The following is a 142,001-nucleotide window of genomic DNA, read 5'->3' as shown; positions in this document are numbered from 1 at the left end:
TTCCCCAAAGGCCTGAGCCTGCTCTGTTCTTGGGTGGGTGCAGGGGATCAGGGGAGAAAGCATTGAGTTTTTGGTCTCTCTTCCCCGAGCTCCTTCCCCTCCTCCTCTGGCCATCTCACTCCTCGGTAAATGGTGATGAAGATGAAAGACTTCAGAACTGGTTCAAATTGAACAACAATTAAAAAAAAAAAAAGACTTCAGAACTGGGCAGCCTTAGGCTTGAATCCTGGTTTGGTGAACTAACTTGCTGTGTGGTCTAAAGCAAGTTCTTTAACTGCTCTGAACCTCAGTGTCCTCCTCTAAAAGTAGGAAGGGTGCTCATTAAATCTACCTCACAGGGGCACCTGCGTGGCTCAGTGGTTGAGCATCCACTTTTGGCTCAGGTGGTGATCCTGGAATCCTGGGATTAAGCCCTGCATCTGGCTCCCTGCAAGGAGCCTGCTTCTCCCTCTGCCTTTGTCTCTGCCTCCCTCTCTGTGTCTCTCATGAATAAATAAATAAAATCTTAAAAAACAATAAATAAAACTACCTACAGATGGTGGTGGGGATGAAATGAGATGCTTACAGGGAAGTTTTCACAGTACTCCACACAGTGAATCTCAAGAAATAGATGATTAGGGCAGCCCCATGGCAGCTCAGCGGTTTAGCGCCGCCTTCAGCCCAGGGTGTGATCCTGGAGACCCCAGATTGAGTCCCAGGTCAGGCTCCCTGCATGGAGCCTGCTTCTCCCTCTGCCTGTGTCTTTGCCTCTCTCTTTCTCTGTGTGTCTCTCATGAATAAATAAATAAAATCTTTTTTAAAAAAAGAAATAGATGATTAATATGGCTCTGAGGTGAAGTGACTTGCTCAAGGCGACACAGCTGGGTGATGGCAGAGCAGGGATTGAACACCAGAGCTGGATGACTCCAAAGCCAATGCTCATTAATTTGTGAATTCTAGAGCTTCAATTTTCCTATAAGGGAAGTATCTTCACCTCACAGACTCATTTATTAGATAAGCATAGAAAGTTCCCAGTAGGAGTGCCTGGGTGACTCAGTTGGTTAAGCATCTGCTTGGGTTCGGGTCCTGGGATGGAGTCTGCATCAGGTCCACGTTCAGTTAGGAGTCTGCTTGTCCCTCTGCCTCTCCCTCTGCCCCTCCCCCTGCTCATGCTCTCCCTCTCTCTCAGATAAATAAATAAAATATTTTTAAAAAGATTTTATTTATTCATTCATTCATGAGAGAGAGAGAGAGAGGCAGAGACACAGGTAGAGGGAGAAGCAGGCTCCATGCAGGGAGCCCAATGTTGGACTCAATTGGATCCGGGTCTCCAGGATCAGGCTCTGGGCTGAAGGCGGCGCTAAACTGCTGAGCCACCCAGGCTGCCCAATAAAATCTTTTAGAAAAAAGAAGAAGTAAAAGAAAGTGCCTGGCACATAGTGAGCCCTTTAAATCCATATTCTTGTTTTTTTTTTAATATTTTATTTATTTATTTGCAAGAGAGAGAACACAAGCAGGGGGAGCGGCAGGCAGAGGGAGAAAACAGGCTGCTCATGGAGCAGGGAGCCTGATAAGGGTTGTATTGCAGGACCCAGGGACCATGATCTGAGCTGAAGGCAGATGCTTAACTGACTGAGCAACCCAGGCACCCCACTTCTTGGGTTGTTATGTTGCCTTTCCCAAGTGATGCCTCCAGGAAGGCAAACACAGACCCTTCCCTAAAGGGACTGGTGGGGAAGAGAGAAGGGAGGGACCCATACTGGGGAAACTTTGGGGCTGGAGCTCCATGCTTAGTGCAGAGGGGGGTGGAGAACTGAATGCCACCCACCCCTCAACCCATCATCCGCCCTGCCCCGTTTTGCAGTTGAAGAGTCCCAAACCTAGAGAGATGGGAAGGCATTTGTTGTAAGTCACACGGGGCAGATTGGAGTCCAAGTCCCCAATCTCCTGATCCCAAGTTGGAATCCCTGTCTTGGCCCATAATTAAAAGTGACCTTGGCCATTATTGGGGACTTGCGACGTGCACTGCGGTAAGCATTTTCTGTGTTTGATCTCATTTTGTCCTCACATCAATTTAGGGACAAAGGGCCCTTTTTTACAGTTGAGGAAGCAAATTCAGAGTGAGTAGAGGACATTTGCCTGGAGCCCTGGAGAAGAGTGAAGCCTGTCTGCTGGTTTCCAGATGCCCAGCACTTCCCCCTTTACTCCCCTTGGAAGACAGGGCTTGCTGCTCTGGAATTCCCCAATCCCTGCCTGAGGGAGCCCACTCCTTCCGCCTTGAGGTGGGGTAGGGGGAGGAAGCTGCTGAGAAAGGCTTCCAGGGAGGGGAAAAGAGGATGGAGCCCAGCAGTGTGGGAAGGGGGATTGCTGGGCTCAGGAAGAGGCCTTGGGGAAACTTCCATCCCTTGCCCTTGGTCTGACCACTTGGGGGGTGAGCTCAGGGAGTCCTGTAGCCTTAACTCTCTCCCTTGCTTTCATTCAGTTCCCACAAGCTCTGCAGTTTGCAAAACCCAACCCTTCCCCTATGGGCCTGTGGTTTCCTGTGGGTCGGGGGTCCTGCCTGACTCGGCAGTGGGAACTGTGGGCAGGGGGTAGAGGAGGACGTGGTGTAAGTCCTTTCTTTGCCTTCTCATGCTGGGGCCGCCCCCCTCCCCAACACACCCCATCCCCTGAGTCAGCCCCTGCTTGCCAGGGAGGGGCGGGGTTACTGATTCAGTGAACAGTGCCTTCTTAAACCCCTCACAGGGTCAGCTAGTAGCTAGACACACCACTACCCTCACCATGAGCCCCAGGCAGCCCCTGGTCCTGGTGTTCCTGGTGCTGGGCTGTTGCTCTGCAGCTCCCAGACCACACAAGCCCACCGTTGTGGTCTTTCCAGGAGACCTGAGAACTAATCTCACTGACAAGCAGCTGGCAGAGGTAGGCTAATCCCTTAGTCTGGAGTTAGGGAGGGCTGGTCAGGAGTCACAGGGAGGGCATGTGGCCTGGAAGGAGATACCTTGGGGCAAGCTGGGGGTGATGGGCATGTCTGGAGAATAGAGGTGTCGAGGATCAGGCCCTGTGGGGTCCTGCAGAGGCTCTGGACAGTGATGGCCAGGAATGGCTAAAATGGGGGTGGTGGTGCATTGGAGGGTTCCAGAGTGGGCATGGGCTGGGGGTAGACAGGGCTAAATGCTAGGGAGCCCCCGAGATAGGCACGGGCCAGGGGCATCCAGGCTGGGAAGGAGCTGAGGATATCTCAGGGATATTAAGGGAGTTAATGGGTGGGTGGGCATTAGTACAGGTATCCAAGGTACCAAGTCCTGTGTAGTCGCTAGTCCCTGAGTGCCTGGACTGGACAGATGCAATCCAGCCACCTAGGGCAGAGAAAGAATCAGGGCTCTGGAATATCTTTGCTCCTCCATCCACAGGAATATCTGTTTCGCTATGGCTACACTCACGTGGCCGAGCTGAGCAACGACAAGCAGTCCCTGAGTCGCGGGCTGCGGCTTCTCCAGAGGCGCCTGGCTCTGCCTGAGACTGGAGAGCTGGACAAAACCACCCTGGAGGCCATGCGGGCCCCGCGCTGCGGCGTCCCGGACCTGGGCAAATTCCAGACCTTTGAGGGCGACCTCAAGTGGCACCACAGCGACATCACTTACTGGTGCGCGGACGGGCTCCGCGGAGGCGCGGGACCCGGGCGGGAGGGCCAGACCCCGAGCGGGCGGTGATCTCATCCTTAGGTCCCTGGGTTTAAATGGGCAGCCTGGGGCAAGTGGCTCCACCTCCGAGCCCCTGTTTCTCCTTCAGGGAAATGGGTCTCGCACGCACCCTTGAATCTTCCTGCTAGGGCCATTGTGAGCGTCCCAAGAGAAAAATGCGTCTGAGAGCGCTTTGTAGATGCAAGCGCGGAGCGCAGGGAGCACTGCGCTTGCTGAGGTCGCTGACACACCGGGTGTCCCTGCTACTGCCCCGGGCTGCGGCCTCACTTCTGACCTCTAGCCTCCCGCCTTTCCCCCCCAGGATACAAAACTACTCGGACGACTTGCCCCGCGACGTGATCGACGACGCCTTTGCCCGAGCCTTCGCGGTCTGGAGCGCGGTGACGCCGCTCACCTTCACTCGCGTGTACGGCCCCGAAGCCGACATCCTCATTCAGTTTGGTGTTAGGGGTGAGAGCGCCAGAAGGGGAAGGCCAGGAGGGTCTCGGACGGGGAGAGCGGAGGGAGGACCGCGGAGGGAGTAGGGCGGGCGGTGGACCGGCTCTGAGTCCCCGGTGCGCGCAGCCTGGCCCCGCTGGTCCCGTGCGCCCCCTCCCGCCCGGCGCCGCACAGCGCGGGGACTCGCGGCTCGGACCTCTGCTCGGGGGCGGGTCTCCGCCCACACTCGAGGCAGCGCCCTTGCGCAGCGCGCAATCTGCACAGCTGCGCTAGGCTAACGCCCTTCTTCCCCACCCGCTTCCCCAGAGCACGGAGATGGGTATCCCTTCGATGGGAAGAACGGGCTTCTGGCTCACGCCTTTCCTCCCGGCCCGGGCATTCAGGGAGACGCCCACTTCGACGATGAGGAGTTATGGACTCTGGGCAAGGGCGTCGGTGAGATCCTGAGCCGCCCCGGCCCCCACTCCCTTCTCTTTTCACACTCATCACCGGCCACCCTGACCCCGTCCCCTTCCTCCCGCAGTGGTTCCGACCCACTTCGGAAACGCAGATGGCGCCCCCTGCCACTTCCCCTTCACCTTCGAGGGCCGCTCCTACTCGGCCTGCACCACGGATGGCCGCTCCGATGACACGCCCTGGTGCAGCACCACGGCCGACTATGACACCGACCGTCGGTTCGGCTTCTGCCCCAGCGAGAGTGAGTGCGGGGTCGCGGCGGGGGTGAGCGGCGCCCACCCCTTCGAGGGGCCAGAACCCTAGAGTTTCATCCCGGCTCTGCCACTAGGGCTGTGCGGCCTGTAAGTCAGCCCCTCGTTCTCAGGGGCCAGTTTCTCATCTGTGAAATGGGTACAGGAGGGATGGAGGACACAGAGTGGGGGGTCAGTATACTCATGGCATCTTCGGGTAATTGTGTGGGTCTCCCCAGAACTCTACACCCAGGACGGCAATGGGGACGGCAAGCCCTGCGTGTTTCCGTTCACCTTCGAGGGCCGCTCCTATTCCACGTGCACCACCGACGGCCGCTCGGACGGCTACCGCTGGTGCTCCACCACCGCCGACTACGACCAGGACAAACTCTACGGCTTCTGCCCAACCCGAGGTACCTCTGCTCCGCCTGCCAGACTCAGGCCCGCCCCACTTAGTTTCGCATTGGTCCCTGAAATGGGGCTCCTCCACCCATCGGTTTGTCTCTCCACTCCACGCTGGTCCTCAGGACCACGGTGTCTCTGTCCACGGTCACAGCCCTTCGGCCTGACGTCCACGTGCCGCCCCTCCCCACCCCGCACCCCTGCGGCTTGGCCTTTTAGTCCAGCTTTGCTGCCTCTCCTGTAGTCTCCGTCGGCAGGCCCCGCCCACCACCCTAGCCCCGGCTCAGCTGCCTCCCCAGCGTCCCCTAGGCTTTTAAAATAGGACACCAGGATTATCTAGCTCCCAGTTTGGCCCGCGCCTGGTTCCTTACTGGGCCCACCCACCTGGCTCACCCAAGGCGCTTCCTGTCTCCAGTCGATTCCGCGGTGACCGGGGGCAACTCCGCTGGGGAGCCGTGTGTCTTCCCCTTCATCTTCCTGGGCAAGCAGTACTCGACGTGCACCAGGGAGGGCCGCGGAGATGGGCACCTCTGGTGCGCCACCACTTCGAACTTTGACAGAGACAAGAAGTGGGGCTTCTGCCCGGACCAAGGTGAACAGGGTTCCCAGGTTGGGGGCATTGGTGTTGGGGGAGGGAGGGCCAGGGCTCACATCCCAGGGCCTCTCTTTCCTCCAGGATACAGCCTGTTCCTTGTGGCCGCCCATGAGTTCGGCCACGCGCTGGGTTTAGATCATTCATCGGTGCCAGAAGCGCTCATGTACCCCATGTACAGCTTCACCGAGGGTCCCCCCCTGCATGAAGACGACGTGAGGGGCATCCAGCATCTGTACGGTGAGGTTGGGGGCAGGGATGGAGGAAGGGGCGGGGCTTTGTCGCAGTACCCACAATGGGGAAACGGAGGGAGGTGGGCAGGGGGGACCTCAACGTTTATCTGTGGGAAAGCCTGGGGCCAGTGGGTCCAATTGCTGCCTGGTCATTGCTTGGAGATGGTGATAAAGAGCCTAGACTCTAACCTGAGTCTAGACAGACGTGGGTTCAAAAGTCAGTCCAGCCACTTCCTGGCTAGGTGACCGTGGAAGTTACTTCACCTCTCAATTTTCTCACCTGTGAAATGGCACCTGCTCATCGGGTTGTTGGGAAGTTTGAGTGAGTTAGAATAATGCCTGACATATAGTAGACACCATATGAGTGTTTAATATTTTGTTATCATCATTTATGATCATTATTATTCCTTCATTTAAAAATGGAGATATTAAAGAATCTACTTGATTTTTTTTAAGTCAAATGAGCTAATGCGAATTTATAAAGCTCTTAGCAGTAAGTTTGGCGCTCAAAAAACACTTCTTTCCCCCCACGCTGGAGGGGGAGGGAGAGCTCCTGCATGTCCTGTGTCCGTAAGGCCCAGTGGGTTCCTACACAGCCCAGGGATTGGACAAACATGACTAGAATGAAAGGTGAATGGATGGGGGTGGGGTGGGGAATGGGCCTGTCAGTGTGATTGAGGGAAGGCAGCATCCAAAGTGAGGAGAGGGAGTGCTAAACGCCTAACTGGTGGGGTTTGGGGTGGCATATATTCCACCAGCAGAGATGTGTGCAGGAATAGAGGTATCTCATCCGGATGCCGCCGTCTCTCTCTAGGTCCTCGGCCTGAACCTGAGCCACAGCCTCCAACCGCCCAGCCCACCGCCCCGCCCACCGTCTGCGCTACTGGTCCTCCCACCACCCGCCCCTCAGAGCGCCCCACTGCTGGCCCCACAGGCCCCCCTGCAGCTGGCCCCACGGGTCCCCCCACTGCTGGCCCTTCTGAGGCCCCTACAGTGCCTGTGGATCCGGCAGAGGATATTTGCAAAGTGAACATCTTCGACGCCATCGCGGAGATCAGGAACTACTTGCATTTCTTCAAGGACGGGTGAGCGGGCTTGGATGTGTGGCTGGGGGAGGGGACTTCGAGGGGCATCTGCCTGCCCCTCTCCGCCCACTGGCCTCGGGTTCAGAATTCAGTGCCCCGCTGCTCCCTTTTCTCATTCCCAGGAAGTACTGGCGATTCTCCAAGGGCAAGGGACGCCGGGTGCAGGGCCCCTTCCTTATCACCGACACGTGGCCTGCGCTGCCCCGCAAGCTGGACTCCGCCTTTGAGGACCGGCTCACCAAGAAGACTTTCTTCTTCTCTGGTTAGTTTCCTCCTTTTTCTTCCTCCGCTCCCGCCATCCTCATCCTCGCCAATCTAGGAGGGCCAAGAGACTGAGTATAAATCCGTGAAACAGTTTACGCGGATTAGGAAAAAGGCGCCCCCTTCTGGCGCAGATCGTCACCGTCCCCTTGCACCGTCCGACGGAGCCGGTCTCCTCCGTGGGCACCGAGACTGTGGGCACCACCTCGGGCGCAGAAAGGCCTCGCTGGGTTCTTCCCTTTGACAGTCAAGAGCAATGTGTGTCCACTCCCTGCCCCTAGACCGACGTGGCTCTTCTCCCCTGCAGGGCGCCAAGTGTGGGTGTACACAGGCACGTCGGTGGTAGGCCCGAGGCGTCTGGACAAGCTGGGCCTGGGCCCGGAGGTTACCCAAGTCACCGGCGCCCTCCCGCAAGGCGGGGGTAAGGTGCTGCTGTTCAGCAGGCAGCGCTTCTGGAGGTGAGAGTCACGGCGAGCGCCGGCAGGGGGACCTCGGGCGACATCCGCCCACACCGCCCTGCAGCTCAGCACCTGTCTCTTCACCACCTGTTTCTTCACCACCTTCCTGCAGCTTCGACGTGAAGACGCAGACCGTGGATCCCAGGAGCGCCGGCTCGGTGGAACAGACGTACCCCGGGGTGCCCTTGAACACGCATGACATCTTCCAGTACCAAGGTGAGGGCTGCAGACCCGCGGGTCAGGAGCGAGTACCCCCCCCCCCACACTTCCTAGTTAGCCTGCCTCAGGTGATTGGTCAAATTCTGAAGAAGAGAAAAAAAAATCCCCTGGAGACTGAGGCAAATGCCCCAGCACAGATGAAGTTCCTTAAAAATGCAGAGACCTTTCCCAGATCATGAAGGGACACTAGGAACAACCAGAACTAGAACCCAGATATCCTGCCTCCCCATCTGGAAGCTCTTTCCCAGACAGTACAGGACACGTGGTTTGCTCGGAGGCTCATTCCCTTATTAGACAATATTTATCAAGTGCCTATAATATGCCAGGCACCCATGCTGACATGGGAAATACAGTGATTAAAAAAAAAAAAAAGACAATTTGTAACTGTATCTTTGGGCAAGTCACTGCTGCTCACGGAGCCTCATTTCCCCATCTGTAAAATGGGCATGATAGCTGGAGTTACACGTACTTTCTCTGTCTCACCACTCACATACAATCAGTTGACAAGTTCTGTTGACTCTACTAACAAAATATTCAGTTTTCACCATCTCCTTTGTAAATACTCTGTTCCAGGGTATACTGGTTGTTCAATGCCATCAGGATGTTCTCAGGAGTAGGGAATGTGTAGGAGTGCAGGGCCACAGTCCTGGGGATGACTACAAACCAGTTCCAAGGTCAAAGAAACTACTGGGATCTGATCTTCCCCTCATACCCTCCCAGCACTCCAGTGGTTCCTGCTCTGCACCACCCACCTGGCCTCTGGCTACTCTTTGAACACGTCAAGGTCACTCCTAGCTCCAGGCCTCTGTGCTTTTTGTTCCCACACTTGGAAGGTTCTCCCCCAGACCATGGCTGGGCTGCCTCCCTTTTACCCTTTGGGGCTGGGAGGCTTAGGCTACCTTTTCAAAGAGGCCTTCTCTGCCCCTCATGAGTTATTCACCTACTTGCTTTTATTTCCTTCATAGCTTTCTATGTTGTCACAGTCTCATTTATTTATTTACTTAAATGTTTGCTTGTTAATTGTCTCTCTTACCCCTTGAGAGTGCCAGCAGCAGCAGAACTGAGAGGATGCCTACGTTTTTTACTCTGCTGTATCCCCCGGTGCCTCTAACAGTGCTGAGCACTATAAATATTTGATGAAATGAATCGCTGAACACACGCATGTTGAATGAATTGTTCTGAGTACCTACTGTGTGCCAGGCTCGGTGCCAGGGCTTTGGACATTGAGGTTTTCTGCCCTCCAACATCTCTGTTGGGGTGGGGGAGACAGAGATTTCATATGAAAAGCTTGGAAAGATCTAGAAAGGGCAAGAGGGATGATTGTAAAGCTCTTGTTCTGCTTCTGTGTTTGTGGGAAGGTTGACATCACCTCCCTTGTCCTTGCTGTTCCCCTGCAGAGAAAGCCTACTTCTGCCAGGACCGCTTCTACTGGCGTGTGAATTCTCGGAATGAGGTGAACCAGGTGGAGGAAGTGGGCTACGTGACCTTTGACATTTTGCAGTGCTCTGAGGATTAGGGCTTCCCACCCTGCTTCAGCACTGCAGAGTGGATCCTATAGGGATGGTCCCAATGGGGAGGGAGCCAGTTTGCCGGACACAAACTGGTGGGTTTGTTCTGGAGGACAAGGAAGATTTGAGGTGGGCTGGGCCCCTCTTTCCACCTTCCTTTTTTGCTGGATGTTTTTAATAAACTTGAATTCTTTAACCTTGAGGAGCAGATTTCTTTAAGTATGTATGCACACATGCATGTATGTAACTGACAGACTGCTCACTATGTGCCAGGTAGTGTCCTAAGCACTTCATAAATATTAACATTCATTCTTCCTATTTGGAAGATAAAATGTGATTACTTCTATTTTACAGCTGGGAAAATGGCCAACCTATTTTTCATTCATCAAACATTTATTGAGCCCCTGAGTAGAGCCAGGCTGTGTGCTGGGCACTGAGAAAGGAGAGATGAGTTGGACTATGTTTCTGTCCTCAAGGACCTCTTGGGGTCCTCCAACTTTACGTAAACAAGAGTACCCTCACAACTTGCTTAAAATGCAGACTCCAGGCTCAGTCCCTGAAGAATCTCGCTCAGTTACCAGAGCGATTCTTTGTCTGGTGGGGGTGGGATCACACTTGAAGAGTGTGCAGCGTGTGGCTCTTTATCCTAGAATAATGGTGTGTGTATGCGATGCTGTATGTCGTGGTTGAAGTCAGGGAACATTTCTCAGCTCAGATGACTTCTGAACTTGAACTGAACCTGGAAAGATGGCAAGAGTTTCTTTCTATGCAAGTAGGACTGTCTTCCTAAAGGATAATTTTTACCACAAGCCATTAAACCTAAAAATGTGCCTACTCTATCTCTCACACACATGTGCACAAAACAACAGACAGAGGGACACTGCAGTATGGCTCGTATAGTGAGGCAACATCCTAAGTGTGCAGAGGTCAGGCAGTGAGTAAATGGAGTATGGATTATATACACAATGATAGATAGTAGCCACCCCTAGTTCAATGCTGAGTCAGGGCCAGGCACGGTTTCATGCGCTTTATGTGTTAACACAGCTAATCCTTTAAACAACCCAGAAGACAGGTACTACTTTTACCTTATGAGTATGATTGCCATCATCCCCTTCCCCTGTTTGACAGATGAGGTAACTGAGGCTCACAGAATTACATAGCTCAGAGGAAGTCCCATGGCTGGTGAGCGGTGGCAGTGGGATTTGACTGTGGGCTCTTGAGGCAAATGCCTGGGAGAAGAGAAAAAGCAGGGGGTGCTTGGGGGAACTACAAATGGCTGAGAACTCTAATATGTGGTTTTAGGAGGTAGATAGCAGGGGGGCAGAGAGGATTCTGGAACGGTTGAGGTAGGAATGGTGGTCTGGACCAGATGAGACAAGGTATGAATGCCAGGCTGAGGAGCATGGATGTGATTCCACAGGACAGCAGAGGGACTTGAGGGTTGGGGTAGGTGAACAGAAGTGATGGGCTTGTTCAGATTTGATTGTCTTCTGGACTCAGGCCCAAGTGAGAATTTGAGGGACTCAGAGGACTTCCTCCCGAGCTTCCTTTGGGTGGACTCAACCCTACCTCATCCATTTCTTACCGAGGAATGACCCATAACGACCCATTTCCATGGGCATACCCACATTCCTTAATAGGTCTTATTTAAAGCCCCTCTGAACCTCAGTCTCTCTCTAGATACTGTTGCATTTCTCTACCTCTCACCCCATCCACAGTAAAACTTCTCCAAAGAACAATCTCCACTCACTATCTCCACTTCAATTTTCATTTTCTCTGCAACCATTTCCAGCCTGACTCCCACCCCACTATACTACTGAAATCATTCTCTTCAAAGCCACCTATGAACATGCGACAGGCACTCTGTGCTCATCCTACATGTCTCTCAGCTTGTTTGACACCATCGGTAATGCCATTCTCCCCCAAATTTTTCTTGACTCAGTTTCTGGAGGACATTCCTGGTTCTCCCCACCTCACTGGCTGGATCTTCCTCTTTCTAACCTCTAGATGATAGCATAGCATACCCTCGTGCTCAATCCTTGGACTTCTCTGTGTATACTGCTTCCCTGTGATTTTTTTTTAAAGATTTATTTATTTATCCATGTGCAACACAGAGAGAGACAGAGAGAGGCAGAGACACAGGCAGAGGGAGAAGCAGGCTCCATGCAGGGAGCCCGACGTGGGACTCTATCCCGGGTGTCCAGGATCACGCCCCGGGCTGCAGGCAGCGCTAAACCTAAACGGATGCGTCACCGGGGCTGCCCTGCTTCCCTGTGATCTTACCCAGCCTTACAGTTTTATGTATCTCTACTAAAGACTCCAAAGTTTAAGTCCCCAGGCTTAATCTCTCCCCTGAGCTCCTGACTTATATGTTCAAGGGCTGACTCTCATGATCCTTAGGTGCTTCTTAGGGTTCTCAACCTAACAGGTCCAACTGAACTCTTGGGATCCACTTTCTGAACATGTTCTCTGTCTATCATACTACCTCGATAAAGATGACATCATCTGCTCCCAATCAGTCTTAGAACCTGATCAGTCCTAAAATCTAGGTGTCAGTTAAACTCCTTATTCTTGTAGTTTCTCAACCTGGGCACTATTGACATATTGGGCTAGATAATTTTTTAGTTGTGGGAAACATCATAGGAATGTTTGGTGTCTTCCTCTAGGGGGTAGTGGGATCATGGACAGACAGCAGACCCACTCAGAATCAGTGCTCCTCTCCCTACATTGGGTCCCAGTGTGGGAGTGGAGTGCAGGGAGGTGATGGAGAACCCATGGCTCCTGGCCAGGTCGACCTGGTGCAAGCCTAGATGGCACAAATGGCATCTACTCCCTTGATGTCCGTAACACTGCCCTCCAGTTCTGACAATCAGAAATGCCTCTGAACATTGCCAGGTGTTCCCTGTTGGGCAACACTAACCCCAGTTGAGAACTATTGCTCTAATATAATAAACATATAGACAAGTCCACATGTCATAAGTGTACATTTCAATAAATTTCCACATACCGAACACAACTGTGTAACCAACATCCAGATCAAAAAACATAATCAGCATCCTAAAAGCCCCTCTGCTGCTCCCTCGCAATTGCTACTCCTCCACTCCAAGAGTTATCACCGATACTTCTAACAGCTTAGACAGATTTGACTAGTTTCTACTTTAAATGGTATTTTACAGGGATCCCTGGGTGGCGCAGCGGTTTGGCGCCTGCCTTTGGCCCAGGGCGTGATCCTGGAGACCCGGGATCGAATCCCACATCGGGCTCCTGGTGCATGGAGCCTGCTTCTCCCTCTGCCTGTGTCTCTGCCTCTCTCTCTCTCTCTGTGACTATCATAAATAAATATAAATAAATAAATGGTATTTTACAGTATGTACTCTTGCATCTGGCTTCTTCTGCTCAAGGTCCCACTATTTATCCATTTATTTTTTATTTATGCATTTTATGGTTAATGGGTATTTGGGTAGTTCCCAATTTGAGGCTATTATGAGTAATGCTCCTATACACATTCTTGTAACCTTTTGGTAAACATGGGCAGCCATTTTCCAGGGCATACACCTCGTATATCTAGTACAGCAATTAATGATGCAGTTAGAAATGTAATTGAGCAATTGCATAGGTAGAAGTAGGATATTGTATATTCAAATATATTAAATCTTACTTATTCATACAAGTGGCTTGGCAGAGCACATACCTAGGAGAGGAATTGCTGGGAAGACAGGTATATGCATGTTCAGCTTGAGCAGATATGATCAAACAATTTTCCAGAGTGGTTCTGCCCATCTGTACTCTCACCAGCAATGTGTGACAGTTTTCAGGAGTCCTTTTTGACTCCTCTTTCCCACCCATGCAACGTCCAATTCAGCAACAGGTTTTGTAGATTCTACTTCTAAAACATACCTTGAATGGGATGACTGCCACCACTCTACTCTGGCTTTTACCACTTCTGACATGGGGGTCTACAGGAACCTCCTACCTAGACTCCCAGTTTCCACTCTTGCTCTTAGTTGGGTCTTCACAAGTCAGATCACATCACTCTTCTGCTCAAGAACTTTCAAAGGCTCCTCTCTGAAGCCTTCAAGAGAGCACATGACTTGCCCTCCTCCCCTCCCTCATCTCCTATCATTCTCACCTCTGTTCACTCTATTCCATACACACTGGCCTTCTTGCTGCTCCCTGAACAGTCCAGGCTCCTTTTCAGCCCGGGGCCTTTCCACTTGCTATGTTCTCTGCCGGAGAGCTCTTCCCTCAGATCTTTGCATAGCTGGCTCCTTCTCATCAGGGAGGTTTCAGTTACAATATCACATCTTCTGAGGGATCTTCTCAGACCACCGTCTAAACTAGTCCTTCCCCCTGGTCGTCATCCCTGGGCCCTATTTCTTTTTTCCTTAACATATACCAGAATCTCAAATTATCTTGACTGTGCGTTTGCTCGCTTATGATCTTTCTCCCCTCACTCCTTATTAGGATTTAAGCCATACCAGGGCAGGAAGCCAGTCAGTGCTGTATCCCCAGTGCCTAGTACCGTTGCCTGAAACACAGGAACACTGTCAAGATGCGTTGAATGAATGAGTGAATAAATCCCAGGTGTTTAGGAGACTCCAGCGCAGGTGGGCCTGGGCTCCGGGAGCCACACACTAGGGCCTCCAGTGTAGGGATGGTTCACAGGTGCGGGTGCGATCCTCAGGAGCTTCCTAGACTTGAGAGCCCAGGGACTTGGAGCGCAATGGCCAGGTTCTGCGGCTCAGCGCAGCGGGCACTAGGACCCTGAGCGGCGCGGCGCCCGGTGGGGGGCGGCGGACGGGGGGGAATCCGCTCTTTCTGTCTGCTGAGCCGGGCTGCGGCCACTTGTGCGATCTGGGCCCGTACCGCCGCCGCCCGGCCCCTTTCCGCACTATGAGCCGCAGGTTCACAGTCACCTCACTGCCCCCCGCGGCGCCCGCCGCGACCCCTGACTTCGAGTCCCACCCGCAGCCGGCAGCCAAGCTCCGCCACCTCTCTGGAGGAGACGCCAAAGGTAGAGGCCGCAGGGGGCGGGGCCTGCCGGAGGGGGCGGGGCGAGAGAGGAGGCGGGGCCATGGGAAGCGGGGCTTCTTTTGGAAAGGGCTAGGCCGGGGCTGGGCGTGGGGTGGTCTCAGCCCAGGGCGGGACGAGGGAGAGGAGCTGGGACCTAGCAGGGAGGGCAGGAGCCCGGGTGGGAAGTGGCGGGGGGAGGGGCCAGAGCCGAGGTGGGCGGGGCACAGCGAAGGGGGTGGGGCTCTAGGCAAAGGGGCGGACCTCGGGATGGAGGGGCAGTCGAAGGAGGGCTGACCTGGAGGGCACTAAAGGGGCGGGGCCAACTCGGGTAAGGGGCGTATCCAGAGGGGAGGAGGTGAAACCAAGGAAAGGGGAGGGCCCCATGATTAAATGCTGGGTTCAAAGGCAATGGGAGGAGGCAGGACTATCTCTGTTTGGGGGCAGAAAAGGGCGGGACCAGAGAGGAAGAGGTCGTGCCGGGAAGATAGGGGTGGGGTCGAGGGCGGGAGGTAAAATGAGTCCGGGACGCTAGGGCTGGTGCTTGGCTCTGCAGGTGATTGGTGCCTGGAGGATCTTACTAACCTCCCTGGACGTCGCGACAGAGCCCGGGGATCCCGGGAAGGAGATGGGAGAAAGAGAAGCTACTTTTGGGCAGCTAGATCTTGGCAGGATTCTGTGGGGTCTCCAGTCTCGAGCCTTGGAGACCCACTTAGGTTCCTCTGCTCCAGCTCCAGAAGAGGGTTGGGTGGAGCAAGCTCAGGCGAGATTGGAGGCGTGCTCCTGGAGGACCCATTGCTGTTGTCTTGTAATGGAAGTTACATGCAGGCTAAAGAAGAGGGGAGGTAAAGGGTCCTTTTAGCTTTCGGTGTATCCTGGATGCACTCACAGTCTCCTCCGAGGGGGCACTTATCAGGGGTCCCCTTCCTGGTGCTGAGCCCCTCAGGTCTGCAAGAAACGGCGAATCGGCTTGATGTGGCCCCAGCACGGGGAGGAGGAAGAGCCTCCCCGGGCCGCCAGGGGTCGCTGCTGAGCCGCAGGTGAGCTGACTGCAGCAAAACTAAGCACCAACAGCCCTGGAGGGGGCATTTTACGGGTTTCTTTGGTGAACTCCCTCGTTGTGTAGATGAGCAAACCGAGGCCTAGGTTTCCGCAGACCTCCAGCCCCTGAACCGACCGCTTCCTGGACGTGGCCCTTGGGATTTCCTGGGCTCTTTCTATTCTCCGTGTTTCCCCATAAACTGCCTCCTTTCTCATCCCCCCCCCTCATTTTCATGAATATCCTTTCCATCCGTACAGTTTCAAAAGTCAGAACTCCAGGAGCTATTCTCGATGCTTCCTTTTCTTTTCTCACCGGATGGAATAGGTCCTCACATTGTGGTCAACCCACCCCCAACACTAATCCTGAATCTGTTCCATCTCTCTTCCGGTAACTGTCACTCTACAAGCCTCCATCATTTCTCGCACCGCCAGGGCCATGGCCTCAGCCTCCTAACTGGTCAGCTTGCCTCAGATCCTGTCCTAACCATCCTCCACACAAGCTCCCTGTCGCTTTTAGGATAAAGACCAATGCAGTTGTCTGTCATTCAGACTCTTTCCTCATCTGCTCCCAAGGCATACCTATCTGTGTTCATCTTTCCACCTCCATTAGCCAGGGGAACTCCTACTCACTCTGTAGGTTATGGCTCATTTCACCTCTCCTGAAAACCTTTTTCACTTTCCTTTGCTTCCAGGCAGAGGCAGTCATTCCTCTCCTGCCCACCCACTGCACCATTAGAGCCCATGTCCCAGTGGACTTGTGTGGCTCCTGTAAGTCACAAGCAGGGACCATATCCTTTTATCTTTGTGTTCAAAGTTCCATGCCCATAGCCTGGCACTTAGTAGGTGCTTACTGTTTGTCAGATGAGAAGGGGAGTGGCTGTAAGCTCCTGCTTCTCCTACTCTTGCCCACTCTCCTCTCGTTCCCTATCCGCTGGCTTGAGAATAAGATGGCCAGTCTCTCATTCCCTGGTGACTGACAGATTCACATTCCCAGGCTCCTGCATGTTGAGGTAAAATATGGCTCCCAGTTTTGGATATGCAGGTATGTGTGTGCAAGCTGGATGTGAATCTGGAATACTGTGTGCTTGTGGCAGAGGCAGTGTGTGTGTATCTTTGTGTGTCCTGAGGGAGGAGCATCCCACATGAGCTCTGATGACCTGTGGGGCAGTCAGTGAGTCAGTGCTTGTGTGTGTCACTGTCTTCCAGTGTGTTGATGGGCATGTTGATATGTGTATTCATTTGTCTGTCATGTGGGGTGGGTACCTGTGTGCATGAGTTTATTAAAGTTTCATCTTGAGAATTATTTGGGTGATTTTTAACATCTTTGGCCCTGAGGGGTGCCTCCAGCACTTCCTCCTGGGTAGGTCACTGCATGGGGGTGGGTAGACAAGGGTTCCTTAGGGGCAACAAAATCTGGTGATGTCTTTCCCACAGCTGTTCTTGCATCAGTCCTCTGGTCCCAAGTAGATGCTTTCCTCACCCCTTGTCCTCACCCAGACCCATGGGGAGAAATGACAGCATGTGGAGGATGGGGAAGGGTTGGGAGACGTTTGGGAGGTCACTTGTGTATGAGCATTATCTTTAATTCTGGACCAATGGGGTGGAGTTTGCCCTTGGAAGTGCCTCCTGCTGCCAGGGGATCAGCTGTAGTGGGAACCTAACTGATGGGGGTGAAAGAAGCAAGTCAGAGGCTGATTCTTGAATCCACCATTAATCCTGGGCTGCAGCCCCCATACCTTAGTTTCGTAACCTGTAGTATAGGGAAGTTAATAATGATTTGGCTGGTTAGAAGTGGATCTGGGGTCAGTTGTTACAACTCTGAGCTATTCCCACATCTCTTTATACCTCTTTTCACTGTCCCCCAGTTTCTGAAGGAGCAAGACAGGGCACTGGGCCTGTTAAGACTAACAGGAGTTGAGATGTGTTCCCATGCATGAGAAGGAGCTGACTTATGCTAGGGGGATGGAGCAAGACCATAAGATAGCCCATCCCTGCTCTAGCTCAAGCTCTGTGGTGTCGCCTTGGGCATGTTGCTTCCACTGTCTGAGCCTCAGTTTCCTCATCTGTAGTATAAAGGAGTTGAACAGGAAGCTATCTGAGGGTCATTGTAGCCATAAAGATGCTAAGATTCTTTGATGATCTAGAAGGGTGAAGTTCTCTGCCTCCCCCATACTCAAACCTCATGTTTCTGTCTATCTGTAAATTGGGAAGAATGACACTGAGTTATTCATATAAATATCTGATCTGGAGATCGCCAGTCTGTTCAGGTTGTTCTCCAATCACCCCCTTTTCAAGCCGGGACTCAGAACCTCACTGCCCAGTACCTCAGCCCAAGGTGAGCCCCGGGAATCTCCATGGCAACAAACTGGTTATGAACGGGGCTGCAGTTGCCATGGTGACGGGCTGCTCTCTCTCTCTCTCTCTCTCTCTCTCTCTCTCTCTCTCATCCCCCTCATCTCCCCTCCCCTCTTCTCAATGAACCAGAGCGATCTGTGGGCACCAGCTTTCCAGGTGGGGTGGGGGTGGGGGGTGGTGCAGTGAGAAGGGGGTCCAGATTGAGAAAGAAGAAAGATGGGTTGAATCTGTAGGGGAATGGGGGGCTGTTGGGGTGCCATTGCCATGGTGACAGGGCTGCAGCCTGTTAATTAAGCCCCCGGTTGCCACGGAGATGATGGTGGTTGACGTGCTCTGCGGCGAGCCCTGTGTGTGTGGGGTGTGCTGTGCGCTGGACTCATCAATTCACTGTGAGGGTTTTGGGTCTGGAGGACAGGCATGTAGTTTGGGAGAGGAGTGAAAGAGGGAATTCAGGGCCTTGGCTCCAGGAGGACAGCTGGGGTGGGTGGGTTAGGTCATGGGGGTAATAATATGCAGATAAGGATGGGTAGAGATTGAGCCATGAGGAGGAACACTACGTCTACCTCCTATGGAAAGAAGACCCAGTCAGGTGGCTCCAGCTTCCTCCAAATGGCCTTATATCCTGGGTCAGTGGTTGGAGCCCTGGGCTGGAGGTCAGGGAGCTGGATTCTAGTCCCCAGTCTGCCACAAGTTTACCCCATGAAGAAATTTGTACCTTTTCATTTCTAGACTTAAATTTTCCCATAAATGAGGGATGGCAAAAAATAATTTATAAAGTCTCTTCCAGTTCCCACATCCTGACACTTAGGCAGCTTCCCTGAAACCCTTTTCTCTCTGTGAAATGCATGGTGGGAGAAGAGTGAACTTTAGACATTCAGAATTCAGAAACAGAACCCTTCCCAACTCTGCATCTTGTGTTGATAGAATGAGAGAGTTTCCCTAGCCCTCGATCTTCCTAGTGCTCTGGGTGGAGATAGGATGCTGAGCCATGTTCCTGGGGCTCAGAGCTGAGGGTCACCTTACTGGTGACCTTACTGGCTGAGACCAGGCTGGCAGTGCAGGTAGTACCTGCAATGGTGTTTTCTCAAAGCCTCACTGCAGAGGGTTGGCCTGAAAAGCCAGAGTAAGGACCACTCTCCTTGAGAAGTAGGAGCATTACTTGAAGGTATAGGCTCTCCCTCTGGGGCTGTTTCCTTACTTGGTCTTGGCTCCTCAGGGAGGGCTCCAAGGCTTTAGTCTGAAATAAATGGAGAGAGCACTAAAGGCTCTCAGAGTGAGAAGAAGTTCCTTGGATGTATGTGACCTAAGCCTTTTGCAGATGGAGACACTGAAGCCCAGAAAGAGGAAGTTAATTTTTCCCAGGGATACACACAGTTTGGGGACAGAGAACAGGGTAAGTTCACTATGTCTTGAATTACAGATGCCTTGTGGGATAGGAACTCCCATAAGGGTAGGCAGACGGAGCACCCAGAGAAGAGGAGTCACTCCTGCCTTCACCTGCACTTGCTTGGGATCTAGGTTCCTCCTGTGGGTGGGCTCAGTCCCTGTGTGGCCAGGGCTCTGGACCACAAATGAATAGAAGTACCTCCAGGGGAACATCCCAGATCTGAAGTTGCTGAAAAAATCTCAGCATTTATTTTACAGCACTTCTCAGACAAACATGCTACACATTTTGCTGTTACCTGTCTCTATGAGTAGTGGAAAACCATAATGCTGTGGCTTGTGGCGGTGATGGTGGGGTGTATATGGAGTGGAGAGCTTAGAAATTCTTGAGTATTGGTCTGTCCACCTGCTATCCTTTTAACCTCTGTCACCAATCTAAACTCATCTCACCTTTTTGGTGATTTTCTCCCTGGGAAAGCCAAGAAGACCAATTTTTAAAAGATTATTTATTTATTTATTTATTTATTTATTTATTTATTTATTTATGAGAGAGAATGAGAGAAAGAGAGAGAGAGAGAGAAGGCATGAATGGAGGGGTGGGCAGAGAGAGATGGAGAAGCAGATTCCCTGCTGAGCAGGGAGCCCGATGTGGGGGTTGAGACCATGACCCTGAGACCATGACCTGAGCTGAAAGCAGATGCTCAACCAAGTCAGCCAGGGCCCCCTAAGAAGACCAATTCTTACGCCTTGTCTGAATAGCTAGCTCTCCACCCTAACGAGGCCTGCCAGCATCCATAAACCCTGGTGGTAGTGATACCTTAGTGGTGGGTCCCTCTGAACCTCTTTCAGTCAGCTGCCAAAGACTGTGATTGACCTGATCCGAAGCCACTGACAAATATGTGCAAGGACTCTGAGCAGTGGGTCCTGTCAATGGCCCTGTAAAGTCATGTCCTAGAATGGGGTCTCTAGTCATGTGGACAGATTTTTTTTAGGACCCTTGAAGATCTTCTGGGCCTACTTCCAGTTGCCAGCTGAGGGGCCCCTTCAGTCCTGCACCTCTGAAGCCTGGCCACCAGTAAAGGGGAGAGAGCTCATCTCAGACCCTTCCCTGTTCCCTTTTTGGTAGCCAAGAATCAGAGATTGCTGAGCAGTTTGGTTTGACTGTATCCTTGTCCCTTCTGTTGGAGGCAAGACCAATGTTTTAAAGAAGTTATGTTGAGGAAGGGTCCTAAACTAGAATAAAGCAAACTGGATTCTAGACTAAATCCTGCCATTCGCTGGCATTGTGTCCATAGGCAGTCATTTCTCCTCTTTGGGCCTTAGCTTTTTCATCTATAAGATGAAAGTTATCTGTTAGATAAGATGGTTGATGTGATCCTCTCCAGCCCTGGAACTCTCCTGAAACTTAGAGGGCCAGTGCTGGGGGCTAGGGTGAGTCTGAAAATAATTTCCCCTTAATCTGCTCTCACCCTTGGATGTTTAGATCTTTCAGAGACACACAGTGTCCATACCTCTGATGCTGCTTCCTGAGATGTCTCCACTGCTGGCTTAAGTCTAAATTCTAGGGGTTGGCCCAGAGAGGTCCCAGGACAATCAAGCTTCTGGAGGACTGGTGTCAGTGGAGGGGGAGGAATGGAGAGAGCGGGCTGGCTCTGGAATCCTCAGAAAGCAATCCTGGATTAGGGGATTAGACACTCCCGCCCCAGGAGAAAATCTGGTCCCAAACCTACAGTCGGCCTCATTCCTCCCTCCCCCACTCTGTCCCCCGCCAGCCTCCTACCGGCCTGCCCTCCCTTGAGGCTGCACCATCCCCAGTGGGGAGTCAGCCATCCCTGGAATCTCACTGCTGCCTACTCTCCTCACCACATCTCCTTCCCAGGGTCATTCTACAGTCAGAGGGTCCCTGTCTGTGGACTCCTGGAATTTGTCTTGGGGGTGAAATGCTAGGATTCAGTCTAAGCACAATGAGAGGGTTCATTGCAACTCCTCAGGTTCCACCCTTCCCATTTTAAGACAAGATGAGACAGACAGTTCAGCCCAGTGACCCTGAACCCTTGGGGGCAGCACATTGATTCAGTTAAGGGCTCTAACCTCAACCCCCCCTCCCCCATGCGCCCCCAGTTCCAACCTTTTGAACAGCGGTTTGGAAAGGGCCTGGTTCTCTGCTCCTCTTCAGGGCTGGCCTCCCCAGCTTTGCAGACAGGCTCCCCAGGGACCCATATTCCATGGCGCCCCACCCCCGCCGCCTCAGTACTCCTCGCCTTCCCCCTAGGGGTCACCCCAGACCCCCAGCCAGGCAGCCGCTGCGGGGCCGCCTCCCCGCGGCCGCGACCTAGTTCCCTGCCGTTATTTTTAGGGCGCGGGATGGCACCTGCCCACGTGCCGGCCCCGCCTGTGCCGGGGAGTGGGGGGCGGGCGGAGCTGCGTCTGCTCGTGGGAGGCGAGGCCCCCGTCCCCCGCAGCATCCCCTTCATCCTACCCGTGCAAGCCCCCGGTTTTCGTGCGAGGGGGCCTCCAGCCGCGCTCAGCCCGCCCCTCGTCTCCTCTTCTTCCTCCCTCTCGCGCTCCCCCCCAAAACCCCGCCAGTGGCTCACGCCTCCTGCATACGGGATGAGGTGAGCAGCGCCGCCGCTGAGAGGGGGCGCGCGCGGGTGTGAGCGTGTGTCCGTGTGCGAGTGTGTGTGCGCCGGGCGGGCGGGCACTGCAGCTTCTTCCTCCGTGGAGCGGAGAGCGAGAGAGAGCTAGAGCGAGCGAGAGCGGCGAAGGCGGGCAGAGGGGCGCGGGCGAGGCGGAGCAGCCATCCCCGGGCCCGGCGCCGCGCCGCCACCATGCTAAACAACCTGACGGACTGCGAGGACGGCGATGGGGGAGCCAACCCCGGTAAGCAGCGGCCCGGGGGCGGCGAGGGAGGGGGCGGCAAGGAGAGGAGGCAGCTCTAGGGTTAGAGGCAGAGCGGGGGCCGCCTCCTTCAGAGAAGAGGCTGAGACTGACCGGGGCGGTGGGCGCCCAAGGCGGCCTGGAGCCCGGCTCCATTGGAATGCGCCAGGCGCTGTCCGAGGTGCTGGAATGCGCCGCGCCCCGGGCAGGGCTGGGGGCCGAGGGGTTGCATTGCCCACAGCCCGGGGGCAGACGTGGGTTAGCTAAGCGGGGGAGGCGGTGGGAAGGGGATGGAAGAGCTAGAATGGGCTGACGTGGACCTCGACGGGCGGGAGGAGGGTTCCTTTCCCCAAGAAGGGACCCCGGCGTCCTGGCGCAGAGCGTTGACCGGCGGCGCGGGGAGGGGGTGGGGGGGTGCAGTCTGCTGCAGTCCCTCGCTCTGAGACTTCCAGCTGAAAGGTGGGGGGAAGGTGCCCATGGGGGGTTGGAGACATATGACAGCCCCCGTCCGGGCTGCAGTGTCTCCTTAAGGGGACACTTGGTGCAATCCGGGCCCCCTCCCCCAAAGCTGCCCCAGGTCCGACCTCTGACTGAAGCATCTCCTCCGGAGATTTTTTTCAGCTCTACTTTGCGGAATCTCCCTCTCCCTCTCCCTCTCGCGTGCCCAAGGGTTCCTATTCAGGACGGGAAGCAAGATCACCCTCCTTTCTTCCCCCTTTTCCCTTCGTCTGGTGCCCTGGGATGGCAATGAGGTTTCCAGGGCGGGGCAAGGGGGAGCCTTTCTAGTCAGCTCTGCTCGCTTCCCCAGTGAGGCCTCAGGAATGGGGGTCCCGGCGGCTGAATCCCCGGCGCCGCGGAGCGGACACTGCGGACGCGCTGCGGTGGGTGCGGAGACTCCCTAGGAGCCCAGGGGCTTGAAGCAAGTCCTTTCGCCGCTCCTGCTTTCCGCCGCCCTCCTCCACGGTTTCCCTGCTCCGAGGTCTTCGGGGCCAGCCACCCCCTCGGGCTCCCAGGCCCCCCGCCGCCCCCCAGCGGTCTCAGCCATCCATCACGGCTGTCAGCCGCCCCCACCCCCCACCCTCCAGCGGCGCTGCGTCCCTTGCGCACTAGCGCGCCTCCTGCTCCAGCTGTCTGCGCTCCGCGCCTTCAAACGCTCCCCTGGGCATTGCTTGACCCTCTGGGCTGAGACTCCTGCAGACTTCCCTGGGGGATAGCCAAAGACCCCTAAGGACCGAAAGACCGGGTCTTCTAGAAAGACTGGGAGCCTAAACTTAAAGTCTTCCAGATCCTGGATCCAAGTCAGAGCCAAGTGGCCACTTGGGAAGACTGTGGACACCAGGGTCCCCAATGCTCTGTCTGAGACCCCCTTTTCGTCCCTGAGGTTGAGTGGTGTACAGGCGTCGGAACCACAGGCTGGCCAGCTAGTTCATCCATCGTCCCAGTGACCCTGGGGTTGCCTCATCCAGCAGCCGCCCCCCTCCCCAGCAGGCTTCGGCTACGGCTATGGGGGAAGAGGGTTTGGCAAAGTCGAGTCTGCGGCAGATTTAGGCATGCCGCCGGTGCCCAGGGAATGAGTTGTGTGTGTGTGTGTGTGTTTGTGTGTGTGTGTGTGTGTGTGTGTGTGTGTGTATGGGGAGGGTCATTGGCATATGGGATCTCCTTCAGATGCCTCCACTCTGAGGACAGTTGCTCAGCCTGAGAGAGATAATCTCTGCTCCCCTCAGACACGGAGTGTGGTATGATCCCCTAGCCTCTGCTTTCTCTACTCTGAGGTTTGTGCCTTACTGGGTCTTGGGGTTTCCATGGGGGTCTCAGGAGGCCTAGGAAAGAGGCATCTCTGTGTATGAGTGGGAATCCAACTAGGAGCTCCCTTCTGTTCTACCCATTCTCCAATAGTTTCTGGACTCTGAGTATAGAGGGCCCATCTGGAGACCTTCTCTTTTTGTGTAGGGTCCAGGACCTGGGACTAGAGTGGCCAGGACCTGTGTCAGGTGTTTGGGGTCCCAGAAAGAGAAAGACTCCCATGATGCCCAAAGGTGGTCATAGAGGGCTCTAAGAAGCCACTGGGCTGGAGGGAATAGCCAAGAGCCTCTGCCATCTCTGATCTTAGGTTCCTGGGAGTGTAGGTGAGGACCTGGGGACTGACCTCAGGGAGGTGGTAATAGCCCAACAAGTAAGGGGGCTCCTCTAGACTAAAGAAGAACCGAAGGATATTGTCTCTGGTCCCCAGTCTCCTATCCCCTTGGGGTCTGGGGCCCTCCCCCACTCCCCCAATCTGGCTTGGGGATTCTCCCAGGCCTGGCCCCAGGCCCCCGGGGGAGGCTCCTTAGGTCGAGCCGTTAGCCTGTTTCCTCCCCAGGAGCTCTGGCCGCCGCAGCTTAATTGAAAGCCGATTCGGGCTGAGAGCTCCCAGGGGGCGGGGGCGGGGGCGGGGGCCAGGCGGAGAGGGCTCAGCCTCAGTCTGGCCCTGCCTCTCTCGCGCGCGCCTCTTGCCGCTACCCAGCAGCCTGCGTCCTGGCCCTGGGGATTCAGGGCGAGTCCCCCAGCTCCTCTGAGAACTCCTGAGGCTCGCCCCTCTCCCCGCAACCAGCGGGACCGCCGTTCCAAGGAGGGGACAAAAATCAGCCCCGGGCAGACGAGGCTGGCGGCCTTGGCGGCCCGTCCAGATGGCGGGTGGAAGGGCGGGACCCAGGACGAGCCTGCCGAGCCGCCCTCTCCCCGGCCCTCAGCTCCTAGCTGGGATCCGGCCCGGAGCCTGGCTCCGCGCTGCGCGTCGCGTTACATAAGCGGCTGCGGGCGCGTGGCCGCCTCGGCTCGGCGCTGCGCTCTCGGCCCGCGCGGTCGCCATGGAGACCGGCGCGGGGCTGCCTAGTAGCGGGGTCTCGGGCCAGGACGCCCCCCTTGCCGCCCCGCTCGCGCCCCGGGACCCCGGGAAAGAGGAGGGGCTTGGGAGGGGGCGTGAAAGGTAGAGGGGAAGGGCTCTACCCGGAGACCCGGAGCGGACGCCGCCGGGAGAGGGACCCAGCCCCACAGGGGACAGGGTCCCTAAATCTTGGCGCTTGGGGAGGAGTATGGGATGGAGAGCCCGAGCTGAGTAAGGCATCAAGTACATGAATAATAACTGTACTTGTAATAGCATCGATAGTTACGGTTATGTGCCAGGCACACCCAATAGGCATTATTTCCCCTAATCCCCAGGACAGCCCTGGGAGCTAAGCACAATTATTATCCCTTTGCAAAGGAGGAAACTGAGGCTTAGTTTAAGTGACTTGCCCAACATGGCGACACAGCCAATGAAGCTGGGACCAGAACCTAAATCTTGATCCCAGCCCTTTCCCTTAATCATCAAGAAATTTGTTCTTATTCCCCTCAACCCCTTTGGTTCCCACCACCGTGTGGTGAGAATATGAAGCATCTTGTCAGCATTTTAAAAGGAGGAGGAACCCACTTCTCTTTTATTTCTTCTGTTCTCTGGCCCCAGACAGCTCTTCTGAGACCCCGGGGGTCAGGAAGAGAGCCTGGGGGAACTTATGTCCAATGACATTTTTCCCCTGAGCATCTATTATGTGCTAGTTCTCACTGAGGGGACAGGTCTGCCATTTTCAGGAACTCATATGTGTGGAGAAGAAAGAGGTGATGATGCCCCCCTGTTTGGGGATCAGGAGTTTCCGGCTTGATGGATGAGGTGGAGGTGGTGGCAGGAGAAGGTGGTGGGTGTCCCTTGAGCTGGTGAGGCATCGCTTTCCCTTTCACAACTTTGAGTCAGGATGAGATTGGATTTGTAACAGGTCATGCTCTGGGGATGGACCCTGGCTGGGTGACTAAGGCAAGCTTCTAGGAATTAGGGAAAAGAAGGATAGGGGAGGCTTTGGGAAGATGGGGATGGAGAGAAACACGGCAGGAGATGAAAGGACAGGAAATTCGGAATACATAGGGCCTCAACTTCATTTGGGATTTATTTATTGGGGAGTTTACCCAGGGTCTGGAGAGATGTCTACTATTGTTTTTTTTTTAAATTTTTATTTATTTATGATAGTCACATAGAATGAGAGAGAGAGAGAAGCAGATACACAGGCAGAGGGAGAAGCAGGCTCCATGCACTGGGAGCCCGACGTGGGATTCGATCCCGGGTCTCCAGGATCGCGCCCTGGGCCAAAGGCAGGCGCCAAACCGCTGCGCCACCCAGGGATCCCAGATGTCTACTATTGTGATTCAGTCCTGGAACTGGGAAAGGGTGCCCGCTGAAGCCACGGGCAAGTGCCTGGGAGGGTACCCTTATCTCTTTGAAAGGACCTCTCCTAGATGGTCAAGAGCCTTTCTCCTTGGGTGATCTCATTCAGATGCACGGTTTCATACACTTCCTCCACACATTCTCCTGGGTTACCCTTATCTTTTCTCTGCCCAGCCTCTCTCCTGGGTCCCAGACTCTGTATAGCTTCTGGCTGTATTTGCTTGAGTGGCCTATTCTATCTTACCCTCCATCAAATTCAGAATCTTCCCCACCCCGTCTCTTCTCTTCCCCCATTTATCAAATAGCACCATCACCCACCCATTAACCTATGCTAGAAACCCCAGGCATTATCCCAGATTCTTCCTTCTCACGTCCGCAAACATCTGGCATAGAAATATGTGCCAGTAATTCTTGAATCTGCCCATTACCCTGCATTGCTCTGGTCTGGGTCATCATCAGCCCCTGCCCGGATTACTGAAAGTCTCGAACTAGCATCTGTGTTCTTCATCTAAAGGCCAGAGTGATTGCTCTAAAACACGAGTCTGTTCGTGGCACTTGTTGGCCTGAAACTCTTCATGACTTCCCATTGTCCTCTGGATGAAGGCCAAAATCTTTAACATGTTTTGCTAATCATTTAAGGACCCAGCCCATACCTTCTGAGGCTCATCTTTTCATAGGTTACTTTCCGCCTTTCAGCCCCTCCCTCTGTGCCCCTTCCTCAGACTTTCTTTCAGCATCTCTGACCAACTCTGTTCACTCTCCCCTCTGGGCCAGCGAACATGCTGTTCTGCTGTTCTCTTTGCCTGGAACACCCTCCTGTCTCCCTCCCGGTCTAGCTCTTACTCATCCTTCAGTTCTCAGCCTACTCGTCACTTCCTCTGGGAAGCCTTCCGTGACCTCCCAGGCTGGGCTGAATGCCTCTCTTGTATTCCCACAGTCCCTAGTTCATCTTCAGTCACAGAATTTACCACTCTCAGTTGGAAATTCCTGAATACTGGTTAATCTCTCCTGCCTGTGGGTTCCCCGAGGGCAGAAGTGGTGACTTAGTCTTTGTCTACTCTTCCCTCCCTCCACATGCCCATGCTGGCACATGGGAGAGATTCAGTAAATATGTGTTGACTGAAGATGCATGAGTTGCGTAGGAGTTGCCAAATGGGTCACTTCTCCAAGAGGTGGAGTATCCTTTGGGCCTTGGGCTGTAGTATTCTTTATCTTTGCCTCTGGGAGAGAGCATGCTTCCACCCCAGAACACCAGCATGGTCCCAGTTATGGACAATGAGGGGAACCTGGAGAGTCTGGAGTGCCCTGCTGAATGAAGAAGGACCCCCAAGAGCAAGGAAGTACTCATGTGTTCATTAAAAACTTAGTATGTGCCAGGAAGTGCACTAGGCTCTTTATACATGTTGTCAACTAAAATGCGGCTAGCTCAGTTTTTCCAATGTGCAAACTGAGGTGCAGGGAGTTAAAGTGGCCACACAGCTGGATGCGCAGACACAGGGATGAGAACCAGTTGGTGCTGGACCCCTGATGGGAACCTCTGCCTTCTCAGGTGATGGCAACCCCAAGGAGAGCAGCCCCTTCATCAACAGCACTGACACAGAGAAGGGAAGGGAGTATGATGGCAAGAACATGGCCCTGTTTGAGGTGGGTTGCTGGGGTCTTCCCCCTTCCCCAGTTCATTTCCTCATTCATCTGCCATCCCTCCCTCAGGAAGTGTTCTTCTCTCCACTTCCTCCTCAGGTCCGCCTTCTTCTCCTTCCCATTACCCCTGATACTCCCTCGCCTTATCCCACCATCTTCTTTCCCTGTTTTCCATGCCTCTTCCTCCTCCTTCCCCATGTCATCCCAGCCCCAGTGGTTTGCCTTCCTTGCCCCCATCCCTCCCTGCCTCCTACCATGTAAGTCACCTGGCCCTCCCCCAGGCCCTTGAGTCTTATCACTGCCACCCTCCCCTCACAGGAGGAGATGGACACCAGCCCCATGGTGTCCTCCCTGCTCAGTGGCCTGGCCAACTACACCAACCTGCCCCAGGGAAGTAGGGAGCATGAAGAGGCAGAAAACAATGAGGGTGGAAAAAAGAAGCCAGTGCAGGTGACGGCCTTGGGGAAAAATGGATGAGGGAGGAAGGAGGGGTAGAGGGGATGAAGGATGGGGAGACAAAAGAGTGTTAGTTGAAGGGTTGGATGATGGAGGCAGAAGGATAGGAGTTAGGGGTTGAGGGTGAGGAAGAGATGGGAGATGAGGGATAGAGATGGAAGGAGAAGGGGGGAGAGGGAAGGGGGGTAAAAACCAGAGGGAGGAGGGATGAAGGGATGGGGATGGAGAACGGGGAGAAGGAGTGGGTCTGGGACATTCATAGTGATTAGGAGCTGCAGAAACTGATGCTGGCGTCCTTGGCAGGCCCCACGCATGGGCACCTTCATGGGCGTGTACCTCCCGTGCCTGCAGAACATCTTTGGTGTCATCCTCTTCCTGCGACTCACTTGGGTGGTGGGCATCGCAGGCATCATGGAAGCCTTCTGCATGGTCTTCATCTGCTGCTCCTGTGTGAGTGACACCTTCCCTTTCCCACCCCCTGACCACTGGGCCAGAGCAGGGACCCCAGGGGTGGCGGCAGGGGGGTGGGGAAGAGACTTCAGCTTTTTATAGGAACCTCTGTGTATGATCTTTGAGAGTAAATTAGGTCTGACTGGTCCTTCCTGCCTCTCACAGGCTGGTCCCTGATGGCCGCTAACCAGGTTTCACCTAGATCTGTGTTTGCGTGTGTGTGAGTGAGTGTGTGTATAATTATATAAGTAATGCAGATTCATTGATGAAAAAGATAGGCGTATAGAAGGAAATCAAATCCACCTAGAAAACTACAGTTGTTAATATTTTGGTAGGCCCAGACTCACAAAACATGAGAGTATGCCACAAACAGCTTTGTTACAGAATCCTTTCCACCTCCCTAAAAAGTCAAATATTTACTGACCACCTCCTTCTCGTCATGTTTCCATTCCCTCACATGTGACCCTTGAGCCATATCTGCGTGTGTGATAGCCAGTACTGATGCTAGTTTATTTCTTTTTAACTTTTATTTTGACATAATTTCAGACATGGAAAATTTGCAAGAATAGGAAAAATGTTAATACATTATCATATTTATTCCATCCTCTCTGTAAGTACCTTTTCCCTCCTGAATCTGAGAGCAAGTTGCAGACATGATGCCTCTTTATCCTAAATCCTTCAGCGTGTGTTTACTAAAAACGAGGACATTCCCTTACATAACCACAGTACAATTATCAAACCCAGGAAACTAGTGTTGATACATTAATGATGTCTTAACAGTGACACATTAATAAGGTTTTATCTGCAGGCCTTATTCAGATTTTGCCAATTGTCCCAATCATGTCCTTGGTAACTGAAGAAAAATTCAAGATCATGTTTATACTCATTTATGAGATTGTTTTAGCCTCCATTAATCTATAACAGCTCCTCCTTTGTCTTGCATGACATTGACACTTTGGAAGAGTATGGATCAGTTAGTTTGTATAATGTCCTTTGGTCTGGGTTTGTCACGTATCTGTTCACGATCAGATTCAGCATATGCATTTAGGCAGGAATACAGTATATATATTTTATTTTTTAAAAAATATTTTATCTATTTATTCAACAGGGAGAGAGAGAGAGGGAGAGAGGGAGAGAGAGAGAGAGAGAGCGAGCCCAAGCAGAGAGAGTGGCAGGCTGAGGGAGAGGGAGAAGCAGGCTCCCCACTGGGTAGGGAGCCCAATGACGCGGGGGCTCAATCCCAGGATACTGGGATCATGATCCTAGCCAAAGGCAGTCACTTAACTGACTGAGACACCTAGGCGCCCCTACAGTGTACCTATTTTATAGATAAAGGCACCAAGGCTTAGAGAAGTGAGGTGACTTGTCCCAGGTCAGACAGCTGGTCAGAGGCCAAGCTGGGATTTCCAGAGCTCTCTGATGCTGTAGCTTGTGCTTCTCCTGTGTGCATGGTGAATAAGAGGTTTTCTTGACAAGAAGGACTTGGCAGGAGTAGAAGTTGGAACAGGACCAGGGAGAAGCTCAGCAAGGACTTGTGGGTTTGGCAGGTGTTTATGGGGTAGGAAGGTTTGGCCCTTTCCCAGGGCACTGCGGCCCCCACCCTAGCTGCCACTCTGATGATCTCTCTCCTCACAGACCATGCTCACGGCCATCTCCATGAGTGCAATTGCAACTAATGGTGTTGTACCTGGTATGTGATGGGGCTGCTTGAGGGGAAAGGGACCTGGATGGTCGGGAGGGGTGCCTGGATGGTTGGAAAGAAGGACAGAGCCACAGGCTTCATGGGCTGTCAGGACCAGGAGAGGCAATATTGCAAGCCTGGGGGCTGGGCTGTGATTTGGTGGGGTGGGTCGGGGCAGCAGTATTAAGCAGAAGGGAGGGAGGGAAGCAGTTTATGGAGTTGAACAGGTCAATGCGAGATCTCCTTTTTGCCTGAGACCCTCCTCTCTGTCATCCTATTTTTCTGAGCCATGACCTCCTTAGAGGGGTAATTAGCAACATGGTAATTAGTGCTGCAAAATCCACTCAGAGTGGCTGGCTGAGTCTCCCACCAGTCCTAGGCTGCACCGTGTAAGGTGTGAGGCCCAGAACAACTCCTTTCTCACCTCTGTCCCTGAACCCCCTCACCCTCAATGGCAGCCCAGCTCCCCTTGAACTTCTTGCTGACATTAGGTTCTTTCTGCAGCTGGCGGCTCCTACTACATGATTTCCAGGTCTCTGGGCCCAGAGTTTGGGGGCGCCGTGGGCCTCTGCTTCTACCTGGGCACTACCTTTGCTGGGGCCATGTACATCCTGGGCACCATCGAAATCCTACTGGTGAGAGGGGCCAAGGAGGAGGTGTGGGGTTCCAGGCTGTCAGTCAGTTAACCAATGCTTCCTCATCTCCTCCTGGGGAGAGGACCAAACCACTCAGGCCAAAAGGAAGTGTAGTTCTGTCTTTAAAGAATTCACAATCTAGTTGGGGAGACAAGATACGGTAATTACGTAATGTGAACAACTGTCGTTCATTGGGCTCCCACTGTGCTCTCAGCAGAGTTCCAATTGCTTTACAGTCATTATCTTGAATCCTCACAAGGATCAAGTATTATTATGCCCATTTTACAAATGAGAAGTTCAGAGAAGTGACATGACTTGCTCAAGGTCATTCAGCTACCAAGTGGCAGAGGTGGGTTGTTAAGAGTAAAATTGTGGTAGAAATAATAAAAATAATGTCACATCATAGCTACGTAGTAGGTGATTGCCTACCACGTGCCTGGGACTGTACTGATTTCTCTGTGGATGTTCATTGTCCAGGCAGGCTGGTGCTGGTGACCAGTGGGTTGCAAAAGAGAAGAATTTGAGATGAGGAAAGCAGAGTTCAGGGAGTTTAGGGAACATGTGGAAGGGATATGAACCTGTGCTTTTCTGACCCCAAAGCCAGTGCTTTTCCACTCTACCACACTGTCTTGGAGAACTAGAACTAAAAGATGCAGCTTCTGGGTTTGGGGCAGAATGGAGGAGTATGGGGACAGGGAGGATGGATGGCAAATAAAAGACCCAAAGAGCCAAATTCTGAGAGGATAATAATAGACCTCCATGACTTAAAACAATTAAATAATTTAAAAATTATTATAAAAGCAGTTCTGCCCATTGTGTAAAATTGGAAAAATACCAAAGAATGTAAAAAGGGAAATAACAATTGCCCCAAATCACCATTAACATTTGGGTGTATTTCCTTCTATTTTTTTTTTGTTTTAACTATATGATACTGTATTTTGTCTTTGTAATGTAGAATTCTATAGATTTCCCTAAATAGCTAGAAACTCCCTTTGTAAATAACATTTAGAGTGAAAATAACTTTTTTAAAGAACATAAACATTAATAATAATAAACATGGAAGTTTTAGAAAATATAAATGTATGTGCCAAAAAAATACAGATGATCACATCTCCTCTTATCAGTGGATGCCATTTCCAGTCTTACACTTCTGTAAATATGCTATGATGAGCGTATTTTTTCCAAAGTGCTTCCTGCACTTCAGGTTATATCCTTGGGGGTGATTCTTAGTTGGTTCTTGCTGTGTCACTCACCTGACATCCTTGCCTCCTTTCCACAGGCTTACCTCTTCCCAGCTATGGCCATTTTTAAGGCAGAAGATGCCAGCGGGGAGGCAGCAGCCATGTTGAACAATATGCGTGTATATGGCACCTGTGTGCTCACTTGCATGGCCACTGTGGTATTTGTGGGCGTCAAGTATGTCAACAAGTTTGCCCTTGTCTTCCTGGGTTGTGTCATCCTCTCCATCCTGGCCATCTATGCTGGGGTCATCAAATCTGCCTTCGACCCACCCAACTTCCCGTAAGTGCTGTTGCTCTGAGCCTAAGGCATTGTCCTTCTTCTCCCTGGCTCCGTTTCAGGGTCTGGGATGCCAGCCTCTGCCAACCTCCCTCACCTCATCTCTCAGAATCTGAGTGATTGTGGATTCAGAGCAACCTCCCTTGGGAGGGAAAATCTCTCCTGGTTTGGGGGAAATCTCTACAGGGTGGGGTAATGTTCCTGGAGGTTGGCACAGTTTCCCTTTTGAGGGTCAACTGCTTGCTGGTGGGGCGGACTTAAGAAGAATCAAGTGGGACGATTTCTGAAGGGATGACTGTTTAAGTTAGGAAGCATTTCCTGGATGGGGACAAATTCCTGGAATAGGACAACTTATTAGTGTTGTCCTATTCTCTATCCTGGGAAAGGTCACAGAAGCAAGGGTCTAGGGGCTCAGATCTCTGTGGGTTCTGCCTCTTTAGGACACATTCCCTTAACATCTCACTGCTAAGACGGCGTTCGGAGACTGCTGTCCGTGGTGCTGAAACACAGCTTTGCACTAAAACGGTGCTTTGCAGTGGCTGCATATTAAAATCACTTGGGGGAGCTTTGAAAAAACACCGACTCTGTGCTCCATCCCAATTAAATTAGAATCTCTGGATATGGGGCCCTGGGATCTGTGTTTTTTAGAGCTCCCCCGGTGGTTCTATTGTGAAGCCAAGACAAGGTTATGTCCCTCCCCCATCTTCCTCCCTTGTTTCTCTCCCTAGGATCTGCCTCCTGGGGAACCGCACACTGTCTCGCCATGGCTTTGATGTCTGTGCCAAGCTGGCTTGGGAAGGAAATGAGACGGTGACCACACGGCTCTGGGGCCTTTTCTGTTCCTCCCGTTTCCTCAACGCCACCTGTGATGAGTACTTCACCCGAAATAATGTCACGGAGATCCAGGGCATCCCTGGCGCTGCCAGTGGCCTCATCAAAGGTCTGGGGGAGGGAAGAGGGCTGATGTCCAGGGAACACTACAGGGATTGTGGGTTAAACGGTCAGGATTAAGGAACTCTCCTTGGGATTCACTTAAATTCAGTCAGTTTTAATTGAGCACCTACTCTGGGCCATGTTCTGTCCTTGGCATCATGGAGGAAGAGAGATGAAAGGGAGCCTTCAAGTATCTTACCACCTAGTAGGAATGAAAGTCGTTAGTTTAACAACTATTCACTAAGCGTCTACTTAATGTCTAGCACTGTGCTGAGCACCAGGAATACGACATAAATAAGTCATAGTCTTTGGCTTCAAGGAGTCTAATGGCAGACACAGATGTATTAGGAAATGAATTGTGATATGAGTAGATGTAGATTCAATGAACAGAAACCTTACAGGGGAGAGATGGGTCATGTGTATAAGGTGGCAAGACAAGGCTTCCTAGACTCATCTGAGGAGGATTTTGGGGGAAAAATAAGAGATTTTGAGTTATACTAGGGGAATAAAGGACTTAAGGCAGAAGAACAGCTTGCCTGAAAGCATGCAGACAGAGAAGAGCATATTGTGTCTTTCCAACCACAAATAATTTAGTATGACTGGGGCATAAAGTACAAAGGAAGGAGGGGCAAGAAATGATGTCGGAGAGGCTGGCATAAGCCAGATTGTGGCAGGCCTTGGAAGCCATGTTGAAGGGTTTGAACCACGTCCTGAGGGCAATGAGGGGCACCAGAGGGTTTCAAATAAGGGATGAGCATGGTCAGATCATTTCTAAAGGTTCACTCTGACTTATCATATGGGTGAGGTAAAAGGGAGAGAGAACAGAGGCAGGGAGTCCAGGAGGATGCTAATGCTGAGTCCAGGTGAGAGATGATGTTTTTCTAACTTAGAGTGATGGAGTGATGTCAGTGGGAGTGGAGCAGTCGTTCTCCCCCAGGGCTGTTTTGCCCATCAGGAGACACGTAGCAATGTCTGGAGACATTTTTTGCCATCACAACTAGATGGTTGTTACTGGCATCTAATGCGTAGAAGCTGTGATTTTGCTAAACATTCTGCAGTGCTGTAGGATAGCTCTCCGTAACAAAGAATTATCTGACTCAAAATGTCAATAGTGCAGAAGTGGGGGAGCCCTGGAAAGGAGAGAAGGGGCATATTTGAGAAATATTTAGAGGAATGATGGACAGAAGTTGGAGATGGTTTTGAAATGGAGGGGGGAAGGGAGTAGTTGAGGGCAACATAAAACTGTATGAATTGATGGTGATGCCATTTGTTGAGATAAAGGATACAAAAAAGGTTTGAGGTGTCTGGGCGCTGAGATCAGTTTGAGAATGTTGAATCGGTCAGAGATAGGTCTTTATGTGTTTTTTCACCCCACCAGACTGGACTATTTGAGGGCAAGGACTAGATATGATTCATGTACAAAGCCTCTACACATGACCTGGCCCAAAGCAGGAGTTTAGGAAATGTTGGTGGAAATAAAATAGAGCCAAGGCCTCCAGGAGGAGTGAGAAGTGGCTGACCTTGATCCTTCTTTTTTGCCCACCCCACCTCCTGGCCCTGTAGCTCTAGCACCCCGATTTCTGGTCTTCCTCATGAACATCTTGTCTCCCCCCACAGAGAATCTTTGGAGCTCCTACCTAACCAAAGGGGTGATTGTGGAGAGGCGTGGGATGCCCTCGGTGGGCCTGGCGGAGGGCACCCCTATCGACATGGACCATCCTTATGTCTTCAGCGATATGACCTCCTACTTCACCCTGCTGGTTGGCATCTACTTCCCCTCAGTCACAGGTGAAGGGGAACTCAGAGAGGGAGGACTCAGCCTGGGAGTGATGGGTAGAGAGAGTCAATGATGATGTGGGGGAATTTCTTAGTCCTACAATCTCATCACATAGACAGGAGCTAACAGTCCAGTTCCCATTGCACAGATGAGGGAATTAAGGTCGGGGGAAGCCAAGTAATGTGCCCAAGTTCTCACACCAGGTGGTATGCCAGGACTAGATCCCAGGCTTCCTGACTGGCTGCTGTCCTTTCTTCTTATTCTGTCTGGTCTCCTGTGGACACTGTCCTAGCTGCTCCTCTGTTTACAGGGATCATGGCTGGTTCTAACCGCTCTGGGGACCTACGGGATGCCCAGAAGTCAATTCCCACTGGCACCATCCTGGCCATTGCCACCACCTCTGCTGTCTGTATCCTGCACTGCTGGGCTGAAACCACACTGGGTGGGGAGGCCTGGAGGGAGGGCAGCTGAAGCCGCTGCCTCCCGCCCAGCTGGTTTGGGAGGAGAAAGGGGAACGTCACCTTGGGGATTCTCCTTCATCCTCTGCTACAGATATCAGCTCCGTTGTTCTGTTTGGGGCCTGCATTGAGGGGGTCGTCCTGCGGGACAAGTAAGTAAGGGAATCAGGGCTGATCCTGTTCTGGGTGGTGGGTATAGGGGGGCAAGTTCTGGGAAACAGACCCAGCAGGGAGTGCTGAGCCTGTGCAAGGGGAATTGTGGGAGGGAGGTCACAGGGGACTGCTTGCAAACCCACTTTCTTATATTTTATCTTTCTCCTGTCACTCCAGCTCAAGAAGTTTGGATGCTCTCTCTCTCTCTCTCTCTCTCTCTCTCTCTCTCTCTCAGATAATGCTACTCCCCCTTTTTTTTCTTTAAAATCTATTAACCCACTTAACATTTCCTAGATGTCTATTTATTGGTCACTGTCCAGAGTTCTGGGGGGAATAAACATAAATGACACATGCTTCTTGTCCTGAAGGAGCTCTTTCGGGGCTGGTAACCATAGTCAACAACAGATTTGGAATGTGGAGCAGCAGAAGTGGGATAAAATAAAGTACAGGGGTTCTGGTAGTACAAGGAGACTGCAATTCAGTGTGCAGGGGGCTGGGGAGGAGGAGGCGATGCTGGAAGTGCCTTCTACACATTTTCTCATTTATCCTTCTCACTTCAAATGTTGAGTAGAGATTACTTAGGTGACTAGGAGTGGGAAGGGCACTCTAGGCAGTGGGAACAGCATGAACAAAGGTGGAGGAGAGAAATAGCTGTGTGTGTGTGTGTGTGTGTGTGTGTGCATGTGCATGTGGGTGCCTGTAGCTATAAGCAATTCAGAGCTTCTGGAACATACGCTTTTGAAGGATGTGGGCATGTACCACTAGCCGGGTGAAGTAGGAGGTCTTGTCACAGAAGTCAGTTTCCATGGTGCCATCGTGGCTTCTGTAAGGGGAATGAGGCTGGAACCAGTTCTGGAAGCCTGGTTTTTGGTACCAGGACATTAGAGCTTTATTTTATAGAAGACGGGGGAAACTCTGACAGGTTTTAAGTAAAGGAGTGACTTGGCCAAATGGACAATTTGCACATATTGCACTTATTCACTTTTAGGGCAACTTAATCTCCACTTATTTCATTTGATCGTAGACCTCCCACAGGATTCCAAAAGATTCAGCAGGTCATCCAGTAAAACCCTTCAGCTATAGTCCTTCAGCAATGGCCCATTTGAGCAAACCTCTGGTTATACACTCCAGTGACAGGGCTCTCTGCCTACAGAGGCAGCATCTTTCAATTTAAGATAGTGTCATTGTTAGAAAATGCTTTACTTTGATTCTCACACTGCATAACCATGACCATATGATGAGACCAGAACCCCATTTTTCAGATGGAGACACAGTTCTAATAAGCTAAGAGATTTTACCAGATTAACATAGTTTTACACAATTGATAATTTTTTATTTTTAAAGATTTTATTTATTTATTTATTTATTTGAGAGAGAGAGAAAGAGAGAGAGAGCACAAGCAGAAGGAGCAGCAGGCAGAGGGAGAGGGAGAAGCAGACTCCCTGCTGAGCAGGAAGCCTGATGTGGGGCTCAATTCAAGGACCCTGGGTTCATGACCTGAGCTGAAGGCAGACACTTAACCGACTGAGCCACCCAGGCGCCCCCATAATTGACCATTTGCTCTAATCACTTTTGGCATCTTGTTCCAGGCATGCTGCTGAGCATTTTACCTGTGCTATCTCCTTTTATCTTGTCACCAATCACATGAGATAGGTTTATAATGGTTCTGCTTTACAGCTGAGGAAGCTGAGGCAAGGAGAGAGCAAACGAATTGCCCAAGACCACACAGTCAGAAAATCCCCAGGGCCTTACAAGCCCTGTCTCCTCCCCTTGCTCCTTTGGAGCCTAGCCGTGGAGTGGGCATACAGCTGGTCCTGAGGTTGGTGTGGGAGACATGCCCTGGAAATTGAGGCAGCATTGCTCATCCAGCATCTCCTATCCCCTCGCTGCTTCATTCCAGGTTTGGAGAAGCTGTGAATGGCAACCTGGTGGTGGGCACACTGGCCTGGCCATCCCCCTGGGTCATTGTCATTGGATCCTTCTTCTCCACCTGTGGGGCCGGGCTGCAGAGCCTCACGGGGGCCCCACGCCTGCTGCAGGCCATCTCCCGGGATGGCATCGTGCCCTTCCTGCAGGTCAGTGGGAGGTGTGAGAAGAACAGCCCATCCACTACACCAGCCAGCCAAGCCATTGCCCAGAGAGGCCACCCAGTGAGCCTATGCCCCCCGAGGCCCTTCCGCTCTGCACTGCCACTGAGAAGAATGGGTGTGCCTTATTTGGGATTTGGCCCATGGCAGTGCCATCTCTTGGGGCAGAGTTGTCTGCTCTGAGGGGAGAAACAAATGGCCCTCCTTTGGCTAAGTGATCAGATAGGGAGGCAGCCAAAGGGCAAGCTCTCTCCATGGTGCTTAAAACAAAAAAGATTTATGGAGCACACGGTCATGGCCACTTGCTGGCTCCCGGTGCTCCTCTCTATCTGTCCCACAGGTGGTTCTTTTCTCCTTAAGTGATCATTCAAACTTCATTGCACTGAGGTACCAATGCCAGAGTGAGAGAGACAGAGCCAAAGCCTGGCATCCCCTTGCGTACCCCTTGAAGGATGAGGAATACAGCATCCGCTCCCCATTTCCTCACTGGTTAGGGGATTTCTGCCTCTGTTGCACTGATTCCCAATATTGGAGGAGAGATGAGACATCTCTAAGATCTCAGACCTCTGCGATGGTTGCTTTCTCTCCAGGTCTTTGGCCACGGCAAAGCAAATGGAGAACCAACATGGGCCTTGCTCCTGACTGCCTGCATCTGTGAGATTGGCATCCTCATCGCATCCCTTGACGAGGTCGCCCCCATCCTCTCTATGTGCGTGCTGGCCTCTTTCCCTCCCAATAGCTCTGAGGGAGGGGGCGTGTCTCTCTACCTGGATCCTCTGGTTGTGACCCTGGATAGCCCACCCAATTGTTTAACAGTCTGTCTTTCGTTATATGGAGATTCATTCCCACATGGATCAAGGTGTGTTGTAAGGGGATTTGGCCTTTGAATCCCTTCTGAAGCACGAGAATGTGATTTGATCACCTCCTCAAATTCTTATTCTTTCCTGCTCTTTCTTCTCTTATGTTTCTCTTTCTCTTTCTGCCTCCCTTTGCATCTCTGTCTCTTCTGGGTCTTTTCTGTGTTCTAGGTTCTTCCTGATGTGCTACATGTTTGTGAACCTGGCTTGCGCAGTCCAGACACTGCTGAGGACACCCAACTGGAGGCCACGCTTTCGATATTACCACTGGTAGGTGCCCTGTCCCCTTCCCTGCCTGACAGAACCACCTTCTCATCTCCACCCCAACCCCCACCTCACCCCAACCCATCCCCTAGGTCTAAGGATCCAAAACTCAAATAGGGATTTGACATTCCTCCATGTCTCCAGCTTTTGTAGCCCAACTAGCATGAGAAGGGTTCTGGAGAGGGTCTCCTTCCCTACCCCATCTAACTCCAGCTGTCTGAGCCCCGGCACCAGGGACATTTCTGCCAGGGCTCAGAAGCTGGGTCTTCCCCCCATCATCCAGGACACTCTCCTTCCTGGGCATGAGCCTCTGCCTGGCCCTCATGTTTATCTGCTCCTGGTATTATGCCCTGGTGGCCATGCTCATCGCTGGGCTCATCTACAAGTACATCGAGTACCGAGGGTAAGCATAGGAAGTGGCGGGGGGAATGGGGAAGGTTAGAAGGGGTGGGGATAAAGGAAAAATGGGGAAGGGGAAGGAGCGATGGGTGGGATTGGGAGACAAAAGGGAGGAGCTGAAGGAGGGGTGAAGCTTTGAGAAAAGGAGGTGGCAGGATGGCTGCACATCTTCTGCCTTGAGGCAGCTGCTTCAGTGTGTGTGGTTCTTACTGATGCCCTTGGCTTTCTTTCCTGGTTGATCCCCCTCGGGCCCCTAGGGCAGAGAAGGAGTGGGGCGATGGGATCCGAGGCCTGTCCCTCAGTGCTGCACGCTATGCCCTCTTACGCCTGGAGGAAGGGCCCCACATACAAAGAACTGGAGGTAGGTGGCCAGGCACTCATGGTAGGGCCCAGGGGAAGGACAGGAAGGGAGCAGGGTCTGATCCTCCTCATCTGCTTTGTATAATCAGTACCATTCCCACCACAGTGGTTTCCTTCTCAGCCCCAGCCGAGTCTGACCTTTCTTACCTGCAGCACCTGGGGCCGGGCTGAGCTACCATCGTTTCAGCCTTCCATTCATTCCACCATGTGTTTAAAAAATGTATGAATGCATGGTGTGTGCCAGGCGCCCTTCCAGTCTGTGGGACCTAGTGAGCTAACGGTTCCATGGAGAAGGCACACACAGAGACAGATGAATGTAATGCCATGTAGCATTTGTTCTGGGAGAGGTGGCCTCATTCACTTTGAGAGTTAAAGAGACTCCTAGAAATCTCTAGACTAATAATAATCCCTCTACTTTATTCGTGTGAAAATCAGGGGCCAGAGAGGGTCTCATAGAAGGCTGTATTGGAAGCAGAATCTTTACTTCCCTCCTCTCAATCCAGGGTGTTTTCTAGCTGAGGGCTCTGGGAGCCTGGCCCTCACTCATCTCCCTCAGGTCACTTTGCTGAGAGTAAGGCCTGAACTCTGAACCATGCCGAGCACATAGTTGGCTGGTGCTTGCTGATGTCTGCTAACCTGGGGCTACCAGAGACCAGGGCTTTGCGTGATCTGTCTGTGAATTCTTAAATTCTTGACACAGGGTCTAGCCCAGGGTGCTTAGAGAATGCTCTTGAACTGAATAGATGAATTTGTAAATGGACAGTGGCAGGTGGATGTTAGATAATTAGGTGAATAATGTATGTATAGGTAAATTAATATGGATACAAGTGGGTGACTGGTGGATAAAATGGATGGGTGGGTGAATGGATGGATGGATAAGTGAGGTGGATGGGGAGATGAGAAGGTGGGTGGGTGGATGTGCGTGTCTGGTTGGATGGGTTGATGTTCAAGGAAATGGATGGATGGATGTTTAGGTGGATGGGTGAGTGATGGGGGTATAGGTGGGTGGGGCTATAGAGGACAGATGGCTAGTAAACTCACCGGGGTACCGTGTGTGGGTGTGTGGTGGGTGGTGGGTGGAGGTTGGGTGGGTGTTGAATGGCTCACATGACCTTGCATCCTCTGCAGGCCACAGCTACTGGTGCTGGTGCGTGTGGACCAAGACCAGAATGTGGTACACCCACAGCTGCTCTCACTGACCTCCCAGCTCAAGGCAGGGAAGGGCCTGACCATTGTGGGTTCCGTCCTTGAGGGCACCTTTCTCGACAACCATCCCCAGGCTCAGCGGGCAGAGGAGGTGAGCCGAGGTCCTGGTGGGAGGGGAAGGGCAGGGCACTCAGGAAGACAGGTTTCTCTCTCTCTCTTTTAAAGGTTTTATTATATTTATTTATTAATGAGACAGAGAGAGAGAGAGAGAGGCAGAGACACAGGCAAAGGGAGAAGCAGGCTCCCTGTGGGAAGCTCGGTGCGGGACTCGATCCCAGGACCCTGGGATCAGACCTGAGTCAAAGGCAGATGCTCAACCACTGAGCCACCCAGGTGCCCCTAAACGGGCCCATTTTATGGATAAAGAAACTGAGGCTTAGATAAGTCAGGGCATTTGTCTAAGGACAGAAAACAGAGACCCAGGTTAGGACTACTTCATTCCTGCTCCAGACTTCTCCCTGCCAAAATAGGAATCTTTCAAGTGCTTCCACATTCCTGATTCTTGCGATCCCTACACTATGTGGAGTTGGCACTGTGTACACTTAGTACAGGAAGAAACAGGCCCAGAGAGGGAAAGCAGCTTGCCGAAAGTCACAAAGCTGGCTGGAAGCACAGCCGAGATTTATGCCTGGGACCCTGGCTCTGGGTCACCTGCTCCTGTCCCTATCCACGGGCCCATGCTCTCAGAGCAGTGTCCAGAGCCAGGGTGGGCAGGGGCAGGCCCCTCTGCATTAGGGGGCAGTCGCAGGTGTCTGGAACCTGGTGGGTGGCGGAGGAAGTGGGTTCTGTCTTTGATCCCTGCCTCTCTCCCCTTGGGGCTATGGCTAGTTGTGGAGAAAGGAAAGGGGGCCAGAGGGAGGCAGGGAGAGATGGGGAGGGGCACCCCTAATGGCTTGTGACAGTTGCTGTTTCTGCCTCACTGGGCCGTTCACACCAATCTGTCAGGGCCCAGAGCTGGAGGCCTCCACTGGGCAGCTTCCCTCAACATGCAGTGGCTGAGAATGTGCTGTGTACCAGGCATGGGGAGATGGGGGATGTATGAGACTGAATCCCAGCCCTCAAGGCGCTCACAGGCTAGTGGGAAGCTGGAACACACCCAGAAGGCTCTCAAGCCCGTCTGCTGTTGATAGGGGCTTTACTGGAGTTCACATCATCAGAGCAATAGAATGTGTTGAGTGTTTACAGTCTGTCAGGCAACATTCTACCTTACATCATGTCTTGTAATCCTGCCTGTTTCTAAATGAGGTAGCTGTCACGACCCCCATTTGACAGATGGGAAAACTGAGGTTTGTAGAAGTTAGGTGATTTGCCCAAGGTCCCACAGCCAGGAGGTGGCAGAGGTAGGAGCTGAAGCCCTCTGGCATCAGGGTAGTAGTTCAGGGTATGGGGGATGGAGTCAGGGCTCTGGAGTGGAATGGGGACACCCATTAGTGTGTGGCTGCAAGCAAGTCTTAATTCTTTTGAGCCTCAATATCTTCATCTATAAAACCAAAAACACTAACCTCATAATCCAGGTGCAATGTACATTTAAAATGCTTATCATTAATGCTGACTTTTAAAAGTTGTTAAAAGCAAATTGTCTGGGCACACAGAGGAGCCCGGTTCCATTCTGGTCTGGGTGGGGGGTGGTTTCTGAGAAGCTAACATTTGGGGTTGAGCCAGGTAGGGTGAATATACAGTGGGAGGGGGAGGTCTGGAAGGTGGTGGAGGGCTGGCAGTGCTGGCAGGGTGCGGGGAAGTGTTGGGTAAGGTCGTGAAGAGCTTTGATGGACCAACAAGGAATGGGGGCCATGGGTGATGGGGAGCCATGCATGATTCTGGCACCAGAGGCTGACCTGATCGGAGCTGAGCTTCAGGGAGATGGGGGTTGATGGAGGGGAGAGACAGGAGGAAGGGAGGCCCGAGGGGGAGGGGCTGTGCAGGGCCAGGGAGGCCTGAGGCTCAGCCTCATCTGACATGCTGCCACCCCCTCCCCGCCCCCTCCTCCCTAGTCCATCCGGCGCCTGATGGAGGCAGAGAAGGTGAAAGGCTTCTGCCAGGTGGTGATTTCCTCCAACCTGCGTGATGGTGTGTCACATCTGATTCAGTCTGGGGGCCTCGGGGGGCTGCAGCACAACACCGTGCTCGTCGGCTGGCCCCGCAACTGGCGGCAGAAGGAAGATCATCAGACGTGGAGGAACTTCATTGGTAACACTGAGTGGGCTGGGGGCAGTGGCGGGCTGTGGCTTCTCCTTCTTGGGCCCTGGGGCTATTTCCTAGACATGACAAGTGTGAAATATGCAGGTGTCGGTGTTCAGAGCTGGCCCCATGCCAGAGGCTGTGCTGGGTGCTGGGGACTCAGATGTGAACTCAGGGTAGTCTGGGACCCTGCAGAGCTTGGTGGGCCCTGGGAGGGAGTCAGTGGAGGGGAGTGGAAACGCCTACAGCCACGAAGTCAGAGAGGCCTGGGTCTAAACCTCGCCTCTGGCCCTTCCTAGCTGTGTGCTGGTTCACCAGTGACTTCCCCTCTCTGAGCACTAGATTCCTTGGTAATAATATAACTACCATTTGTAGACTGTGTTCTGTGTGTGAGACAAGTTGAGGCTTTCTCTAAGCCTCTTGTCCCCTCAGCAGTCCTGTGAGGGCTATTACCTGTTATCTCCACTTTACTGGTGTGAAACAGAGGCACAGAGAGATTGAGGATCCTGCTCTAGGTCATGCAGCTTAACTAGGTTAAACTAGAGGCTGCCCTGCTGACTCCAGGCTCTTCTGTGTCCTTTATAGTTGGGTCATAGTTAGAAGGCAGCTGGGAGGATAAATGAGGCTGTACACAGAAGAGTTCCTAATAGGAAGGGCAGGTGGTGTTATTGCCACTTGACAGATGGCAAAACTGAGGCCCAGCAAGGTTGAGAGGCTTTCCCAAATCCAAACAAGATTAAGTGATGAAACCTACATGGATCCTGGTTTTCTGATGACTCAGGCCAAGGCCAAGACAGGGTGGGGTGAGACGCTGGGAGCCAGGAGCCTCTGTGACTGCTGCTTGGTGCGGGAGGGGACCAGGATCACTGCTTTCCCATCTGGCCCTCTCCCTGGCCTTCCCCAGAGCTGGTCCGGGAAACCACAGCTGGTCACCTGGCCCTGCTGGTCACCAAAAATGTTTCCATGTTCCCCGGGAATCCCGAGCGCTTCTCCGAGGGCAGCATCGACGTCTGGTGGATCGTGCACGATGGAGGCATGCTCATGCTGTTACCCTTCCTGCTGCGGCACCACAAGGTGAGGGCGCTCATGGCTCCCCGGCTCTGGCCAGGGCCGGCCTCCCCAAAAGCTCCTGGGAAAGCAGGCTGATCACCTCCCTTAAACTGAGATGTTAGGAACTGATTTGGTCTCCTCTTGCAGGTGTGCTTGGGTTGTAAAGGAGAGCAATGCTCCGCCCAAGCAAGGGATACTTTAATGGGGGACCCTTACCTAAGCAGGGGAGTTTTTGTAGGGAGAGGCCACTGAGATAGAGGATTTCGGGTCTGTGTGTGTGTGTGGGAAGGTGGGTGAGAAGGGCGAGGGATGGGGCCTCTCGAGGTTCTGACTCTGGATCTCCTCACTCCATCTGGGCTGGACCTTTCTGGGTCCCCTTCTCCCCTCCAGGTCTGGCGGAAATGCAAGATGCGTATCTTCACGGTGGCCCAGATGGACGACAATAGCATCCAGATGAAGAAGGACCTGACCACCTTTCTGTACCACTTACGTATCACCGCAGAGGTCGAGGTGGTGGAGATGGTGAGTGCCCAGGAGCCATCCCTGAGCCTTCGGAGTCCTCCCTGGTCCTCTTTCCTCTTGGCCCCACACCAAATAAGGCAACTCCCAAATCCATGGATCCCTTCCCCACCTTCTCCACCTCTCAGACTCTCATATAGTCACCCAAGAGTCAGTCTGTCTGTCCGTCCATCCCTCCCTCCCTCCCTCCTCTTTTATAAGAATAGCCTTGTCATTGTATGTGAAGCACTGTCTCATGCACTGTAAATATATATATATATATATATATATATATATATATATATATATTTACATATAGTAATTCTCACAACAACCAGTGAAATAGATACAACTATCAACATTTTCATTTTATAGATTAGGAAGGCACAGAAATGTTAAGTAATTTACCCAACAGTACAACTAAGTGGCAGAACCAGGATTTCAACCCCAGCTGGTTGGCTTCAGAGTCCACGCCCCTCACAATTACACTACAGAGCCCCTTGTCCATCTTTGCCTGCAGTTTATTTATCCATCCACCCATCCCTCTGTGTATTCATTAATGTATTCATTCACTCAACCACCCATTCATCCATATATGTATTCATGTATTCATCATCACCGTGTTCCTTTAAAATTTCTTCCCCTTCTCCATTCAGCCAGGTAATTAATTAATCTACTCATTCACTAATTCACCCATTCATACTCTTGGTCCTGAGTTGGGCTGAGCAGGTAATGAGCTGCACTGCCTTCAAGGAGCATTGCCCTGTGCTTCATCCTTGCCTCCCACAGCTATTGGTTAACCTAGGTCATTAGACAGAGAAGCCCCAGCTTGGCAGAAGGAAGGGGGTCTGCCTCCCTTCCCTTGGCCTTGCACCTGAACTCACTGCTTTCCTCCCTTGCCCCCAACCCTGCCCGCCCACAGCATGAGAGCGACATCTCGGCTTACACCTACGAGAAGACACTGGTGATGGAGCAGCGTTCCCAGATCCTCAAACAGATGCATTTAACCAAGAATGAGCGAGAGCGGGAGGTAAGGTTGCCCCGGGTGGGCTCTGAGAGCCTCAAGCTCCTGCCAGCTCTGGGTCTGCACAGTAGGGATGGCCCAGGGCTCATGCTCCTGGTCACTGGCACGGCCTTCACCCTAGAGCATTACTCATCACCCTTCTTCCCCTCAACCCCCCCTCCCAGCACCGGGCTTCCTAGCAGCAGGGGCACACTGCAGCTGCACCTACCAAGCCTGCCAGCCAGGATGCAGAGGGCTTTGGCATGGGTGACAGATTTCCCCCTCTGAACGTGGTTTCTGGGGCCCAACGGAGAACAGTGGAAGCTAAATATGTATGGATGATGATTCCTCAGGGACGTGGGCTGCGAGTGTGGGGGACAAGGGATCATGTGACAGACCCTGTGAGAGTGGGTAAGAGATGGATATTTAGGGATGTGGCTAATGGTGGGAGTTGGGGGCACACTTCCTAGGATGTGGTTGATGGGTTCTCAGGGATAATGACGATGAGCCTCCCATGGGGTATGGGTGTAAGATTGCCCAGGTGTGAGTAACGTGGGACCACTAGTCCCTTGGAGTTGGGACGAAAGCCCCACCTCAGGGAACAGAGTCCTTGGGGGAAATGAGCCACGGTACTCTGGGACTGAAGACTTTGGGGGCAGGTGACAGGGTGCATGTGGAATGGGTAGCAGATCCTACAGGTGAGGGTGACAGACCATGGTTGAGGGGGCCTCCCAGGTGTGAATAATATATTTCTCAGATTGTGGTTACTGGGTTCTCAGGGAAAGGACTGATGGGTACGTTTTTGAGCTGGGAAAGATGAATACTCCGAGGATGTTGTCCAGGGGTGATAGTAAAAAAAAAAGTAAGAAATGGCAAGTGCACTGACCCATCACAACTGGTACCAGACCACATGCTAAGATAGAGCCTTGCTGGGCCAACTGTTAACCCTTTGGTTGCTGGATGGTGGGGAGGTCAGGGGTTCTGCAGATGAGTTGGAGCGGCCAGGTCAGTGGGCCAATAGCTATTTGGTATGCAAGCACTGCGACATTTTAACAACTGGTACAGTTCCCGAAAGCGTGCCTCCGTGGCTGAACATCAGCTCCCACGGTAGCTCCTGGCAGGGAATGGGTGGTGAGTGAGAGCAGAGCTGGTGCTAACCTGTGTCACTCCCTAGATCCAGAGTATCACAGATGAGTCTCGTGGCTCAATCCGGAGAAAGAATCCAGCCAACACTCGGCTCCGCCTCAACGTCCCAGAAGAGACAGCTGGTGACAGCGAGGAGAAGCCAGAGGAGGAGGTGTGCAGCTGGGGTGGTTTGGCCCCAGCCAGTGGGAGCACAAGCTTTGGTCTCTAAATAGGAGTCACGTGCTGCCCTTTCCTTCATCTCTCAGGTGCAGCTGATCCACGACCAGAGCGCTCCCAGCTGCCCCAGCAGCTCTCCGTCCCCGGGGGAGGAGCCTGAGGGGGAGGGCGAGGGAGATCCCGAGAAGGTGCATCTCACCTGGACCAAGGACAAGTCGGTGGCAGAGAAGAATAAGGGCCCCAGTCCGGTCTCCTCCGAGGGCATCAAGGACTTCTTCAGCATGAAGCCGTAGGGGCCTGGAGGCTGGGGGCTCGGGTGGGGTGGGCCTACAGGGTCCTTGCTCCCCATGGCAGAGCGAACGAGCAGCGGAGGTCCCCGCGGAAGACTGAGCGCAGACCTTGTCTGGGTTTCCCCTTCTGACAACCTGGGGGTTGGGCTGGTGGCCGAGGGTCGGCACTCCCAGGTGTAGGCAGTGAAAAAGAGGAGGGCGTGTGGCCGGGAGAGCGGGACCAGCATGCACTGGCGTGGGGGGCAAGTCCTCAGTGTCTCCTTCCTCCGCTGACCCCTCTCTCGTTCTTCCTCTTTGCTTCTCTTGTGTTTCCTGAAGGGAGTGGGAGAATTTGTAAGTGCTTCAGGATTTTTTTTTTTTTTTTATTCGCTCTTCTGGGTTGGCCGGGGTCCCTGCTCTCCTCACTCAGCCACGAGCCCTCAGTTCGTGCCCCTGACCTTTGGGGTCTCCGGAGAGGTGTGGGGTTGAGCAGGTGCCGGGCGCCCAGGCGCCTGGGCCTGGGGGGGCGCTGGGTCCAGCTCTGCGCCGCCCAGCTCACGCGCCCTCCCCGCCCCCGCCCCCGCCTCCGCAGGAACCAGTCCAACGTGCGGCGCATGCACACGGCCGTGCGGCTGAACGAGGTCATCGTGAAGAAATCCCGGGATGCCAAACTGGTTTTGCTCAACATGCCGGGACCTCCGCGCAACCGCAACGGTGACGAAAACTGTATCCTGGCCCTAAGGCGCGGGGTGGGGGAGCGAGGCGGGCGTCGGGGGGCCGCGGTCCCAGTCCTGGGGTGGAAGAGCCGAGCGGGTCCCTGCCTCCGTTACCGCGGGCCGCGACCTCCGGCCGGCCGGGGGCGGGGCCAGGCGTTCTCCTTGACGCGCGCGCAGACATGGAGTTCCTCGAGGTGCTCACCGAGCACCTGGACCGGGTGATGCTGGTCCGCGGCGGCGGCCGCGAGGTCATCACCATCTACTCCTGAGAGCCGGGACCTGCCACCCGGGCCCGAGCGCGCCCGGCCGGCGGCCCCGGAGCCCTCGCCGCGCCCCCTGCCGCTGTCACCGTTTACACACAGACCCTGTGCCCGCGCCCCGGCCCCTTTCCCCGCTGCCTGAAGCCCGGAGGCCGCGCCGCTCGGGGCTGACTCGGAGCGGACCGCCCCGCGCGGAGGCCGGAGCCCGAGCGCCCCTTTGGCGCGCTGCTCCGCGGGCCCAGCCTCGCCCCGCCGGAGGAGACGCTGCAATAAGGCCGGGGAGGCGCGGGCCCGACCCTCCGCCGCCCGCCCGGTCCTCCTCGGCGGCCCCGCGGGCGCGCGGCGGGGGGGCTGCCTCGGCCCGAGCGGCCGCCGCCCACCTCCCCGGCGGGGCCGCGCCTATACATAGTGTACAGGAGGCGTCGCGTGTATTTTTAACGTCCCCATATTTCTGTGACTAGAAGCGCAACGGACTTCTCTGCTCGCCGCGGTCGAGCTCTCCGGCTGGGGGCGCCCGGGGAGGCAGGGCCCCGGGACGCTGGGTTTTCCCGGGCGTCCGCGAGTTTGGGAGCAGAAGTGCTTTCGGCCCAGGCGGGAGTCGTGGTCCTGGCCCCTTGGCACCCCCGCCCCGCTCTCGCCGCCTCGCCCTTCCCGCGCGCCCCCGGCTTCCGACCTGCCCGCGATTTCTTTTCCGAGAGGGGGTGAGACCCGCCTCCCAGCGCCCCGGGGGCGCGCGGCCGCCGGGACGGGCGGGGCTCCCCGGGGGTGGGCGCCGGCCGAGGAGGCCCCGCCCCCGTGCCTTCGCCGGGAGCAGGCGTCTCTCCGCGTCAGCTCGTCGCCTGCTCCCCCGACCCCGTGGCTCCTCGCCAAAGACTGAATCCGGGGAGCTGGAGGGCGTCCCCTCCCCGGAGTTGCGTCCCTGGGACAGGCGCGGGAGGAGGGGTCGGCGATTTGGGTTTGGGGGCCAGACCCACCGGGGAGGCCCCGGCGCCGCCCCTGATGTTCCCTCTTCTGTCCCCATCCGGCAGCTGGCAGCTCGGGGCGCGGGGACCCCGTCGCCTTCTCCGCGCCCCGGGGCCGGGCCTCGCCGCCCAGCAGCGGCCTGCAGCTGCGTCTCCCAGGCACCTGGGCCCGAGGGAGGGCTGGAGTCGCCATGTGCTTTGTTCTTAGCGCCTCTCTGCCCTCCTCCAGCTAGGACCCAAGGCCTTTGGCTTCTCCAACTCCAGTCCTTGGCGCTTTTGCTCCAAGCAGCCCCATCAGAGGCGCCCTCTATCCCTAGGGAAGGCGCATTGGGCGGGTTCCCTTCCCCCAGGGCACGATACTAAGGGGGCAGGCCCTGCATGCTCGTTCCAGCGCCCTCTGGGACTGGGTTCAGTACCTCCAGCCCCAGGGCCCTGACATTTGCACCTAGGACATCCTGCCCGCCTCCCAGAACTGGGGCTACTGGGTACTCCTGACCTCACCACCTCCTTCCCTTTGAGCCCAAGAGCTGGAGCTGTTGCCATCTATAGACTGGGTCAGGTGTGGCTGGAGGTAGGTAGGTCTGGATATCTCCCCGTTAGGCCAAGGCCCTCTGAGATTTGATGAGGGGGGCAGATAGACTTTAGAAAGTTGTACTAGGACACCAGGCCGCCCCCCTCCCCTCCCGGCATCTTCCTGAAGACTGCCTTCCCAGAACCACAGCTGGGTCCAGCCCTCCCAGCGAAGCAGTGGGCTGAGCAGAAGGGGAATGGGCTGTTTATCAACACCAGTTAGGGAACCAAAGTTACGCTGTCTGGGCCCGGAATGTCTGGTTGGCAAGAGCAAAGTTTCCGTTGATGAAGACAAACATCCCACAACAAAACCCAAGTTTTCTGTGCTACATGTGCAATATTTGTTATGAATGTTATCACAAGTCACTCATCAAATTATCTTTATAACCATTGTAGCTAGATGTTTCATGTCCATTCAAGTGACTTTTATTCTGAGTGCAATATTTCAATAGCCTTGTAGTGATAACTAGTGTTGCTTTTGTTTTAGACGATCTATGTGCAGGGCAATGCAATGAAGTTGAAAACCCTTGTATATAGGAGAGGTTGCAAACCAAATCAAGATTATTTATTACTATTATTAGGCCTGCCTTTAATTTTCAGTGTGTTTCAGTATTCCGCATTCTGCCTCAGTACTGATCTTGTGTTCTTCGTGCCAATACGGAAAGGAGCGCGTTGGTTCTTTCCTTCATTGTTGAATGCTCCCATTTAATGCTTTACAGCTTTTACTGTATTTTTTAGACTCCCGTCTGCACAAAATGCAATAAAAATAATTTTATTATACCCTTTACAGCCTGAGGTGTGTTGTTTGGACACTTAAGGGGGAAAGAGGAGTAGGTGGGAAGAGGGGTACTCGAGGTAGCGCTTCAGGAGCCTAGTTTGCTCATCACATCACACCCTGACCTTCACTGACAGAAAGGGGCTGGTTGCCTGCTGCGAGTTCAGACTGCCGTGGAGCCCTGTCCTGGAGAGCACTGCCATCATCCTCCTAGAGCAAGCACTCAGCAGGTCAGGCTTGGCACGATCCCTAGCCCACCGGAGGCCTAGTGCAGTCCCTTCACTCCCCAGCCCCGGGGTTTCCTGGTGGGGCTGGCTTAAATGCTCTTGCAGGCACTCACAGCTTCTAGGACTCTATGATTCTCTCAACTCCTCACATAACGGGGAGAACAGAAGGTGGCAAATGAGATGAAATCAAAATAGGAGAGTGCCTCACGCCAGGGGCCAGAAATGGCCTCCTTGGGATCCTGTTTTCCTCTCTTAGAGTAAGAGGACGAACCTGCTGCCACACTATAGGTCTAACATAAATAAGGATGTTTAACACAGCATCAAAATTAGCCAGTAGGCTTAGTTCTTGACTGTTACGGAAGCTTCTAAGTAGGTGGGATGCATGAGGAGAGCGTAGGGTTAGGAGGTCTTCAGGCCTGACCACAAGAGGATGACAAAGGGGGTAGATGGAAACCAGTCTGTGCTCCATCAGGGACCCTCACCTTCTGACCTTGAGAGGGAATGCCCCTGCAGATATTCACACCCCAAAAAGACAACACAGATTTTACTTTTTCATTTTAATTAAAAAGTAATCATCTCATCTTATTAACAACACAGAATTCCAAAGAGAAAAAAAAAACACTCTATAACACAAACAGGTCAGAACATAAAACGCTGCCACCTGGGGACCTTGAATTTTTGAAATCATTGTTTGCTCAGCCACTGGCAGGGACTCAGCTGAAGTCACTGCTCTTCCTCGTCCCTGCCAGGGGCCCCTTGAGACTGTGATCCACAGGGCTCTAATGAGCACCATCCCTAGGGAGAGGGCAGCTTCCTTTGGCTCCATTTAGAGCAGCAGCCAGAAGTCCTCCCTCTAATAATTTCACTCTGGCTCAAAAGTTATGAACAGCCACCTGTAACAAGGACATGTCCAGCTACCAAAAGTCTGACATCAAAATGGTCCCTACCTCCTGCTGCTCAGAAAACAGAACAAGAGTCCAGATGAAAATAAGAGCCTGATTTCTGAGCCAAAAGCTCAATCACTTGGAAAAAAAAAAGGGGGGGTGTTCCCTGCCAGAGTCTCCAGCTGCCTTTTCAGAGCCTCCATGAAAACTAGCACTGGAGAGGAAGAGGCTGACAGAAATGTTAAGGGGGTGAGTGGTCAGGGTCCAGATTCACAGTTCCTATTGAACTGCTGGAGACTGGAGCTGTTCAGTCCACTGGAGAAACTCCAATGAAATAGAGAGGAAAAAAAAAAAGAGAGAAAACCCTAAACCAAACACCCTGGATGATGCAGAAAAGTGCTTCCTTCTATGGCTGCCATGGACACCTCTCAACAACTCCAGAACAGTTCATTTATGAATCCTCAAGCAGGCCCCATAAACATGGGATGAGGAACGACAACGACAACACTGCTGGCCAAGCCAAGACCAAGCCCAGACCAAGCCCTCTGCAACCCCAGGCAGGAGTTACAGAACAGGAGCTTGAGCTCCGGTCGGCCTGCGCGAAGCTAGAAAACCTTGGTAGATTCAAAATGAACAAAGGCGGTGGCGACTGGCATGAAATGCCATTCTAAACTCAGCCGATCGTGCTTGGCTTCCTCCTGTCCCCCAACCTCCATATACAGCAGACGGAGACCAGAGTAACCCATGACATATAAACTGAGACACCTATACTGCCCAAGTGACCCCAGAGATATTTATTTTCTACAAAACAAAAAACAAAAACAACAAAAAAAGATACACCCCCAAATGCAGTATAAACTCTGACTCTGGAAGGAATAAGCAACACAGCCTCAGGCAGAAGAGAGCAGGTGGTAGAAACATTCGATGTAGACCTGGAGAGGCGCAGAGAACATCCTCCAAATAACTATTTGAACGAAGTAGGTGGGAGGCCAGGGGGTGAGGGGACTGGGGGTAGTTGAGAGATTAGCCTCAGTAATGCCTCTGGTAAGATCCCATCGGGGCCTGGGGCCGCCCCACCTGTGCTGTGGTTTGGTTAACCAGGTGGGAGAGAGCAGGGCCACTCTGGATCAGGGTGTCCAGAGCCTTCTGTACACTTGGATTGTCAAAGTTGATACCTGTGGAAGACACAGACCTCTGGCTAGCCATGTTGCTGGCAGGTGCCAGGCAACTGGAAGGCTGGCCAAAGAGCCCTTGGGAAGGAGCCCCAGGCCTGGGGCCCATGTTCCGAGCAGATCCCGCCTGTCCCAAAATGTTTGGAGGCTGATTGCCAGAGGCCTGTGATCTTTGCTGAGGCTGGCTGTACACTGCTGTGGAAAAATTCTGGTTCTGGGTGTTTCCGGCAACGACTGAGGGGGATGCAGAGCTGCTATTGGCCACAACCGTGCCACTATTGAAGAGGCTGAGGATTTTGGCCTGAAGCTCTTGCTGGGAGGTGGGGGGTGCAGCTGGAGTGGGTGTAGCAGAGGGGAGCACTTGGTCGCTCTGGAGCAGTTGGGAGCTTGGCTGTGTCTTCAGCGAGGCACCCGAGGTCGCCCCGAGTGGTTGGCGGGAAATCGGGCCTAAAAGACAGAAGGAGGAGGTATCGGGTTGAAATACCCTCCATGGGCAGGAGGCTTAGCAGCCAGGGAAGAACAACAATTACTGATCACATTAATCACATGATATACAGACTATAACATCAACTTCCCAAAGGGGCTACTTCATGGTATGTGCTGTCTCCAGAAAACAGCTTAATTGCCCCAGAGGACTACTTAAGGAAAAAAAGGGCATCCATCTCGGTTACCAGGTGGCCAGCAATCCTAGCCCACCCAACACCACATTAACTACAGGGAATGAAATTCAGCTCCCAGATCTTAAGTTACCATTATATCAGCAAGGACAGCCCATGGGAGAACCCAGGGCATGAGCTCATTCCCCTTACCCACCCCAAAAAGCCTGGGCCTGCCACCCTCCCAACAGAGCCTGGGGGTTAGAGAAATGCAGAGTCAGAACTTCACCTCGGCCCTGCCACGTAGCTCACCAGGCAGAGAGTCGGTGCTGCTCCTCATAAGGCGCTCCTTCCGCTCTCGCAGGTAGTTGATGATCTTGTCAGTCTCCTCAGCAGTGAGGTACCTGTTGTCTGCTAGTAGGTGGATGAGGCTTTGGATGGCTGGAGGGTGCCCCCCACGCACTCCTTCATCAGGGCCCCCACGCTCCCTTTCCTGCAGGATGGCCTCATCAGCCATCTTGGCTGCCTGTCTGGCAATCTCCTCACGTTCCTTCTCTCGACACTCGTTCTTGTAGCGCTCATCATTTCTGGCCACTAGCACCATGGCATCTGCCTGTGGCATGTTGCGATGCTCTGCAGGAGAGAATGACAGGACTTATTTTATCCCCTGACACACCTGAGTGCCTACCTGCTGGATTCTACCGGGCCTTTCATAACCTCAAACCGGCAAGAAAACCATTTTGGTGACAAAAAGCTGTGGGATAGGGAGCAGAGAGGAAGGAGATGAAGGCTGGGAAGATAAGTGAATAGATTTCTTTGGTGGGGAACACACACCTTTCACAGAGCTGGTTCTTTGGGGGAATTCCTAGATCACAGACTTGTAGCAAAAATCAAAGAAACACGACCATCTCCCAGAGATTCAAAAAGACCACATAGGGAATAACCATGGGAGGCAGGCCGCAGGGTGCCAAAAAAGGCCTTCTGTAAAGCCTGCTCTCCACTGAGATGCTCAGCACAGAGCCAGCCTACTGTTTTTGAATTCATCAGTTCAAAGGTCATGGATTAAGATCAAATGTGACCCTAAATAACCTCCTCTCCTCAGCTGGGGGCAACATGACTTACAGGGTGGTAAGAAGCCTCAGAACTTTACATAAATGTCCTCACACATCTTGAGAACTACTCGAGAGACAAATGACCAAATGACCTAGTGGAGAGCCTTATGTATTTTATGGTTATGGGCGCAACCCATCAGGTAAAGAGGTTCCAAGTGTGGTGGGAAGAGGTAAAAGTCTGCTCTGGAGGAGCAATGACCAGGGCGTCAGTTGGCCGAGTCCCAACATTCTGAGTTGGGACTACTACTACTACTAAAAGCGACTTCAGGGAAGGGCTTCAAGGGCTTCCTGGGCCTCCTCCTTGCCCTTCTGCCCCTTCAGCTCCTCTAATACACTTGTACACAGTATCCTCATCGCCTGTTGTATTCTCTGTCCCTTATCACGAAGTCTGGTGAAATCAAGGATTCTCTTGCACTCAGTGCAGTGTGCGCCAGGGTGCACGTCTCTTCTCAAGTGACTTCATGTTGGTAGCTTGAAACAGGACAAAGTGGGAGCATTTACACCACAGAGATTAGCAAATGCTGTAAACCACAACCACACTGCTTCCTGATCCCTCCCCAGAACTAGTTGTTAAACATTTGCCAGTATCCTACTGTCTATACCTATGGGCTAAATATAAGGTGTTCTATACAGTAGACCCAGAACTGTCTCCACTGAAAGAATATCAGACTCAAGAAATGACCATGCAGGCTTCTCCAGTATGCTTCTAAAAGGGCCCTACCATATTTGAGTGACCTACAAGTTATTTGCCCAAAATCTGCTTCTTCTGAGTAAGGTATGAAAGAATTAATGGACTAGTGACTACCTCTGGAATTCTGATATACTTGGGCCTCCGTACCTTGTGGGGTTCCAAACATGATGTTGACTGTGCAGGAGCGGTGAATCTGGTGTTGCTGGGTGATGACAATAGCAAAAGGAGACCCACCCCTGCTAACATCCTCCAAGGCTTGTGACAGTGACACCTCTGTGTTGAGGAAGATCAAGTCCACTACCATGCTAGGTCTCGTACCTTTCGCCCCACAGATTCAGCATAATCTCTGTAGAAACAAACAGGATCCAGGTGAGCACTCCCTGACCAGCTCCCAATCTGTACACTGCTGCACCTCAGCCAGGAGTGTGCTCCTATCACGAGTTCAAATCTTAGCATATCCAGTGTCTCCCTAGTGTCCACTTCAGGATCCAAGGATCTAGACCAATTCCTTCTTTTACACTAGTCTTTTACACTAGTCCAGAGTGGTTATGACTAGCTAAGAATGGTCACACACAAGTTGCCAACAGAACAGTACTTAGTACCCAGGTCCTTCTCTTGGTCCTGTAGGCCAGTGGTCCTTCCTTAAACACCATCCTCCTGCCTAAGATTTGTAACATGTATCTGTCTTTGGGGTGGCTGCATAATATAATGGAAAAAGACATGGGCTTTAATGCTAGAAAGAGAAGTCTGGATCCCAGCCTTATTGTTTACTTGTGAAGATTTAAGCAAATCCTTTAACCTCTTATGAAACTGTTTCTTTACCAATAAAACCAAAACAATATGGCTCAGTTCCTGTCATTCCCTTGACCTTCTCTCCAATCTAAATTAGATCCTTGATGTACTTCTTCTCTGAGGGCTCATCACCAATACATCCATTTTTGTCATCTGCCTGACAAGGGTGTAAGCTCCACAACAGGAAGGGGCCCTGTGCATGCTTACCATCACAGCCCCAGTACCTAGATTCGCCATACATATGGGAAATGAGCTGAATGAATATATATGTGACGGGAGGAGTGTAAAGATTAAAAATAATTTAAGTAAAGCACCAGCAAAGGGGTAGAAGAGTAGGTGCTCAGAAAATGACAGCTATTATCATGTGTCGAGGACAAAAAAAAGCCATCTACAGTTAAAGCGGTATCTATCTCTGACAAGGCAGCCCAGAGCCTGGAGGTTCTTCCTGCCGCTTGGTGTCCCAACACCTATTTCCCTAGTCTCTGCCTTGAAATTAGCTCTTTAACCCCAAACTGCTAGAAAACACATGAAGTTATTTACTAACCACCTGGGGAAAGGGAAGATAGCTAGTGCCAAGCCGCAAGTTGCTATGCTTCCTTCTGCCTCTCCGCTCAGTCTCTTTAGGAAATAATGTGAAAAAGAGGTGTGCAGAGAGGTACTGTAAACTCTGGACTGGCTAGAAGGGTCTCCTAACAGTTCTGCAAGATCATGGCACTACACAAAGAAGGCTTGGCTGACAAATGCAGAGACATGTGCCTCCCAAAGCACTGGGGATTCGGGTTTTTCCATCAAGGGGGCATCTATTGCTTTGCATGACCAACATATATCCTCTCTTCAATATTCCTTTGGGAAAGCACCCTTCTCCTACCCCGTCCACATGATTCCATAGGCCCAACTGCACCTTTAGCTCTAGGAATGGGTATATGACCTAGCCCTGGCCAATCAAGGCATCCCAGCACTGCTGGTTCAAGGATGGGAGAGTGAGCTAGGTCAGTCCAGTGAGAAACAGTTCCAGGCCTTTAGGTGGAAGCACTGGGAAAGAGAAGCTTCTGCTAAGATAAATGTCTAGGATCAGTGCCCTTCTGCCTTTTAAGGTAGAAAGCTTGTCTGAGAATGAAGGTGACACAGAGACCAAGTCTTGATGACATGGTTTGGAGACCCTGGATGTGGCCATATCTGAAGCTCCCAGTCAAGCAAACTAAAATTTTGCTTTGGGGCCAGAGCCAGTTTGCAATGGGTTTTCTGTTAAGCTATAAATGACATAACTCTGGGTGAACACAGGAGAGCAATGCTAGAATACACAGCCCAAATTCAGTGGGTACAACTGCCAAAGGAAGTTTTAATTTCTCTTCTAACCTTTCTCCTTACGCAGGAGAAATAGCCAAAGGATTCTTACTTAGTCTGCTTGTTGACCACAATCACAGAACAATCAACAGGCCTCTCAGCATCAAAACGTCTCTGGATTTCCTCAAAATATTGACGATAAAGTTCTTCTCTACGTCGTTCCTCACGTTTCAAACGCTCTGTAAGAAACCAACAAGGAAAACTGAAATATGGACTGTCCCTTTCTATAAAAATAAGTTACAGGGCACCTGGGTGGGTCAGTGGTTGAGCATCTGCGTTTGGCTCAGGTCATGATCCCAGGGTGCTGGAATTGAATCCCCCATCGGGTTCCCCACAGGGAGTCTGCTTCTCCCTTTGCCTATGTCTCTGCCTCTCTGTCTTGTATGAATAAATAAATAAAATCTTTAAAAAAAACCCAAAACAGCATTATTTAAAAAATAAATAATAAGTTATAGGCCTTATTGTGAATCCTGAACTACTTGTAGGCCAAGATCATAACATACACATTCTCTCTAAATTATTCTTCAGGACTTTCTAAAAATAGTTTGCATTTTGATGATTTACTTTTAAGCTGAATGATCCCTACACACTATAGCAGGCTATTTGTATTTCTTTTTCGTGGAATGCTCCACCAAGTCATTAGTCCCTTTCCAGTTGGTTATTCATTTCCTGTTTCATTTGTCAAGTGTTCTACCAGTAAAAGAAATAAACTGCTGCTTTACCTTTTGCACGAGATTGACTTTCTGGGCCTGGAGGGCCTCGTCCATCAAAGCTATCTCTGTAGCGGTCAAAGTAAGCATCGTCCTTCCTCCTGCAATAGTCATCCATTCGCAGGTATCGGTCATAAGAGCTTTCTCTCCTGAAAAGTGGAAGAAATGCTCACAAAGTTAAAACTCACCTATGCTGTAAAACTCAGATACAGAATTCTTCAACACCCAGTCCCCTGTGAGGAAGCGACACAGTAAGGCAGGGCATATAGATTAGACAAACAAGGTCTGTGTCTGAAATTCACCACTTATCAGCTCTGTGGCTGTGACTGTGTTAACAATCATTGCAAAATGACCGGGGGGGGGGGGGGATGTACAAAAAGCTCTCAGAATAGTCCCTGGATTAAAGTAAATGCAAAGTAACTGACAATAACTATGGATATTAATTTTGATGTTTCTCCATCCCTCTTGTCTAAAAACCTAAAAGTGTTTTTTAAAAACTATGGTTTAAAATACATATATAAATAGTATTTCAAAGAAACACAAAGTTCTCATCACCCTGAGCAGAACACTCAGAACAGAAACTCTATACCCATTAAGCAGTAACTCTTCACTTCCCATCCCTGTAACTGCTAATCTATTTTCTGTCTATGAATTTGCTTTCTCTAGATATTTCATGTCAGTGGACTCCTACAACACTTGTTCTTTTGTCTGGATTATTTCATTTAGCATTATGTTTTCAAGATCATCCTTATTGTAGCAGGTGTCAGAATTACCTTCCATTTTACAGTATTCCACTGTATGGATGTATCAATTCATCTCTTGGTGGACATTCAGGTTTTGTCCACCCCCAGCTACTGTGAAGAGTGCTGCTATGCACATTTACATACAAGTAATTGTTTGAGTCCCTCTTTTGGATATATACCTAGGAGTGGAATTGATGGGTCAGAGTAATTCTGCTCTATTTGATTTTTTGAGGAATCTCCCACCAACTGTTCTTCATAGCAGCCACACTATTATATGCCCACCAACAATGTATGGAGGGTTCTATTTCTCCACGCCTTGTCAATACTTGTTATTGCTTGTTATTTGCTGTTGTTTTCCTTAATAGATGATTATAGTCATCCTAGTAGGTGTGAAGTGGTAACTCACTGTGGCTTTGACACTGCATTTCCCTGTTGACTAATGATGTTGAGCCTCTTTTCACAGACCTGCTGGCCACGTGTGTATCTTCCCTGTGTTTGTGCACTGCGAAAACGATTTGTGCTTTTTTTTCCCATCTATACAATGCTGCCTTTCATAGGTCACATGAAGAGATCCAGATTCATTCACTAAGCATAATTCATCAAACATTCACACATTTAGCAAATATTTATTGAGTAGCACATCTGCCACTTGCTAGACATTAGAAAAATAAGGCTGATAAAGTCGCTGCCCTCACAGAGCCTTCAATTAGTTCAGCAGAACACCCATAAAAAGACTGTTACAAAAAAAAACAACAACAGAAATCCAAGCAAATGGCTGTATATGTACCTGTACATGGGCTCTCGGGAGTCTCTCATATCTCTGTATCTGTCGTACATGGGATCCCGGTGATCTCGAAAATCCCTAGAGTCTCTTAGATCACGAAAGTCTCTAAGGTCCCTCATGTCCCGAGCATCCCGCATACTTCTGCTGTCTCTGTGATCCCGAATGTCTCTGCTATCTCTGTGGTCCCGCAAGTCTCGCGGATCTCGCATGGCTCTGCTATCCCGGGCATCCCGGCCATTTCTGCCATCCCTGGGCTCTCTCCTTGGACTTCCTCGGATTGGGGATCTATCACGTCGTGTATCTCGACCGTCTCCAAAACCATATGGATCTCTGTGGGAGGTAGCAAGAAGGAGCTAAGACAAAGAAATTGAAGGTAGCCAACCCTTCAGCTCTTTATTGGAGGAAGCCCCCACCCTCTCCAAGCATTTTTCTCTAAAACACGGCAGCCAAACAGTGAGAACATGACTAAAATTTGAAGACAGTCACCCAACTGGTCAGCAAATAAAGACTAGTAGGTTCCAGGATCTCAAAGGATTAGGACATCAAAAGAAGAATAATGTATGACTCAAAGCCAAAGATTCTGGCAGGGGTCACAGTATTTGTCAGGTATCAGGGAGTAATTCAGTATTCCTTACACATGCCATGCTATCATCTCAATCTCCAGGTTTTCAAAGTGGAAGCATCTTCCCCCTAGAACCTGCTTTTCCCCACCAGACATGTTTGAAAGAGATTCTAAAAGGGGTGAAAGTTGAAGGGACATATGAAGACTCATGAAGAAAAAAAGGAGCAAATGCACAATCTCATACAAAGTAACAGTGATCAAAGTAGTTGTTCCTGAAGTACAGAAAACGTCATTTAAAATATCGAGCAGGATAATCAAATTAAGGGGGGGGGGAAGCACAATATGACACATACAATAAAGTATAAAGACATTCAGCTTTTCTGTCTTCGCAACATAGTTATTGAGTAGTGGTCTCTCTCAATCTGAATTTAATGCAGAACCCAGTTCCTTTTCATTAATTTTTTTTAAACTGTGAAGTCACAAATACGTTTGGGCCACTCCCATTCAATATTCCTCGTAAGACATCCCACCCCACCAGAAACTCAGTCTCAAAATGTCTAAAATTCTTATTTGGGGTGCCTGGGTGGCTCAGTAGGTTAATCATCTTAGGCTCAGGTCATGATCTCACAGTCCTGGGATTGAGCCCCACATCAGGCTCCCTGCTCAGTGGGGAGTCTGCTTCACCCTCTCCCTCTGCCCTTCCTGCTCGTGTTCTCTCAAATGAATAGTCTTTAAAACAAAAACAAAAAAACTTCTTATTCAACCCACTTCTTAGTCCCATTCACAAATTTTTCACTTCTGCCGAAAATCATCTTTCTAATTAACCAAGGCTTATGTTCTTGAAAGTCAATGTTGAAATGTTGATTCTTCCTTTCTTTTCCCCATTTAGTCAGTAGAATCCTTGTCACTTTTCCTTTTCATTCCCTCTGGATTCACAAGTATAACCCAAACCCTTATTTTTATGCTTGATACCAAGTTTCCAAAAAACAAAAACCCAAACCCAAAACCAATCTTCCAGATTTCAATTCATTCAACACATAAATACCAGATTAATCATCCCAATCTCCACCTGTTACCAACTGCAGCTTGACAATCATACTTCTAGATACCCCTCCCTAACAAATCTGGACCCTTCCCTACTATTGTTCTCTCATTTCCTGATTCAACCTTCTCAGTTTTGTTCTAATGATTTAACTCACATGATCCTATCTGCTTCAGGATTTCTATTCATATAGTTTTCCAACTTGTAATATTTTTCCTGTGCCTTCCTCTCAGGCAAGATCATGTCTCAAATCTTCCAAGAATCTCTAATCTCCCTAATAACTGCTGATTTTTCCTGCTGCTCAACTCTTAGAGCACTTACTATTTCTATTACTCATCTCTATCTGATATTTACCTTTTCACAACGTCTTCTTGTTTGACCTATTTAAGGATCAGCACCTGCATAAAATTTGCCCTTAAACTCCTGGACTTTCCCAACAAACATGCTCCTCCTCCAGTCATTTCCATCTCAGTAAATGGCACACCCACCTACTCAGTTGCTCAAGTCAGGGAACTGAATGTCATCTTTTCTGAAGCCCCATCCGCTCTTCCAATCACATTTGCAAGTTCTGTTCATTCTTTCTCTGAAACTGATTATCAATTCTGTCCACATTTCTTGACATCCGTTAGCAATGCTGCAGGCCAATCCATAATGACCTCTCTCTAAAACCATAGCCAAGAGACTTCTACCATGGTGAAAGATTTCCCCATTTCTGCTCTTGCTCCTTTTCTAATCTTTCTCCAAATTATTCTAAAGTGATTTTTCAAATATGTAAAAACCCTTCACTGGTTTCCCACAGTATTGAGAATTCAATCCAAAATCTCTGGTAAGAAACTTGGCTGTCTTCTCAAACCTCATCCCCTCCAGTCCCAAGTTTACCACTATCTAGCCATGCTGGCCTTTCACCTGTAACTAGCCAAGGTTTTTCCTGATGCCTCTACTTGGGCAGCAAGAACAGATTTGTACACATTCTCCATGTCTCAGCATAGTATGTGTCTCTTACTCCAGATTCTAAGAGTCTAAAAGTTTATTTTCTGCCCTTAAATCCCGGCCACACTTTCTCATAGCACTGTTTTTACTTGTCATTCGTCACAATCTGACATATCTATTTACTTGTGTAACGTCTGTCTGCTCTACTAGACTGCGAGTCCACGAGGACAAGGATTGTCAATCTGACTCTCCACTATCAACCCACTATGTAAGTTTATAATGTCTGGCATGCAGCAGATGCCCCATGACTTATGTTGAATGAATTTTGCTCCTGTACATATTTCTATCACTGCACTTATCACACAGTTCTGTAATTATCTGTTTACATGGCTTCTCTACTAAAGAGTAAGCTTTCTTGAAGTCTTTGGATCTCTAGGACAACAGAATGGAGTTCAATAAATGTTTAAACTGTGAGCAGGCATCATTATTTGGTTTATACTTTTGTCATCTGCCATGATTACATATATTAGGCAGCCATCATGATGCCATCAAGCTTGGTCGAAAGCCTCAATTTCACTTCATCCACATGGGCACAGCAAAAATAATTCAAACGCCAATTTTGGATCTATGAAAAGTTCTTGTCACATATTTTAAGGCTCATAAGTACTCTTGATTTGTGGGAACAAACATATGGGAGACCAGGGAGTTTAGTACGTAATGTGGGAAAACATTTAGGATCCTATGGGAAGGGATAACTGTAAATATTTTTGGATTAATGATCCAAAAACCTGACTTGGGGAGCAGTCAGAAGTAGTCATTAGAGGTAGAATCAGATTTCAAGTGTTCTTGGCAATCAGGGATGAGATATAACATGAACCTAACAGACCAAAGACCACACACAAAGTCTTCCGTGGTGGAAATGAGGGGTGCGGATATAGATTAAGAACACTGAGTCACAGCACATTATTCACAGCCTTAGGATAATTAAAAATGCCATACTGCTCTCATTCTTTTGAATCCACTGAAATACCTTACTTACCTGTCAGAGTCCATCCCTGGAGGCTGACCACAACCCTAGATTCCCAAAGTCTCAGTTCATGCTTCTAGTGCGGGAAGGCAAGCACTCCCTTTCCCTCAATGAATCTAAGTCCATGTGCAACAAAACTAATTCCCCCTCAATTGCCTTCTGAGTAAAATGTAGAAAAGATGATATTCACATGGGGGAGAGAACCAAAGGAATGGTGGAAGTAGGAACAGAAAAGATAATAATAAGAAAAGGCATAGCTTTTCTCTTTTCTCCAAAAGAGGAGCAGTATAGCAGAAGCTGTTCTTCTAGAGACAAAAACAAAAAACCTTTTGGGGTCACTTTAGGACCCAAACAAAGAACTCCCCAGAACAAAAGCGCTCCTGCTGCTGGCCCCAACATCTTTCTCAAAACAAGAACCAGCTAATAAAAGGGAGGTACAGGGTGCAGGATTCAGAGTGCCGCGAAGACGAAGCCTCTGAATGAGATGCTTGACCTTAGACAAGAAGTGGGTCATAAAAAGTAAGTTTCTGGAGAATAGGTTCACAATCTCATCTCACAGCACCAGAGGTTTTACTGGACACCAAATGCAGTGTACCCTCAGGTACCAGCTCACTAGAGGCTAAAAGGAAATTGAACCTTTAAACTGAACCAGTTACATAAATTTCAGCACCAGGGTCCACAAACTGAAGGCAGATGACAAACACTACTAAAGTAGTTATAAATTTCTCATCTATTCAGCTGAGGGAGAAAAGCCAAATGCTCTTTGCCTTGAGAGAAATACAGTCATATCATTTGGAAACATTTGAGAGGTAAGAGAAGAGGGGTAAAAGGAAAAGCCATGGCTCAGATGGTTAAGTGACATGCTTCTGGTAGAAATGCTTTTCTTCCTGGGACTAAAGAGGTATGCAGAGCACCAGGTATTTGAGAGCCTAAAGAGTAAGAAATGACAGATGGTCATCTTGGAAGACTGTGATGGACTTTGAACTTCTTTTCCTCCAGAGACTGAAACCACAAGCCCAGGATGGTGTCCTTTGTTCTACAGAATGTCATGGAGGAGCGCCTCTGTCCTTTTTGTTGGCATCTCCTTTCTGTTCACTGGAATATTTTCTTTGGGCGGGCCAGCTTTTTTTTCTTTCTTTGCTCCTGAAAAAAAATTCTTCAATAGTTCTTGGTACTTCTGTCAGATACCGTCCACAAATATCATTATCTAAATAGCTGGCTGCTGTGTGATGTTGATCCCCCACCACAATGGCTCCATGCTACTGTGAGAAACGGAAACAATAGACCTGTGCAGTATTTTGCCATTAGGTGCTGGTAGGATATGGGGTGCAATGAGATATCACACCTCACAGATCCAAGTTTTCTAAGTGTCCATGCTTCTCCCTAGGAAACATGCTGATGATTTTCTTAAGCACAAATAGAGAAGTTTTCCGTTGGTAGAGGTGGCACTTGCTGAGAACCGAGTGCAGAGGTGATCGCAGCCTGGAATCGTAACTTGCGAGGCCCACCTAGAGCTAGTGTTGTCTCATACCCAAGGAGCAATTGGTTGTCAAAGGAATGAGCATTGTAGAGCAGATAGAATTCATCTTGAGCCACATAAGAAACTTGTCTATAGCTAGGATTTTTGATGAGCCAATCCCCGATGACTTTCACCAAAAGAGGCACCAAGCTTAACATCCTTAACACGTGGGGAAAATTCTCTGCAGAGCTTTTGATGTAGACAAATTAGTTCTATTTGCTCTTTTTTAATGTCAGACAGGAAGGTTTAGGAAATGCAGACTCTCACTTGGAGGCCACATCTGTGTAGGGGTATGCTCCAAGACCTGGATTGCCAGGGTGTTGAGCTGAAGATAGAAACTGAGAACATCTGAGGTACGACCAGAATCATGGTCCAGTGTTTGAAGAGGGTAAGGGCCAGTGCCTAGCACCAATGCTAGACAACTTACATGGTAACTAAGTAATGTTATTCAAGAGTCCAATGAAGTGGTCCAAGGGTTAAATAATGAGAATTCCGGCCGAAATTTGATCCAGAGCAGATTCCTGATGCAGAGTTTTGTACTTGGCTGGACCAATATTGTCAGAATTACACACTGACAGCTGGAGTCATTAGGGAGGCACATTACTGAACAGAGAGCAATGCCAGCAGAACTGTGGCTTAGAGACATTTGAAGAGGTGATAATCCTGTGAAAACTCCCAAAGATACTTAGGTGTTTTGACACTCAAGGTTAACGTCCAGCAAAACAAGGTGTTACAAAGGTCTTGCCAGAATACTTAGAAACAATTTTATTAAAAGGAGCAACACTGAAGACATAAAAATACAACTTAAGGGAAATATTTGCCACAAATATGCTTTTTTCCCCCCTGTGAACAATGCATTCCCTATGGCTGGGGACACATAAATGATTAGGGTTGCCAAAAGGCGGCAGTTTGGCTCTTGTCAACAGACTGGTATATCTGGAATTACTTCAAGGCTCTGACTGGAAGTATCCACCCAAAGAGTGATATCCAGTGTTCACCCTTAGAGAAATGATTCTTCCAGGCTAGTCATCCATCTTGCCTACTTATTCCATTTTATTTCTGCCCTATTGGTATCCTGTAAGAGACGATACATGATCAATGTGATGACGACAAAATGTTAGTGTTCTGTTTTGAGTATAATATTCAAATTTATCTGGCTTAAGAGTTTTAAAATTTTTATTCTTAAAAGTAAAAAACTGGGACTCTCTACTCAGGTTTTAGACGAGGCTCAGAAGGGATTTTACTAAATGTGATTATCCTTCTTCCCTGAACCTGATTAATAAGCATGACTATATGACACTTCATCATGTTAAATAACATGCTGAGGAACCCAGTTAGGGACATAGCACCAAAGGGGAAGACTGATTCTTGATGGAAATTAAATTAGCCCAACTGTGCCTCCTATTGATTGCAAAAAAAAAAAAAAAAAAAAAGGCAGGAAGCTACTGCCCTATCCACATCCCAAACAACCTCATTTTAGAAATTATTTCTGAGGAAGGAGATATTTTAAAAGGTATATAAAAGTGACATATTTATATATCTGTAGGGAGAACATTTTAAAAATCCCCTCCAATTGTATGGTTTTTTTTTTTTTGGGGGGGGGGAAGCTATTTAAAAAAAGAATAAAAGCATATAGCTTTTTCTTTCATTATAGATGAAATTATAGAGCTGCATTTTAAACTGGGATGAAATTAATCTTTTTAAGTTAATGCCCTGGCAACAGCTATACTGGATTCTAAGCAGGGGAAATGGTTATTTCCTCAATATTGCCAATGTTTGTTGAATACTGTATTCAATTAGAAATATTAACAGTATTTAGCTAAGAATTATTAATAAGATGATATAAATCAAGAGCACAAACAGGAACTACTCTGTATTCTGCAATGTGCTTTGTTTTTTGTTATTTTTTTTTGGGGGGGGGTTGCTGCAAAAATACATAGACATTATCCAGAGATTATAAGCATCATGGGGACAAAAGAGGGGAGAGGATTTTACTATTGAAGTCAGTGTCTTTATAGTTACCAATTCCATACACCCTTCTGGTATGCTACCTAGTTCAGTAACACATCCATTAGAGCTCCTTGGAAACTGGATACATACTGCATCTCCTTTCAAGCCAGTTGGCAACCACAGCTTCCAATGAATGTCCCATATTTCAGACCATCTGATGTAAACTTGTAGCCCCCTGTATTCCATGTTTACTGGGGCAATGAGAAGCAACAAATATGGGACTTCCCAAGATCTACAGCATGATTTGGTGCAGCATAATGGAAGCAGACATTATATGGAACTGCTGAAGTTCTGCAGGATTCATTTAAGTTCTTCAGGATACTCACACATACCCAGAAAATCAATCAATACAGTATTTACCTGCAAGCTACAGGTATTCCTTATGCTGTTAGAGAGAACAGAATACCAATGTGTATGCTCACTTCTGCAGTGAGACCAATGGATGGCCAGGGCATCCACCTGGTGGCTGTAGTGTAGCTGTAGTTATGGTGTCAGATTTAACTCCTCTGCACGGCAGAGTGCTCAAAGAATCCAACAGAAATCACTACCTTGCTGCTACAGTCTGCTTGAACTTCACAGAGCAGTCATGTCTAATCTATTCCTGGTAGCTTACAAAATACCCACCCTTCACATCCAAGTGGGGGCAACATACACCAAACATAGAGCAGCCTTTTTTCCTGTGAGGAAAAAAAAATAGATGTTTTTGTCTCAAAGGACAGCTGTATGTTATGTGTAAGTTAGTTGGGTATCTTATTCCAGGTGACCTGTGGAGCTACCAGTACAGACTAGGATTCATCATACTGAGCAGTGTTCCATTCATTGTAGGAAATGTCGTCTACCATGGTATGTAGTTTAGATATGTAGTTTATTGTGGAAAACTGTTATTTTTACTGAGAGGCAAAAGCAAAATCCATACTGAGTATCCATTTGGGCCACCAAAGACACCAGATATGAAATATATCATATCTGTCTGCATTCCACACAAAAGTGCACACACTGCATCCACTTGTGTACTGTTGGGGAGCTAGTTTGGATACTGTATCTTTGGTGTAAATGGTAACGTTAATAAGGCTCTTCTTTGAGAGAAGGGGCCAATTTAATGCGTATCTCAAGGGTACACATCAGAACTACTTCTTTTGTATATGTTATGGAAATACCTTTTATTTCCAGAAAAGCTAAGAAAAAGGGAGACTTTTGAGAGCTGGAGAGTTTTTGCCCTTTTTATTTCCCCTCAAACGGTAACCCAAGCATGCGAGCAAACAGGGGATCTGCAGCACAGGCACAGCAGCCATCTCTCAAGCAGCACTTTCCATAAACCTGGGTTAACATCTGGACCGGCAGCCATTTGGAATGAAGAGTCGAATCTCTGCTGCCCACTGCAGTGCAGCATGGCACACACCAACGACCCTGGGGCACTCCTCCTGCTGTGGAGGCTCCCAATGACACGTGAGCTGGGGACAGACAGAGGTTTATCCTCTTCCAATCGCCTGCAACTCATGTTGCAGGCTGAACTTGCTGGGTTTGTCACCGAAAACGCAAAGCTTCTCTGCATCTCCTGATGTATGTTTAAAAAAAGCAGCAAGGCCCTTCACACAAGGTTCATGTTCTTATTGTTTGCTTGAGCGTTTCTGATTTGTTGGGGGAAGAAAAGACCCTTGATGTACGAAGTTGGGCTTAACTCCCCAGAGCCCAACTCTCCCAAGGTAACTCACTGCTTCAGGGTACTTTACCTTCGTGTGGGGCTGGGTCTTGATGGAGCCGTATTCATATTTCTTCTTTCCGCTGCCTTATTAATATCTGAAAAGAATAATCAACCCATCTGTTCAATGCTACGGAATAAAAACAAAATCATCAGCACATTTCAAATGAAAGCAACAACAAAAAAACTACAATGACAACCAGATGGTGTAAGAAAATCCATTCAGCAGACACACTGTCACTTGGGCAATTTTTATTAAGTTACGGCAGTACATTGTCATGGTTTGGTAAGGAATATCCCTCAGTTTTCTAGCTAACACAATGCTTTGACACTCTGCCAAGTCCCAAACCTAACAACTGCCCCCTCCAAAAGTAGAAAAGGTTGCCTTCTAGACTTTGGAGTGTCAGCTGTAAGAATTTTTTTTGTGTGGGTAAGTACAGGACAGTGGGAGAGACAGAGTTAAAAAAAAAAAAGAGCAAAGGCAAATAATTCCATTTTATGTTATAAAGAAGAAACAGTTGGCCGTTGTCTTAAAACTTCCAACATGCCATGAAGCAGGGTCTACTTTTAATGTGCTCGGTGTTGCATCCCATTGGATAGAATGTTCTAGAATGAGATGTAGGAAAAAATTTTTTAATGAAGTATATTACAGGTTAGCAACTATAACCCTCACAGGTAAGTACCTAAGAATAAGAATTGGTGTTTGGTTTGATAGTAAAACACTCCACATAAGAAGTTTTCATTAGAGAAATGTGGCATTTACTAATATGTAAGGGAGAACAGTGGAATCATACAAACTTAGAGAAAAGCTAATTTATGTAAAGTCTGCTTGAGAAAAACAAATCTGCTTTGAAAAAATTGAAGTGAATAATAAAAACACCACATATAAGGAAGAACTGATGCAATATCTAAGGAAATGAAATGTACCAATCTATGCCCAAAGGTAACAAAGGCCAATTTTTAGGACTTAAAGAGTAATAAATGTATTAAAAATCTGAATCTTTGGTTGAATGAAGAAATGAAACTGTGTCCTGCTGCAGTATAATTTTGTTCCCCTTGTTCCATAGTAAGCAATTAGTAGTGTATTTAATGACATTAAATGGTATTAAGCACTCACATAATTAGAGTGCTTTAAAATAGTAATTATGTATTTAAAAAATTCCAACGGGAGTCCTATGATGTGAGATCACAGTACCCTGCTATGTTGTCAACTTTTGAGTTTCTATTCAAGTGAGAATGATTTTCAGTTTCATTTTAAGTCAGTTTCTATTATAATCTAGAAAAATGACTTCTGATAAACTGAAAGTAACATAAGTCTAAGTAAGAGAAGCATATTTCACCCCAAGTTGCTTCTCATATTTTTCAATTAAGTAGACACAATGCTATCATCCCTCTATTTTAAAACGATCAGAAAATAATGTCTATATAGGACTTAGCCAGTACTGACTATGGCTTTGGTATGGCAAGTAGAACTTTCACTTACAACCCTGAAAGTTTGGCAATATCTGAATTACACATCATATAATGATAAATCTTATAGGGAATAATACCTGGTTCTCTTATGTGTTACTGTAGAGATTATCAGTTCAGGTTTAGAAGGGCCTACTAACCTAGTCTACTCACTTCATACTGTTCTCTAATATGGGGTGACTAGGATTCAGAGGAAAATGTCATCTCTTTGATTGTTTAAGTAGTTTATAAAGTATCTTTGGAATACACTGAGGGTGGTAGGGGTGTGAAGATATCTTCTAAATAAGCACCATATCTCCCAGCAGGATTCCAAATACTATTAAATGGTCTTGTGAATAAAGAACACTTCTCTAAACATTGACTTGACCTGAACATTTAGGTTAGAGTACAGAACATATGGTACTATTTTAGTTGGCAAGTTTCTATTAATGTTATATAATTTGCCCATATGAAATGAAAAGGACTATTACACTGTTTAATTATATCCAGTTCTGTGAGCACCTACAAATAGGACTGGGGAGACCAATGTAGTCATGAATTACATACTTTTGGGGCAAAACTGGTTCTATTTAGAATGAATGAGGTAAATACTGTACTTTGAAGTTAGTGAAATTTTTTTGCAATTTTTGGCAAATTATTTAAAATTCAAAATTATTATATCTTTAAACCATTTGATTATAATTTGCTTCCTAATATGTATTTTCATCAAATAGTCTAAAGCAATTAATTATATCTGGATAGTGTGGCTTATGTTTCCTCTGTAAAAAAAGAGAACTCTGAGACCATTTTCTTAATTTTTTTCTTAAGTGTCAAGTGTTTGTTTATTCACCTCTATTTAAGAATTCTTATACCTCCATTTTGGGCGAGATATGGAGAAAATGAGACTTGGAAATTTCTGATAGTTTCACTGCCACCCAAAAGGACTGCTCAGGTTAGAGGAGGGTTGGGGGATGGGTTTCAGTGAGAGTTATGAAAACAATACTGTCATCACTATTAATCCTAATATACAAAAATATCCTAACACATGGTCACACAGAACTTTTGAAAACCTCTGAGTTCAGAAATGCAGGAAGAATAGAGAAGCTACCAAAAGAACATATAACTTCAGGGAGCTGATCACAAAAGTGTAATAAAGATTTAAAGAGTCAAGGGGAAAAAAACCTCTTGCCCCATCTCAATTTTTTGTCATAATGACCCATCAACTGGGAGGGAGGTTAGACATTCATTTGAGTAAGTTTCTCTTTGAAAATGTAAATATTGGAACTGGTAAAGGGGGCTTTTGTATTAATTAGATGAATCAGATTTTTACCTTCTTAAATCCTTTTAGAGACATATAGTCTACCTCAAGGAAATAAAAATAAAGGAAAAGGAAAAAAAAAGACAAAGTCAATTTGGGCACCTTTCTGGACATCTGGTAGAGAACCACAACTGGAGAGAATTTAATCAACGAGAGGATAATGGCAACTGTGATGCTTCTTTCTCCTCCTGCTCTATCTCATACTGGCCAAATGGCCTTAAGATCCAAAGTCAGTCTCTTAGCACCTCTCTCACTTCAGCCTGCTTGGTACCTCTAGACTTTGTTAAGTAGATTAGCAAGGTGAATGCCATTCAAAAATCACCATCACTACAAGGTACTTTGGCCTGAATATCTTTTAAGTAGTCTTCTGAAAATAGTTAAAAGCACTTTTCAGGTAAGGATTTTTAGATAAGAAAAATACCAACTGAAGGGATCTACATAAAAGGAACAAACGAGAAAATAATCTAGAAAACATGTCACACAGGAAACGGTAGAGCTGTTTTAAGTCACAAAAGATTGGGGCAAAGAACTTTCAAAGAATGACACAATGCCTAATGTACTATTTTAGACTAATATGCTAGACAGGGTTCACACAACGGTCTTTGTATAATGCTATAAATAAAAATGCATGTTTCATTCATAGTACCAAAAACTGCTTTGCTCTATTTTTTAATTGTACTATCCTAAAAACTCTTTTCACCTTAAAATCAGTTTTTATCACAAGCTATCACAAAGGAAAACCATAAGGACCATGTTAAACAAAGTGCAGTATGAATCGCTGTACTTAGTGACAGTACCACTGTTTGCAGTTGAAAGAATCCAGAAGCCTATACAATTTCAATAAGTGATTACAAATGAAATAAAATTCTCCAAAAGTTTAGTCGAAAACCAACTAACAATCAGTAATTACTAAATTGGAAATATGTGATGATAAAGATAAAGCCATTTGAAACACCATACTGGCAAGAAAGCGGTTATCACAGATTAAACTCCTCAAACTGGGAGGGGAAAGGATTGGACTTTTCACTTAAACTGTATTTATGAAGATGATCTTGAGGTATATTTTAACATCAGGGATTTGAAACCAGTTATACTGTCTTGAGTCAGGGATAAGAGAATGCTCGGATTATGGTTTCTAAATCAATCCTTTAAGCTTACTTTAAAAACTATGCATTCCCTCATATTTGATTATCTCCTTCATTCTCTAATTAAAATAATTATTCTATCTTTAACTGTATTAAATTATTATTCCTATGTACAGGAATGGGAGAAACAATAACTTATATTTACAGAATGCTTATTCTGTCCCAGAGCCTGCACTAACAGCATCATGTGCATTATATCATCCAATCCTTTCTACAACTCTTATTAAAGTACTACTATGTTCTCTATTTTGTGAATGAGGAAATTTGATATTTAGAGAAATGGAGTGACTTCTCTTTGGTCACATGATGACCAGGAGGCTCAGAGCTAGGATTCAAATCCAGGTCTGTCTGACACCAAAGTGCTTAACCATTATGCTATGCTGCCCCAACAGGGAATGGAAAAAACATGGTTTCCATTATGAGCACTTGCTAAGACTCCCTGATCAAAAACGATAGAACCTGGAAAAGGACCAGTCTATGCCAGTCACACCAATGTTTAAGTGCCTTAGACACCCAGCGGGACAGAACTTACTTATTCAATTACCACTTCAATTTCTATCACCTCAAACTGCAGTTCACCCTTGAACAATGCAGGGATTAGGAGTGCTGTCCCCATGCTGCCAAAAAACTTCTGACTACCTAAAAACTTAACAATAGCCTATGTTGGGCAGCCCGGATGGCTCAGTGGTTTAGCACCGCCTTCTGCCCAGGGTGTGATCCTGGGGACCCGGGGTCGAGTCCCATGTTGGGCTCCCTGCATGGAGCCTCCTTCTCTCTCTGCCTGTGTGTCTGCCTCTCTCTCTCTGTGTCTCTCATGAGTAAATAAATAAAATCTTTAAAACAAAACAAAAACAATAGTCTATGTGGACTGGAGCCTTAATAATACGAACAGTTGATTAACACAAATTTTTTTATGATATCTGTATTATATACTGTATTCTTATAGTAAAGTAAGCTAGAGAAAAGAAAATATTATGGAAATCATAAGGAAGAGAAAACACATTTATGGTACTGTAAAAAAAAACACACACACACACACATATAGGTGGACTTCTGCGGTTGAAACCCAGGTTGTTCAAGGGTCAACTGTACAATGTTTCTGGCTTTGCTCCTGATATTCTATTCACTTCAACACTTCAGACAAAAATTCTCTATCAACATTTAATTTCCTGCCCTTTTTACTTCTTTCGAGGAAAGAGCACTTGCCTAATCAGCATATCTGAGTTCTAGTCCTAACAGGGGCAAGGGATGGGTTAGTCAACCTGATGAAATGGATATTCTACCTGTGTTGGTTATGTAGATTCAAGGAGAACATCAGCTAAGAGAAAAAACTCACTAATTAGGATTCACAAAGATTGAGCTAATCCAAACTAGTAACAGTCTGAGCTATAAAAAATGTAATATACAGGTTTATTTAACACAGGTAAAATTTCAACTCAACTGTACAAGTAGAGATCCTTACAGAACTAAATTAACACACTTGAAAGGACAGCTTATAATCAGCTCATCAAATGCCTCTAGGCCTACCATGTGTCACACTCTGTACTAAGCCTTACACATGGAAATAACAGGACTAAAGTCTCTGCTTTAAAGGAGTTCACTGTTTAATAAAGGAGAGTGGGACATATACACGGATAATCATAATATAATCAAAAGTGGGTTTATAGCAGAGACAATGAAGGCCTGTATATGTGGCAGGGGAGAGGAAAAGGGCAGACAGGAGATTGGAAAAAATAAGGGGTAGGAGGTACATGGAGGAGTAAGGGATGGCCTAAAAAGAAACTGAATCCTGAAGGATGAGGAGTTTACCCGCAAGAGAGAAGTCATTCCAGCACATGTAAAGGTGAAGAAATGGTGTGAAGAATATAATTAGAAAAACTAAAGGAAGTGTAATGTAGGGAAGAGGGGATAGGAGGAAGAAAAGAGAGCGGAATTACAGATGCAAGCCAGAGTTAGAAAAAGGTCACAAAACACTTTGACTTTGAAAAGGAAAAAATTGGTGGCAAGAGGGCTTGTGTAAACTGAGCTACCATAATAGATTTTCAGTAAAGTCAAATTAATGAAAGCTTCCTATATGTATATTATCCAGAAAAGGGGGTTGGGAGGATTGAAACCTAAAACATTCAAAATATTGCCTATTACAGTGATGTTTTTCAAGGATCACTGGTTTGACAATCAAGGAAAGAGATACCAGAAAAATGTTTAAAAGGTTACAATTTTACCTTCAGTTAAGGAATATTAAAAAGACTTAGGGCCAGAGCCAGTAATTAATTGCTAACAATATTAGCTTAACCTACTGTTCAGGAAGAAATTGACAGCCAAGCACTTCCTTATTTTTTTCTAGTATTTTTTTTAAGAAGTGTGATAAAAAACATATACAATTGATCATATTAACTATTATTTTTTAAAAGTAAGCTCTATACCCAGTGTGGGGCTTGAACTCACAATCCCAAGATCAAGAGTAGCATGCTTTGCCGACTGAGCCAGCCAGGTGCCCTTCACATGAACTATTTTCACATGTACAGTTTAGTATGCTGAGTATATTCACAGTTGTACAACAGATCTTCAGAACTTTTTCATCTTGCAAAACTAAAACTCTTTATACCCATTAGTTTCCCATGTTCCCTCTCTTCATTTATATATATATATATACACACACACACATTTTTTTCATTCTTCACGTCGCATTCCTTTAATGAAGATATATCAGCATCACCCATGAAGATAATTAAACGTTATTCTCAGACCCCATCTCAAACTTTGAGAATCTGAGGATGAAGTCTAGGAATCTGTATTATAACAAGCTTCTCAGGTGATTCCTGGCAAGTATTTGGGAACTGTATTATCTATTTATCCCTTTAGTTTATGCATAACATATACTCAGATCCTCCATTTAGAAACCTCTTTAACTCCTGTATTCAAGGAGTAATAACCCATAAACATAATGTTACAAAGAAAATGTCATGACAATGGCTAAAATCTGTCAAAGTATAACCTTTGAAATTATAGAAAACATAATTACATTGCTAACTCCAAAGGAAATGGAATCATCAACCAAGTTTCCATTGTAATAAACGTAGTAACAATGTCCAATTATAAGGTCAGCACCCCCACCCACCAAGGAGGAGTGTGCACCAATAACTCTTTAATTTCATCTGATAGTTTAAAAAGTATCCTGAGAACTTAAGCTTCTTTTCCCAATTAGCTAGTTATAAAACAGCAAGAAAAATATTAACCACTGAACTTGCCACTTTTTGATAGCATAATATCCACTTCTTTGAATGGCAAACTGCCAACTAAAGTTCTGTCTGAATTCTGCAGATTGTTTTGCTGGCAGAGGCTAAAACTCCTGCTTCTTCTGAGGCATTTGGTTTTCATATCTAAATGCATCTCTTTGCAAGAAGAGAAAAATGGTCACACACATAATTTCATATCTACATCACTAAAAGCAAAGTGGGTCAAATCTAAATTTAATAAGCCGACCATGGAATCTTGGTAGGTCTGCTTCCTTTGTTCTCAAGAAGGTGAAAGCATCCTATTGATGTGAATGGAAGGAATTAAAATACTGAAAACTACAGATATTCTAACTATTGCTATTACCTCTCAAATTCAAACTATAATGCCAAAGAACATTTTATAGTTAAATTACAGTTTTGCTTAAAATGTATAACCAACCATAAACCAGAGTTGCCAATTCTATTAGTAATCTGGGATATAAGTAATACTAGATTAGTACTAGAATCTGTTTCCAGTGAAAACTCATTTTCTAAAGCCTAAATCAGGGGTTCTTAAAACTTTAATGTACATAAACACTGCAGGGGTTGCTTCTGAAAGGCAGATACCTCAGGCCCCACCTCAACAGACTGGTCAGTTGAGGGGTTAGAGAGCTGTATACTAATATGTATTTTCAACAAACTGTTCTAGTGACTCTGACACTGTCCTAATATAAATTTTTCAAAGAAAGGTTCAGTTTATAATCTAAGTTTTTGTACTGAACGAAAGCATATTTTTCCTTTTTCTTTTGGATATCAAGAATAATTTCTGAAGAGATTTAAAAATAAATTTCTTATATCCTCTCATGGTAAATACATGTTACTATTACCTCAATCTCCAAATGCATAATTAAGTATACTCATTTAAAGTCAAATTATTCATAATTCAAAGTTCTCCAAAGCTTGCTCACTAACTGCAGGATCAACCTAATCTTCAGCAATTCAAGCATTCTCGATCCAAACCAGGAGACCACTCAAGACATTTTATAGAGCTAAAGTTCTAAAACATTCTGCTTTATAAATTCTCCAATGCAACTTAAGTTGCCCTGATCCTTGCTTAAAATTGTTGGTCTTTATGTAGGTCAACAATAATGTTTCGAATATGACATAAGGGGAAAAGTTCTGATTCTTTGGAGGAGAATTATTTTCTTAACATAAAAGTAATTAATAATGAGCACTGGGTGTTATATACAACTGATGAATCACTGAACTCTACCTCTGACACTAATAATACACTATCTTACTTAATTGGATTTAAATTTAAAAAAAAGAAAGAAAAAAGTAATTGGTCTAGTTGACCTATTATCTTAGTTTTTTTAGTGATAGGATAAAGAATGAAAATGATCATCCCTATAAATATTCATATCTGGTGGTAATAAAACCACCATTTAAAAAGCAGCAGGCATGCTGGTATTATATATTTAGCTGTCAGTATACTTCATATTTCTCTAATGTGCTGCTGCTTCAGACAGTGGCCTTATCCTGATCCTTTCATTAACACTTCTCATTAACCAAAGCAGCATAGAGGGGTAATTTTCTGTTGGTCACTGCCCTTTTAACTTCTTGATAGTTTAACTCTGCTTAAGTCAAATAGTCTAGACAAACGTGTATGCTATTCACAGGACAAATCTTTTGGCACAATAAAAGCTGACTGAGCTTTAAAAGCACTTGTCTCAAAGACACATGATAATCACTAGTAAACCACAAGGTATAGAGAGCAAACAGTGCGGCAGAAAGAATAGTCCATTTGGGAAAACACTAGGATCTAAAGATGTATGCATACAGGATAGCAAGAAAAGAGGCACCAATAATATCTTCCCTTCTTGGACATCTACAGTGCATATGTTTGGCATATTAAAGTTCTGGAATAAGGACACTTCTTAATCTCAATATTTCTCAATTTTGCTTGACCACAAAATCTTTTATCTTCAGTAGTATCTTGAATATGTTCTATAAATACGTGATTTGGACAAAAAAAAATCTAACTTCTCTGTGCCATTATTTCCTCATACACAAAAAAGATTCAATAATAATACCTCACCTATCTCACAAGATTGGTGGGAACAAATGAGTTGGTACTGTAAACCTGCTTTGTAAATCATATGCACTGCTGGATATACGTCATCATTACCATTAAGATTAACAGTTTAGGAGCTGCATTTCATTCTTTACGTGGGGAGTCAAAAACAAAGAAAATGATAGCTGAAGGGAATAAAATATTAAATGCATCTCTTCCACAGATTTCTCATTCTTAAAAGCACAAGTGAATCCCAATACTTCTCACAGTAGTAACAAGCCATACAAAGGCACTGCCATCTGCAGGCCATAGGGATGGAATGCTTGCAATAGTTATTAAGAATGAAGTTTCAAACCACAAGGCACTCTTTCATCACACCTCTAAAACCTCACCAAAGGACTTAGCTTTTGAGCACTGGTAGACTGAAGCTCCATTTGCTGAAGTTCTGAAATGGACTTGAGTAAGAAATTCTCATTTCTTTTCTAAACAGGACCGATGCTGAGAAATGTGAAGAAAATCATCTTAGCCTTATTTGTAAGTTCTACGTTTTGCTCTTACCAAAGTAACCCCAAGGAATGTGGATTTTTTTTAAACTGTTGAGAAAACAACACCTGAATGGCCTAAAAGCACACTTCTCTGAGTTTCCTTTCAATGGATTAAAGTAAATCTGTTCTCACACAAAAACAGTTTATGAACAGGCCATACAAATAGAACAGACTGTTTACAGAAATAAGTTAATCTGTCAATGCCTCCCTTTCTTTGAAAGATCTAATTAGCTTTATTCAACAATTCACCAATTGACAGCATCTGATCTAGCAAGTACAAAGGAGCTCCTAAAACCTTCTTTAAATGCGTGTTCACTGGCATGTGACATTGAACAACCTGCACCTAGAAAAATTCCTTCCACTGGGCCTTGAAATATGGTTTCTCCAGCACATTCTACATGGAAAGCTAGTTTCTAATTTTTTTTTTAATTTTTATTTATTTATGATAGTCACATAGAATGAGAGAGAGAGAGAGGCGGAGACACAGGCAGAGGGAGAAGCAGGCTCCATGCACCGGAGCCCAACGTGGATTCGATCCGGGTCGCCAGGATCGCGCCCTGGGCCAAAGGCAGGCGCGAAACCACTTCACCACCCAGGGATCCCGGAAAGCTAGTTTCTATGTTTTAGGTTAAAAGATCGTATCAGAGGTTTCAAAGAGTATCTGGAGAGTGACAGATGAGCTAAAAGAAAGGCAAAGAAACTAGAGTATAGGAAGAAATAGATGTTAAATGGCCAAGAGATCTCCATTACTCACAATGCAAAGAGCTTGGGCTTTACTGGTTGGAAAAAGGCAACATGAAAGTTAGTTTTCACACCCAGACTGACTCATACAAACATTAAATCTGGAGTTGTCAAAAACCAAAACGGCTCCATCGTCATTATGCAGAAACTGTCAGGTGGTTACCACACCCCGCAACGCTACAAAAACACTGAGGAGGCACACCGGGTGCACTTGAGCTGAAGTTCCTGCGGTTCCCTGGGACTACGGATTGTAAGTCAACAATGAGAACGGCTTACAACGAAGAAAGCCTTATAATATTAATTACCATCCCCGAAGATCCTGGGGCATTTCATGGAACCCGCTATGCCTCCGGGAAAAATTCTGTGCACAGAGCGAAAGCCAGGACCACAATTAACCCCATACTCCTTAGGGCAGCGTTTCCCAAAGCGTGGAACGCAGAATAATTTCAGGAGGAACGAGGACGCACTGTTTATTTTAATAGATAGGTATTTATTTTGTTTATGAGCATTAGAAAAATAACTGGCTTTCCATTATACGGCTTGTGATTTACGTTTCCACCTTAAATTCATTTAAGAAGGAAGAAAAAGTCGGTTTAAAAGGAAAAAAATTAACATTTGGTAAACAGCAGTACAGATGGTACACGGACAGAAAGGTGCAACGCGAGAGACTGAAATTTGGGAAACGCCGTCCTAAAAAAAAATTAAAAAAAAAAAAAAGAAAAAAGAAAAAAAAAAAGGCCCTCGGCGGGTTTTGGGAGCGGAGAGTGTCCTGGGTCAGGAGACGGAAGAGCCAGCGGAGTGGGGCGCCGGCGCTCATTTCCGCGGTAACCTCGGGCACAGTTTGTGGGCCCGGGGTCCGCGTTATAAAAGGGGTGCGGGTATCACCCAAGGAGACAAGGCGCCTCGAAGATGCCGTCAGGGGGCCGCGGGGCGGCGGCGGCGGCGGCGGCGGCGGGGCCCAGCGCTCGGTTCGCCGCGCGGCGCCCAGGAGAACGCCCGGAGTGGCGGGCCGGGCCGCCTGGGTCCGAGTTCGAATCCCGACCTGCGCCACCGACTCGCTGAGGACCCGCAGGCGAACGACTTCACCATTTCGAGAAAAAGGCGCGGAGTGTGCAGGCCCGCCCTACAGAGAAGCTCGGAGAACTACTGCCGGCGGTTCGCGCGCAGAGAGGCGGGCGCGGCGCCGCGCCGCCCGGACCCGAGCCCACCACCGGCCGCCCCGGCGGCCCGGGCCTGGGCTTGACGGGAGCCAGAGGCCGCGCCCCGCACCGGGCATGCGCAGCTCCGCGCGCACCCGGAGAGGAGTCGAGGCCGCGGCCGCGGCCGCGACAGCGCGTCGAGCGGGCCCTCCCGCCTCAGCCTCCCGGTCCGGCCCGGGCCCCCTCAACCGCCTGCCGTGAGCCCCACGCCTCGGCGGACGGCCACCGCTTCCCAGCACTCACCGCTACCAGCGCGGCGGGCTCCCGGCCGCTCCTTCGCCTCACGCCCGCCCCTGCCGCCTCCACCTCAGCCCACCTGCCCGCCGTAGGACAAAGGCGCCACCAACCGACCGGCGCGGGCACGAGGCAATGGCGGCCGGGGCGGAGAGTGGGGGCAGAGGGCGCGCACGCAGCGGCAGGCGCGGCAGTGTCGCAAGAGCGCGCGGGTTTATGGCAGGGCTGAGTTGGGCGTCGATCTCCTTGGCAACGAGAGGGGGAAGTGGCTCCCCGGCGGCGGTTGGGAACGCTAGGGGTTGCCTAGTAACGGCGTCCCCGGCTAAGGCTGGGTCCACGCTCCGTCCCTTCCGTCCCCCACGAAAGGCTTCGCCTTTCTTCTAAGTTTTGGAGCTCTTTCCATTCTAACTGTGGAGATAGGCCACTGAAATCCTAAAATGCTTTGATTTAGTTTTTCACAAAGCGAAACAGAAAACAATGTGGATGTGTGTGTTGGAGAATAGTGTATACACATTCCTGTAAATTCCGGATCCCAAGGAACAAAGGGAGCAGAGAGGTAGAGAAAACGTTTTATTTAAATTTACATCTAAATAGGCTGTGTACCCTATTCGTTTCGCAGACAAGGGGCAAAAGGCTTCTGGTGATCCAGTTACAGGTTCTTTTGGAGTTATTTCTTCCTGCAATATTTATTCAGTGTCAAAAATAAATTTCCTGTGAAGCATGTAAAATGCTGTATTGTTCATTTAATCCCTAGAATAATTTATCAGAGGGAGTGGAATTTGCTCACACAATTGTAAATACACTTTATTAATCACAGCTATTGCTCTATGAATCAGGTAGGGTTTTTCGTTAGCCAGGATATGCCTCAGACCCCATGGGGGGGTTCGCGGGGGGGGGGTCTAGTTTTTCTCCTGGTGAATAGTGCATGCCAAGTAAAAATAGTGGCTGCGGAGTTGGAACGGCTATGGGAACTCAGATTTCTTTGATAACCACTCATTTGTTGCCCCCTTCACTCATTTGCTCACTGAATGTTTATTATACACCTACTAGGTGGCCCCATGATTTATTAGACACCAACTTTCCAAGCACAGTCAGGAGCAAATGCAGACCCATCTCTGCTATCTTGGAGATTACTGCCTAGCAGAGAGAGAGGAATTAGGTGAATAATCACACTTGAGTGTATAGTTACAAACAGTAAGTACTTGAAGAAAAGAAACAGGGACACACCGTATTGTCTAGTTTGTCTCACCTGTGATGAGCGCAGGGTGTGCCTGATGCCTATGGACAAATGGTCTTCGGGTACCTAAAAATTCATAATTCATCATGGCACCCAGGAAAATGGAAGCTGAGTGGTTTTTCCCACCTTTGCTGAGAGCTCCTGGAGCCAGATAGGGGCATATACACCCAGATTTTTGTTTTGTTTTGTTTTTCTTTATTTTTCCCCAGGTTGTTCACTCACTCTAGGTGAGAAGTCTCAGGATTTTGTGGATTTGCCTGCTTTCCTGGTATCCTTTTCTGGGCAGGTGACACACTTGACACAGTTCAGAATCTTCTGTTTCTTTCCTCGGTTGCTCCTTTTTGATGTTTATGCCATAAAGTACGATTGTTCATTGTTTGGCTGAATTGATTAATTCCTTTAATTTTCTGGTATCTCTAATTATTACTATTTTTCTGGTTAGATATACAGAGACAGAGATTTTTGTGGCCCAACTTCATCTTCCTATCTCTTCTCACCCAGAAAATTTCACATTATATTAGTTATTATTCACATCCATCCATGAGATAGGTGCTATATAATTTGAACTTCAAAAATTCCTAAACATTTCAAACATACATTAAAAGTACATTAAAAAATATAATACATACCCTTCTACTCACTGGTAAGACTCTCTTCCCATTTCCTTGCTCTCCCTTCCCAAATAATCACTCTCCTGAAATACATTCCGACATATATTTTGTACTTTAATTATAAAGGTGTATCTGTATATCAATATATCTTCAATCTGTATATTATTGTTTAATGTGTTTAGATATATTTTATGTATCCTTTCCCAACTTTTATCTTTTTAATTCTGTTAGGTTTTCAAAATTTAACTGTGCTGAGACCTATAACTAGTTTTGTGGCCCGTGGATCAGCAAGGAGCATCAGTAACAGCTGAGAACTTGTTAGAAATGCAGAATTTCAGCCCTACCCAAGACCCATTGAATCAGAAAACTTCAAGGGTAGGACCCAGCGGGCGCCTGAGTGGCTCAGTGGTTGAGTGTCTCAGTGGTTGAGATCATGCCTCAGAGCATGATCCTGGGATCCAGGATCCTGGGATCCAGGATCGAGTTCCACATCAGGCTCCTCGCAGGGAGCCTGCTTCTCCCTCTGCCTATGTCTCTGCCTCTCTCTCCGTGTGTCTTTCATGAATAAATAAATAAAATCTTAAAAAAAAAAAAAAACAAAAGGGTAGGACCCAGCCCTTTGCCCTTTCCCAAGCCCTACCTGGTGATTCTGATACATCCTAAAGTCTGAGAACTACTGCTCTAATATATACATTTTATTTGCTATATAGTATTTTATTGTATGAATCAGCCATAGTTTGTGTATCGGTACTAAGAAACAGATTTTCCTTCTACTACAAAGTGTACTGCACTAGTACGTACCCCCTTGGAATATGTGTGAGGATACACCCTTAGGAGTGGAACTGCTGACTTTGTAGTATATATTACATCTTGAACTTTAGGAGGTTTAGCCAGACTGCTCTCCAAAGAAGTATTAATGTATACTCCTGCCAGCAGTGTTCAAGTATCATTTCTAGATACCCTTATCAAATTTGGATACTTTCAGACTTTATTCATTCACTTATTTTTGCTTATGACTATAGATATGCAATGATCTCTTTGTTCTTTTAGTCTTAATTCTCCTGAATTTAGTGATGTTGAGCGTATTTTCTTACAGGCTATCTAAGTTACTTCCCTTATGAGCCCCCTGTTGATATTTCTAGACCATTTCCATTGGGTTCATTTTTGTTTTCTTTATTGGTCCACAGGAGTTGTTTACATATTCTGGATACCAATCTACTGTTAGGATTAGGTCTTCTCTGCAGTTTGTCATTTTACTTTATTAATGGTGTCTTGTCATTCATAAGTTTTGCTGTTTAATGTAATCATATGTTTCAACATTTCCCTTTATGGTTTGTGGTGTTCTGGGTCTTGTAAAAGAATTCCTTCCCTTTCCTAATGTCATTTAGATAGTCTCCTTGGCAAATACTATTATTATGTCAGTTTTCCGGGTGAGCCAGTGGAGTCACAGAGAGCTAATATAGCTTGCCTAAAGTCACAGAGTAGTAGAGGTGAACAGCTTGGGCTCTTGACCTCCAAGTTGCACTGCATTCCATGGTTTAGAAACTTCTTGCTGTCTTGCTCTGGTAATGTCTCATGGGAACACTTCTCAGCCTTTTCTGTAGACACAGAAAGTGTGCAGAGCTCAGATGTGCTGACAGTTAAGTGCAATTCTCATTTACTACATAATGAAGCACTATGGCTCTAGACTTCAGGATTTCTAAAAATATTTTTCAAATATTCAAATAATTTCAGATTTACAGAAAAGTCACAAAAAATAGTACAAAGAATTCCTGAATGTCCTTTGCCAAGATTCTCCAAATATTGAACATTTTACTTTGTTTGCTTTATAACTCTCTACGTGAGTGTTATTTCCTCTGTGTTATTTCTATATCGTCTAATCCACAGGCCTAATTTGAATATCACCAGTTGTTCCACTAATGTCCTTTAGAGCAAAAGAAACAATTTGTTTTTCTGGTCCAGGACCCAGTTTAGGGTTACATGTTGCCTTTAGTTTTCATCTCTTGGGCTTCCTTTGATCTGTGGCAGTTCTTTAGTCTGTCTTTGTCCTTCATAACCTTGACATTTCTGAAGAGTACAGGCCACTTATTTTGTAGAACGGCCCTCATTGGGACTTGTCTGATGTTTCTCCATTGTTAGATCCACGTTCTACACTTTTGGCAGGAATACACAGAAGTGATGCTGTGATGCTCTGTCCTTTTCAGCCAGCAATTGTCCTTTGACGAGAACCCTCTGCAATATTATGTGCATACATACATTATTATGTGCAGGTGAAATGATTAATATCTCTTCTTTCTAATTCCCAAAGGATTCACATGACCCAACAGAGGCCAAGAAATTCTTCATTCCTATATGCTGGTGTTGGAGGGAGTCCTTGCCAATAGGTGACAAGGGAGGAAAGAGGCACAGAGAGTGGGGTGATTGCCAGCCTGCCCGGGACCTGCCAGTATGGCCCTGGGCATCTACCTGGTGTGCCATGTACACAGAACTCCGACACTTCAACCTTCTTAGCTTAAGTCTAATCAGGGAATTTACCATTTACAAGACCTGAGTGGATCAGAACATAGGCTGTAGAATCAGACTAGCCTACATTCACAACTCTGCTCTACCACTTCCTAGCTGGGCAGACTTGGGCATGTTCTTTAACCTCCATGACTCCTTTTCTTCATTTATAAAATGGGAATAGGAATAGTATGTGCCTCATAAGGTCAACATGAAGCAAGTTAAATGAGGTAATAGTTATCATGCATAACGTTCTTAGAATCACGTCTGGCTTATCGTGTAGGATATCCTGATGTATTATGACCCCATGATTTGTGTCTTTCTATAGATTTGTTTGTCCTCGCAGTTTGTTAGATATCCCTAGAAAACAGAGGCTCTTAGGTTTTCATGGGCTACTCTGTTCACAAATGGAATAAATTGAATAAATATTGGAAGGGAGTGGTCAATAAATCCTTGTTCCCCAGGACATTGGATGGGGGTGGAGGGGACTTTGTTGTGATATTAAGTTCCTGGTGAACCCCAACTGAATTAATAGCTCCTCAAAGTAACATTCTGCCAACAAAGTGGATCAGATTGGGATGGCCCCCACTTGGCAAGTTCTGTTGTATGTTGAAAGGAGCAGCTCAGGGAACTGCAGAATAGCCACCCTATGATCTCTCCCAGCCATCAGGGATACCAGCCTCTAACACACCCATCGATGTCAGTATAGCTTTGTACAACTGTGGAAGTCAGAGTAATGACTTCCTGGAGGTATCCATATCCTAATCTCTGGAACATGTGAATATATCCCCTTACAAGGCAATGGGGGCTTTTGCAAATGTAGGTTAAGGATCTTGAGATGGGGAGATGATCCTGGATTATCCAGGTGGGCCCAATGTAATGTAATCGCAAAGGTCCTTAGTAAAAGGGTCAGAGAAGGAGATGTGGTGATGGAAGCAGAAATTGACAGTAGGATGAGGGGTAGAGTGGAAAGGGGTAGATAGTGGAAGAAGTTGCTATACTCCTGGCTTTGAAGGTGGAGGATGGGGCCATGAGCCAAGGAACACAGGAGGCCTCTAGAAGCTGGAAAAGGTGGGAAAACAGATTTCCTCCAAAGGCTCTAGAAGGAACACAGCTTTGTTGACTTATTTTTTTCTTTTTTAAAATATTTTTATTTATTTTTTCATGATAGACATAGAGAGAGAGGCAGAGACATAGGCCGAGGGAGAAGCAGACTCCATGCTGGGAGCCCGATGCAGGACTTGACCCGGGATCTCCAGGATCATGCCCTGGGCCAAAGGCAGGTGCTGAACCACTGAGCCACCCAGGGATCCCCTGTTGACTTATTTTTAATTTTTGACTTTCCATCCTCCAGAAAACTAAATAAATATATTTTTCCCTTTCTAATGTTACCATGGTTTACTTTTCTCCTTTTAATAATTAATACCGGTTTTGATGTATGATGCCATAGGTAGGTACAATTAGATTCCCTCTTTCTCCAAGGCATTTCAACACCAAATAACCCCCAAATCATTTTTGTATCTCTTCTTTATCATATAATAGTCTCTTTTATAAAAGGATTAAATTTAGTGTTCTCATTAATTTCATACCATTTCCTATTTTTTAAGTTTATTTATTTATTTTTAGAAAATAAAAACCCAATGTGGGGCTTGAACTCATGACCCTGAGATTAAGAGTTACATGCTCCTCTGACTGAGCCAGCTAGGTGCTCTACTCTTTATTGATTCTATAATATCTTTTCCTTTTTGGGGTCAATTCACATTGTTTCAATTATTATTCTAGATGGAACATATTTAGTTGTTTTTATTTCCAGAGACTTGTGAAATATATTTATGAAAGTGTTTAAAAAAGAATTATCTTTGATGCTGGTAAGTAAATTTTGTTTGTGCTACTCAGATCACCAGGGCAATCTGACTAATGCCTCCCTTCACTTGAAATTCTTAAAGGATACATCTCCAAATTTGCCTACATATATTGGGAGTATAGAAATAGAATATAAGTATAATAATCATAAAAATGGTTAAGGATGATATCAGAGAGTAGGGACAGGTCAGCCAAGTCTTGGGTCACTGTTTCCTGGTGATTCTGGATTCAGTGAGTCTGGAGGAGAACTTCAGAATATTAAAAAAACAACAACTCTCATCCCAGGTTTACAGACCCCTAGGCTTGGTGATTACAGAGATAACATACCTCAAAGTCATTTACCATGTTTCAGAGTCTCTCATAAATTACCCAAACTGAGAATGTTAAATCTCAGGACACTTTTGACTCAGGGTGTGACCCCGGGGTCCCCAGATCGAGTCCCACATCGGACTTCCTGCATGGAGCCTACTTCTCCCTCTGCCTGTGTCTCTGCCTCTCTCCCTCTCTGTGTCTCTCATGAATAAATAAATAAAATCTTTAAACAAAAAAAGAATGTTAAATCTCTTTTATGAGGGTTGGAACTGGATAACTGGCCAAGTCAGTAGAGACAGAATCTGAAGGACGAATGTTTCAAATTCAAAACTTAGTGATGTAAAGCAAGCATTTCATTCTTGTTCATCGTTTCTGGGAACCAGGAATTTGGAAGGGCTTGGTTGGGCAGTTCTGGCTCCCTCTTCATCAGACAGTGGCTGCCTCTGGAAAACAGGGGGCTGGAGCAGCTGGAGGCTGGCTGGACATCCTTCTCTCCTCACATGACTTCTCTGCATGGTCTAGTCTGGGCTTCCTTACAATACGGTGGCTTCAGAGCAGTTACGCTGCTTCTTGGAGTATGGAGTTCAGGGCCCTGGGAAACTGGCCGAAAGAATCAGGCCAGACCTGTATTCCCTTTTCTGACATAGCCGTGGAAGTCATATGCCTCACGAGGCTGGCCAGATTCAAGGCCCCCTCTCAATGGGAGGAATAGCAAGGGCTCACTGTGAGCAGAGCTTGTGGATGGGAGACAAAGCTGTGGCCACCTTTGGGGAATACAGTCTGCCATGGAGCTATCCCTCATTCCCATATCCAGTGCACCAGATCCTTCCCTCTAATGTTTCTCAAATTGGTCCCTCCTGACCAACCACCTAGTCCAAGCTATCATCACCCCTAGCTTGCACTACTTTGCTTGTCTCTAAACTAGGCTCCTTGCTTTCACCTTTTCTTCTCTCCAGTTCTTTTTCTTCTATAGCTAGAATATTTTTATGTAACGGATCTGGTTGTCTCTCCCCACGATTCTTGGGATAATGATAAAGCCACCCTGCCTTCAAGGCCGTGCGAGATCTGGAATTTTGCCATCCAGATGTATATTTTGCCAAGGTCCCCTTGCTTTCCAACATGCAGCCCCATTGGTGTCATTTCAGGCCCTACATTCACCACATTATTTCCACCTCAGGGCTTTTGTACCTCCCATTCCCTCTGCTTAAATACTCTACTAACCTTTTTCCTACATCTCCATCCTCCCTTCTCTGTCACCTCTTTAATTCATTCCTATTCATCCTTAAGATTGCAAAAATTAATAAAGGGAAACCTCAGCTATTGTGGAGTTGGGAAGCACTGAAGGGGAAGTTCTCACCCACAAACTTTCCTATGCAGCTTGTTTCACATTCCTGGGCAGGAAGAAGTTCACTTGGCTACCCCAGCAGGAGGAAGGAAGATTTTCTCTTCACCCAGCAACATCCTAGCCCATGAGAAACTTCACAACTCATCCAATGAGGAGCCATCACCAACCTGAGCTTTCTTTCAAGGGATTTTTGTTCAGAGCAGCCCCTTCTAATCTCCTCCTTTTTCTTCATACAGCAATGTTACTCTGCTTTGGGCTCCAGAATTGCCTGTGGTTTGCCATAGCTTGCATGTCTCAGATTGCAATTCCTCTGTGATTCCCAAATAAACTCATTTGGCTAGTAAAATAACTGGATGTTTTATGTTTAAGGTTAACAAGATTTTCCTTAAATCTGACTCTTTGTCCCTACTCAGAGTAGAAAGACAGTATAGCCTGGTAGCTAGGAGCACAGACCATGGATTCAGACTACTTGGTTACAAATTCTAGCTCTACGATTTATTCACAGTATGATTTCGGGCTTGTCATCTAACCTCTCTGTGCCTCAATTTTCTTCTCTGTAAAACAGTAAGAGGACCTCTGAAAGGATTATTGTGAATGTTGCTGAGTTAACATCTGTAAAACACTTAGAACACTTAGTGCCTACCATGTACTGCACAGTAAGCATTAGCAAGCTGGTAGTGGTTTGTCATCCTGATGCACGGCTCTTATAGGAATATGTACTTCTGTCTTGAAATTACTCTTCCAATCAGAGGTCAGTGAATAGGATATGAGGGGAATCTTGGGGGTATCTCTTAATCTGTGGCTTTGGACTCATAGCTGAGGATAAAGGGGTCCTAAATATTAAGCAGGAGGCTTTAACCCAGGGTTCATGAACTTGGATGGGAAGAACCTACCTCCTTATTCTCATTTACCTCTAACTGAAATGAAGCATTTCCTTCCATTATGAGTGTAAGCAACAAACGGTGGTATTAGTAGAGCCTGTTACATTGTCTCCAATAGAAATCACAGATATTTCCTATCATATTACAGTTATTGCAGATGTCTTGAATTATCATTTGCACTCATCACTACTTTGAAATTATGGAAATCTTAGACTTGCCACTAGATCTTATTATGTAATCCATTAACAAAGAAGCACATACAGCGCTATGGTGCACATTTGTCTTTTTAACATTTTGATGACTGTATTTCAATATAATTGGTTTTCTTTGTATCTCTATTAATCATATTTTATGCATTCACAAATGTTTTCCTAAGAAGGGTCTAAAGACCTCTCCATATGTTCAGGGGACTCCACAAGACATACACAAGCACACACACACACACACCAAACACATTCACACTCAAACACAAGAATCCTGCTCTAAAGAAAGTAGTTAATGCCTGGGATGAGAAACTCTCCTTAGGGCATACTAAGAGGTGAATGCTTTCTTTGAATCAGTCACTCTCCGAGGAATATACATATATATACATAAATGCTTGTAAATATATATATAATATATAATATATATATATATATATATATATATATACACACTCTTACTTAATCCAACACCCTAAGAGGTAGGCATTATTACTGTCAACATTATATAGGCAAGAAAATTGAAACTCAGAGAGGTTGGATAAATTACCTAAGGTCACATAGCAGTATTCTAGTGGTAGAGTTTGTACTTTTAGTGCCAGTATCCTGCTTCCATAGAAATCTAGTCCTTCCACTGTCCTGCAAAGTAATTATCCCATTCCTCCACTTTGCAGATGTGGAAACTGAATCTCAAAAAGTGTAAGTTATTTTTCCCACAGCTAAGCAACAGAGTCAGGATTCAAACCCACGTCTGCCAGGCTCCAGAGCCCACGTGTCCCATTGTGCCCTGCAGAGTTAATTAAAGGTGCTGTGGAAATGCAGCTTTGGAGAGTTGATGGTTTATCGGATATATGACTCAGGAGGACCTTTTCATGCCATCCGTCAGGATTAGACGGTTTGGAAAGAAATGACTGCTTTTACTGCTCTTACTGTGGGGTTACAGAGCAGTGCGGGGCGCATCTTCGTGGATGTGAAATACACACTGGCATTTGGGAAACTCCATTAGCCACTATTGTCTAGAGAGAGAGTTAAAGGGGAAGCAGGAGATGTAAGAATACACAAGTAGGAAGTTCTGTATCGGGCTTACACTGAAACGGAAAGCACTATTATTTTGAAACCATTAAAGATGAAGTTGGTAAGGATCAAAGTGGTCTTGTGACCTGTAAATCTAATGAAGTGAAAATGAGGTAATGGTATGTTTTATAACCATTGAGGGTCTGAGAAGCTGGAAATTATCTCAGCATGAATAGTATAAGGGAACAGGGAACAATGGAAGCCATCTAGAAAAGGATCTTTATTCAGCTTTATTTATAGCAGGTATTCGTCTTGTCTTTCAACACAGGGACTGCAAAGGAGCTTGTTTTACCTTGCTGGATGTATGAAAATACATACATAGCATACTCACAGTCCCTGCTGCTTCCTGCCATAGAACCCAGCATGTACAAAGGAGGGAAAGGTGGAGGGTGCCGCGAAGGGGGTCCCGACTAGCTGGCGCTGGGAGATGGGGTAGCAGGCAAGGGGGGGTGGAGAAGAAAAGAAGAGAGTCTTCTCATAGTTGCCCAACCCCTATTCTCTAGACCTGAGCTGTCTGACTAGCTGTGTGTGACTATTCACATTTATTAGGAGTAAATGAAAGAAAAAGTCCACTTCCTTGGTTGCAATAATCATATTCCAAGTGCTTAATTGGCACATGTAGTTTCGCTAGTGGTTCTTACGTTGGATGCAGATATAGTGTTTCCATCATCACAGAAAGTTCTGTTGGACAGCATTGATAAATACTCAATTCCTTCTCTAAGTCTAGGGGTATTCAAATTCCAGAACAGGTGGAACCCGATGACTGTGACATCTCTGGCCCATGGGAAGACAGAAGATGAGAGTCTTCTGAAATGGCACATGAGTCCCACCTTCCTATGTGACCTTAGGTGAGCTACTTGTACTCTCTAGGATGCATTTTTTCTTATATTTCTAGTAGTAATGATTTTTTAAAAAGATTTTATTTATTTTTTCATGAAAGGGGCAAAGAGAGGCGGAGACATAGGCAGAGGGAGAAACAGGCTCCCTGCAGGGAGCCCGATGTGGGACTTGATCCCGGAACTCCAGGATCACGCCCTGAGCTGAAGGCAGACGCTCAGCTACTGAGCCACCCAGGCATCCTTCTAGTATTAATGATTAATATAATTTTCTACTGATTATTTTGAGGAAATGATATACTTAATTTAATCCTTGTAATAACCATGTGAATTTTACAGAGAAGGATTCAGAGATCAGGAATCTACTCAAGGCCACAGTCAAGAGCAGAACCAGGTTTTTGACCCAGACCTCTGACTTCAGAGGTCACATTCCTATTCATCAAGCTATACCACCTCCATTGCTGGTTCCTCATCTGCAAACCAAGGGGTCTTAGTTGAAGTCTTGCAGAAACAGAAACTGAGACAAGGATTTGAGTGCAAGGAGTTAATTTGGAAGATGACCCAAGTGCAAGTGCAGTTAATTTGGAGTGGGGAAGTGAAACCAGGAGGGAAGGAAGCCATCTCAGGGTGGGTTCATATGCTGGTTACATCATGGACAACTGAGGATTAATCTTAATGGGGGAGATAGTGTAGAACACACACCTCTGAGTTATGCCGCCTAAGGGAGGAGGGAACTGGGGTGTTCACTCACCAGCTCTTTGTCTGTCAATAGTAGAAGGCTGCTCCCAGGGACATTCCCCCAGGCACTTCTGTCCTGGACCCCTCAAGAGCTAAATATGTTCTTGTGGCCCAAAAAGGCCTTTCAGGAGAAGATCACAGGTGCTTGAAGGAGGGATGGAAGAGTGAATATGGAGGGCATTAAAGTGGGGTACCAGCAAGATGTTACCTATGGGATTGTACTAAGTGCTCTTTTTGTTCTAACAAACTAATGGCTAGTGGTTCTTGGTTAGGTATTTTACATCATAAAATTTAAAATTTTAAAGATTAGCAGTCTTCCAGAGCATGGTTATGGGGAGAACCTGGAGGTACAATTAGACATCTGAGCTGATATTCAAGGTGTGTGACATAGTGAAGAGTTAATATCGAAACCACACAAAGAACTCTAGTTAGGGCTGGGACTTGCCTGGTTCAAAACTATAACCCTACAATGTGTCATGTAGTGGTTGCTCGATGAATAATTGTTGCATGAATACATGGAAGAATTAAATTGATAGGGAAAAGATATTTGGTAAAACAATGGGCAAAGGATATCTACAGTTAGTTCATGAAAGAGGAAATCCAGATGGTTAATAAACATCTGATAGGATGCTTAATTTCACTAATAATTAAGAAAATATAAATTAAAGCCCATGGGCTCTCATCACCCATTAGCTGTCAGATATTAAAATGAATGATAACATCTAGTGATAGAATGAAAAGACCTCTTCATACATGTGAATTTCCCAAGTGTTTTGTAAATACTGTTCTCATTCACAATATACATACCTACAAATTCCACTTCTAGAAATCTATTCTATAGAAATAGAAGCACAAATGCCTAAGCATATGGGTACAAGTACATGTCACAGTATGCTGCGCAGTGGTAAAACCTGGATGCTGCCTAGTCATATGTCAACAGAAGAACAATTGAATCAGTTGTGACAAGCCCATATCATGGAATATTACACAGTAATTAAAAAAGAAATGTCAGATCTGTGTCTGCTAACCTGGAATGATTTCCACAATAGAGATATTTAGAAAAAAAATAGATATACACAGAAGTGGAAATAATACATATGATATGTTACGAAAAAACATAGAACAGGAAATCTAGGATATCCTCAGGAAAGAAAAATCTGAAGGTACATATGGACAAGGACAACAAGGTGATATGTACAAATAAAGTGTTCGTTTAATTTTGGAATGGGACCATGGCTAAATTTTTTTATCTGTTTTAAAGTATCTGTTTCATACATATATCTTGAGCAGGAAAGGGAAAGGTTTGATTACTCATTGGGGTTTGGTTATATGGAAAGATGTAGAACTGTATCTTTTGATTCTGATTCCCAAATTTTATTTTATTTTTCCCCATTAATCCATTGAGAAGAGGTTGCCCTGAGGTTTCCTCAGGGTTTGGGATTCCCTCTCTCTCTCTCTCTCTGTCTCTCTCTCTCTCTCTTTTTCTTAAAAAGATTTTATTTATCTATTTCAGAGAGAGACAGAGAGAGAGAGAGAGAGAGAGAGAGAGACTATGAGCAAGGAGGAAGGGCAGAGGGAGAAGCAGACTCCCCACCGAGTAAGGAGCCCAACATGGGCCTCAATCCCAGGACCCCAGGATCATGACTGAGCTAAAGGCAGACACTCAACCAACTGAGCCACCCAGGAAACCAGAGTTTGGCATTCTTAAGGCGCTCAGGCTTTTGACTTTTGAGGATATTTCTCCTATACTATTGGGCCAAGAAAGTATCTGCTTTCTTTAGTTCTGGGGCTCTGCTGTATGCCCAAAATTAGGAGGAGGAGGGGAAAGGAGAGAAAGGCTACCCTGCACAGAGAACTATAACTAGTGTTAATATTGTGATGGAACATTGCAGTACAAGAGGATTACTTTGGATGTTTAGCATATGAGTACCCCTCCTATTTGCTGGGAATGGTGGTAGGGCAGGACCCACCAGGGGCCAGGAAGGCACAGATAGTTATTCTTACCCCTGGCAGCCAGAATATGGAGTATAAACCAAGCATGGCGATTCTGATATCCCTTCCCAAGATGTTGAACCTGGAGGGAATGACGCTCACATTCAGAGTCACTTATTGAGGGGATCCCTGGGTGGCTCAGCGGTTTGGCGCCTGCCTTTGGCCAGGCGTGATCCTGGAGTCCCAGGATTGAGTCCCACGTCAGGCTCCTAGCATGGAGCCTGCTTCTCCTTCCTCCTGTGTCTCTGCCTCTCTCTCTCCCTCTCTCTACCATAAAGAAAGAAAGAAAGAATGAAAGAAAGAAAGAAAGAAAGAAAGAAAGAAAGAAAGAAAAAGAAATCTTAAAAAAATAAAACATGCCCTCCTTCAGCAGGGTCTTTCTTTGAAAACAAAACAAAACAAAAACAAAAACAGAGTCACTTATTGATTATATTAGTTATCTACTGCTGTGTAAGAAATTACCCTAAAACTTAGTGATTTGAAATAACAAAACATTTAGGAGCCCATAAAACTGCAGTCAAGGTGTCAGCTAGGCTTCACTTAACTGAGGCTTAACTGGAGCTGGAGGGTCCGTTCCTCTTACATGGCTAATGGCCAGAAGCTTCAGATGCTTGCCATGTGAGTTTCTCTCTCTCTTTTTAATATTTTATTTACTTATTCATGAGAGACACAGAAAGAGAGTCAGAGACACACAAAGAGGGAGGAGAAACAGGCTCCATGCAAGGAACCTGATGCGGGACTCAATCCTGGGGAATTGGGGATCATACCCTGAGCCAAAGGCAAACAAACGCTCAACCACTGAACCACCCAGGCATCCCATTGTGAGCCTCTCCATAGATTGCCTGAGTATTCTCCTGACAGGATGGCTGGCTTCCCCAGTGGGCCTGACAAGAGAAGGAAGAAGAGAGGAGGAAGAGGGAGAGGGGGAGGGAAGCACGGAAGAGGGAAGGTGAGGGAGAGAGACAATATTCTACAAAGCACATAGGCCACATAAAATCTCAGTTTTATGACCTAATCTTGGAAGTGACATGCTGTCACTTCTTCTGGATTCTGTTGGTTATGCAGACCAACCCTGGCACAGTGAGGGAGAAGACTACAGAAAGATGTAAAGACCAGGAGGTTGGGGTCACTGGGGGCCGGCCATCTTGGAGGTTGGCTAAGACAGAGCTGGTTTGTAAGACTTGTTCTGTAGCAGAGTCTTGATTATGTCCCATCTCCCATGGTTGCTACTGCCGAGTTTGGTCCTTCAGCATTCCCATCAGTTCTATGAGCCACCTGACACCCTCCAACAATGTTCTCTTCTACCTAAGTTCACCAGCTCTGTCTTCTCTTGCTTGCCATGATGATCTTGACTAGAACAGGTGCTGTGAGAGAGGACAGCAGTGGGGAAGGTGGGTTGCATCACAGGAACTCCCTGTAGATAAGGTTATCAGAGAAGGCCTCTCTGTGGTGGTGCCATTTGCCTTGAGACATGAATGGTGAGGAAGAGTCAGCTGATGAAGGATGGGGGCGGGGTGCCTTTCAGGCAGAGGGAACAGCACAGACAAAGGCTCTGAGATGGGAACTGAGAGGCCTGGGTGACTGAGGTGTAGTCAGCAAGTGAGTGAATGGAGGGAGTGGTCAGCAGAAACCATATCATGCAAGATCTTGAGGCCATGGTAAAGAATTTGGATCCCTCCCCCAACTAAGCCATCTCATATTCCAGACATCAGAGCCTGAGAAGGCTGAGGACTAGACCTGAGGTCTAGGAATCAGGATCAGCCAAATCAGTAGGTGTCTTTCACCAGATAAAGAATGTCCATACCTTGTAAACTCACCCATCTATTTTGCTGGCTCTTGGGTTTTAATTTATGGTTGGGTTCTTTTCTAAACTTCTTAGTTTTCTTTGATAAATCCCACCCCGACTATGCTGAGCTGAAAGAAGAAATTTTGCAGTTGGGCCTGGGATTTTTAGCTAGAGAGACTGGTCATCTGGTGGAGATGAGGAACTCCCCAGTATGAAAATGAGCAAGTAGGGGATCCCTGGGTGGCGCAGCGGTTTGGCGCCTGCCTTTGGCCCAGGGCGCGATCCTGGAGACCCGGGATTGAATCCCACGTCGGGCTCCCGGTGCATGGAGCCTGCTTCTCCCTCTGCCTGTGTCTCTGCCTCTCTCTCTCTCTCTCTCTCTCTCTCTCTCTCTGTGTGTGTGTGTGTGACTATCATAAATAAATAAATTTAAAAAAACTTTAAAAAAAAAAGAAAATGAGCAAGTAGATCCTGATGGATCCCTTGCAGTCTCATTACTTTATAATCCCACATTCATTCAACAACTTGCTTGGCCTTCAGCATGTGCCTGGGTTCTGTGTGGACATTAGGCTACTAAGATCTTCCTCCCCAAGAATCAAGTTAGGTATGAATGATGGCCCAACATAAGGATTACTGAGTGGGAACTCCTTATTACTTAGGAATTGGTACTATGTCCCACAGCCCAAAGCAAATAGGCCCTGTGTACCCTGCATTCTAAATGGAGCCAGATGCTCTCCCTGCAAGGTTTACTGAAGAGGGCAGAACTGCCCTCTACTTCCTTGCTAAAAGCTCACTTTCCTCCTCCTTGATCAATTATAATACTGGAGAGGGAGGAGTTCTTTGGTTTTATTGAGGAGTATAGTGTTTATGGTGAAAGATAATTCCCTTCTCTCCCCTCTATAGTTGGTAGTCTTTTCTGGAGATTGAAGGGTGATGACAAGAAGAGGATGCTGGGATATTGTTCCCCAATGGGGGTCTACTTGGCAGTAGACTTGCTGATGTTCCCCCATGCCTGTCTGTGTAAGGGAAAAGAGACGTGGAGAGAGGAGTCACTGTGGAGTAGCTGGCCAGTATGTGTGAGCTTCTCTGAGTCAAGGAGACCCTGCAGTAGTTAGCTAAGCTCTTTGGCATTCCACCCAACCAGGCTGATTGCTGAGCAACAGGGTCCCACCAGAGGCAGAAGCCGAGGTGGTAGGGCAGGGTAGGGAAGCTCAGGCCTGAACTGGATGGCCACCGTCAGAAAACTGTGCAGTAGAGAAACCCACAAGAAATATACTCATGAGGTGCATGAGAAACCATTTATGAACACTTGCCACTCCAGGTTAGTCAGGAAAGCAGGTTCAACCAACAGAGAGGGGGCTATTGCAGAGCTATTCTCACTCCTTCCTCCCAATTTCAATAAGAGGGAGGGTACAGGGGCATGTTTCCTAACCAGGCTATGCTCCCCTCCCCCACCGTTTATTCAAAAAGGCAGGATCCTGGCTCAAGTCAACCCTTGGATGAATAAGGGAGAAGACAAAATGAGATTTAAATTGAGTTTGAGAATAAAGCTTTCAAGGATGGAGGTTTAAAAACAGAAAGTGATCCAAAAGTAATACAATCTGCCCAAGATGTCATTAAGGGATGGAACAGAGAAATTCAACACAGCATGCTGAAGGTAGAGATTAGGGGGGAAAGCTTCATTATTATGCCCCATCGAGTTGCGTTGCCTCAGTAAACTGGTTCCATAAGTAAACAGAATAATTGAAATACAGTGTGGTAGGGCTGGAGTCTTGCTTAGGCAAGCAGCTGCAGGATTCTGAGAGGGTATGGGGAGGTATGTGTGCACATTCCAGGGTAGCTAGCTGTTGCAGCGGGGTTTCCAGAGAAGGGGCACCTGAGCTGAGCCTTGAAAGATAAGATGGGGTTGATCTGAAGAAAGCAGAGCAGAGAAGGGCTTTCTTTCAGAGGTGATAGCACAGTCTGGAGCAGAAAGGTGAAGGCAGGAGGACAGTTAGAGATGCAGCTCAGTGAGCCTATGGCCTTAAGACCCCATGAGCTTAAGGAGCAAGGGCTCTGTGGAGTTGCTTCAGACCTAACAGCAACACAATGGAGTTTGCATATTAGAATCATCTGCTCACCAGATTCTGGCTGTGCTATGGACTTGACCTCCAGGCCTGTTTCTTAGCTATCCAAGTGGCCCTGTGACCCCCACACTGCTGAAAAGGCCATTTCCTATTATTCCAAAATCCTAGATCTCCACTCTTTGGAATGTCCTTTGCCCTATTCCTGTCATTGAGCCCACTCTCCCCATAAATCATCTTTTCTCTTTCCTCTTCCAGAATACTCTGCTCAGCCCAGGAAAATTCTATGGCTTCTTTTGGCCTGTCGCCGCCAGCACATGTCTTCTTTGGATATGCGTATACTAAAATATCTTCCTTTATCTTATCTGGTCTTCGCCCCATGGGGCAACCCGAAGGCTACTATTTATTCTTTCACACATTAATTTAAGCTGCTTTAATTGCGACTATGATACGTTTTATATAATATAATTAATGTTTTAATTCTGTGTACTGGCTTCCCAAGGCAGTTTTGTGAAGGGCCCAATTTTGGAATCAAGCAAATAAAGAATAAGTAATGGCTGAAGTTATTATAGTAACGCCCTCCCCCCTCCCAAAGGAATTAAAACTGTGCTTGCTTTTTGAAATCAGTTAAAAGGGAAAAGATAGTTTAATGTTCTCTACATTCCAAGCATGATTGGGTGGCTTTTGTGAAGTGCTCTGGACTCTGATTTCAAGTGTTCCTGGCTTATTGGCATCTGACCATCAGCTTGAGGTGCGTCGTGACTACCAACCAGCTTTGCACTTCCTCTCCCCACATCCTTCCTGATGGAGGTTGTGCTGGGAATGAGAAGTTACTGAACCCGCTTACTCTTTTATTCATTCAGGAAATGTGTATTGGTGTCCTGTTAGATGCCCAGAACTGGGATGTATTCAGTCCTGTCCTCAAGATGCTCACAGTCCAATGAGGCCAGACAGATGGAGTTCTAGTCCAGCATAACAATGCTGCAGGAACACAGGGGAGGGGCTAAGGTGGAGCGACTATCTGTATTTCCGGGAGTTAACAGGAAGCTTAACTGAAGAGGAAGCAAAATTTAAGCTGGTTCCAGGAAGGAGAGGGAAAGAAGGAAACAGCAAGACACAGTAAGAAGGAAAGATTGTTTGGGGCACCTGAGTGGCTCAGTGGTTGAGTGTCTGTCTTTGATTCAGGTCATGATCCTGGAGTCCTGAGATCGAATCCCACATCAGGCTCTCCGCAAGGAGCCTGCTTCTCTCTCTACCTACATCTCTGCCTCTCTCTCTGGGTCTTTCATGAAAAAATAAATAAAATCTTAAAGAAAAAAAAAGGAGGGCAGCCCCGGTGGCGCAGCGGTTTAGCACCACCTGCAGCCCGGGGTGTGATCCTGGAGACCCAGGATCGAGTCCTGCATCAGGCTTCCTGCACGGAGCCTGCTTCTCCCTCTGCCTGTGTCTCTGCCTCTCTCTTCCCTCTCTCTGAATGAATAAATAAATAAATCTTTAAGAAAAAAAAGGAGAAAAGATTGTTTGAAAATGGGGAGGAGAGTATAGAGGAAGCCAGTGGTGGGAAGACATGGCGGGGAGTGAACTTGGAGAGACAGGTGGGGATAGAGTGGAGGAGGGCTTGCTGTGCCCTGAGAAAGAGTCTGGACCATCCTGAGGATGGGGGAACCCAAAGCTGTTTTTCAGCAGGGAAGTGTCCTCATCAGATCAGATCTGGCGTTTGCAAAGAGAACTGACCAGGACGAACAATGAGAGGGGGGGAGGAGTGGGGGAGGGTTAGTTGAGAGTTGCCTGGCTCTTGGTAGGGCCTCAACAGGGGCCTAGTGAATGAGTGAGACCAATGGGACAGCCTAGGTGAGAGATGATGAGCCTCTGAATGAGTAGCAGATGTGTTGGAAAGGAGGATGCCCTTTGTGGCTGAACCAGGAGGGTGGGGTTAGCAGCCCGTTCCTCTCCCATCCTCCCTGATCTATGCAGCTGGCCTTTTGGCCTGGTCCAGAAATGCAGAACTTGGAAGGTCATCATCACCCCAACACCTGTCTAGTTCAAGTTCCTTAGGTTCCATCGGGGGCAACTGAGGCTCAACAAAACTCAATCCATCAGAGGAAGAGCCTAGAATAGAATTCAGGGGTTTGGTGCCACTGAATAGAGTGCTAACACTGGTTGAAGAACCGCTTAGAAGCCAGAACCCAGGAAATGTAGGCACAGGGGTGTGGGGATTGCTGCAGAATGAGAGGGTCCTGAGTCCCCTGAGATTCTCGTGGGTCCTACGATCCCACGAAAGGTTGATGTACTACTACTCTAAGGGCCTCTCTCCAGGCGCCGGTCGGGAATGGGATGGAATAGACTCTGATGGGGATGCATAGATGCATGGATGGATGGATGGATGGATGCGGAGGCTGGGACGCGGTGCCCCCTTGAGGGAATTTCCTTTGAAAGAGCGAAATTTTAAGCTGGGAAACTAACTCTTTTCCTTGAAATGTCACCCGAGCCCCAGAGGTGGCCTTCCCGTTTGCAGGGATGGAGGGAACTTCCTCAGGCCTCTCCATCCGCGGTGGGGACACTTTCGGTTCTGCCGGAATTCCCGGAGGCTGCGGGGAAGAACCGTGGGGGTGGTCCCTGGGGCATCTTCCCAGCACGTGGGGATCTCTAGTCTATCCCTTAGCCTTCCGGGAAGACTGCTAGCTCTCTGTCCTCTTCAGCGTGGCCTCTGAGCCCCAGGGGCGAGGAGGAAGTGCTCTTCCTGGGCCCACGCGCCCTCCCCTGCGCCTAAAGCGCGTCCCTAAACTCCCGGGACAGTTAGACTCCCGGGAATGTTCAGGGGAACTCCCGGCGCTAAGGGTCTCCAGGAGCTCCGCCCTGCCCAACGAAGCCGGCCTCGGTTGGTCCCCGAAGACCCCGCCCATCTCCTGGGCGGGGCGGGCGGGGGCTGGGGCTGGGGAGTTACTAGAGACGTCCCCGCGCCCCTACTCAGCCGCCTGCTATTCACCTCGCCATGGTTCTCCTGCCTCTGCGCTGTCTCTTCTGGGGCTCCTTGTTGACCACCGTGAGTTGAGCTTCTGCTCCGACCTGAAAGGGGATTCGGGGACTTGAGAGGGGTAAATGGGAAGAGAAGCAACATTTCGGGATGGGACCTTCCCAGTTGATTTTGGGGGGACAGAAGCGTGGGTAGAAGTTGGGTAAGGTACCTCGGGTCCCGACTGGACCAGGTAGGCTGCTTCTGTCTCCTTCCAGGTTGGGGTCCCAGGTAGCCTACAGAGGGCGCGAACTGGGGGCACTGCAAGAAATGTGCATCTCCGGCGTGGATGGGGTTGGGATTTGGGGAGCCTCAAGCCTTTATTTGGTCAAAAGACTGAAGTCTGGGTTTGCCTCAGAGGCTGGCCGCCTGGAAGACTGGTGAGGGGTTTCAGAGGCGAGAAGGGAGGCCGGACAAGGGAAGAGGCGGGTCTGGCCGGTTTCCTGTTCCTTTTCGTTGTGGACAGATGCTAGCCTCTTGTGAGTGGTTATCATAGTCTGGCCATCTGGGGCTGCCTTCTTCCAGAGCATCTTGTGGGAACAAGCGTGGGTGCTTCTTTAAGAAGGCAAGGAACTTTGAACTCTCCCACCCCTACCCCACAATCCTGGGTGATCCAACCTAGGAGGAATACCCAAGGCTGTGTCGCTGCCTCATTGAATTTAAGATGACATAGAGGACCCCTGGGGGTGGTGGTGGTGAAGAGTTAGTGGGACCCAAGAAAGGGTTAGGAGACCAGCAGGGGTTTCTCCAGGTACCAGAAAGTCTCAGTTATGCCCAACCAAGCATGTCTCCGGGATTTTCAGAAGCCCACACTTGACTCACTTTTTGTTTAAGTGTATTTTTGTAGTTCCTCATTCTGGAGGCTGGGAATTCCCCAAGTACCTGCCCCTCTCATCCCAGCCCCTCTGCCCCCCCCCCCACTGGTTTTAAGGGCTGTAGTTTCTGGCACTGAAGGCTGAGTAGGAAAGACCCTTGGAGGGGTTGGGGAGGGGAGTCAGCAGCAAGGGAAAAGAGTCAGTGGGGAAGCTGCTTTGCTCCCAGAGCTTTCATTTTCACTCTAAGCCATGGTTCTTACTTAGGGAAAAAGGAGGCAGGAAGAAGGTGGAGCTGGAGAGAGGAGGAGGAGGAGGAGTCTTGTAGGAGGGATTGATTGGAGGAAGAGCCAGGGGAGGTAAGGTGAAGGGTGATCTGGGCTTCTCATGAGCATACTGCCAACTTTGGCTCCAGGTAGACTGGGTGGTGACAACAATGGCAAGGGCTACTTTTGAGAGCTTCCCGTGTGTCAGGCTCTCAGCAAAACGCTTTACATGCATGCATTCTTGGTCTGATTTTTTCAACTCCTCCATTATACAGATAAGCAAACTGAGGCTCAGAGAGAGGAAATAACTTGCCAAAGTTCTCATAGTTAGGTGGAACCTGGATATAAGTCTACCTCTGCCTGATTCCAGAGCCTGCCTCTGGGAGCCTTGGTCCTGAGATGTTTTGTGTCAGAAAGACTGGAGCTATGGAGCAGGAACTGAGGGTTGACTAACCTTCAGAGAAGGAGCTGTATTTCTCATGGGTTTTAAAATGGCACAGAGGACTCCTGTTGCACTGGGAGTCTGGTGGGAAAGTCCATAGGGTTGCAGGAAGAAGCAACAGACCTTTATATTTCCCTCCCCATTTGGAGTAAGGTGATTCTAAGTAGTTTTCTCACCCAGGCTGAATGAGAGCCACCAATTAGGCAGAATCCAGAGTGTTAGTCATCCCAGCAGATATTTGCTACATATTTATGGTAATTGAAATTACTATTTAATGAGCCTCTACTATGGGCTAGCTTCTGTGCTAGGCTGCATACATGTATTCATTCCTATTTTCACAACCTTATCCATGGAGTGGTCAATACTCCCATTTGAGAGATATGGAAACTGAGGCTATGAGAAACAAAATAACTAGTAAGTGTTACAAAGGCAAGATCGGAGCCTTAAGCGCTTTGACTTTCAAGCCTATGTTCTTTTTCACTGGCTGTCCCCAAAGTGTGGCATGATTTTAGGGAACACGTGGATATAGAACTAAACAACAAAAATTCACTTTATACTTTTATTAAAATCCTTCTCATTTTTTTCAAGGAGGAAGTCTCTGGAGCTAGAATAGAGTTAAAACCTCTCCAGCACTTGCTAATCCTCCTTTCTAAACAAAAACCAAGAGCAAGCTTGGAGAAGAGGCCTGTCAGCAAGCAGAGCAACCAGCTGGGTTTTAATAACATTGCTGTGCTTCTGAAGTTGAATTTATTTTTAGGGTTACCTTTTATTTATGAGAAGTGATACTGGCTCTTCTCTCATGGCAATGATATAAGGTTTACATTTAAAATCAATGTCCTTAAATTAATGAGAAGTAATTAATAGCATGGCTGATAACTGGACGGAATAAAAATAGTACAGTCAAGACCTAAGTTGATGGAGATGGGGGAGTATTGAGACCGGAGTTCTCATCGGATTCTATTCCTGTGTGGCTGTGGGCAAGTGCCTCAGCCTCCCTGGACCTTCAGCTTACCATTTGTAAAGCAAAAGCAATGGGTTTTATCTTGCCAGCTTCACAGTCCTGACATTTCGTCAGGGAGGCATTGGATGATCAGATGACGAGGGTTTGGAGAGGGGAAAGGGGTGGGGAGCAAAAGAATAGAAGGAAGCGGCCAAATACTAAATATAGCCCCAGCCAGAACTAGGACTAGCTGAAGCCAGACAGCCTCAGGACTCCAGGGGAGGTATGGGAGCCTTCATGTGCTTCTGGGTCTTTGGGAGGAGGAAAGACTCAGGAGTCAAGCCAAAAGGCAGATCTGTTTAGTTCAGAGAATATTGTGATGTTCCAGCGCAATCGCTTTGTAAAATGCCAGATGGATCCTCTGGGTGCTTTTATAATCACATCAGTTGGCAGTTTAGTTAAAAACAAACACACAAAGTAATATGCAGGCTCCATTTTTTCTGCTTTGGACTTCACTTCAGTTCTAACCTCTGTCCTGGCTGATTTCCTGCCTTAGAGGCTGCAGCAGAGATTTCAAGATCCCCTCAAATCACCCAATTCTGTTTTTAGGTCTACCCAGAACCACGCACTGCATGCAGAGAAAAGCAATACCTAGTAGACAGTCAGTGCTGTAATATGTGCCCACCAGGTGAGCTGCTAAACCCTTGGCCCCAGAATGCGACCCTTCTTAGTTTGCTGGCAGAGGCAGACTCCAAGTGTCTGCTGTCAACTCGAGTCTTAAATGACTCCTGCGAGTCTTCCCATCCCTGCCCTGCTGTCAGAATGTTCTGGGTTCCCTCTCTGCCTACCCAGGACCAGGGTTCCAATCTCTCCCATGAACCCCAACAGACTATGGAGTCTGGAAGGGTCCGAGAAAGTCATATTTGAACCCCTTCGCCCTAAAACCCCAGTCTGTTCAGTTTTTGGTAAGTGTCTGACTCATTGAGCTGGCGGGAGCCATCTCATTTCCCAATGTTTTGCAGGAGAGAAACTGGTGAATGACTGCCTACATACCATTGACACGGAATGCACTCGTTGCCAAACAGGCGAATTTCTAGACACTTGGAACGCAGAGAGACACTGTCACCAGCACAAATACTGCGACCCCAGTGCGTGGGCTGCTGGGGAAGGGGTGAGCGGGAGCTAGGCTGATAGTCTAGCTCATTCCTGACAATGCAGCCTTAGCTTTTTTTTTCTAGTCAAGGTCGATTCTGATTGGCTGCAGTCTGTGTTGTATTGGTTGTTAAACAGTTTGATTCCCACCCATACTTGGAAGAGGGTCTAAGGAAATAAAAGCAGGATGTGTGAGGAGCAGATCCCCCGAGGATGACTGGTAAGGGGTCCTCATCCTTCTTGCCATCTCTACTCAGACCTAGGGCTCCATGTCGAGAAGGAGGGCACGTCAGAAACAGACACCACTTGTACATGTGATGAAGGTCTGCATTGTACCAACGCTGCCTGTGAGAGCTGCACCATGCACAGCCTGTGCCCCCCTGGCCTGGGAGTCAAACAGATCGGTATGTGGCCTGTCTGGGAATCAGCTCCTCAGGCAGGAGAAAGGAGCTGAGGCTCCAGGTGAGGGGGTGGGCCGTGGGCACTCAGCCTTGGAGGCGGAGGGACCCACCTGCATTGGTATATCTGCTTGGTGAGCAGGAAATGGAACCTTTCTCATCCTGCCTCCAGCCCTGGGTATCTGCCTTGGGAGGGCAGTGGGAGGAGGCTTCCTAGAGACTGCAGTGGTCAGGGAAGTTGTGTGCTGGGGGACAGCCAGTGACATAGGCAGTTCTTCCTGCCCTGCCTATCCACTAGTTCCCCTGAGAGCCGGACAGGTGGTCCACTGTGATGACGAATGCCACCTCCTCCCTTCCAGCTACAGGGGTTTCTGATACCATCTGCGATCCCTGCCCCATCGGCTTCTTCTCCAATGTGTCTTCTGCTTTGGAAAAGTGTCACCCTTGGACAAGGTACAAATATTCATTCCTTGTGTTTCTTGCCATAAGAGGGATGTGAGACTACTTCCATTCTATCTGGCCACCTGTCCTTTAGGCCCTGCTCCCCATGTCCACACGCTTGTGCACTCATAGAACTTCTAAAGTATCCCCGTGGCTGACGAAAAGGCCATTTTTCAGCTTTTTTTTTTTTTTTTTGGCCTGGTGTGTCTCTGGTGGTAACAGATGCTGCTGATCTCTCAATCTTCATGAAACTCCCTTCTTGGGGGCACCACGGCACCTATCTTGCTTTCCTTCTACCCCTCCTCTGCTTCTCCAACCTGGTTTCCTTGGCCTTTGTTCTAGGCTCTACTCTCCAATCACTTTGCCCACCTCCTCTGAGCATCTCGTCTGTATCCATGGTTCCCAAATAACATCTCGATCTGTGTCCCAGGTCCCAGACAATCACATGCCACCACCGAGGGTCCACCTCCATGCAGGTGATCCACAGGCACCAAATGGGCTCACTTGCCCACCCCTCTCACCCTGTGGGAAGACAGTCCCATGGGTCTGGGCACTTGTCCCATGGTCCCTCCCAAAGCAGTCACCAGATCTTGTCTATCTAGTCTTCCAGATGTTTTGGGATCCCATCTCATTATCTTCACGGTCATCACTGTGGTCTGGATGTGCTTTCACCTCCTCACCGGCCTCCCTGGCTCTGCTCTCTCTCTGTACCCTCTTGCCAAAGTGAGTTTTCTACAGTGTATTTTGGATCACGGCACTCCCTATTTAAAATGCTTCATGGCTCTCTGTGCCTTGAGGACGAAACCCAGACTCCTTTGCACGGGCCCCAACCTTCCAGCTCCACTTCCTGACTGCTTTCCGCATGCTACTTTGTAATCCCCTCAACACTGTCTGTTCTCTTGCATCAAACTCTCCTGTCTGGAATACCCTTAAACACATGCCTAATTAACTGTTTACACTTAATTCTTAAAAAATGGGTAAGACAGGCTCATGGGATACAAGGCACAAAAGGGCCTATGGTGATAAGTCTCCTTTCACTCTGTTCCTCAGCCACTCGGTCCTCCCTGGAGGCAGCTACTGTTCCTTGTGTGTCCTTCCAGAGATTCTATGTACAAACAAATAAACACACATACACATGCAGACACATGTATTTTCCACACAAATACTAGTATTCCATATATACTTTATTATTTGTTTCCTTCTGCCTTGCTCCAGTAGACTGCAAATTCCTTTAGTGTAGAGAGTTGGCTTTTTTTTTCCTTCCAATGATGCATTCCTTATGCCCAGAACAATGCCCAATGCACAGTGGGTGCTCAATAAATCTTTACTGATAAATGTTGAATGATAACCCGGGGGCATCTTGGTTAGTAGAATCAGAGCTCTGGGTTCCAGCCTCAGAACAGCTTAGAAAGGACGTGACTCTACAATAAGTGTGTGACCCTCTGGGCCTTGGTGCCCTCATTTGGAAAATGCGAATGACTTTCATCTCACAAGGCATGAAGAAAAGACACATAGGAATGTCTGTTAGATGCCTAAGCACTGGTATGTATGTGCTTTCTTTGAAGCTTTTCAGCTTTTTTCCCACTTTAGAAGTAAATTTCTTGGTGATGTTCTCTTCTATCTACTTCTCCTGGGACCATGTCTTGATCATCCCATATCGAGATGCCTGCAAGGGCCTCCTGGCTGTCCACTTTTCCATAATTTCTCCTGTGAGCTCTCTGGCCCCCTGAGTGCTGTCACTGGGTAGTCATCTGGTTGGATGCTGATGCCACTTACCAGTTGAATCGGGTTGAAACCTTCATGGCTGATTACCAGTGCTCTAGTTCTAAAGCCCAATTTTGCGTAGTTCCCTAACCTCATCTGGCATGTTCCCCACCCCCCATCACCGAATCCTTCAAATCACGTTGTCTTGCTTTAGCCAGAATGTGCTGCTGGTCTAAATTTACATCCTTCAGGGCCACTCAGATCTTGCTTCCACTAGGGCAGGCTTTCTGGACAACCCTTAACCCACAGGTTCTCAATGGAGCGATTCTTCTTTCCGGGGCACATCTGGCAATATATGGAGATATTTTGGTTGTCACAACTGGGGAGGGGCTGCTACTGGCATCTTGAGGGTAGAGGCCAGTCATGTTGCTAAGCATCCTACGAGAGCACAGGATAGCCCTGCAATAGAGAGAGATGTGGCCCCAAATGTCAGTAGGGCTGAGACTGAGAAGCCCTGCCTTAGGACTGAACTCATTACACCTCTATTCCAGCTATTGTGGGCTTTGTCTCCCCTTCTTTGAATGAGTCCCAGTTCACTTTAGCCTATGTGACAAAGCATGGCACTCATTAGAGACTCTCCAACTGATTATTCCTCCTTTAAGATGTTTTTTCTCTGCACTCATGAATTCCATGCGAACAGAGTCTGTGTCATTCCCATAATAATCAGCATAGGAGGTTGCATACCATCCATGCTCAGTGAACCTGAACTTGTTGGTTTTGACGGTCTCCCTCGGGTTGGAAATCTTGTGGTTGGGGAAATTTAATTTCTCTTTCTTTCTGTTCCTCATGTGTGTGTGTGCGCACATCTGTCTGTGCACAGCTGTGAAACCAAAGGCCTGGTGAAGGTTCAGGCGGGAACTAACAAGACTGATGTTATCTGTGGTGAGTCTTGGGGAATGGGCCCTGGCAGCAGGCCCGGGAGGCAGGGAACTGAAAGGGAACACTGGTGGTGAAAGACGGAGAGCAGGTGACATGAGAGGAGGAGGCAGCTTTTTGGGGTTGAGGTATCCCAGCTTTGCCTGGGCCAGTCACCTCCTTACTCTGAGCCTCAGTTTCTTCATCTGTGAAATGAGATGATAACAGCAGCTCCCTTAGCAGCTTGGGATAAGTGCCTGGCATGCCTCTTGTACTTTGGACGTGTTCTGTCAATGATCTGCTGCCACCATGCATCTCAAGCACCAATGTGGTGTGACATTGTTCCTCTCGGGGCCTCGGTTTTGATTTTACAATGAGGAGGTTGACCTACAGCACAATCACAGACTCAAGGACGGGCAGGTCATGTTAATGAGTTGAAAAGTCACAGCTAAGACAGAGACACTCTGTTTTTTTCCCCTTGGCAGGGCTGGGGCTGGAGTGAGGTGAGTGAGACACTTGCCTTGGACCCAGTATTTAAGGAGGTGCCAGGAAAATGCAGTCATCAAGATAAATAACATTTAATACATGTTTTTAAAAAATCAAAGCTAATGTAAAAAAAAGTCCATAATGAACAAAATATCAAAATTTACAAAACAAACAAACAAACAAACCCTTGATCCAGCCCCACCTCACTTGCCTCAGCTTAATCCCAGCCCTGGTTCCAATAAAACTTTACTTAAAAAAACAGGCAGTCAAGGATGCCTGGGTGGTTCAATCAGTTAAACGTCCAACTCCTGATTTCGGCTCAGGCTATGATCTCAATTTTGGCTCAGGTCATGATCTCAGGGTCATGAGATTGAGCCTGTGTGGGGCTCCCCACTCAGTGGGGAGTCTGCTTGAGATTCTCTCCCTCTCCCTCTGCCCCTCCCCCACTCGTGCTATCTCTCTCTCTATCTCTCCCTCTCAAATAAATATATAACTCTTAGAAAAGGCAGCCGAGGGCAGCCCCGGTGGCACAGCAGTTTAGCACCACCTGCAGCCCAGGGTGTGATCCTGGAGACCCGGGATCGAGTCCCATATCGGGTTCCCCGCATGGAGCCTGCTTCTCCCTCTGCCTATGTCTCTGCCTCTCTCTCTCTGTGTCTCTATGAATAAATAAATAAAATCTTTAAAAAAAAAGAAAGAAAAGGCAGCCGACATGTGGGCCATAGTTTGTTGATATGATTTTTCAAAACATGACATTAAAATATTATCAATATTACTATATTGATTACTGAGTTTTTTTGTTGTCCCCTTAGATTTTGTCCCAAGATGAATGCTTCACTTGCCTTCCCCTAGTCCCTGGTCTTTCCTTCATATTTCCATTTAGGACAGAGTCTTAGGCCTAAGAAACACTTTACTTTCCCCCCCATTCCTCTGTAACAAATGCTGATGGACCTCAGCATTAGGCACAGAGTAGGGAGGGATGGGGCATGCGGTGAGCTGGTGGAGACAGCTGCCACTCCTCAGTTCTGGCGAGGGGTGCCAGGTGGGGCTACCGGCCCACTGTCTCTGGATCTTTCAAAACTTCTTAGAGAAACCAGATATCTTGGTATTAAATATGCAATCCCCTAACTTTAAAAAGTTGACAAATATTTCAAGAATTATTTTTTAATGTGCTGGTTACACTAAACACATCTGGCCTCATTTTTGCCAGGGCCACCTGTTTGAATCCCCTGATTTTAGATAAGTTCAGGCATGGAAGGATTTTAGAGTATAGCCAGGTGCAGCAGCTTTGGGCATGGGGGCAGGGGCTGCTGCTGATGGGGAGCCATCATTGAAGTCTTGATTTCTCCAGGTCCCCAGCCTCGGATAAGAGCCCTAGTGGTGATCCCCATCATGATGGGGATCCTGCTTGTTGTCCTGTTGGTGTCTGCCTGCATCCGTGAGTCCCCAGGTGGGGAGACAATGAGGGAAGGAGGGAGGGAGGAGATGGTACTGTAGAACTGGGCACCTGTTTCCTGATTTGGCTTCACCAACTGCCCAACCCATCTTGTTTTTCCTCTCTCTCTCTCTCTCTCTCTCTCTCTCTCTCTCTGTCTCTCTAGGAAAGGTGGTCAAGAAGCCAGAGAATAAGGTAGGTTAGCTCTGGGAAACAGCTCAGGGTTTTGGCAAACTGGAAAGAAAGCCTGACTCATTGTTGCCTCTATAGCAGTACAACTGATTCAGAATCTGCCCCTGTGGCCAGTGGGGAGGCAGCAGAATTAGCTACTTTCACTCCCAGTGCTGGGCTGCAGGGCTTTTCCCCTTCACCCCTTTGCACCACCAACCTACATTCATCTCCAGAGTTAGTCTCCCCATGGGGCAGCCCTGGCACCGTTGGCAAAATCTGATGTTTCCTGGCATTTAATACATGGGGAACCATGTCTCTGGGGGCGTTGGTGCCAGGTCACTGGGTGGGGGCTGGAGGGGCAGCTCCTTGGATCCACTGACTTCCACTCTGGAAGCTTCTCTATGCTCTCTGTGTGGCCAGCAGGGGGCAGGAGGCACCCATTGAATCAGCACCCACCCTCCCTTTGGGAAAGGGGAAGGGGGCTTGTGTTTGGGGGAGGGGTCTCCTAAGGGAAAGGCTACTCAGAGGTGTTGGGGGGGTGGGGGAGGGTTGGCTACCTCACACCTTGGCTGCCCTAAGGTTATGTGTCAGGACCCTGTGGAGGACTTGGAGGAATTTCCTATGCCCCCGCACTCCATTGCTCCGGTGCAAGAGACCTTACATGGGTGCCAGCCGGTCACCCAGGAGGACGGCAAAGAGAGCCGCATCTCCGTGCAGGAGAGAGTGTGAGGCAGCGTGTGCCCAGGAGTGTGACAGCGTGGGAGAGTGGGCGCGTGGCTGGAGAGCCTGGAGCTGCTGGAGGGGCATGAAGGGGCGGTGCTCCCCTGCCTGCACCCCTGTGCTGCAGAAACAGAGAACCTTCCACCCCACCCCTGGAGCCCATTCCACCTCCCAACTTGCTTTTAAAGATGGAGATGAAACTTTTGGGGGGCCAGATAGTAATATCCACCAACCCAGCATTTCAGGGCCCTGAGGTGTATATCACGGTGGTTTCTACGAGCCCAGGAAGACACACGAAGAGCCATTGTGGCATTGTTTGTGACAGTGGACAACTGGAGGCCACTTAGCTGTTCAGCAGCAGGGGACTGGCTAAATAAAATTGTAATATATTTATACAACAGGATCTCAGAAACACTGTCGTGAAAAAAAAAAGCAGGTTGCAGAATGATGGGTATGGAAAAATTTTTTTTAAAGCATCTGCCCCCAAACAATATGATGTGTGTAAACATAACACACTAAGGGATATGTAGATATGACAAGTGTTCTGGAAGGATACACAGGAAACGCACAGCTTCAAGAGTTGTAATATCTGGGTTGGGGGAGAAGCATTGGGGAAGGGTTAAAAGAAGGTCTGACTTTTTTCCCCCAAAAGGAAAGTGAGTCCATTTAATGCTTATATAATTAAAAAGTCATCAAACATGTATAAAGGAAAGTCGGGGTGGAAATGCTGAGTGACATGAGCTGTTTCACTTGCTGTCAGGCTCACAGAATTAGGGCACTTGCTGAGGATAATAAGAACGTCCCCAGGCTGCTGCCCTTCTGGGGCGGTTTCCATGTGTGCTCACATTTGGCATTGTGTTTGGAAAACGCTCTCCTCATTTTATTCATGTTCATAAAAAAAACAGCCTTGAGGGCAGGCAGGGCCCACATCCCTCTTTAACAGAGGTGAAAATGGGAGCCCAGAGAGGTAAAGGGACTTGCCTGTGGTCACACAGCAATTCTCAGTGGTGCCACTCAAAGCTCACCACTCTCGGTCCTATGCTGCTTCTTCCAGATTTTCCTGCTCTCTGGAGCCTACATCTGTAGCTCCTTCCTGGGGAGGTCCTGGGCCTCCCACTTCCTTCTGACCTCCCAACTGCTACAGAAGCTGCCTGCTTCTTGGTCAGATGGTGCCCCCTTCCCCCCAGCAGTATCTTAGGATAAAAATAAACCATCCTGTTCTCTTTTCCTGCTGTGCCAACTGAGGGGGAGCCTAGCCAGGAGGAGCAGCAGATGGAGTGGGAGCAGAGGGGAAGGGAGAGGAGGGGAGGGGAGGGGAGGGGAGGGGAGGGGAGGGGAGGGGAGGTTATAGGACAAGGAGAGGGAAGAGCCACACAAAGCTCCTGGACAAAAATTCATGGTGAGGATGAGACCAGGTTGGTTCAGCCCAGGGAATCTCAACCTTTACCCCAGCAAGAAGCTGCCTTGGATTCCCCCGTTATGTCCTGCTGGCTGGAAGGTGAGGGTGGAGAGGGCTTGTCCTGGATGGAGACTGGGGGCAGCTGAGAGCCAAGAGAAGGGCACCTGGCTTGGCAGACATCCCAGAAGAGCTTTAAGAACCATTTGGATGAACCAGGTGGAGACATTTGGTTTAGAAAGCAGAACAAAGTGGTGGTTGCGGGGTGGAGAAAGAGGGGCTTTAGGACTGTACCCTTATCCTCTACCTAGAGTCCAAATCCTAGTGTCACTTACTTCGGTGCAGGGCAGTATGGTGGAAAGAGGCAAAAGACCCTCCTCAGACACCTATTGTCTGTGTGATGTGTGACCTTGGGTGTGTCATTTTCATCTCTGAGGAGCTTAGTTTCCTCATCTGGCAAATGGAGACCACACCCCATACCCCTAATAGGGGGTATTTTTTTTCTTTTTTTTTTTTAATAGGGAGTATTGAGTCTTCTTTGTGTTCTCCTGGGTCAGAGGTTCTCAATCTTGAGCAGAGGTCAGAACCACCTATCAGACTTATTAAAAGATTGGCTCATGGCCAGTGTTTGATTGAGTAGGTCTGGGATGGAGCTCAGTAATTTGCATTTCTAACAAGTTCCCTAGGTGATGCTCAAGCTGGTGGGCCAGGGACCACACTTTGAGAACTACCGCCCTCCCACAGTTTCCTATTAGGAGCACTTGGGATGCATTGCCTGGGGGGCTTTCCCTGGTCTCTAAAGCATGCTTAGTGCAGGTATGCAGAGGGTCAGCTATACCCCGGAGAGTTAATGCCCCCAGAATACTCTCAACCAAATAGAAATGAAAGCTGGAGGATAGATGCCCCAGCTTCCTTGCCCTTGGAAGGGACAAATCTGAAGGGCAGTGTAGGTTTTCCTAGGTTTCCTAGCAGGATCAAGCCCCAGGTGCCCCTCTGCCACTGGTTTCCTTCCCTCCCCTGTCTCCAATCCACCATCATGCCCCCCACTGGTGCTTGAGTTCAATCTCCGAATAAACTACCTGGATTCTTTCCTTATCACACAGAGTCTTTCTGGGAGGGGCTCCCCCTAAGAGTCAGCAGAGCTCATGCATGAGAAGGTACAATTTTTTGTATCTCAGCGTCCCTGACAAAAGGAAGGGGTTCTTGGCAGCTGTAGCAAGTTCTGGGTTCTATGGAGCTCAGCCAGAAATTTTCTATGTGACCTTGGGAAAGTTACTCTTTAGTTCTGGAAATTTCCCCTCCTAATGTGTAAAGAAAGACTGGTGCCCTAAGAATTCTAAGGGTCCAGCCAATTCTAAAAATAAGTGAAGAAGATCACCCTACTGTAGTAGCCACTCTGGCCTGTGGTTGGAAGGAGCAGCTGGTGGGTGTGAGGTCCATATCAGCCAGAAGGTGGCACCAGCGTAACATGCGAAGACCCTGGCGGCGGTTTGTGCAGCCTTTCAAGCTACATCCCACCCTCACTTTGGAGAAGAGGCCTTTCCTCTCTTGGGTCCCCTAGGCCTGAGCCTCCTGCGACCTATACTCTGCATCTTCTTCAGTTTCTGGCCATTTGGAAGCCACTCTCTCTATTTCCTCCTTCCTTAGATGGGCATCAACTGCATTCCCACTGTGGCCTCATCCCCAGCTAGGGCTGTGCATGGTGTCGCTGAAAGTGTGTGTGGATCAAGTGCTCGCTGTATACGAGGCACCGTGCTAAGAACTTCCTATGCATTGTCTTAGTCCATAGGATTACTGTACATAATGCACAATCTCATAAGACCCATTTTACAGGGATGCCTGGTGGCTTGTGGTTGAGTATCTACCTTCAGCTCAGGACGTGATCCCAGGGTGTGGGATCAAGTCCCGCATTGGGCTCTTTGCCAGGAGTCTGCTTCTCCCTCTGCCTATGTCTTTGCCTCTCTCTGTGTGTCTCTCATGAATAAATAAAATCTTTTTTAAAAAGACCCATTTTACAGTGAGCTCAGACTGAATGACTTGTCTAGAGCTGGGATTTGGGCCTAAGTAGGCTAACCCAAAGCCTGTGAATTTTGCCCGGTCATCAAATAGGGGAACAAGTGCATGTTGCAGGGCCATTAAGAGACAGTGTGACTGTCCAGGGCAGAGGGAAAGCCCAGAGCAACTAACCTCCAGGGTAAGCATTGCAAAGTTACCTGCCTTGGAGCCAAAGAGTGAGACAGGCTGGGGCAAGAAGAGTCAGGAAGGCAGAGACTATGACAAAGTGACTATGTCTCCGGCTCTGCCTATCTTTGGGGGGCAGCCAGTTGATCCCTTTCAATGTTGCCCTGAAGGAATAGGAGTTGTATATTGCTGCCACCAGATTTCCATGTGAAATCTCCCAATGTTGAAATGATACCAATTCTAAGAATTTTAAAAGTCGGGGAGAGAAAACCAAAGGACAACCGACAGAATGGGAGAAGATATTTGCAAATGTCTTATCAGATAGGGGGCTAGGATCCAAAATCTATAAAGAACTTATCAAACTCAACACCCAAAGAACAAATAATTCAGTCAAGAAATGGGCAGGAGACATAAACAGACATTTCTCCAAAGAAGACATACAAATGGCCAAGACACATGGAAAAGTACTCAACATCACTCGGCATCAGGGAAATGCAAATCAAAACTACAATGAAATACCACCTCACACTGGTTAGAATGGCTAAAATTAAACCACTCAGGAAACAACAGATGTTGGCAAGGATGTGGAGAAAGGGGAACCCTCTTACACAGTTGGTGGGAACGTAAGCTGGTACAGCCACTCTGGAAAACAGTAGGAAGGTTCCTCAAAAAGTTGAAAATAGAGCTACCCTGAGACCCAGCAACTACACTACAGGGGATTTACCCCAAATATACAAATGTAGTGATCTGAAGGGGCACCTGCACCCCAGTGTTTATAGCAGCAATGCCCTCAATAGCCAAACTATGGAAAGAGCCCAGATATCCATCGACAGATGAATGGATAAAGAAGATGTGGTATATATATATACAATGGAATATTACTCAACCATCAAAAAATGAAATCTTGCCATATGCAGTGATGTGGATGGAACTAGGGGGTATTATGCTAAGTGAAGTAAGTCAATCAGAGAAAGACAGTTATCGTGTGATCCCACTCATGTGTGTAATTAAAAAAAGAAAACAGGGACACAGTGGTTGAGTGTCTGCCTTTGGCTCAGGTCGTGATGCCTGGGGTCCTAGGATCGAGTCCCGCATTGGGGTCCCCGCAGGAAGCCTGCTTCTCTCTCTGCCTATGTCTCTGCCTCTTTGTGTCTCTCTCACGAATACATAAATAAAATCTTTTTTTTTTAATTTTTACTTATTTATGATAGTCACACACAGGGAGAGAGAGAGAGAGGTAGAGACATAGGCAAAGGGAGAAGCAGGCTCCATGCACTGGGAGCCCGATGTGGGATTCAATCCCGGGTCTCCAGGATCGTGCCCTGGGCCAAAGGCAGGCGCCAAACCGCTGCGCCACCCAGGGATCCCTAAATAAAATCTTTTTAAAAAAAGAAAGAAAATAGAGAATCATAGAGGAAGAGAGGAAAAAATAAAACAAGACCAAATGAGAGAGTGAGACAAACCATAAAACTCTTAATCATATGAAACAAACAGGGTTGCTGGAGGGGAGGGGGGTGGGGGGGATGGGGTAACTGGGTGATGGACATTAAGGAGGGCACGTGATGTAATGAGCTCTGGGTGTTATATAAGACTAATGAATCACTGACCTCTACCTCTGAAATCAATAATACATTATATGTTAATTAATTGAATTTAAATTTTAAAAAAAAATTAAAAAGAGGGGCACCTGGGTGACTCAGTGGTTGAGTGTCTGCCTTTGGTTCTGGCCATGATACTGGGGTCCTGGGATCCATTTCCACATTGGGCTCCCTGCAGGGAACCTGCTTCTCCCTCTACCTAGTCTCTGCCTCTCTCTGTGTGTCTCTCATGAATTTAAAAAAATTTTAAATTAAAAAATTATAAAAAGTCAGTGAGGACCCAAGAAAACATGTCATAGAGGGTTGGAATTCAAAGAGGCTAGGAACGCGATTGTGTACGATCCTTTTGTTTTATATATATGGAAACTGAGGCCCTGGGAAGTTCCAGAACCGAGTTAGGCCAATGTCAGAGACAGACTATCTTCTCCCTCCACATCCGAGCCAGGCAGCTGGAGGGAGCTCCTGGGGGCCCAGGCTCTACCTATGTTTAAGATGTTGCAAAGCTCTAGGACTGAGGGAATTGCCTTGGGACTGCAGCAAAGCTCGGTTTGGTGTCCTTTTCATCCTGTGATACTCCCTTCCTGCCCCCACTGTCAGCCCCCCTTCCCCCCCAGGCAGGCTTGCACAAACCTTCCCCATCAGCTTGCAGGCCTACAGTGGATTCCTTGGGCAGCAGAAGTTATTAAAGACTCTGCCCCGAAGGATTTCTCTCCCCCAGAGTGATTCTGGCACAGAAAATTAAAAACCCACCTGCAGGGGTGGGGAGATACAGTTTTAATTTATTAAAAAAAAAAAACAGGAAAAAGAAACACCCCATGCTGTGATCCTGGAGTCTGGGGGCTGGGGGCAGCTCAGGGGAAGGCGCCTCTGGGACCAGCCAGGACTGTTCAGGGAGGGGGTGCTCTGGGAGGGGCCCAGCGAGGTCGGTGAGCAGCTCCTGCCCAGACAGATGGGGCCAGCGGGCCGGTGGCTTCTCCATTCCCACCCCCCTCCCTGTCCCTGGGGCTCCCTGCCTCTATTCCTGCAGACCGGCATCCCCTGGGCCTCGGTGCCCAGTGACTTCCCTGCAGCAGCCTCCCTCCAGGACTCCGCCCACCCCACCCCCCACCCGCAATCTCAGCCCATCCCTCCCTCCCTCCCCCTGCGGTCTGCTCGCTCCCTGCACACCCACCTCCATCCTTCTCCAGGCAATTCCATTCCCCCCCCCCCCCGTTCTTTTTGGAACAAGTGTTATTTTGGCTAATTATGAGAATCATACCTGTACATTGCACCACCCCCATCTAAGCAATAAACAGGAAAATAAGACCACCTGTAAGCCTCCCCACCAACCCTGCCAACAGCAAGTTACAGGTCCTTCTAGGCTTGTTTTCTGTGCCAAAAATATATATATATTTTAACTTGGGCTATTATTACATATACAGTGTTGTAAGCAGTCTTTGCCTAGCAGTATATGGTGGGCGTCTGTCCTTGTGGATAAATATAGATGGAAAACACACTTTTTAAGTGCTGCATAGGATTCCATGGAGGGCTGAGCCTGCCTCATGGAAGGACTCCACCCTGATGGACTTCTAGTGGCTCCTCTCTTTTCCTCTCTGCTTCCCCTCCTTCTCTCTGCCCCCTCCTCTCCTGCCTTCACCCCAGGGTTCCACCCTCCTTTCTCATCTCCTGCCTCCTGTTCCCTCCAAGCCCTCACCGGTGGAGGGGTGGGTGGGTTCCTGGTGTTTAACACCCGCTCCCCCGTGTCAGACATGCGCCGGCTCATTAGTGCGCCTGTCCCCCCAAGTGAGGCAGGCAGGAGCCACAGTGGCAGCGAGAGGCCTAATTGAATGTAACTAATTATTCACTCCCTTAAATGGGCCTGGGAGGGACAGAATTACTCACTCTGAACTGGGGAGATGGGGAACTGGCCGGCTGGCAAACGAATCCCGGGGCCTGTGGAGCCAGCTCTCCGTGGAATACTAATGAGGCAGAAGCCACGGGATACACACAACTGGGAACTGAGCCCTCTCCTGGCGCCCTCCCACCTGAGCAGCTGGGGTGGAAGGGTGGTCCTTGGTGAATCCCTCAGGAGGCCAGGTCCCACCCCGGACCCCTGGGAAGGGCTCAGGTGGGGAGAAGGGCTGGGGAAATGAAATGCTGGGGCTGGAGGCAGGCAGGGGGCTAATGTGTGATCAGAGACAGGAGGAGGGCACAGCAGGTGGGGCCTGCAGGGGATGTGCTGGGTGGGGGGTGGGGGGCCGGGTGCCAGGGAACCTCTGGCCCACCCACAGCGAGGGGACTGCCTGGCTCCCAGTTCCTGACCCTGGAGGTGTGATGCTGGTAGTTCAGGCACCTGTATTTTTCAAGAGCTTCCCGGCGATGCTAACATTCCACCGGACTGAAAACCACCTGTTCTCCATTGGAGTCTCTGCTCCAAATTTTTGAATTTTTGGCATTTGTGGCTTCCCTTCATCCACTCACTTCTGTCCTTTCTGTTCCCCCATCCCTTGTCCCATATGACCTCCGAGCCCTAGCCTTACTTGTCACCCAGGTTCCTGACACCCAGGAGCGTGAAGGATGGGGGCAGCAGGGGCTATGTGGCTTGGCTGATAAAGTGACTTGGGTGGGAGAGGACAGAGAGGGAACAGGGCCCGAATGTGGCCCCAGGGGGGCTCTGAGCTGCACCATTCTGGGCAGTTCCTGGAGTTCAGAGGTGAGAGGTCAGCTAGGGATTGTGCAGAAATGGAAAGAGGGGTGGATCAGGCTATGGAGAGATGCAGAAAGAAGGTAGAGGTGAGTGTGCATGCACACATGCATGTGTGTGTGTGCCCACTCGCACACTCGGGTGCGAGGCACAGTGATCGGGTGGGGGGCACAGTGATCATGATTCTGCCTACCAAGAGCACTTCTCACACAGCACCTCATTTGATCCTGACAGCAGCCCTTTGAGGGAACATTAGTTATCCTTACAGTCGAACAGGTGAAGCTCAGAGAGGTTGAGTTAGTGGTCCAAGGGAACACAGGACAGCCAGTATCCAATTTCGGGCTCTCCTAGATTCCGAGTCCCACACTCCTTTCTCCTACGCTGCTTCAATTTTGCTATTGCGTTTGTAATCTCTTTCTAGCAGGTGCTGGTGTGGGCGTGCTACTATTCTGTGTGTGTGTGTGCATGCTTGTTAGATGTATGCGAGCGTGAGCTCTCCCTCCCTTAAGGGGCTAGCTTTCAACAAGCCTCCCACTCCCTTCCAGCACAGTGCCTCCTGCTGACCAGTGAGAGGAGGGAGGAGGGGGCAGCCGCCCCTGCTTCTTCTTGCCCCCTCTTTCCACTGCAGGCTCAGTGCCTGCCAGCAGGAGAAGGCCTCCCCGGGGGTAGGGGGGGGTGGGGAGTGGGGGGGGGGTGGAGGAGGGCGGGTCATCCTGCCAGCCAAGTGACAAATAGACTTATTTGTAACAAAGGTGGAGAGAGAAACCCAGAGAACCCCACTGGTTCTAAGGCAGGGAAATTCCCCCTTCCCTATGTTTTCCTGCCACCCCTCCCCTCAGGTGGCAGGGAGAGATGGACTGTAGTCACATTCACCCGTCTCCATCCTCCTCCCCCTCCCCCCAAGTGTGGCACACTTCATGGGAGCTTCGTAGAGGGGCAGCAAATTTATAAGCCCAACACAGATTCCCCAATCACCTCGCTGGGCAATCCATCTTTCCGGAGCCAGGGACGAAATGAAATTATCGTGAAATAAATCTGTATAGATGATGGAGGTACTGGTGGGGGCGGGGGTGGCAAAGAGTGTGAGTGGCAGAGGAAGCTCGGGCTCAGATTGGGAGCCATTGCCACTCCTCCTTGGCTGAGACCCGGAGGGAAGACTCTGCTGACTTTCTTCTTCCCTTTCAGATCCTCGGCTGGGGGGCTGTGTTCTCTCTATGGCACCAACTCTTCCTTGAAGCCCCCCTGCCCGATAACAGAGTCAGGATCAGGACCCTGGTCCTGGGTAACACTCCACATCTTTAGTTACCCACCTGTATGGAGGCGTGAAGTCCTAATTTCTGGAAAAGAGGGGAGAGCCAGGGTAGGGACCAGTGTGTTGGAGCTACTGGGAGGGCTCTGGGCAGCCCCTGTTTGACAACACGGGGGAAGTAGTTCAGTTATTCTAACGTCCTATGGCGTGACTGGTGTGTTTCGATTGAAAGTCGGTCTTGGAACAGGGCAAGGGTTGGGGCGGTAGGTCCGCAAAGCCCTGGGGCCCTTTCTCCCTCTCTTTTGGCCAACAGTGTCTGGGACAACCTCCCCAAAACCCTGGGCTTTAGGCCAGGTGAATCAGGGGGACGGACTCAGTGCTGAATGGCACCCAGGGACTCATCAAACCCAGAGTGCCAGAGCCTTCCTGCCCCCCACCCCAGGTCTCAGAGGACCCTTATCTACCCTGACCACTGGGCTGGAAGTGGATGCAGCCAGCCGGCTGGGATGCGATCATTCGCCTCCTGAGCAAGGCCAGTCCTAGCCAGAGGGAAACAATGAGGGCTGAGGTCCCGCTGGGGTCACTGGGCAGGAGAGGCCCTCCCCAGCTTGCCCTGGTCTTGCCCCGGGACTGCCTTGGCCTCCTCTTCCCAGGAAGGGACACGATGATTTGGGGGTATGATAAGAGCCAGACAGCTGGCCCATCAGCACCTACTGATGTTGCAGGCTTGGTGGGGGGCTGGTTGTGAATGCAGCCCTGAGGTTCACGGTAGCAAGGTGGGGGGGGCAGCCAGGCACAGACTTGCTCTGGAAATGAGATTTGCCTTGTTATCTGTGCTCGCTCAGGGCGAGGGCCTTGGGCGTTAACTAACCTATCCACAGAGTTAAGAAGTGGGGAGGGGCTAGAAGCAGAAGGGTGGGGGGAGCTGAAAGAGGCTGGAGTGGATAGGGTACCTGCTGGAGCCTATGTGCCATGTGTGCCTGTGTGTGCTCATGCACCTGGTGTGTATTTGTCTCCAAAAGTGTGTTTTTTCCTGGTTAGTGTGGATGTCCTTTAAGAAAACATGTGTAAGTGCTTTGCATCCTGCCCATGTGTGTCGATGTTTTTTAGTGTGTGTGTGTATGTGTGTGTGTGTGTGTGTACAACCACACACTCCTGGTGGTTTTGTTTGTACACACCCCAGTCACACTCTAGCCCCTTAGAAGCCTACAGGCCCCACCTCAGCCTAAGGGACAGAGCCAGGTGGACTGGGCACCCAGAGGGCGGTCTGGGGTGCACTGGGCCCTGGAGGTGGTGCCGGCCTGGCAGGGAACAAAGGGGCAATCAGCAGAGAGGCCATGAGAGTGCCAGTGGCCCACTGATTGAGGAAAGGGAATTAGTGAGAAGCCTTGCGGGGCCCTGCGGGTGGTGTGGGGCCCTGGCGTCTTGATTAGAGAGCAGGTGCAGCTGGGCTCACCTGAGCCACAGGAGGGTGGGCAGTGGGGGAGGGGGGCAGAGGGGGAGCCCAGGGGTGGCACAGGGACAAACAGCAGCTCGGCCAGAGGCTGAGGACCTGGATTGAAGACCCTAAGGGGAGGAGCTAGGGCTCACAGGGAGGAGGGGACAGTCTGCACCAAGCAGATATATCACTGTTGCCCCAGCAGTTGTCTCCTACCAGAGTGCACAGGGGGCCAGGCCAAGGGCTAAGCATCTGTCACACAATCCTCACAACACAAGTGGATTCTGTCACAAGCCAGGTTCCCAGATGAAGAAATGGATGTCCAGAGAGGTGAGGGGACTTGCTTAAGGTGACACAGCTACTAATCCAGCTCAACTGGATTTTAGGGCCCTTCTAACCTTTGTGTCGCCGTGCCACCCCCTAGCCCTTTGCTGTATCACTTGTAGGAAGGCGTTACCGGGGACAGATTGCAGGGACAGAAAAAGAGAGATTTAGGAATCAACCTGACCAACAAAGCAGTCTGGCTGAGAGGTGATGAAATACCCATCACAGGAGGTATGCAAGGAGTGATTCGCTGACAAAGGGCTTCTTGCAGGAGAGGACATTGGGTTCCATTTTCTCTGTCACTGGTAATATGGACTCAAGTCAGAGCTCCTGGGTTTGAATCCCAGCTCCACTCTTCACTTACTGTGTGGCCTTGGGCAACTTGCTAGTCCTCTCTGTGCTTCAGTTTTCTCATGTGTAAAATGGAGGGGTGTGAAGATTGAATGCGTAATGCATGTAAAGTGCTTAGAACAGTGCCTGGCACATAGTAAGCACTCAATAAACTAGCATTGTAGAGCTTGGGCAGAGTAGGAATGAATGGGTGGATGTGGAAGGCCGGAGAGAGCAGGCGTGGGACTTGAGGTGAGCAGAAAGCAAGATGGAAATGTAAGTGTCGGGTCTGAGTGGGGGCACAGGTGACCCCCCTGAAGAGTTCTAGACTCAGTCTCCTCTGCTTTAGTCCTAACCTCACACCTCTCGCCGGGCCCAGTGCTTCTCCTTCCTCCCTTCTCTTCCTGCCTGATCTCTCTTCCCCCAGTCCATTCTCTACTCTCATTAATCTGACCCCGTCACTGCCCTCATCCACAGCGTCCCATGACTCCCCTTTGCCCCTAGAATTGGTTCTCCAAGTGCTTTCCCAGGAAGCCAGGAAGTTAGGGAATAACGTTAGGTGGTACATGATCTGGTGTTCCTTGGGAACTTCCCAGTTCTCTTTCAATGCTAGAGAGGACATCTCGGTTTGGGGGTGGTTTGTCTTTCACACCTCTTGCCACAGAGAGATCAGATTCAGAGCTGTGAGCAAACAAGTGTATCCGGTTAGAACTCAGTAACGCAATGTGTTTTAAAACTAGATTTTCCCAACCATTTCCTTCTTCTCAAAACACTTTCTCCCCCCAGGCTTCTCACTCCACCCTTTCTTGCTTGCCTCCTCTTCACTGGCTGCTCCTCCCCAGTCTCCTGTGTTGGTTTTCCCTCGCAGCTGGCCCTCTAGAGCTGGTGTGCCAGGGGGTTCTGGACCTTTTCCAGTCCTGTGGCCATAAACACCACCTGTGATTCCCAGTTGCACCTCTTCGGACTCAGAAATTTCCGGCTGCCTTCTTGACAACACCCCTTGGATGCCAATGGGAATCTCTACCTGAAAGTCCAAACTAGAGCCTTGAGATACCCCAGCGCTCTCCTCCCCTCTCGCCGGCTGTTGCAGTAGATGGCTGAGCATCCAGGAGTTATCCTTGATGGCTCTCTCTTGCTGGCCTGCCCCATCCAATCCATCAGCCATGCCTGTCAACCTCACCTGTGAAACACATCCTGCAATAGCCACTTCTCTTTATGGCTTCTGGCCCTCGTCCGAGCCGTCATCACCCCTCAGTTGCTCATTGGAGTAGCCTCTGCACTGGTCTTGCTTCCCCCTTGCACCCCAGCACTCCGCCACCCAGTAGCCGGAGTGGCTTTTAAAAACATTAATCAGATTATACTGCTCCACTGCTTAAAATTCTCAAAGGGCATTCTCTGGGCTTACGCCAAATCTAAGTTCTTCGCTGTGGTTTATGCGGCCCCATGTGATGGGGGACTTTCTGTCTGTTTCTCCCTGTTCATCCCGTGGGAGTCTCTCTCCTGTCCACTCTGTTCTAGTCACACTCAGCTCAGTTCTGCCTTCTTCTCTCTGTCCAGAATTCTCTTCCCCTTGATCCTCACATGTCCAGTGCATTCCCCTCCTTTAGCTGTCTGCTTGAGGGCCACCTCCTCAGAGAGGCCTTCCCTCATCATCCAACAGCAAAGTCACCCCTAGATACAATCATAGATGCCTCTTCTCTGCAGAGCAGGACATTTTTATTTATTTCCTTTGTTTGGTTTTTGCTTTGCCCCATATCATTATAAACCAGGAAGTTTAAGTAAGATCTTTACTTGTCTGGCTCAGGCCTGTATTCCCCAGTGTCAAGAATGGTGCCTGGGACATCAGAGAGGATTATTGTTTATTGATTGAATACATGAATTATATTAATTTTTAGAATCACCTTTGATTTATGACTTCTGTACTGTTTTTCCCATTTTATTATTTATTTGTTTATTTTTTAAAAAAGATTTTATTTATTTATTCATGAGAAACACACAGAGGGAGAGAGAGTCAGAGGGTGAAGCAGGCTCCACGCAGGGAGCCTGATATGGGACTCGATCCTGGGTCCCCAGGATCAGCCCTGGGCTGAAGGCGGCGCTAAACCGCTGAGCCACCCGGGCTGCCTATTTGTTTATTTGACATATGTTACTGTTTTTCCCATGTTATTATTTATTTGTTTATTTTTAAAAATATTCTATTTATTATCAGAGAGAGCAGGAACAGGGGGAAGGGCAGAAGGAGAGGGAGAAGCCTACTCCCCACTGAGTGGGGAGCCCAATGTGGGGCTCAATCCCAGACCCGAATTGTACACCTTATTTATTTCTTTAAACTATTCATTTATTTATTCATGAGAGACACACAGAGACAGAGACAGACAGAGACACAGGCAGAGAGAGAAGCAGGCTCCCTGGGCGGAGCCTGATATGACTGAATCCCAGGACCCCGGGATCACGCCCTGAGCCAAAGGCAGATGCTTGACCACTGAGCCACCCAAGTGCCCCTGAATCGTCCACTTTAAAAGGATGGGTGACTCAGTCAGTTAAGCATCCAATCCTTGATTTCAGCTCAGGTCATGATCTCAGGGTTGTGGAGACAGAGCCCTGCGTTGGGTTTTGTGTTCAGCAGGGAGTTTGCTTGAGACTCTCCCTTCCCCCTGCCCCTCTCCCCGGTCACATTCTCTTTCTAAATAAATAAATAAACAAAATCTTATTTATTTATTTATTTATTTATTTTCAAAATCTTTTTTAAAAGGGTGGATTTTATGCCATGTGGATTATATCTCGATAAAGCTATTATTTTTTAAAAAAAGAAAAAAAAGCAATCATTCGAAGAAAAAAGCCAACAGTAGTACAGAAACACATGGATCTCTGGCAAAATCATGGAAGAGGAATGTGAGTGATTGAAGTTGGCTTATTGGCTTAATAAGGATAAAGTCTAGACATTTCAGTTTAACATTCAAGGTTTAACTCCAGCTTCATACACTGCTCTTCTCCTTAATCTGGGCATATCAGGGTGCTCCGTATTTCTGAAACACTTAGGAATCTTTCAAGCTGCCTTGTCTTTACAAATTTTGGCCCCTGACTGAGATGTCCTCTCTCCTCTTCTCTACTTGATTTAATTTGGTCCAGTCAATATTGGTGAGATAGGTGATTAGGCATATGCCAGGCGTCGTGACTGGTGCTGGTGATAGATACATTGCAGAGGAGCAGGACAGACATAGTCTGGGCCCCAGGCTGGCTCCCACACAGGACAAGGGAGACAGAGGAGTATCCGGCAACAGCCAAGCTGGAAGGAGGACCTGGGATAGAAAGAATGCTGTGACTGCAGGAATGTAGTGAAAGAAACTTCATGTGGCCTGAGAGACCCAAAGGGGACAGTGAGGGACATTTCAGCTGAGGAGTTAGCCAGGCAAAAAGTAAGGGGAAGAGTGTGGCAGGTTGAGGAACAGTCTGGGGGAAGGTTTGAAGACAGAGCATGGCAGGTTGGAGGAATTATCAGAAGGTGGTTGTGGCTGGGATGTAGCCTGGGACGTGGGGAGTGGCAAGAAATGATCCTACAGAGAAAGCAGGGCTGTGATCAGGGCCCTTTGCAGGCCCTGCTGGAGGCTCTGGACTTCTAATTTTGGAGCTCAGATTCCACACTACACAATATGATGGGCAATTTTTTCAAATCATTGATCACCTCTGCCATTATACGTCCATCTGCTTATTGTCTCTCTCCCCCTGCTAGAGAAGACATGGACTCTGTGCTGTTCACTGCTGTGTCCCTAACAGCCAGGACAATGCCTAGCTCATGTAGTCACTCAATAAATACTATTAAATGCATGAATTTATGTGTCTGTCTCCTCTGCTTAACTGAGTTATTTAAAGTAAGGGGAGGGATGGATTCATCCCTGTGTTCTTAGGGCCTAGTACAGAGCTTGGCGTAGGCGTGCTGCTTAATAAATATTTAAAGGATAAGTGAATGAATGAATAAATGAATGTCCCCTTGCCCCCAGTGGGCTACAAATTCCAGAAGGGCAGGGACGACCCAATTTATATCCCCAGTGCCCAATACATTGCCTGGCAGAGAGCACTCAGTAAAGGTTTGTTGAATTAAAGCGGAGTCCCCTCTGGACCGGGGCCCCTGGCAGGCCTGCAGTGGGAGCTGAAACAAGCCCATGATACTGGCTCCCAGGCAGGAAGTAGAGACGCCCAGCTCGCAGAGGGTGTCAGGACTTGAGAGTCATAGGCGAGTCAACAGGATCAGCCTAGATGTGTGGAGTCGCCAGGGAGACCTGGATCACCAATGAGGGCTTCCTGGGAAGGGTGTGGGGGCAGGTTCAGAGACTGCCTCAGCCCTTCAGTGCCCTAGCCCCACCCTCCTCTGGAAACTGGCAGGCAGCTCCACCAATAAGGTGTGGGTGCTACTGGCTGATCGAGGTGGTGGTGGGATAGGACAGATGGTAGGAGACAAGGAAACCCCCATGTTCTCCTCCATCTGTTACATTTAATTGACTTCCAGCAGAAAGAAAAAAAAAATAAACCAGTTGCAAGGATGAAATTGCTAATTAAAAGGCCCTCTGATTAGATAGACAAATATTTACCAATTATGTTTGACCCTGCCTGTCCCCCTTATGTCTGCAAACTCCCCCATCAGCACCATGGCCGCATGACACCCAGCTGGTGGCTCTTCCACCAATCGTTCTCCTGGGGCTTAGATTGGCTATGGGCAAAACAAGGTAGAAGAGAGGCAAATACTGGCAAATAGTTGTTCAACAAACACGGTGGCTACTGCATATTCAGGCCCGGTACTGGGCCCTAGAGAGCCAGAGCAGGATTTCCAGGGACAGTCATTTAGGTTGTGTACTGCACAAAGCCTCATCCCTGGGAGAGCGGGGCTCCATTTGCCAACCTGGAACTCCTGATGCCAGAGAAAGGGAATTTTTCTTTCTCTTTCCACAATGGGCCATCAGCTTGGCAAACCATAGTCACAAGATTGCGGCTTTTTTCCTAATCCACATAGAGTGGGCTAGTGATAGTTCTGGAGAGATGAATAGAATTCAATTCTTCATCTGAGGGCTCCTGGGATAATGGGGGAGAAAAAAAATGAGTAAATAGCTATTTCACAAATATTTGTTGAGGACCTAATGTTTGCTGAGCACTGTGTTAGGTGCTGGGGAAGAGAGATATGAATAATATGCATTTCCTGCCCTTCAGGAGCCCAGATTACTTGGAAGAGATGGATATTCACAGCTGGGTCTGCCCTTCCTTTTTTCCTTTCCTTCCTTCATGCTAAATAATCTTTAGGAATACCTAGGAAATGAGAGTAATAGCTCTGGACTCACACTGCTCTACCATGTCCTGGCTGTGTGACCTTGGGCGAGTCACTAACCTCTCTGTGCCTTAGATTTCCTCTCTGTAAATTGGAGATAATAATGGCAACAGCAGGGACACCTGGGTGGCTCAGCGGTTTGGTGCCTGCCTTCAGCCCAGTGCTTGATCCTGGTGTCCCGGGATCGAGTCCCACATCAGGCTCCCTGCATGGAGCCTGCTTCTCCCTCTGCCTGTGTCTCTGCCCCTCTCTCTCTCTCTGTGTGTCTTTCATGAATAAATAAATAAATAAAATCTTAAAAAAAAATAACGGCAACAGCATTTCAGGGTTAATATAGTGATTAAATAGTTAATGCATGTAACTCATGCCTGACACATAGTAAGTGCTCAATAAAGATTAGCTTTTTTTTTTTTGAGTCTTATTGTATGTTCCTTGGAAATACAGATCTGTACCCATTCAGTTTTCCCTCCCTTTAGAACTCACAGGGTGGAACTCACACAGAGAAATCCATTAGCACATACAGGCTCATATATACTCGAGCTGTGCTGGAAGAAAGCCATGGATGAGTCTTAGCTTAGGGGTCAGATAAGGTGAGGTTGTTTCAAGTCCAGGCTGGGGAAATGGAATGATTGCCTGGCAAGGTAGTGAGCTCTCCATCACTGGAGGTATGCCAAAGTATGAGGTTGCCATAGAGAGGATCCCAGCTGTGGGAGAAAGGCAGGTCAATTCCATCAGGCAGATACTGCTTGGGGTGTGACAGCCCTCTCCTGGGACAGTGGGACAAGTTTCCCAGGGCCAGATGCAGCACTGGGTAATGTCCTGGAAGTCCATCCCACTAGCAAAGGGACAACCAAGCTTCCTATCACCCATGCCTATTCCCTGGGGCAAGGCACTGAACGGTAGGACCATAGGCAGAGGCAGAAACACAGCAGCCTCCAGCCCCTTTGTGGGGGGCGTCAAGTTGAAGTGGGAGAGAGTTGAGATGGCTCGGTCTTGAAGGGTGACTTGGGAACCCACTTGATGAAATGGGAAGAGAATGGGCCAGATCATATCAGTGTCCAGCCCTTGTTTCCCTTCTCCCATTCCCAAGTGACAGAAAACATGTATCGGATGCTCATGCCATGTCCTGCACTGAGCTTAGCCTGTTGGATGTAGCATCTCATTTAAATATCACAACAACCCAGGAGGCAGGCATTGCTACGGTCCCACCCATTTTACAGATGAAAAAGCTGAGGCCCTCTGAAGTCAAGTAAGTTGTTCAAGTTCATCCAGCACGGAAATGACAGAGTCAGGTCTCAAATCCAGGCCCAGATGACACTGAAACCTGGAATGCCAGTCACCCTGTCCAGTTGTCACTCAGTCCTGCCAGGCTCTCCAGGACGGCCCCCACCCCATGCTACAGCCCTAGGAACACCCCTGCAAACACACTCCGTTCCCCTCCTGGGCTCATACCATGAAAGCCCTGTGCAGAGCCTTCTACTCTAGAGGGATATATATTATCTAAATTTGATAAGACAACTTAATTTCACTCCGTGTCTGTTACCGGCGATAAAACCAGGAGACTTTTATGACCCAGCATCCTCGGCAAGATTGTCAGGAACTTATTATACAAGGTCTAACTGGATTTCTCTCTGCAGATGGCTGGGAGCCATGGGCTGGAACGCAATTCGGCAACACATTTGGGGGAATAAATGCAAAATGCTTGTTCCAGAGACTTAGATAAGGCAGCAGGCCTCTGAGCTCCCCAAGAATAGGATCCGTCTTCCCTGGGCCCCAAAGGGTGCTTTGGGGAGGATTTGCCTTGTTGGGGGAGGAGGGGATGGTAGGTTTTCTTCTCACCTCATCCCTTGATCCTCCTCACCCCAGGGAAGGAATGTGGAGGCTCCTGAGGCTTGGGGTTCAGAACACTAGCTCCTGGAGAGTCAGCAGTTCTGGGCAGAAGTGGGGGTGAGGGACGGAGGCTGAATGGGTGATGGAGGGTGAAACCAAAGAAAGGAGATTGTGTGCACCGAGAGAGGAGGGAGGAAGAAACGAAGGATGGGGAAGCTGTCTGTCTTCATCTGCTGCCTGGGGATCCACCCAGGACTCACACCTTACTGCCCTGAGATGCCCAGCTCCTTCCTGAACACACTTCCGGGGCTGGCTCAGACCCTCACAGCAGGACTCCCCAAAAAAGACTTCATTCCTCGGATGTGGGGTTCATATACTTGATATTGGTGTACCCCAATTCAGAGCTCACTTCAAATTCTGATATGTTCCAGGCACAGGCTGACAGGCTTGGGGGCTCAGCTCGGTCCTGATAACACTAAACTTGGATGTGCAGACCCCCAAACCTGGAGCATCACAACCAGGCTCAGCCCCAAGTTCAGAGCTCTCCCTCCAGTACTGATATCCCCCAAACTTGGGCTTACCTACAGATTTGGCACAACTCCAGAATCAGATATCTCCCTGAACTAGACCTCAAACCCTAGTTTGGGCTCCCCCAGACTCTGAGGGTTCACTCCAGGTCCCCCTAAATAAGCTCATACCAAGCCTTGGGGGTCACTGCCAGCTCTGGCTCTCCCAGTGCCCCCCATGTGCAGGGGAGCTGCTTCACTTCGAACGGCCTGGGATGTTTCAGGCCTGTCATGGCCCTTCCTACCAGGCGAGGGAGGCAGTGGAGGTATTTTCACCTGTCACCCACCCCCTGATGCCTCATTTTCCCACCTTCCCCATCCCTTTTGGGACCTGTCTCACCCTTTTAGCCTCTTCTTCCTTCTGGGATCCTCATCCCAGCCGGGCCTTTCACCTTTAGGAAGGAAGGTCACGTTTACTGAGCATCCTATGTGCCATAGCCTTACATACATGTCTGTGGTCTCCTGGAAACATCACCACAGCTTTTCCAGCTAGATTTTCATCATCCTCTCCTACAGATGAGAAAACAGGGCACAGAGACCTCCAAAGGTACACAGCTCAGAAGGGAGAGAGCTTTTTCTGCCAGGATCCTGCCCCAGGACTTGGAGCAGAGCTCTGGAGAGCTCTCAGGCTTTAGGACTTGAAAGGGCTATCACCTAACAAAGAAGGCTAGGTGGGGGGAGGCTATTGTCATTGAGCTAAGTCTGTATTATTTCCACACTAACAAAATTAATTCTTTCCAGTAGACCAGAGGATGGGGTGGTCAGGGAGCAGAGAAAACTGCAATGAGGTCAAGGGTACCGGTTCCCCGGGCCAGTCACCGTGGTGGGGGTGGCAGGAGCCGGCCTTTGCCAGGAGACAGTAATGAATAGGCTGGGTCACAGCCATGGGGTGCCGAATGGCAAATGGAGATCTGGTTCCTAGGTGTGTGTGGAGGGGTGTCAGAAATCACTGCCACCCTGGAGGAGCCAGGAGGCCACCCCATCATGAGGGCAGGCTGGGAAGTCTGTGGGCCCTCTGGACTACTAATGACCTCTGACTAGCCCCACAGGATGCAGCAGGCAGGCTGGAGCTCCTGCCTGGCTCCCCATCCTCAATCTGGTAGGTTCCTGTGGGGACTGGGACCGGGGAGTGGGGTTGGACAGGACCCTGGCTGCCATGGGGAGGTCAGGACAAGGCTCTACCAAATCCCCACTGTGTGACCTGGGCCAATCACCTCACCTCTCTGAGCCTCAGGTACCTGTGAACAGGTGCAATCATGCTGACCTTGGGGGTTTGTGAGGGTTGGAAGGTATACAGTCAGTGTTCTTTCAAAAAATGGTGCTTCATATTATAAAGGGCTTACCATGTCTACAATCTAATAAGCAGGCCCTGGAAAGAGCCTCCAACGAGGGTAGAGTCAGAACCCAAATCCCTCAGCTGAGAGTGATTTTATTTTATTTTTAAAAAGAGAAACAAGTAATATAATACTCAAAGGATTTTCCCTCTTGGCTCTAAAGAAAAAAAAAAGAGAGAAAGAAAGAAAAAAGAAAAGAAAAACTAATATCTTCATTTCCATCCCCCCCTTTTAAGCTAATTTGTGGAAAATTAAAATGGGGAACTCATAGAGGCTGGCATTTTAATTGGATCTTCTTGTCTGGCGTCCTCTCTAGGATTCCCTGATTAGCTTCCTCCATTGATTCCTCTGTGCTCTGGTTAGCCAGTTTCCTGCCCTCTACAGGGCCTGGGTGACTCCCCACGTAGAGAATGCGGCTTCAGGCTGGTGCCCCAGCTGCCCTAGAGGCTCCGGGGTCAGGGTGGCCCAAGTTGGAATTTTGACTCTACCCAGTGATCTGTGCGAGGCACCCTGCTCGTCTGCTGGCTAGGCCCACGTCTTCATCAGGGTTCACCTGAGTGATTTTACCTGGTACATTCAATCAGTCCCTGATGTTGCCTTCTTCAGCCCATCTCCAAATGTGTGGGGGTGTGGAGGGTGGCTTCCTATAGTGAGAGGAGGGCCACTCCACCCTGCCTTTACGCCCTGCCTGCATCAGCTATCCAGCCTCTGGTTAAGAAGACAGTTCCCTCTTTTTCCTACTTTCAGGGATTTGGGTAATTAATAAGCTAAAATGATATTGGGGCACCTGGGTGGCTCATTCAGTTAAGCATCTGACTCTTGATTTTGGCTCAGGTCATGATCTCAGGGTCCAGGGATCCACCCCTGAGTGGGGATCCACACTCAACATGGAATCTGCTTCTCTGTCTCCCTCTGGTCCTCCCCCCTCTTATGCTTTCTCTCCCTCTCTCTCTCAAATAAATACATAAATAAATAAATAAATAAATAAATAAATCTTAACTATAAATAAATAAATAAAGTTAAGATTTTATTAGATTTTATTATCATTTAAGAAATGATGTTTCTTGAATGCTCATGTCTTATCAGGCGTGTCACTTGAAGAAGCTTATTTTGTCCTCATGACAACCCAGAGAAGAAGGGACTACTATCATCTTCCCATTTTATGAAGAAGCTGAGGCTCAGGGAGGTTAGGTAATTGCCACATGGCTAGCTTAAGTGGCAGACCAGAATTAGAATTGAAGCACTTTGGCCCATGAAGGCCCCTCAACCCAGCCTCAGTTTCCCAGTTTTGGACTTAAAAGTATGTCTCCTGGCCTGTCCCTCTGCAGTTCAGATTTTAGCCCCCAGGAGCCAGCCTCCTCCAGGGCTGGTGAGAGAGGGACCAGGTGGATGAGAGGGACCCCTGGTGCCCTGCACTCCCCGCCTCAGGCCCAGCTCCCAGGCAGGGCTCCCTTTCTGCCCCGCAGAGCGGGGGCTGCAATCAGTGCTAATCAGCCTGGCTAATTACTCAGCCCACAGGGAGGTGAGCAAGCAGAGACGCTAGGAGGGTTCCAGACCCTCGGCTGGCACAGTGGGACACTGGCACAACGCTCTTCCTTCTGGATCTGGGTTTCCCTGGCTACACACTGGTGTGGGTGAAGGTAGTACGTCTTTAGCTCTGAAATGCAAGGGAAAGAGCCTAGCCACCTACCTCAAGAAAGCCAGGGTGGCTGCATAGCTCCTGACGAAAGAAGTGGGCTTAGCCCAGCTGCCCAGTTTAAAACCTGGCCCTGCCCTGAGCTGCTGGGGTAACTAATTCAGCCCGGTCTCACTTTTCCCATCCATTAGATGGGGATAAGCTTGAAGTACGGACATCTGCTTAAATACTTTATTTATTTATTTGAGAGAGAGAGAGAAAGATTGAGCATGAGCGGAGGAGACGAGCAGAGGGAGAGGGACAAGCAGACTCCATTCTGAACATGGAGCCTGCCTCGGGGGCTCGATCCTATGACCCTGAGATTGTGACCCCAGCTGAAATCAGACCCTGGGCACTCAACCGGCTGATCCACTTGGGTCCCGCTGACATCTGCTTAAAACGATTGTTACAAGGATGCAAGACAGTCCTTAGGAGCTGTTCCTGACATAGTGGAAGAGCCCAATAAATGGCAGCTCTGGTTAGGGAACATTTTGCTTGCATTATCTCATTTAATTCCCAGAACAGTGTGGCGAGGGAGGCATTGTCACAGATGAAGAAACGGAGTCCTCCAGGGGAGGAGCCCCTTGCTTTGTGGGGCTGGCATCCATTCCCCGGGGAGCTCCAAGCCCACTGCTGAAATGGACAGACAGCTCCCACCCTCTAGGGGCTCAAGTTCCAGCAATTTGAATCACACCCCACACCCAACCTCAGCCCCCCCACCCCGGGGAGGGATACTTCCTCACCTCCTCGTAGTGGCTGGAGAGGAAATAAGGGGGGGGGTCCCAACAAATGGATATCCTCGGGGTTCGGGTGCCTAATGATCCCCTCCTCATAAACATCTCATGTAAATTTCTTTCATAATTACACTGAAAGCTATCAAACTATCTAATTTAATTTCTTTGTGAAAATAAATAGCTAAAGTGGCCCTAGGTACCGGCATAAATACTTCAAGCAGAACGCTTGGGGATTGCTGCTTGTGCAGGCCTGACTGTGGCCGCAATACCCACTTAATAAGTACATATTTATTGGTCCTGTACCCCCGCCCCCCCCAAGAAGAGGCAAGGATTCTGCTGACTCAGCCAGAAAGAGAGGAAGGCAATTGGGGCCATGGTGGCAATGTGGGAAGGAGGGGAGGGACGGGAGGGAAAATATGCTGGGTAATTAATTATCCGTCTTTGTACATCCATAACTTTTTATTAAACAAATATGCAAATGCTGCCTAACCGGCTGCCTTCTCCTGGGTCTGCTGCGGGGATGACTGTTAATCTGCGGCCGGGGCCACAGGGAGCAGGCCTATATGCGAAGTGGGTCAGGGCTGGGCCAGCCTCCCCTCCCTCTCTCACCTGCTAGGGCTCCCCAGGTTCACGGGGCCCAGCATTGTTACTCCGATTTGCTTACCCACAGCAGGGCAATTTTGCCGTCTTTATGCTGCTCCTCAGCATTCCCATTGCTCGTCCCTGCTGCCAGGGCTCAGCATTTGGCACCATCCTCTCTTGTTCTGGCTCTGTCTCCTACTTTGCTTCCTATTCTGCTCCCTCTTCGCTAGTATGCCTCAGCCGTGCTGACCTCCAACTAAACCCCCTCTACCTCAGGACCTTTGCACTGGCTGTTTCTCTGCCTGCAATGTTGCATTCCCACAGCCGGCTCCTTCTTGTCATTCAAGTTTAAATCCGTGTGGCTAATGTGGTCATTTCTACTTTTATGCTACTCTGCTTTTTTTGTCCCCCATGGCATCTATCACCTTGCTAATTCTCCTTTTTTATTTATTAGTTTTGTAAGTTTAATTTTTTCTTCCCTTAGAATGTGACTTCTCTTAAAATTTTTTTTGTTAATATTTTGTTTATTTATTCCTGAGAGACATACAGAGAGAGGAAGAGACATAGCAGAGGGAGAAGCAGGTTCCCCATGGGGAGCCCGATGTAGGACTCGATCCCAGGACCCTGAGATCCTGCCCTGAGCCAAAGGCAGACCCTCAACCACTGAGCCACCCGAGCGCCCCTAGAATGTGACATCTAAGACACAACAGCCTTGTATTATTTATTGCTATATCTCTGGTGCCTAGAACAGTACATTGCTGGTCTTGCTAAATATACATTACCGGAAGGAAGGAAGGAAAGAAGGAAGGAAGGAAGGAAGGAAGGAAGGAAGGAAGGAAGGAAGGAAGGAAGGAAGGGAGGGAGGGGGAGGGAGGAAGGGATAGAGGAAGGAAGAGCCTCCTCACTTCTCCCTCTGTCCCCAGCCACCCTCTTCCCTTGTCCACAGCATTTAGGATAGTCTTTTGAAGACATGAATCTCACTGTGGACAACATTCCACAGCTCCTTAGTTCTTTGGAATAATATCCACTGCCCCTTTGCAACCTGGCCTGTTTACCTCTCCTTCCTTCTCTGTCCACCCTGGCTCTCTTCCTCCCACACACATTGGCCTTCACACGAAGCACCAGTCTTCCACATGAGCCATGGCACAAATTGTTCTAGCCACCAAATGTTCTCCCACACTCCTCTTTGCTTGGTCAACTCTGCCTTGTCTTTTGTTTCTCAGCTTGGGCATCACTTCCTCCAGGCAGGCTTCCCACTTCATCTGCTTTGCCTTCCTCCAGGAATGCACTTGCATCTCACTCTCTTACTTTTCTGCTTCTCTCTAGACGGAGAGTTTCAGGAGGGGCAGGGGATGATGTCTAATTTCTCATCATTCAATCATCAAACAATTGTGTAGCCAGATTCTGGATTAAGAATGTGGATTCTGGGGACACCTGGGTGGCTCAGTGGTTGAGCGTCTGCCTTCAGCTCAGGACATATCCCTGGGTCCACGATCAAGTCCCACGTTGGGCTCCTTGCATGGAGCGTACTTCCCCCTCTGCCTATGTCTCTGCCTCTCTGTGTCTCTCATGAATAAATACATTTTTTTTAAATCTTAAAAAGAAAAGAACACGGATTCTGGAGCCAGCCTCCCTAGATTCATACCCCAGCTCCCCTATTTACTGGCTGTGCTAGGCCAGTAAGATGGCCCCAGTAAGGTGGTGGCATTTGATATTCCCGCTTTGTGTAGTGTGGGTTGGACCTAGTGGGGCTAGCTTTGGGTAAACACAATACAGCAAGGATGATGGGATATCACTTCTTTTTTTTGGGGGGGGGGATATCACTTCTGAGAGTGGGTTATAAGAAGCTGGAGGCTTCCATGTTGGACCCCCTCTCCTGCTTGAGGGAAGCCGGCTGCTAAGTTGTGAACTGCCACCTGGGGGAGGCCCACATGCCAAGGAGCTGATGTCTCTGGCCAGGAGCTGTGAGGCCTGAGGCCCCAGCTAAATGGCATCAAGATTCCTGACATACAGAAACTAAGATAATAAACATTGATTGTGTTAAGCTGCTACATTTTGGTCTAACGTGTCTATACAGCAGTAGGAGACTCCATACTGACTGTGTTCATGGGCAAGTTACTTGATCTGTGTCTCAGTTTCTATATCCGTAAAATAGGGCTAATTATCACACCCATTTTGTCAAGCTGTTGTACAGATTAAATGAGTTAGTACTTAGGACAGTGCCTGGTATACAGTAAGTGCTATATAAGTGTAGCTATTGTCATATTCTCAGCCCTCTGGAGATGCTTAGTAAGCATTGAACAGAAGTAAACAAGGTAAGAATAATAGTCACAGTGTATTGCTCTCTGGGCATGAAGGTCCAGCTTCTTGAGATGGCACTCAAGGCCCTTTATGCTTCCTCTGACTTCTGCCAACTTCGTGGCTGTGCTGCCGGCCACTGTGTTCAGCCCGTCATGCCTCATCTCATCCTTATACCATCCCTGTGAGGTAGGGACTATGTTATAATAAACACGGAGACCGAGTACAGGGAGGTTAAATAATTTGCCCAAGGTCACACAGCCGGAATGATTTGAAATTAAGTTTTGAATGCAGGAACGTCTAGCTTCTGGTTCGGACTATGTGCATGTCCTCAGTGCTGCCCACAGGCCCGGCATAAAGTAGGAAGAGGGTAAAAGGAGTGCCTGCCTGCCTGGATGAATATTGCTCCTTCCCCTACCTCCCATTTGTCAGGTGAAAAGACAAAAAAAAAAAAAAAACCTCATCTTTGCCTAGAAACATGGAGAGCAATGCCTACCCCAGAGGACTGACTGGCCGAGGGGGCCTAAGGCATCAGCCCAACGACCCTGTTCAGTGACCTGCTTTATAGAGGAGGAGGCGGCCCCGGAAGCCAGCAGGAAGAGCTGCCCATTAGCCCTAATTAGCAGCCCGTCTGGAAAAGAGCTTGGGCTGAAATTAAGATGCTGTCAGTGGGTCCCAGCTGGGTCATAGCAGAGCGGCAGCTGCAACATTTCCAGAGCCTGAGCTTGAAGCACTCAGCTGGGAAGTCCTCTCTGCCTGATTCCATCTGAACCCAGCAGCCCCTGGGAGGCAGCCAGACCCTGTCCCAGGAAGGCAATGATCCCTGAGACCCTTTCATAACATTGGAGGACTCACAAAGCCCCCTCCACCTGACTCTCTCCTCCCGTAGTGCTGGGAGATGGCACCTCTGTACCCATTTTGCAGAGGAAGAAACAGAGGTCTTGAGAGTTTTAATGATATGCTCAAGGCCACACAGCTAGGAAGTGGCAGACTTTTAGGGCGCTCTTGAGCCTGTGCCTGTCCAAGGTTGGGGGTGGATGGCAAAGGGAGGCCCAGAAAGATGCTGGGTGGGTTTGGGTGAGGGTAGTCACCAGGAGGACGAAGGGCACCATCCGCTCCTCCCATGCCAGGGCAGGGCAGAGGTCCCTTTGGGGGAAGAGACAAGATACGCTGGTTAGTAGAGGTGGGCTGGGCTTGGGGCTTGGGAGGGTGGGGAGCCAGGAGTGGAAGAGCAGGAAAAGCAAGCATCAAGAAAGATCCAGCCTGCCTCCAAATCTCCACTTCCTCTTTTAAGGCACTAAGAATAAACCAGGATTTAAAATCAAACTAAAAAAAAAAAAATCACAAAACCCCTAAAGCTGCCTTCCATGAAATCGATGACCGTGATTTGTGCAGCAGATGTGTGGCGGGGAAGCCCTGCTGGACAGCGGGCGGGGCTGCGTGGCGGGAGCTGAGCCACCCTGAGTTGGCTGTATTGTTATTCATAATAATAACAGGTAACGTGTGGAGGGCTTATCGCTCGCTAATACTTGCTGAGTGCTTTGTAAAGATTAACTTCTTTTCCCCTTTGCAATTAGCTTTACGAGGATGGGTATGTATCAGTCCTCTCTCTTCTTTTTTGCTGTTGAATAAACCAGGTCCAGAAGGTGAAGACATTTGTCTTCATGACAGGTGAGGAGGGGGAGTGAGATTTCAGGTCCAAACCTGTCAGTGTCCAGAGATTTAGGTGTGTTTTGGCTACGCGGGGTGGAAGTGCCCTGTCAGCTCTGAGTGGGTTCATGACTTCACCTCGAAGAGTGACTTTGATCTTTTCCGATGAGTAAGTTTTGAAAGGGGAAAGAAGGGAGCACACACGATCACGGCTGCCCCAGGAAGCATGTGGTGAGCCCTCCTGGAGGGGAGGCTGGGGCCTCACAGGGGACCTAGACCCAACCCATCACAGACCTTGTGGGGATTTCTCTTGACCCTGGGGCCTCCTCTGTCCTCCCAGATCTAGACTAGGGCTTTGCAAACTACCACCTGTGGCTGGTCCCTGCTTGTCCTTGTCACAAAAGGTCTACTGGAACACAACCATGCCCGCCCGTATTGTCTGTGTCTGCTTTCACACTACAATGGCACAAATGAGCGGTTATCAGCTACCATATGGCTCTCAGAATGGACAATGTTTATTATTTGATCTGGCCTTTTACAGATAAAGTTTGCCAACCCTCATCCTAGACAATATAATCATCCCCTTTTAGATCTCAGAATTTTAGAATATCAGAGCTGAAAGCATCCATAGAGGATATTCTGTCCAACTGAGGCACAGAGAGGGGAAAGGATTCACCCAAAGACACACAGCACATAGTGAAAGAATCAAGGCGAGTGAGAACCCTCCTCAGCTCTCATGTTGGGCTGTTGTGGTGGCCAAGTGGGTCAGCCCTGGGAAACCCTGACCGTTAGCATCAAGCCTAGTGCTTCCAAAAGTGTGACTTGCTTGGCCCCAAGACCCATAAACAGAATTAAATAACACTGAACTACCACCTGGCAAGAGAGGGGGCTCCTTTCCAGCTCTTTCCTTCTTCTCTGAGCAGATCTGGTGCTAGCATGTCTGAAACACCTAATTCTCAGTAACCTCCCTTTGTTATAGGAGGGCATAATGGGGCACCTGGGTGGTTCAGTGGTTGAGCATCTGCCTTCGGCTCAGGGCATGATCCTAGGGTCCTGGGACCAAGTCCCACATCAGACTCTGGAGGGGAGCCTGCTTCTCCCTCTGCCTACGTCTTTGCCTCTCTGTGTGTGTCTCCCATGAATAAATAAATACAATCTTTTAAAAAAAATAAAGAGGGCTTAAGACAGACTAAGTCTTCGATTGGTAGCATTATCAGAGCAGGCCATGATAATATCGTTTTACCTGAGTATGTGTGTTTTGTGTCACCGTCTATGTCCTGTGTTAGTGTTTATCCATTTAATGTATTGATGTAAGTTTTGCTTCCCAAATAAAATTAGGTGTAAAATGGGGGTCATTGGAAGAAAAAGATTCAGTAAATAATAGTCCAGGTGGCACTTAGATATGTCAGAAATCATGAATATGGTATTCGAATAGCTGAAATGGGGAAAACCAGATCGATTCAATAATATTTCTAGAGCTGAAGTTCCAAGGTTCTGTGATTTAGCAGCAGAATCTCATTTCAAAGCAAAGATCGGGCTGTTATGCATGGCGGTGCAGGCTGGGTACTGCACAAGGTTACCAGGCCCTCCCCTGGACAAAGGGGGTCACTTTTTCTAATTTATGGGAAGGTGTGCTATGGGCTAGCAGACTCCCCACCAGGTTCCATCACCCCTGCCTTCTGACTTTAGATACTGATCCTATGGCGCTGGGATATTGGAGACAGCCAGGTGACTGACAGAGGTTATAGGTTGCAGGGGGTGGGGGGTGTGCCACGTGGTCAACTGTGTCTGCAGCGAGGGATCTCATCCCGAGCTGCTGTGTAGCAATGCCCATGGTGGCATTGGGTGACTTGGCTTCAGAGGCTGCCAACTGCCATCCACAGGAGCCAGGCTCTGGGATCGGTCAGATCAATCTGGGATCAGTCAGATGCTGACTCTGCTACATCCTTGCAGTGTGACTTTAGGCAACTTCCTTCACCTCTCTTAGCCTGTTTCCTCAACTGTGAGAGGGGGCTCTTTAGTGATTAGACCTACCTCCTGGGTTGCCCTGAGGGTCTGGATTAGGTGGTGCAAGGGAGTGGGTGGCATGCAGTGGATGTGGAATACATGGCAGGTAGACTGAGCATTCCCCATCCTGGGGTGGCCCTCTGGGAGGTACCAGGCAGTCAGCTCTGCCAGGGGTCATGGCTGGATCTGCACAAAGCTGGCATCTGCAGAGGGGCTGGGCTGATGACTAGAGTTTGTGTGCCCTCACCTCAACCTACCTGCCCACTTTGCTGCCAGGCAGAGTTGATGGCAATTGGCTCTCCAGCCGGCAGGCAGCTACTGACCGTTTTATGGGTGGATCACATGTAATGAGCTCTCCCCTCCAGCACCTGGGGACATTCTAGAAAATGGTATTCGAATTGGAGAGTGGGAGCAGGGAGAGTAGGGCTGGAAGGTGAGAGGCCCTCCCTGCCTCTGCCCATCTCCACCCCCACCCTCAGCCCCACTGCATCAGAGAATCAGGTGAAGCCATCAGGCTCACATGGAGGCCCAGAACCACACAGGGGCCCAGTAGGTTGACTTGTCTTCTGTTTCAGGATTACTTCATATTGAACTTTGATCTCAGGAGCTGATTGCCTGGAATTACAGATGGTACTTGACTTTGAAGGTTTTCTTTCTTTCTTTCTTTCTTTCTTTCTTTCTTTCTTTCTTTCTTTCTTTCTTCCTTCCTTCCTTCCTTCCTTCCTTCTTTCTTTCTTCTTTTCTTTTCTTTCTTTTTTCTTTTTCCTTCCTTCCATCCTTCCTTCCACCCATCCTTCCATCCAACCAACCATCCATCCACCATCCATCCACCTACCTGGTAAGGTTCTGAGGATAGGGTGGTAGAGTGGCCAACAAGGCAAAGAAGAAGTTCCTGTCCTTCCTATTCAATCACTTATTCATCTATTCAGAGGATAGTTATTGAGCTCCTATTATGTGCCAGGCACTATGGCTAATGGGGATATAGTGATGACTAACAAGGACCCAGTTCCTATGCTTGTGGGCATCAGTTAGGTTGTTTACCCAAGGGCTTTGGAGATGGACACAGATGGGTGCTCCTGAGAATATAGGTGATGGGCTTGCAAGGGCACGGTGAACCTTGATGGTGCCCCAAAGTCACTGACAGTGTTCTCAGGCGAGAACTGTTCTCAGGTGCTAAGCACTGTTGTGTTTCCAAGGGCATTGGTAATGGCCATTGATGGAGCTCCTATGGTATCAAGGGTGGGCACTGGTGCTGAGCACTAGTGGTGCGCTCGATGACATAGGTCCTGGGAGGGATCAGTCTCTGCTTCTGCTGGAGATCTCAGTTTTCTCCCCATTTCATCTCCCTTTCCTCCCCAATCAATTACAGATCCTGCAGGAAGACAGACATTGGGATGACACTGTGGTCCACAATGTAATGTGCTGGTGGTCATCCCACCGCTTCTTCCCACTAGCAGGGCTGGCTCCCCAGCTGGAGGCGAATTGATCCCCTTGCCTGGGATTCTCTCTGTGGCTAGAATGTCATTTTCCACAGAAAAACCCTCCTTCTTGCAATTACTGAGAATTACTTATGAAGAGAGAGAGTGTGTGTATTGATTACCACCCCCGAGAAGCTCAGGAATCATTTAGAGTAGATTAACCTAACTTTCTTTTGCCTTTTGGGAAGTTGGACTGTAAGTTATTTAAGGAGATTAATCAGCTCATCAGAGAACCAGACAATCTTCCCGCCTCTTCCATTCTTTTTGGACTACCTGAGACTGTGTCATTTTCACTCTCCCTTTGAAATATCTTTTTTC

At 48.6% G+C, this 142,001-nt stretch overlaps 4 protein-coding genes across 9 annotated transcripts; 3 read left to right on the top strand and 1 right to left on the bottom strand.

Annotated features, from left to right (window-relative positions):
* The first annotated feature begins 2,760 nt into the window (after nt 1-2,760).
* Nucleotides 2,761-9,750, top strand: MMP9 (matrix metallopeptidase 9). Its single transcript, XM_055304974.1, has 13 exons — nt 2,761-2,898; nt 3,390-3,622; nt 3,982-4,130; nt 4,425-4,553; nt 4,642-4,815; nt 5,044-5,217; nt 5,622-5,798; nt 5,883-6,038; nt 6,846-7,116; nt 7,239-7,378; nt 7,685-7,835; nt 7,948-8,051; nt 9,452-9,750. The coding sequence occupies exons 1-13, from the start codon at nt 2,761-2,763 to the stop codon at nt 9,568-9,570; spliced, it is 2,115 nt and encodes a 704-aa protein (XP_055160949.1). The 3' UTR covers nt 9,571-9,750.
* Nucleotides 9,751-22,104: 12,354 nt separating this feature from the next.
* Nucleotides 22,105-50,922, top strand: SLC12A5 (solute carrier family 12 member 5). The gene is given in 27 exon segments (XM_055302540.1): nt 22,105-22,231; nt 28,009-28,103; nt 28,419-28,550; nt 28,860-29,006; nt 30,642-30,696; nt 31,192-31,322; nt 32,602-32,843; nt 33,569-33,780; nt 35,391-35,561; nt 35,861-35,959; nt 36,103-36,160; nt 38,062-38,236; nt 38,839-38,957; nt 39,277-39,375; nt 39,653-39,772; nt 40,026-40,105; nt 40,108-40,129; nt 41,257-41,425; nt 43,326-43,521; nt 44,417-44,586; nt 44,953-45,084; nt 45,983-46,090; nt 47,238-47,360; nt 47,455-47,654; nt 47,974-47,988; nt 48,227-48,360; nt 48,528-50,922. Coding segments are annotated over 27 exon segments (3,348 nt in total). The 5' UTR covers nt 22,105-22,179; the 3' UTR covers nt 48,620-50,922.
* A 1,874-nt stretch (nt 50,923-52,796) lies between these two features.
* Nucleotides 52,797-80,837, bottom strand: NCOA5 (nuclear receptor coactivator 5). The gene is given in 8 exon segments (XM_055302552.1): nt 52,797-53,647; nt 54,109-54,429; nt 55,747-55,905; nt 55,908-55,945; nt 57,788-57,914; nt 58,458-58,594; nt 59,976-60,302; nt 80,691-80,837. Coding segments are annotated over 7 exon segments (1,578 nt in total). The 5' UTR covers nt 60,182-60,302; nt 80,691-80,837; the 3' UTR covers nt 52,797-53,057.
* A 20,246-nt stretch (nt 80,838-101,083) lies between these two features.
* Nucleotides 101,084-112,241, top strand: CD40 (CD40 molecule). Of its 6 annotated transcripts, none has more exons than XM_055343270.1 (9): nt 101,084-101,164; nt 104,204-104,282; nt 104,617-104,742; nt 105,004-105,150; nt 105,504-105,597; nt 108,170-108,231; nt 110,042-110,128; nt 110,292-110,320; nt 110,888-112,240. In XM_055343270.1, the coding sequence occupies exons 1-9, from the start codon at nt 101,114-101,116 to the stop codon at nt 111,023-111,025; spliced, it is 813 nt and encodes a 270-aa protein (XP_055199245.1). In that variant the 5' UTR covers nt 101,084-101,113; the 3' UTR covers nt 111,026-112,240. The 6 variants fall into 6 exon arrangements, with proteins under 6 accessions (XP_055199245.1, XP_055199235.1, XP_055199226.1 ...); XM_055343260.1 differs by having other exon boundaries at nt 110,876-112,240; XM_055343251.1 differs by having other exon boundaries at nt 110,042-110,140.
* The last annotated feature ends 29,760 nt before the right edge of the window (nt 112,242-142,001 follow it).

Source organism: Nyctereutes procyonoides, unplaced genomic scaffold, assembly GCF_905146905.1.
Source record: "Nyctereutes procyonoides isolate TBG_1078 unplaced genomic scaffold, NYPRO_anot_genome, whole genome shotgun sequence".
NCBI lineage: Eukaryota > Metazoa > Chordata > Mammalia > Carnivora > Canidae > Nyctereutes > Nyctereutes procyonoides.
The sequence above is the reverse complement of the archived record's forward strand: the minus strand, read 5'-3'. Positions and strand labels throughout refer to the sequence as shown.

What these genes read in the sequence shown, in the direction of transcription:
- MMP9 (XM_055304974.1), top strand. Translation starts at nt 2,761, where the DNA reads ATGAGCCCCAGGCAGCCCCTGGTCCTGGTGTTCCTGGTGCTGGGCTGT. An exon ending in CGGCTTCTGCCCCAGCGAGA is followed by an intron (nt 4,816 to 5,043) that starts GTGAGTGCGGGG and finishes GGGTCTCCCCAG; the next exon opens with AACTCTACACCCAGGACGGC. An exon ending in AGCAGGCAGCGCTTCTGGAG is followed by an intron (nt 7,836 to 7,947) that starts GTGAGAGTCACG and finishes ACCTTCCTGCAG; the next exon opens with CTTCGACGTGAAGACGCAGA.
- CD40 (XM_055343244.1), top strand. Translation starts at nt 101,114, where the DNA reads ATGGTTCTCCTGCCTCTGCGCTGTCTCTTCTGGGGCTCCTTGTTGACC. An exon ending in GGGGCTCCTTGTTGACCACC is followed by an intron (nt 101,165 to 104,203) that starts GTGAGTTGAGCT and finishes TTCTGTTTTTAG; the next exon opens with GTCTACCCAGAACCACGCAC. An exon ending in CCTGGGAGTCAAACAGATCG is followed by an intron (nt 105,151 to 105,503) that starts GTATGTGGCCTG and finishes CCTCCCTTCCAG; the next exon opens with CTACAGGGGTTTCTGATACC.